General features: G+C 44.1%; 4 protein-coding genes and 1 long non-coding RNA gene across 13 annotated transcripts; 3 read left to right on the forward strand and 2 right to left on the reverse strand.

Annotated features, from left to right (window-relative positions):
* Nucleotides 1–401: 401 nt before the first annotated feature.
* Nucleotides 402–48,993, forward strand: UBASH3B (ubiquitin associated and SH3 domain containing B). Its single transcript, XM_039364092.1, has 14 exons — nt 402–936; nt 34,838–34,891; nt 35,606–35,792; nt 35,885–36,083; nt 37,268–37,437; nt 38,093–38,301; nt 39,065–39,200; nt 39,321–39,441; nt 40,865–40,987; nt 42,446–42,538; nt 42,970–43,114; nt 43,597–43,703; nt 44,593–44,702; nt 48,446–48,993. Exons 1-14 carry the CDS (start codon nt 809–811, stop codon nt 48,581–48,583), a joined length of 1,920 nt encoding a protein of 639 aa, XP_039220026.1. The 5' UTR covers nt 402–808; the 3' UTR covers nt 48,584–48,993.
* On the reverse strand, nt 7,930–66,740 carry LOC120317448. 5 transcript variants are annotated; one of them, XR_005559239.1, is made up of 6 exons: nt 66,682–66,740; nt 65,636–65,686; nt 63,290–63,408; nt 48,455–48,571; nt 46,336–46,381; nt 7,930–9,185 (listed from the first exon to the last, which is right to left on the reverse strand). It is a non-coding gene; the product is annotated as an uncharacterized LOC120317448 (long non-coding RNA). The 5 variants fall into 5 exon arrangements; XR_005559240.1 differs by lacking the exon at nt 7,930–9,185 and adding an exon at nt 17,153–17,903; XR_005559236.1 differs by lacking the exon at nt 7,930–9,185 and adding an exon at nt 44,593–44,714 and having other exon boundaries at nt 66,682–66,735.
* On the forward strand, nt 53,650–64,953 carry CRTAM (cytotoxic and regulatory T cell molecule). Of its 2 annotated transcripts, XM_039364093.1 has the most exons (10): nt 53,650–54,842; nt 57,809–57,955; nt 60,010–60,162; nt 60,470–60,613; nt 61,538–61,693; nt 62,219–62,308; nt 62,437–62,553; nt 63,273–63,419; nt 64,388–64,471; nt 64,650–64,953. In XM_039364093.1, exons 1-10 carry the CDS (start codon nt 54,791–54,793, stop codon nt 64,781–64,783), a joined length of 1,224 nt encoding a protein of 407 aa, XP_039220027.1. In that variant the 5' UTR covers nt 53,650–54,790; the 3' UTR covers nt 64,784–64,953. The 2 variants fall into 2 exon arrangements, with proteins under 2 accessions (XP_039220027.1, XP_039220028.1); XM_039364094.1 differs by lacking the exon at nt 62,437–62,553 and having other exon boundaries at nt 53,665–54,842.
* Nucleotides 66,741–66,757: 17 nt separating the features above from the next.
* Nucleotides 66,758–88,461, forward strand: JHY (junctional cadherin complex regulator). 4 transcript variants are annotated; one of them, XM_039364088.1, is made up of 9 exons: nt 66,784–66,884; nt 67,291–67,455; nt 68,782–69,228; nt 73,051–73,561; nt 81,040–81,713; nt 82,423–82,720; nt 84,749–84,829; nt 86,744–86,869; nt 88,034–88,461. In XM_039364088.1, exons 3-9 carry the CDS (start codon nt 68,906–68,908, stop codon nt 88,235–88,237), a joined length of 2,217 nt encoding a protein of 738 aa, XP_039220022.1. In that variant the 5' UTR covers nt 66,784–66,884; nt 67,291–67,455; nt 68,782–68,905; the 3' UTR covers nt 88,238–88,461. The 4 variants fall into 4 exon arrangements, with proteins under 4 accessions (XP_039220023.1, XP_039220022.1, XP_039220024.1 ...); XM_039364090.1 differs by having other exon boundaries at nt 67,291–67,394; XM_039364089.1 differs by lacking the exon at nt 67,291–67,455 and having other exon boundaries at nt 66,758–66,884.
* Nucleotides 88,462–96,173: 7,712 nt separating this feature from the next.
* Nucleotides 96,174–103,512, reverse strand: BSX (brain specific homeobox). The gene is made up of 3 exons (XM_039364084.1): nt 103,228–103,512; nt 98,449–98,645; nt 96,174–96,437 (listed from the first exon to the last, which is right to left on the reverse strand). The coding sequence occupies exons 1-3, from the start codon at nt 103,487–103,489 to the stop codon at nt 96,174–96,176; spliced, it is 723 nt and encodes a 240-aa protein (XP_039220018.1). The 5' UTR covers nt 103,490–103,512.
* Nucleotides 103,513–109,666: the final 6,154 nt, after the last annotated feature.

Below are 109,666 nucleotides of genomic sequence, written 5' to 3' on the forward strand. Positions count from 1 at the left end.
ACCCCGAGCTACAAATACGTTTTCTTCTCTCGGTACAAATCCCAAGGTTTGACTCAGGCCCGGATCATCAAATGGGGGCCTCGATCCCCAGGTGCTTGCATAACACGTGTGTGCACTGGGTCTTGAGATTGACTCTTGAAATATTGTTGCGGCGGCGGCGGCTGGGGAGGGAAGGGGGGAGTTGAATGCGTGCAGAGGAAAACCGGGGGGGGGGGTTAAGAGGGCGCGGTGGGGCGGAAACGGAGTAGCGGCGTCGGGCCCGCCGGCTTTGACGCGCTTGCCTTTGATCCATTCAGAAATTCCCGGTGGCCAAACGGGGGGGGGGGGGCGGGGAACAAAGGACGCGGGAGCTGCCGGCGGAGGGAGGGCGCGCGCCGATTGGTCGGCTCCGGACCTGAGCATCCCGGGCGGGGCCAGGGAGGAGAGGCAGGGGGAGAGGCGAAGGCGCGGGGCGTCCGCAGCCGCCGGCACCACCTTGGCGGAGGCAGAGCCGGGAGGAGGAGGAAGAAGAAGAAGAGGAGGAGGAGGAGGCGGCGCAGGAGCAGCGCCGGGGAAGGCAGCTCGCCTCGCCACCCACCCGCTGCCATCAGTAGCTGCGCAATCCTCTGGCCTGGCCGGGCACGCCTCATCCACCCGCGCGCTTTGCAAGGCAGACAGCCGGCCGGTTCCCCGGGCCAGGCCGTCCCTGCAGCGGGCGAGTGAGCCGGAGCGGGCCGCTGCCTTGGCCCGGCCGCTGCGGGGCGTGATGGTCGGCTGAGCGGCGGCCGGGCAGCCCTCCCTGCCGCCGCCCCGCCGCCCTCGGCTCGCCATGGCTGCCAAGGAGGACTTGTACGGCCAAGTGGCGCCGTGGAGGAGCCGGCAGAGCCGGGCGGGCACCGTCAAGCGCGGCTCTTCGCTGGAGATCCTGCTCTCCATGGGCTTCCCCAAGACGCGAGCGTGAGTTAGGCCCGGGAAGGCGGGAGGGAAGGCGGGAGGGCTGGGCAGGGAATCTGCTCTTGGGGGAGAGGAGGACGGAGGAGACGCGCATTGCCCTTCCCGGAGCTGGACTGGCGCGCTTCGCCTCCGAGCCAGCGCCAAGCGCGCAGCCCGGTTCCTGCTTCACCCCGGCTGGGCAGGCGATCCTCTCTTCCTGCCTTGTCTGTCCGGACAGCGGAGCAAGGGAAGGTGCGCTCCGGGGCTGGGCGATGAGGCTCTGGAGCGGAGCGGGGCTGGGCATCCCCTTGGCCGGCCGGGGAGGAGGGGAGGGGGGGTCCAGGGGAGCCGTGCGCTCTTTTGCACCCCAGCGCAGAGGCCGAGCGGCGCCTCGCCCAGCCCGGCAGCGGCCAAGCTGCTGTCTGGGTGGCCGGAGCGGAGAGCGGACGGCGGAGAGGCCAGCGCTGGCCTCGCATCGGCCGATGGCTCCTCCGCCTGGTCGTTGCGCTCCCTCGTCTCCGTCTCCCCTCCACGCCGCAGCCCCGAGCGGCCCACAAGAGGCAGGGCTGAGTTCGCAGCTGAAAGCGAAACTGGGCGCTTTCCACCACCATCATCCACCCCGCGGCTGGGAGTGATGGGAGTGATAGTCCAGGACGCCGAGCGCATCCCGGGCTCCTGGAGAGGCGAGCGCTTGGCTGGCTCCGTCGCCTCGCCTTGGAGCAGTGTTTCTCAACCTTGACCATTTTAAGGCATGTGGACTTCAACTCCCAGAATTCCACAGCCAGCAAAGCTGGCTGTGGAATTCTGGGAGTTGAAGTCCACATGCCTTAAAATGGTCAAGGTTGAGAAACACTGCCTTGGAGGAATTGCGAGCTTCTCCCTCGGGCAGGAGAGCCGGGAGAAGCGTTTCCTCTGCCTCTCCTCCCCTTCGCTGGGCTGTCGCCCTGCTACGCCAGCTTTTCCAGCCGGTTGCCCTCCAGCTGTGTTGGAACTCGACTTCCCAGCCTGCAGAAGCGGCAGGGTGGTTGGCCAGGCTGTCGAGGCATTCTGGGAAATGTAGTCCTGGCGCATCTGAAGGGCAGCAGACTTTGGAAAGCTGGCTTCCAGGATTTTGGGGCATGAGGCGTTCTCATTTGGCCTTGATGGGCATTTTGGCTCTGCAAACCAGTGTTTTTCATGCAGGCTTTTCGCCTTCCTTCCCTCTAACTACAGGTAGGTCAGCCCAGGAATGATATATTAGCCTGCCAGTTGTCAGGGGAAGTCTGTCAGTTGGAAGGGGAAAAACTGGTTATGCAGTTCTAAAATGCCTTTCGGAAGGAATAACCTTTGGCATCATTAACTTTTTTCTCCAGCAAACATCACCCACTTAATCCATCTGGGCCAGGTGCCATTTAAGGCACGTGGTTATTAACTAATGCAGGTGCTAGAACTAAAAGCGATAGGGTCCAGAACAAGGCCATCCCCTCAGTTCAGTTAATATTGGATGTAGAGTTTCATATGAAGAGATTCAATTCGGATGTCTTGTTAAAAAAGCTGTCCGGTCTCCTTTTTTTAAAATTTCCAGTGATGGAGCACCTACAACTTTTGGAAGCAACTTCTGTTCCACTGGTTAATTGTTCTCACTGTCAGGAAGTTTCTCCTTAGTTCCAGGTTGCTTCTCTCCTTGATTAGTTTTCATCCATGGCTTCTTGTTTTGCCTTCAGTTGCTTTGGGAAATAGACTGATATCCTCTTCTTTGTGGCAGTCCCTGAGATATTGGAGCACTGCTATCATGTCACCTCTACTCCTTCTCTTTAGCAGAATAACAAAATTGGAAGGGACCTTGGAGGTCTTCTACTCCAACCCCGTTCAAGTAGGAGACCCTATACCATCCCAGACAAATGTCTGTCCATCCTCTTCTTAAAAACCTGCAATGATGGAGCACCCACAACTTCTGGAGGCAAGCTGTTCCATTAATTAATGGGACTGATTAAGCTTTCAAGGTGCCAAGATTGCTTCATTAAGCAAAGGGTCTAAAAAGTGGGGAAAGAAAAAGGAAGCTGAAAATATACATTGGTCATGTTAAAGTCTGCAGAGTCATCATCTCAAAATCAAGAGTTCTAATGGAATCAGGAAAAAAAAGAAAAAGAAACAGATAAAAATGAAGGTAGACTGTTTGCTTCTATGTTTCATCCATTTTGCTGGTGATCAGCTCTTTCCATTTTTATGCTCTCTGATGAATATTTGGAAATTTCAAAAGCTTTTTGGGGGGTTCTCCCCCATTTTTGGGTGGTTTTTGATGATTTGACCATCTTGGGCAATACTCTTACTGTAATATAGCTTTTGGTTGATGATGATGATGATCTGAAATTATATTTGGGTCAACGGAAGTATTCTTTGCTTTTCAGTTTCAAATGAAATTAAGCTAGGAAAGGGATGGCAAACGAGTGGATTTTATTTTGCTTTTTATCTTCTGCAGCTGATCTATCAGGATCTAGTATACTCACTAACTTTGGCATATAATACCCAGGGTAATTTTTAAACTACCAACTCATTTGCTTGGCTTAATAGTAGAATTTGTATCAATGAACGCTGCACCTCCTCCAGATTTTAAGAAGAGGCTGGCCAGGACCTTGGAGAATATTCAAGATTCCTCGCCATTCTCATCCATTGTTTAGAAGCCAATCACACACAAAAAAGCACAATAATTTACATATCTGTGCACTTGGCTGCCTTAGCCTGAAACTCACTATATTCTCTCCTCCACCCACTGGTGTGATGTTTTGATGTTCGTTTTTCCATTGACCTATTTTGATACCTTGAAAGATACCAGCAATCAAAAACCATAAAGGGGTACAGATAGTCTTTGAAGTTACAAGCACCACGGGAGGGGACAGAATTTTCATTGCTAAGCAAGGTGGTTCTTAAGTGAGTTGTGCCCAATTTCACGGCCATCTTTGTGACGGTTGTTAAGTGAATCACGTGATTGTTAAGCAAATCCAGCTTCCCGCATGGACTTGGCTTGTCAGAAGCACCCTGGGAATGTCGTAAGGGGGGAATCGCATGATCCTGGGATAGGGCGACCATTGTAAACACACATTAATTGTCAAGCTTCTGAATTTTGATCACGTGATTGGAGATGCTGCAATGCTTATAAGGGGAAGAAGTGGTTGTAAGTGGTACAAAGCTACCTCGGTACTCATCTGTAATTCGTTCCAGAAGATGCGACGAATACTAAAATTGACAGGTACTGAGAAAGCCATGTAACTTATCATGTGACCAGCGATTTCGGCTGGAAGAAATACAGGTAGTCCTGGACTTAACGACTGCAATGGAACCCAACATTGCTGTTGTTAAGCGAGACATTGGTTAAGTGAGTTTTGCCCCATTTTACGACCTTTCTTGCCCTGATTGTTAAATGAATCACTGTAAGTTGATAAGTTATTAACCCGGTTGTTAAGTGAGTCCGGCTTCCCCTTGGCCTTTGCATGTCAGGTCGCAAAAAGGGGATCACGTGACCTCGAGACACTGCATCGGTCGTAAATATGAGTCAGTTGCCAAGCGTCCGAATTTTGATCGCGTGACCGTGGGGGGCGCTGCAACGGTCGTAAGTGTAAAAAATGATCATAAGTCACATTTTTTCAGTGCCGTTGTAACTTGGAATGGTCACTAAAGGTTCTGTTGTAAGTCGAGGGCTCTCTGTAGGAGTCACAAGGCCGCTGATGTCAGCAAGTTCTTCCTTATGCATTGACTACCAGGAGAAAGATGAATGCCGGGACAACATTTGTACTTCAAAATGCGTCAAATACCAAATTCAATGAATTTTGAAGCAGTCGAGTGCCGAAGTGTGTGACTGTATTTTTTTTTTATTGAAAATTTTTTAAATTTTACAAAAAAAAGTTCCCTTCCCCGAACCCTCCCGACCCTCCCCTACCCTCCCCCAACCTTCCCAGAGCTGAATACAGGCTTAGTTAAAATTTAAAAAAAAAATCTTAAAACGCATATATTCCATGAACATATCCGAATACATTAATTACACAAATTATAAAATAATTGACAACAGTATATATAAAAAAAAACAAGAAGAGAGAAAAAAAGAAACAGAAATCTTAAACTTTAAATATAAGTTATTCAAAAACTAAATAATATTTTTTTATATCCAACTTATATTGTATAAAATCTATCCATCTTTTCCATACCAAGAGATACTTCTTTTGCGATTGAGAAGTGTGACTGTATTGTAACTTTGCAAGGTTGCTAAGCTGAGTGTGATACTGTAATTCGAGGACCATCTGTCTTTACAAATGACTTGGAGGGAGTTTACCTTCCACAAATTAGATTTACCTTCCACACCTTTTTTCCTTCAGGTTATCAGACTTCAAAGTCTGGCTAGCTCAGTTATGGAAATTGGAGCCCAACTTATCTGGGACCTCTTTGAGTTGGAAAAGTTGGATTAGCTTGTTATGTGTTCCATGTAGCAATGTCATGTTTTTAACTGTCGCAACAATGGAGCCATCGTTGGATAGGGACGTCAAGCAAACAAACTCACAACCATACAGGTGTAACTCCATTGCAAAATACATCATTGAAGGTGATAAAGCGTGAATGTTCAGCTTTGGGACTAGTTCTACATCCTAAAATATACATGCCTTTAAAGTAAGACAAGAGAGAATGAGGTTATGTTGAGGAATAATTAGTACGCTGAGAATGTTCTGCTAAACTAATGAGGCAAGACATTTATTAATAGAGAATGAACTGTGCTGCATATTGTCCATCTCACCCTCCGAAATGAAATCTAGCAATTTTCCAAAATAGCTTCAGGATGGATTGCTTCCAGCAGCTGGAAGCTGCTCAGATATTAACTGGATTAAGACTCTTCTTCAAAAACAGCTACTTGATACAGGGAATAATTAGGCCTTGTCTTGTGGTGGAGATGGTTGATGACTTCTCGTTATGAGATGACAACCAGTTTGGCCTAACAATTCATTCCTCATACAGGATGAGGGCCTCTGGGTTCACCTGGCAGCCCTTTAAAACTGGTGATAAAGTACAAGATCTGATTATATGCCATCAAATCAACCACATACATGGAAATCTCTCGTGTGGTTTCAACTCATGTGACCCTTCAGCAGGTCTTCCAATGGTGCCCCATTGCTCTTGCAACGGGTCTTATCCATCTTGTCCCAAAGATACGTTTTCACGAGGCAACTGGACTTTCTTGGGGTTTTTGGAAGACGTTTCGCTTCTCATCCAAGAAGCTTCTTCAGCTCTGTCCAGAGGCCAGAGCTGAAGAAGCTTCTTGGATGAGAAGCGAAACATCTTCAAAGAAAAACAAGGAAGTCCAGTTGCCTCGTGAAAAAGCATCTTTGGGACAACCATGCACCTGGATGACTGAGAATCTCCATAGACACTTATCCATCTTGTTTATTTGAAGGTCAACAGGCACTTATAGGAAACATAAGTCAGGAGATGTAATATGACCTTTAGAACTGAGGGCCTTAACCACCAGAGGCAGCCACCTCAGCCTGCCTAATGACAGAACTGGCCCAGATCTAGCCATCTATTTGCTAGATTTCTAGCCAGATTGTATTAATTATACTAAGTGAGAACATGGATGAAAGCAGACCTGGTTAACCCAGATCATACAAAATTAAGCTGTCCCCTGTACTGTAACAGGAGCATCTAGTATCCATGCTGGCTTGGGAATTCGGGAAATTGAAGTCCACAGAGTTGCCAAAGTTGGACTTCCCTGCCCTTCAGGGTGGGTTGGTTAACAAGCTGGTTAAAAAAGAATGAACTGCCTTTCAAAAAGTGTCTTTGAGCACGCCATCGTTCTTTGACAAGCTTATGACAGGAGCTAAAAAAAGCAAAGGATATACTTGAAGGCCAGATAGCTGCGGGTGGCAAAATGGGCTAGTTTCTCCTTGTTAGCCACAGAATCGTCTTCAATTTGTAGAGAGACTTCCTCTTCATTCTGGTTTTGATTGCAGGGCTTCAATCCACTCTATAATTCTTCATCTGGTTATTTGAGTTGTGCTTAATTTGTTGAGTCTGATTACAGCTACAGATGTTGCTTTCTCCTGTTCGGTTGCTGTGTTTACAGTTCTTGGTTTGTATCTGATGATTGTTCCAGATGTTCTGAGTTGCAGCTGCAGCAATTTTAGGCAACCAGGGGTTAGCTGGTGAACTCCGGCCCTTTTCTTGGGAGGTTTTTGAGTCAATGTTGTGGGCACATCAAATAGCAGATTGCATGGTGGAGATTTATCTTTTGAAGGGGAGATTCTTGTTCCTTTTTTAAAAAGAATATGTCAGTGATATCCACATGTTCTCTTTGGCTAAAACAGAAATCAGTGTTAATTACAGTGGCTCTTGCAAGTCACAGCTCATTGCCAGAGCAGAGAAAACCAAGGTGTTTTTAGTCCAAGAATTGGCTATTGATGGTGGATTCAAAGTTGAAGAAAGTGGAGCTTTTTCAGCCAATGAACGAAGACACTTGGAATTAAGATTCTCATGAAGAACTTTAAAACTTACTGGGTTTTTGAGGATTGATTTTCCTCATTAACATATGGAGGACATACAAAGATGCCTTCTGCAGTGCCAAATGTTTCATTGATTGATTGGGTTTTTATCCCACCTTTATAAATAATACAAGGCGGCAAACATACCTAACACCCCTGCCTCCTCCTGTTTTCCCCACAAAAACAACCCTATGAGGTGGGCTGAGCTGAAAGAGAATAATTGGCCCAAGACCACCCAGTTGGCTTTCCTGTCTAAGACTGGACTGGAACTCCCAGTCTCCTGGTGATTGACCCCAAATTACCCAGATGGGTTTGAAGCCTAAGGAGGGACTAGAACACACAGTCTCCTGTGATTGGCCCCAAGTCACCCAGCTTTAATGCTTAAGGCAGGACTAGAATTCACATTCTCCTGGTGATTGGCCCCAAGTCACCCAGCTTTAATGCTTAAGGCAGGACTAGAATGCACAGTCTCCTGGTGATTGGCCCCAAGTCACCCAGCTTTAATGCTTAAGGCAGGACTAGAATGCACAGTCTCCTGGTGATTGGCCCCAAGTCACCCAGCTGGCTTTTACACCAAAGGTGGGACTAGAACTCACAATCTCCCAGTTTCAGGGCCAGCACCTTCAGTACTATTCCAACTGACTCTCTTTTAATTTTCACAAACATTTGTGAGAATAAAATCGCTGGCACACCTCTGAGTTGTTGGGACCACACATTTCCATGGTTGGCAAATTTCTGCATTGTGGGAAACCTGTTTCCCAGCAGGATGCTATTTCTTTTGCAATTAAAAAAAAATGCTGGGAATGTTTGGAACAGAAGGACCGAACAGGGTGACTAAGGAAAGAGCAAACATAATGTTTATCAGGTATTCTTGCAAGGATCAGATAAAAAGACAAGAGAACTTTTGTTTAGGAAAAAAAAACTTTCCAAGGCTTATGCAAACCACAGGCGGAATTTGAAAGGCTGCATTTAAAGAAAGAGGGACCTTGAATTTAGACAATCAGCAGAATGAAATCTTCTACATGGCCTTCTGTGCTATGCTTTATAAACTATAAGACAACGATAGCTGAAATGTTGGGTCTTCTGAGTAATTTGTGATAAATATTCAAGGGGCAGTGCTCTTCTTCTCTTTATTTCATAGTAGAAACTTTTTGCTTTTCTATTTCTGTTAGCTGTCTGCAACGGGATAGAAATTCTTCCTAGTGCACAGAAGCTACACTTGAGGAGAGCCTGACTCGACAGGGAATTAATAAAATCTACACTAGGGTGTTGAATTCCTGTGTGCACTTAAATAAGAGCAAGTTTTTGAACCCTTCACATGGCCTTCGAAAACAGTTTCTTGCTCAGATTTTGGAGGCTAGGATGTTAGTAGTAGTTAGTTGGTATTGCTCTAGGTCAGGAGTAGGCAACTTTGGCTCTTTTATGACTCGTGGACTTTAACTCCCAGAATTCCTGAGCCAGCATGGCCAAGAGCCAAGGTTGCCTACCCCTGCTTTAGGTTGACCAAGGAGCTGATTTGTTTTTACCTACTACCTTTTATCTTTTATTGTCCTTTTTCTTGTCTTTAGAAGTTTGTTTTTGTTCTTACATCTTGTCCACTTGCCCAGCATTCTTTGTTTAAGATAGATGGCCATCTAAGTTTGCATAGAAAAAATTAATAATACATGGATAGTTGTCCTCGTTTAGCAACTGTCTCCTTTGGTGACTCACTCGCCTTATGACGGTGATGAAAAAGTAATTTTACAACCAATCCCCACATTGATGAACTTCGGAGCTCTGTAAAAGTAAAGGAAAACTGAAGTAAGGATAATCACAGTTGTAGCTTCTTTTAGCAACTGTTTTGCTTAATGACAAGAATTGTCAGTCTTAATTGTGATCACTGAACAAGGACTTCCTATAGTGCTCTTACAAGAATCTTGTTTATACCTCTTCATCCACACTTCCAAACTATTTCATCATATTTGCTATGTTTCACTCTTTAAATAATAAGAATAGATCACAAGCTTATTCCCAGGTTTGACTTTAAGGTCTGAAGCAAGGAGAAGTAAACTTTGGCTTAGGATGATAACTTATCTGGGCCCCAGCCTTTAAGCAAAACCTTTTCCCCTATAATCTTGGGGAGACTTAGTTTCACCTCTCTTGACAATCAATCTTTTTCCCCTGACAGAACAGCTGTACCAGACAGCTGCTCAACCTTAAGTTCCTTGGAGGGAAAAAAAATAAGATTCAGATGTAGCAAGTTAATCTAGTTTGGCCCTTAATCACATCACTTTGTCTACACTTTAATTTTCCCATCTGCAAACTTGGGATAATATTGCTGACCTAGTTTGCTGGGTAAGAGGCAAAACGGGCTTTGAACATACTTAAGCCATATGCAAATACTGATAATTTGCGACCATCACTTCTGCATTGTGCTTGGAAGTATTTTTTCCTTTAGCTGAGTCAGCCTGGCTCTTACTTAAGTGTTTTAGATAGAGGGGGTAGATGTGCAAGGACACCTCAGTGCCACAATGCCCCAAAGAGAAAGCAACCCCCTCTGACTTTATGCCATTACTTTTTCATTTACCATCTTGACCCATACTGATCATTCCCATGTTGATCATTTATTTGTCGGTGCATATTTTTTGTGTGTGCTATTTTATTTATTATTTATTGGGTTACTGTTGGGAGGTGGAATTAAACGGGTTACAAGTTTGGAATCCTTGCGTTGCCACAAGAGTTCCAAGTATAGCACCCTGTAAATTTGTTGACCCTTATTTAGAACCAATTTAGCTTTGACCATTGCTTGACTAGAATCTTGTGTACAGGTGGCAGTAATAAACTTCTTCTGTACTTTGAAATCAACCAGTGTTCCCCATAATTTGCACCTGACAATTTGGCATTAGAGGTACTGTTCATATTGAATCTGTTTGATGTTGCCATATTGAATTCTGCTTTGTTAGTTGTTATTATGTTCTTTCTCTTTTCTGTCTTGTTTCTTTTTCCTCTTTCTTCTTTCCCTTTCTTTAAACTTGATGGCAAACCTCATGAGTGGTGGTACTTTCTTCCCCTTGGACTAAAAGTTTGGTGTGATCCAAAGATCAAACAATTGTTTGACCACAAGCTGGAATACTTGAGACGTTCAGTTCCTGTGCGTGTAGTAGCGAGACCTTTCCATTATGACTGTACAATCTGGTAGCCCTGAATTGAATCAGCCCTGAAAGGAGGGGGGGGAGAATTGATGAAGTCAGATAAGGACTCTTCAGAATTGGGGGTGGAGGGAGAGAGAGAGAAGAGAAGATACAATTGTAGGCCAGTTTTAGAGTGTTGCAATTGATGCTGCTTGCCAGGCAGAAAATGGCTCGTATTTTATAAATGCTTTATGGGTAGATACAGAAGTCTCAAGGAAAACTACCTGCGCTATATCAACCTAGATGTTTTTACAATTCGGCTGTGCTCCCATGGAGGTTTCTAGGCTCTGGAGTTACCAGGAAGTGCTGCTCACCTGCAAAGTGGCCCAGCTTGTTATGCATGTCAGGATTAGAATCATGAAGAGGCTTGCCACATGTTCTACAAATGACCTTTACAGGAGGATATTGCATAGCTGTTGTGGGAAACAAATATCTGGACTGCATCACCTTTAGGGAAGCTTCTGTGGGGTTTTTCCTGTGCTTGCTTTACTTATTTCTTTAGACCCAGTCTTTATTCTTTCTATAAATACACAACTAATAGTCCTTCCTCCTCCTATTTTCCCGACAATGACAACCCTGTGAGGTGAGTTGGGCTAAGAGAGGGACTGATCCAAAATTACTCAGCTGACTTTCATGCCTAAGGTGGGGCTAGAACTCACCGTCTCCTAGTGATTGGCCCAAAGCCACCTGGTTGACTCAATGCCTAAGACAGGACTAGAACTCACCGTCCAGCCAGCTTTCATGGCTAAGATACGACTAGAACTCACTGTCTCCTGGTGATTGGCCAAAAGTCACACAGCTGGCTTTCATGGCTAAGATAGGACTGGAACTCACCGTCTCCCGGTTCCTAGCCTGGTGCCTTAACCCCTAGACCAGTGGTTCTCAAATAGTGGGGCAGGCCCCCCAGGGGGGGTGCGAGGCTCCGTAAAGGGGGGCTCGTTTGACCTCGGCAAATACTGTCATATTGGATGCACGTGACACACGCAAAGGACCCGATTGGATAGACAGTCACACGGGGGGGCGCGAAATGTTTTCTTCTTCCTAGGGGGGGCATGACAGAAAATAATTGAGAACCACTGCCCTAGACAAACCGGCTCCCTTTATGCCCTATAGCCATGGTGGCGAACCTATGGCACGTGTGCCACAGGTGGCACTCAGAGCTCTCTCTGTGGGCACGCGCGCCGTCACCCCAGTTCTAGACCTTCAGCTGGGTTTTATAAAACCTTTTCTCTTAAGGCCTCCACCGCCGTGTGCAAAAAAAAAAGCTCAATCAATTTCAACTTCTCGTGGGAGAAAAAAAGATCTCGCAAAGTTGGAATTGATTGATTGAACTTTTTAGTCCCAACCAGTCTGCCGTTATCACTGCAGCCATGCCCACCCAATGGGCCACACCAACCCAATTGACCACACCTATCCAATGGCCACGTCCACCCGGCACCCGATGATAGATAGGTAGGTTTTGGGTTGCAGTTTGGGCACTCGGTCTCTAAAAGGTTCGCCATTGCTGCCCTATAGAAAGTATTGGCCTTTGCAGTGCACAAATGGATGCATGTGGCCTCTATCCAGGTTGCTGCAAATCTCTAACAAGATGGAGAACCAGGGTGGCAAAAGGATGAAATGCCGGACTCTAACTGGGGACGGGCATATTCACCTCTATCCTCAAAACACAGCAAGGACATCGGTCCGTGGTTTTCTGCCAGGCCAACTTATCTCACAGGATGTTTGGGGTGGAGAAAAAGTTGCAGGAGGAAGTGCTGCCGGCCTGCCTTAAGCTCCTGAATGAGAAGAGGGACTTAACTGTAAGAAAAGTCTAAAAATTAAGTGTTGCCCAAGGAGCTTGAGCTGAAAAAGGTCTGTGTGTGTCCTCGGTTTGGCAAAGGAGCGCACCCTGTGTTCTGATAAACAGGCAATTTGAATGCATTTTCAGGCCAAGTCCCTCCCTGGTTTGTTGTGTAGCTTTGGTACACAAAGTGTGCCTGGCTTGTGGCTTTCCCAAGTTGCTTTTCACACAGGATTTGGTTTGCTGACAGTTGCAGGCTGATTTCCTCTGTGACGGTGGTTAGTGGTTTGCTTTTTATTGACCTTCCCTGAGTGTGACATTTAGTCTCCCAAGAAGCTTGGCTAAATGTCTCCGAGTCTATTTGAGGGTTTCTGTTAATTCCTTCCAGCCAGGAGAGAGAACCTGTTGGTGCAACAGTTGTTGCTTTGCGATTCTTTACCTGGGACACAGAGAGTCGAAGTACAAACAGCCCTTCAGTTCACATCAAGTCTGCTGGAGTCTGTGGCCACCCCCCCCCCCCATGGTGCTGAGCTTGGGGTTCATATGGGACAGCACGTATGGCTTACCTACCATTATCCCTTTTCCGATTCCGACAACACTTCAGCTTAATCCTTGGTAGATACAATTAGGGGAATTTTAAGAGGTTTAACTCCCCTAACTCTTATCTAACATATCTGCCCTGCCACAATCCAGATGGCTAGTAGATGGAAGCAGGGAGAGACTAAAAAATTCTATTGAGCGAGCAGTCTAGATTTTTGCGAGGGGGGAGGAGGAGGTCCTCTTAACATTTGAACAAAGCCTGACATGACTCTCAGCCTGATGGAACTGGGAAATCCCCAGGCTAAGCCGTGGCTTGTTCACAGTTTCGTGAATAAACAAATGCGGAATATTTTATGAATCCAAAAGAATTCAGCGGCTACCTTGCTCTCCTGAAAAGCTGCTCAGAAACCATTCCCCTTGACACATCCTCGACAGAAGCACCACGTATAAAATTTCAGCCTCGATTCTTCAGCCTTTCATTTTCATTTTTATTTAAAAAAGGGGGGGACATGGCAAACGTTGGCAGAGCTGAATGAGGCTGAGACGCACCACCTGGGCACCAAGAGGAAGGCAAGAGAAGTGTGGTGATTTACAGAGGGCAATGTGCACATCCCTGTAGGGGAGCAATCAGTGGTGATTTGTAATACAGGTTGCCATTAAAAGGGGAGGGGAAGGCCTGCGGTGGATTTTTACAACCCCCCCCCCTTTGCCTTACAGTGTTGGGCAGCTTGGAGCCATCTCCTCTCCGTCTTCCAAACCACAGATGACAGGGTGAAAGGCGCATATCCCAGAATATCTGGCTTATTAAAGAGCATTTCAAACCAGGATGGTAATCAAATGGCAGCCTGGAGGGGCCGGGCGAATTGGATAGTTTCCCCATGAAGAACTGAGGGCAGAGCCAAGAACGAGAGAAAAGAGCTGGTTGCGAGACTCTCTTTGCATCTTGGAGGCCTTTGTGGCTGGCGCTTTATGGGTGAAATAAAATCTCTTTTGCTTCAAACTCAATTCTTGTTGACCTCATGACAACTTACAACCACAATTGAGCCCCACATTTCTATGGCTAGGCAAGGCAGGGGTGATGAGCCGTGGTGGCGTAGTGATTAGAACGCAGTACTGCGGGCTGCTTCTGCTGACTGCCGACTACCTGCAGTTCGGCAGTTCGATCCTGACCGGCTCAAGGTTGAGTCAGCCTTCCAGTTTTCCAAGGTCGGTAAAATGAGGATCCTGATTGTTGGGGGCAAGAGGCTGACTCTGTATACCACTTGGAGAGGGCTGTAAAACACTGTGAAGCGGTATATAAGTCTAAGCATGATTGCTATCTTTCCTTCCTTCCTTCCTTCCCAGTGGTTAGAATGCAGCATTGCAGGCTAATTCTGCCGACTGCCATCAGTTCGATCTTGACCGTTTCAAGGTTGACTCAGCCTTCCAGCTTTCTGAGGTCGGTCAAATGAGGACCTGGATTGTTGGGGGCAATTTATTCTGACTCTGTAAACCACTTGGAGAGGGATGTAAAGCACTGTGAAGTGGTATATAAGTCTAAGTGCTATTGCTATCCTTCCTTCCTCCCTTTCCTCCCATAGTGCGCAGTGGTTAGAATGTGGTATTGCAGGCTAACTCTGCCCATAGCCAGCAGTTCGATCCTGACCAGCTCAAGGTTGACTCAGCCGTCCATCCTTCTGAGGATGGAAAAATGGAAGACCCAGATTATTGGGGGCAAGAGGCTGACTCTGTAAACTGCTTAGAGAAGGCTGTAAAGCACTGTGAAGCGGTATGTAAGTCTAAGTGTTATTGCTATTGCTAAGTGAGTTTTGCCCCATTTTACAACATTTCTGGACACAGTTGTTAAGCGAATCACTAGTTGTTAAATTAGCAATAATTTAAGTGAATCTGGCTCCCCATGGACTTTGCTTGTAGAAGGTCACAAAAGCGGATCACAGGATTTCAAGACCCTGCAACTGTCATAAATATGAACCAGTTGCCAAGTGTCTGAATGTTGATCACGTGACCGTGGGGAGGCCACGACAGTCATAAGTGTGAAAAATGGCCATAAGTCACTTTTTTTCAGGGCTGCTCTTTGAATGGCACTAAATGAATGGCTATAAGCCAAGGACTACAGCATATAGAGATAGTTCACCCTTTCCTTCCTGAAGACCATTTCTCAACTTCCTAGCATACCCTTAAAGTCCTGGGATGGTCAGAGCCTCCATCCTTAGATCAACCAAATCTGATCCTTTTGTAGGTCAGCCAAGGTTGGCTAGAAAGTTGAGTGTCCTACCTTTGTGGACCAGGCCTTTTGCTATGAAGGTTTATCCTGAAAATCTGCAACCTCCTGTCAGTCATATTGACAAGCCCTGTGATCAAGAGAGCCCTTTTATAGCTCAGAGAATGCATTCCAAACTCACCATAATTAAGGGCCATGCACAGTAGCTAATTAACTTCTCTCAAGTTATTGTTTAATCCCATCTGGTTGACTTGGTCACAATTAGCTCACCTCACATTTCAAGCCGTAAATTATGGTTCACAAACCACCACGGCAGAGGTACAATAGCAAACAACCCTTATGAAATTAGGCTTCAGTGGGTGTGTACCGGATTACCAGGTTCACACATCAGGTTTCGGAATTGAGGCAACTTCCAGGTATCTCAGTTTGGAGAATGCCAGACTACAGAGGGCAAATCCCAAATTTAACTGCAGTGTTTCTTCCAAGTTCCATTTGTTAATATCTTCCCATCCACTAGTGTATCTAAGCCCTTTCCGGAAAGATTTGTCCATCTCTTAATAGGTATTTTTCCTCTGAGTCACCGTGCTGCAAAATGCACGATGGGTAGCATGGGACTTTGAAATGATTTCCCGAGCAATTAGATTGGTATTTCTCTTGAAACCCAGAGGTGCTTCCTAGCAAGCTACAGGCGATCATTTCAAGGTAACCCAAATCATTGAGATAAGTGAGTTTGCCTTGCGGTGCTTTTGGTACAGCCCTGCATTAGAATTCCAGGTTGCAAGAATGATGTGCAATACAAAATAAAAATGCCCAGCCCTTTTCATTCAAAGGCTGTGCAGTAAACATGATGGGGGAAAGGAAGCAATAGATAGTCCAGGATGGGTGCCTTTGGAGCTGTAGTGAAAATGAACAGCTTCCACCGCATCTTATATTTCTAATGCCATCTGCTGCCTTTAAAAAGGATTTTAAAGTAAACAAATTAGGTCTAGCTGCTTCTCTTCCTCCTATAAAATTGATTGATTAAATTAGGAGCCTCCCATTAGCAAGAGGCAGAGAACCATTAAAACTAAACCTGCAAAGGTTTTCCTGCAAATTTTCTTGCTATTTGCAGGCAGAGAAAGAGGAGAATATTTCAGTTAATTTCCTCAAAAAAAAAAAAAAAAAAAAACCAACTGCGAACTTCTCTGGCCATTTAAAGCAAGTTGCAGCTCATAATTAGGACGGCAATCCCCCCCCCTTCTTATTTTTCTGAAGCTTCCTCCCTTTACAAGTGGCATTAACATCTTAGCAACCTGCTCACCATTTTTTTTTATTGTTCATGGTTGCCACAGGCTTAGCATCATTTCAGAAGTTTGCACATGGAAATGAGTGTGAGTTGTGAAAAGAAATTGGAGAGCATGTTCTGAGAAAATGGAGCTTGTTTCTAAGAGTGTTAACAGAAAAGAAAAGAAAAAAGATCTCTGAGAAAATTTGCCTGAACACAGATTTAAGCCAGATGATGCCCAATTTCCCACAGCATATGAATTTACTTAAATAATAGTTTGATTAAACAGCCACAATTGGAAGCAATTATACTAAGCCGCAAAGATGTTTGATAAACTAGAGTGCCACCATTCATACCGTAGAAGTCACCAAGTTGCATTCAGGATTAGTTTATGGTTTGAACCCAGCTTAAGTATGTTTAAAATCAAATAGACGTTCTCAGCTTCTGTTCTTTCCATTGGCCCATTGAGAAATTTAGTGCTTATTATAGTGTAGGATGCCTAATTTTGTGAGCCTATCAGCAATAATTTTGTGAGCCAATAAACAAACTTTGCAATTATCTGGCCCTCTGATCAATTAAATATGAACGGAATGGAATGGAATGGAAGAATCGGATATAGAATATAGAGAATAGAATAGAATAGAATAGAATAGAATAGAATAGAATAGAATAGAATAGAATAGAATAGAATAGAATAGATGGAATGGAATGGAATATATGTAATGTAATGTAATGTAATGTAATGTAATGTAATAGAATAGAATAGAACAGAATATAGAAAACAAAATAGAATAGAATATAGAATATAGAATATAGAATAAAGAATAGAGTAGAAAACAGAAAACAGAATAGAATAGAAAATAGAATAGAATAGCTTTATTGATTTATTCATTCGATCATATCAAAAATACAAAATTAATACAAGTATAGAAATAGATACAAAGAAAACAATAGGGCATGCTCATAGTAAATCATCTCCCCACTAGCTAATCTCAATCTGATCTAAATATTCTATCCTTTTTGAAACACCCTTTGAAATTAAGAGTGTGGTTTACTATTAATATGCAGGTTTGTTCCCTGCAAAAGACAGTGTCTCCTGCATGGCCCCAGTATTTTGTTTCGTTAGTCTTTAAATAAGAATCTAAATCAACAGCCTTTCCTGCAGAAGAGACACCATGCAGTCAAAAAGGATCTGTCCATTGTCTTTAGCCGCTGGTGTTCCACAAATGCACAGCCTTTCTTCCAATAGTGGTCCATGCAGCCTCCCAAGTTTTACCATAGAGTTTAGTTCGAAGAGCTCTGTATTAAATACGAGATACCCTGGTTATCTGCAGACCTCTATTCCTATCTGAAATATATTTCTAAACTTGCATCAGACTATAAACCCAGCCATAATTAATATATGCCAATGATATAAAGCTGTAGCCCTTGGGGGGATCATTCAGACACTTTTCATTGATTATCTCCAGATCTTGTAGAACTGGGTGTCTTTCTGGATAAGAAGACCTGCAGGAACAATCTGCAGGGGAGAGGAAAATGAATTAATGAATTTATCTCCAAGGGTCCAAATTTAGCTTCTTGTACAGTAGATGCCATTTGGCAAGTGGAAACTGTGATAGTAACTCTAAAGTTCTGTCGGTAATGAAAAGCAAAATTTTTACTAAAGGTCATTTGTGCAAAAAAAAACCCAGCTTGTTGCTGACTACTGTGGTTTTTTTTTTTTTAAAAAAAAAAATGTTGATTCAGCATCCATTTCTCCTCCATGGTTATTACCAACAATCATTGTCTTGAATATTTCTATTTTGGAATATCCTTGGTGAATATACTTTCTGAAATAAACAGCAGGGAAACTGTTTTTTGACGGTTTATTTTTTATTTAATGTCTATCAGGAGGATACAGAATGCTCCAATTGCCCTTGTCTGGCATCCTTTTTTCTTTTAATAATATTTTATGGAAAGTTTTAAAAACAAAGTACAAATTAACACAAGCTAAAATAGAACAGGAAAGGAGGAAAAAAAGAATGGTTCAGCCAACCATTCTTTACTGCAATGTATCAATGGAGTGGAGAATTTTAATGGGCAAATGTCAGCATTGACAATTAGAAGGGCAATTCTGTTTTGTTTTGATTTTCGGGTACAATTTTGCTTTTCATTGCTGCAGTTCTGTTTATGGTTTCAGAGAAGTTCGTTGAGTTCAGAACTGCCATTTAAGAAAATCTGCAGCCACTGCTCTGTTCCTCAGAATGAGTCTTGGGTTCCTGGTTTAGAATAGAATAACAGAGTTGGAAGGGATCTTGGAGGTCATCTAGTCCAACCCCCTGCTCAGGCAGGAAACTATACCATTTCAGACAAATGGCTATCCAGTCTCTTCTTTAAAACTTCCAGTGTCGGAGCATTCACAACTTCTGGAGGCAAGGAGTTCCACTGGTTAACTGTTCTGTCAGGAAATTTCTCCTTAGTTCTAGGTTGCTTCTCTCCTTGATTAGTTTCCATCCGTTGCTTCTTGTCCTGCCGTCGGTGTTTGATTTCTCTTAACATTGATAAGGATGGAAGTGACTGATAAGGATGGAAGGAATCACTTTTGGATGGTCCATGCTTAGTTTCTCTAGAAACTCTACTAAAAGACATTAGACAAGTGACCAAAGGTGATTCATAAATGAAGAGAAGGACCAGGTGGTTTTCAATGATTGTTAGCAGATGTGATATAAATAGGTTAGGTGCTACGGATGCAGATATGATGATGAAGGTTGAGTCAACTCTGGGGCTGTTATCTCCATCTTTGTCAGAGAAAAGGCTTTTTCAAATCAAAGTGGACTCCAGATAACTTCATTAGAGGAGTTGAGGTTTTGGGGTAATCAGCATCAAAAAGTTAATTGTCTTCTTCTTAGATGTGTTTTTCAACTTTCTACTCAAGTTTCTAGCCTGGAGGTTTCCCAGTAGTCTCCAGCCTAAATAGAACCCTGCTAAGCTTTTATGAAATTAGCCAAGATCTAGTTGAGCATCTCCATTGTATTCTCATTTACAATGTTTAATGCTGCAGATAAATCTTTGTAACGCCTCTTGCTCTGATGGAATCTTGCACGGCAAGAAGTAGACTCTTCACCTGAGAGTTTACCTTAACATCTGGGCCTCTTTTAGAGTTTAAGACTCATTTGATTGAGGTAATTTTTCCGGGTGTGCCCAGATTAGTTGCATTTCCGATGCAAATTATTCAGATTTGGCATTGATATCTGGCTTTGCCTTGTAGTTAATTGACTATGCAGATAAGCCCAGGGCTGTGCAAGCAACGTGGGAGGCAAAGAGGAAGAGAAAGAAGAAAAGAAAGAAAATATACAAATTGTAGCAAAGGCAAGATGGGGAATGGCAATTAAAGGTCTTCCACTTTGCTTTGGAGTGGGAAGAGAGGACCAGTTCTTATAGGAACGGCCTTGATCAGAAGTGCCCAACCAGGGCAAACTTTAAAACCTGTGGACTTCAACTCCCAGAATTCTTCAGCCAGCTATTACTTTTATTCCAGGATGTCGGATAACATGGTCCTTAGGAGAGCCCTGCAGAATACCCACCAAATCCTCAAATTCATTTTTTTAAAACTCAAAAACTTTAAAAAAAAATCCCAATTCTGGGATGTGGGGGGGGCACATCCGTGCCACAGAAGCCCAGCTAAGGTCTCCCAGTTATAGAATCTAGCATTGCATGTGGGAAAAAGCATAATTTTGCCCAAAGCCTGCAAATCCACATTTGTTTCATCTTGCAGAAGGGATGATTGGCAATTATTGGAAGGGCCAAGTCTTGGTTTGGAGATTTATTTATTTTTTTTAATGTATTTTGGGCTGATGCGGTAATGAAAAAAAAAAAAAACCAAAACAATGCACCTCTCTGAGCCTTTTGATAATAAGCTCCAGCAGCCGCTGCTTCTGAGTGGAGGTTATTTTATGTCATTGGTAATTGCCAGCCTGAAGGAAAAGAGGCTATAATTAGTCCTTCTGTGCTGTTTGTTTATCGGCGAGGGAAAATGGTCTTTAAAAGATTGGGCTGCCTTGGCTGAGAATGCAATTCCTGTTAACAGACGGGGGACAACAATTTTCTCCAATGGCTTTGGCTACCGCAGGAAAGGCTTGCACTGTATGTGTGGCTGCGTCCCTGGAGCAGAAGGAAGACCTCGGTGGGGACCGTAACAAAGATTGCGAGGCAGTTTTTACGCCTCACAATTCCTGTTATTGTACAGACACAGGTGTACGCGTACAGCAGAGGCTCAATAATGGCCCATGGGTTGGCTTTGCACATGGTGCTAAGGTGTTGTTAATTGTGGTTTGCAGTTACACATTGCACTAAGCCATGAACCATGGTTTATAAGCCATAGAGTTTGCCATGTGGAACATCTTTCTCTTGAAATCTGGTGGGGGCCTCTATCCTCTTAATCTTCTGAAAAATGGTAACGAGCTACTGTTTCTCCCAGGCATTGTGCTTGGATTGAAGCCCAGGGTTGCATAGGTGAATGGATGCAGTTGTTGAACTAGGCACTTGGTCCTTCTAGATTTTTGTTGTATTGATGGACTAGACACCTGGTCCTTCTAGATTTTTGTTGTATTGATGCACTAGACACCTAGTCCTTCTAGATTTTTGTTGTATTGATGGACTAGACACCTGGTCCTTCTAGATTTTTGTTGTATTGATGGACTAGACACCTGGTCCTTCTAGATTTTTGTTGTATTGATGGACTAGACACCTGGTTCTTCTAGATTTTTGTTGTATTGATGGACTAGACACCTGGTCCTTCTAGATTTTTGTTGTATTGATGGACTAGACACTTGGTCCTTCTAGATTTTTGTTCTGTTGATGGATTAGGCACCTGGTCCTTCTAGATTTTTGTTGTATTGATGGACTAGACACCTGGTCCTTCTAGATTTTTGTTGTATTGATGGACTAGACACCTGGTCCTTCTAGATTTTTTGTTGTATTGATGGACTAGACACCTGGTCCTTCTAGATTTTTGTTGTATTGATGGACTAGACACTTGGTCCTTCTAGATTTTTGTTCTATTGATGGATTAGGCACCTGGTCCTTCTTGATTTTTGTTGTATTGATAGACTAGGCTTTTCTTGATTTTTGTTTTTCTTATTTGTGATTTTATTATTGTTGTTAGCCCCCAGAGATATGTTCCACAAGATGGGCAGCCCTATCAATCTTAAAACACACACACACACACACACAAAATAAGCTGCACCAAACTCCCATCACAGAAGGACCTTTTGTATAAATCAAATTACATATACCCATCCACAGAAAAGGGATTCACATCTCTGAATCATAAGTTGATTTATTTGGTTTTGACTTTATTGCAATGACTGTGGTCAGTGCCATTCCAACAAACTATGGTTAATTAAATTGCAGTTTAAAGTGATGAATGAGTCCAGCTTTCCCTGCAGCTAATGGCCAAGTAAGAATTCTATCAATATTTGTAGCTCAGGGTTGAAATGAAGAATCCTTAGTGCTGTCTGAGCTTGCTTGTTTACTTGCAGACGTTTCATCACCCAACTAGGTAACATCATCAGTGCGCAAATAAGAATTCTATCTTCCCAAACTTTCTGTATTTTCTGAAAAAAAGAGATTCTGCCTTTTTAAGAACCATTTACTCCAACTAAATGGTAGAAATAAAAATGGCTATCCATCCAAAAGAGTTTGCTGTCAAACATTCTTTATAAACAATTCATCAGAGATCCAATAACCAAAACATTTCTCATTTGTCGTTTGAGCTGTCTTTTGGAGCAGAGTTTTTCTAAGTTGCATCTAATTCCCACCAAATCAGAGCATTTTCGCAACTATTCTCAAATTGCTGGAAACCAGGGCTCCCCATATTATTTGGGCCATCATAAATAGGTTTCTCTTGGACATATGGAGCGTCTCCTAAAGCGGAGGTCCCCAACCTTTCTCGGTTGGTGGCCCGGAAGGAAAGGGAGGGGGAGGTGCCCTTACGCACTCACATGTGAATGGGGCCGCGCAACACTGGTTGGGATGCTAACGCCCACGTGATTCTAGCAGCGCAGCTAGCACTAGCACAAGTAGGGGGTGAGTGTGCACACACACACGAACACACTGGCCAGCCACTCACCTGGCCCAGTGGCCAATAGGCCACAGCCCGGTAGTGGGCCATAGCCCACAGTTTGGGGACTCCTGTCCTAAAGTATGGAACTGAAGCTTAACCTTCTGCCTTTAATGTAGGCTACTAAAGCATTGTCTTTCGCATACAGCACACTGTGCCTGGCTGAGGAACTCTGGGAGTTGAAGTCCACAAGTCATAAAAGGACCAAATTTGAAGACCCCTGCTCTACAAGATCCTAAAATCAAAGAGAAACCCCCGGATGCCTAATTTGTTGGCATCAAAGCATCGTCTTTCTCTGCAGGATCCTAGAATCAAAAAGAAACTCCCAGATGCCTAATTTGTTGACCTCCTTTTCCAATTTCCCTGCTCTCGTGTGTCATATTATTCTGAAGGTAATGCGTCTCCACCTTAGATGGACAAAAGCTATCCCAGAAGGTGACACCATTTGATGGCCTGGACTCAAAAGCCACGGAAAAGCGAAGACCAGCCTTCCCAAAATTTGGAGCTCTGCCTGCTTCTGCTTTTCAGTCCCTTTGCTTCTTAATTGCAATATCAGTGAATCGGGCTAAATTGTTTAATCTGAGTTATTTCCAGCTGTGTGGGGGAGGCGGACCGACTGTTGCTTCCGTGTTTCTCCTTCCAACTTCTGCTGTGAAGGATTGTAACTCCCTGCCTCTTCTACACCCCTTCCCACCGTCTGAAGCTTTCAAGAAGGGACACGCACACATTCTTCGCGCCTTATGGGAATGGGCCTGCAGCTTTTCTGCAGGTACAAGTGTCTGAAAAGTCTTCGTTCCTTGCAGCACAGGGAATGGTGTCTCTTCTCTTCTTTCCCCTTCCCCCAAGTCTGTAAAATGAAAAGGGTGAGTTCTGGAAAAGATTTGTTTTTCTCTTGAGACTTGGCTCCTAAGCCATTTCCTTCCTGCAGTCTCTTTAATGAGAATGTTATTGCTTTCCCTTGCAGTGGTTTTCAAACTTCATTCACATCGTTGAGGAAGCTTTTTTTTTTTTAATTGAGTTAATAGCCATGACATGCTGGAGTCTCTCCTCTGAAATCCTGCTTGGTAGTTATTTGGGGAGGGTAATAGCAGTGGAGATGCAATTAGTTCATTCATGTTCCACTTTCTTTTAATGGTAGCACTTAAAGCGATGGAAAAGAAGAATGGGCATATGGTATTTCAGATGAATTGTTTATAAAGAATATTCTTTAATATAAAGAGTTCATGCAAACTCTTTTGGCTAGCCACTTCTATTTCTACCATTTACTTTTCATTTTTCACAAATACAGAACATTTGGGAAGATAGAATTCTTTACTGATGCATTGATGGTGTTACCTAGTTGGGTAATGAAACATCTGCAAGAAAACAACCACACATCACCAAGCAACCCACTGTTCAATCCTGAGCTTAAAATGTTCTATTGATAAAGTCTTATTTGACCATTAGATGTATAAGGAAAAGCTGGACTCCTTCATCATTTTAAGCTAATCAAATCCACAAATAGCGGGTAGATAGGAGTCCCAAGATCAAGGAGCCGGAGGTGGCGCAGCAGTTAGAGTGTAGTACTGCAGGCCACTTTAGCTGACTGTGTTCAGCAGGTCAGCGGTTCAAATCTCACCGGCTCAAGGTTGACTCAGCCTTCCATCCTTCCGGGGTAGGTAAAATGAGGACCCAGATTGTTGGGGGCAATGTAAATATATATATACATTGCTTACTGGTGTACACCGCTTAGAGAGTGCTTGCACTTAAAGCGGTATATAAGTCTCATAAATAAATAAATAAATAAATAAATCCTCAGCCATGGAATCACACTGGATGGTATTTACAACTAATTGCTCCTTGGCAACCCAACCTCCCTCATATTGTGTGTTGTTTACAGTTCTGTATCGAAGGAAATAAATTCCATGGCCCAAATTTTGCATCCATCACATTTGGTGGCAGCGAATTTTGAGCTAAAGTGGACCTTTGACTGATCCATCCTCGGGACTCTTCTGATGTCCTTACTTTCATTTTTGCCTGGCTGAATTCATGAACAAGGAGATAATCCATGATGCTGAAGTCAACCCTTGAGAAGATACCTTTAAAAAAAAAAAAAGCTTATCTTTCTCCAAAAACGAGTAGCAGTTCTAACTGGAAGTCAGATTTTAAAGTTCATCCTTGAGAATATGGCAGTGCTGAATGGAACATACTAAGATAGACGTCCACCAGGCTACAACCGTCAGTTAGACCATTTTGAGAGCAATTAGCTGAGGTTAACATCTCAAATGCTTCCCTTTTAGCATCTGTGTGCCCTAAACAGATTTAATATGGTCTAAAGAGTAGATGGGATTGTTGCTGAGATGCTTGTTAATCTTGTTAAAGCAGTGTTTCTCAATCTTGACAATTTTAAGGCATGTGGACTTCAACTCCCAGAATTCCACAGCCAGCAATGCTGGCTGTGGAATTCTGGGAGTTGAAGTCCACATGCCTTAAAATTGTCAAGGTTGAGAAACACTGTGTTAAAGTGACAAGGTGGAGTGTCTCCTGAATGGGGATCTTGTTTTTTTTTTCCTCCTCCCATTCCTTTGCTTCATGCCAAATTTAAGACAGAATCCAAAATTTATAGCAACTCCGTTGGGTTCTTGATGTTCTCTGAGTTTGATTGTTTTCTTGCAGATGGCTCATTACCCGGCTAGTTATAGTTAACATCATCAGTCTTTTCCTTACATTTCTCTTATGCATTTTATGTAGCTAAGGATTGAGTTTGTGCAAAAATCCATGCCTCACAACTGTCCCATCACTGGTGTTGCTATGAATTGTGAATAGGTTGGTATTCCTGCTTTAGTTCCATGGTCACCTAACTCAGCATGCGGTTGGGAAGACCTGCATGAAAAATAAGGCTGCCCAATCCAAAATGTTTTGTTTTATTTTTCAAAGTTGCTCCTGGTCTTTTAATCTGAAGTCTGTTAATCTGCGTTCTGTGCTGTGACAGCAGTTTAATCTGCATTCTGCAAATTGTTACTCAATCTGCCAGATCGTTGGTTTGTTTTTTTCCCTGGCTTGTCACATTTCCCTTTCTTTTGCTTTTTAAGAAAAAGTACGAACAGACTTGTTTTTTTTTTTTAAGCCATAAAATGCCAATCTGAAGGAAATTGGCTAGGCTCCTGGGCTCATGTCACAAGTAAACAGATTCCTTAAAAACAGAATTCATAGAAATGTGAAGACAGGCTGTGAAGACATGATTGTGGTTTTGTGAAACTTCCAGAAATGGAGCTATGCCCAAGTTCTACATTTCTCCACCAGCCTCTCCCCATGGTTCAGAAGAAGCTCAGAATGAGATCCCGGTTTGATACTAGTCTTATCACGACATAGTCCCCCCCCCCCTTGTTCTAAAGCAGGGGTGCTCAACCTTGGCAACTTTAAGACTTGTGGACTTCAACTCCCAGAATTCCTCAGCCAGCATTTTCTTGGCAACTGGCTTACATTTATAGCGTTTGCAGTCTCCTGCAGTCAAATGACCCTGATTTACAAAAAACAAATTATTATCAGAAACTGGTGTTTATTTCTGGTTTCTAGCAAAGAAAATTCATTGAGTACAATGGATTATCTTAACGAACACTACGTTTAACGACCCCCACACTTGCTAAACTGTTACAAAAACAAAGTTGTAAAACAGGGTGCAGTCATAGGTTGACCTGCTTAAGACTGGACAAACTGGACAAACAAACCCCAGTTGGCCACAGTGAGTTGACTGTGGCAAATTGTCCCCTTCTGCAACTTATGAACGTAATTCTGGGCTCAGTTACAGTCATAGGTTGAGCATTGTCTGTAGTTATTTCAAACGGCAGATGTTAAATATGGATTTGTGGAGAAATGAATTGTGTGCATCACATGACTTGCCTTGTGCCCCCACCCACCCCCAGATAGCATGTTGCCTTGAAATGTGGCTGAAGACCTCCAACAGGTTTCTTGCTAACGTTGGCATGAGTTTGCTTGGCCATCATATCAACGTCAACCCATGACTCCTTTGCTGCAAGCAGCCAAATTAGACTGGCATTTCTGGAACATTGCTCTGCTGGTCAAATGAATGGAGTTTTTTTTAGCCTTCCGTGATCTGGAGTACCCCAGAAAAGTCAGACTACTATTCCCATAGTCTCTGTTTTGGTGCTTTGGAACTGTTGGAAGACTAAAGTCAAAGAAAGTCAAAAAAGCTAAACAGGCATTTGGAGGAAAATCAGCACAAGAGTCTTAAAATAGCCGAAAGCTTCCTGAACGAATGGGAAGAAAGCCTGTTCTTAATTTGGGACTGTGATGTACAATCGTCTTCCTTCCTTGTTTCTTGGAACTGGATACTTCCTCAAGACGCCCAACGCTTCCTTTTTTTCTCTCTCTTCTTACCCGCCTTCATCTTTTCATTAACGTTTATGAGGGAGGATCTGAAACGGCACCTGTCTGGGTATATTTTTATAAATATTCCCCGGTAACTGGCATATACATTTGCTAAACTGGTTAAAAATAGTCTCAACAACAGGTTGATAGACAGCCTTGGAAGCCAATCTGTTGGGTGCAAACGCTGCACCTTCGGCCCAAGTAATGAATTCTGCAAATCTCCAGGGTGGTTTTGTTCTTCTGTCTAACCCCATACTGAATTTCCTATATACAGCTAGTCCTCGGCTTACGACCACAATTGAATTTATATTGCTACATGATACATTTGTTAAGTGAGTTTTGTCCCTTTGTGTGACTTTTCCTGCCGCAGTTGTTCAGGGAATCCCTGCAGTTGTGAAGAGAGTAACATGGTTGTATTTCCCCCATTGACTTTGATTGCCAGAAGGCCGCCAAAGGGGATCACGTGACCCCCGGGGACACAGCGAACGTCGTATATATGAGACAGGTGAGGCATCCCAGTGTAAATCACGTGAGCGTGGGGATGCCACAAAGGGTCGTAAGTGTGAAAAATGGTCTTAAGTCCCCGTTTTCAGTGCCGTTGTAACTTTGGACGGTCACTAAACGTACGATTGTAAGTTGAGGGCTCTCTGTACAGGTGGTCCTCGGCTTACAACCATTCTTTTAATGACTGCTCAGAGTTACAACGGCACTGGGGGAAAAATGGTTGATGACCGGTTTGTCCGCTTACAACCGCCACAGTCACGTGATGAAAACTGAGATGCTTGGCAACTGGTTCATATTTATGACGGTCACGCCGTCCTGGGATCCTGCAATCGCTGTTTGTCATTTTTTCCCAGCTGGTTTCTAACATGCAACTTCAATGGGGGAAACCCGATTCACACAACAACAGCAGTGATTCCCTTAACAACAATGGCAAAAAAGGACGTAAAATGGGACACAACTCACTGAACAAGTCCCTTGCCGAGCAATGGAACTATTGGGCTCCATTCTGACTGTTATGTCCAGAACTACCTGTAATTCCATGTCAATCTGGTGGCTGGTGGGGGGGGCGTGTCCCTTTCACAGGGGGAGGAAAGATGTCCTATCTCCTCTTGATCTTGCAGAAGAAATTTATTTCACTCAAATCAACACGACAAGCATTTCCTTTCCTAAGGCTGCGACTCCAGATGGTTTCTCTTGAAGCTCATTTGAAGCTCTCCAACTCATCTGCCTCTCATTGGCCCCCCCTCCCCTCCTTGTTGCCATGTTTCTGGTTTATTGAGGGGGGGGGAGAGGAAGGAGGTCCCCTACATTCCGCTCTGCTTTCATGTCCTCAGAAAAAAAATGCCGGCTGGGGGGACGGTGATAAATGGAGGCTTTCATTGTGCAGAGCTACTCTCAGGATCTTGGATGTTGTGGTGTTGCCGCCTTGCAATCCGGGCAAAGAAGGACATGGAAGCCACGTGGACTGTAACACTTTGCATTTTGCAATGGGGGGGGGCGCGGGGGAAGAGAGGGCAGGACTTCGACATAGCATCAAAATCACGTGAAGTATTGGCCCAACAAACAACCACGGCGGCAGGCACAACCACTGAGTCCACCTCTCCACCTGCGGTCACCACACCCAAAGGTAATGACATAGGGGACATCTGGGCAGATGGACGGCTAGAGGCCCTATTAACCAAAGTGGTGGACCGAGCCCTAGCACAGCGCTCCGCCCACCACGACCAGGGGCCCTCCACCTCAGCCATACCACACTCGGAACTCCCCTCAGAGTCCTCAGGCATTCAGGAACCCGTCTCCCCGGCCCAGTCCTCCATGAGTGGTTATTCTTCACCACAAGAGGAGGATCAAGCTGGGATCTCTATGTCAGAGGATGAGGAACTTCCCCCTGAGCCCATAAAGCCTCAGTAAGGCCACATCTGGAATACCGCATCCAGTTTTGGTCACCACATTACAAAAAAGATGTGGAGACTTTGGAGGGGAAAAGGGCAGAGAAGAGCAACTTAAGATAATTAAAGGCCTGTAGACTAAAACATATGAAGAATGGTTGCAGGATTTGGGAATGGCCAGTCTAGAGAAAAGAAGGACTAGGGGGAACATGATAGCATTAATCCAATATTTGAGAGGAGGAGGGGGTCAGTTTATTTTGCAAAGCACCCAAAGGCAAGAGACGAAACAATGGGTGGAAACTGATCAAGGAGAGAAGCAACCTGGAATTAAGGAGAAACGTCCTAACGGTGAGGACAATTAACCAGTGGGACAGCTTGCCTTCAGAAACTGTGGATGCTCCATCACTGGAGGTTTTTTTTAAAGAAGAGATTGGACAACCACTTGTTTGAAATGATATAGAGTCTCCTGCCTGAGCAGAAGGTTGAACTAGAAGACCTCCAAGGCTCCTTCCCGCTCTGATGCTGATTCTGATTCCCTGGCTGTGCTAATGGATTGCACATTTCCAGGCCCCCTTGAAGTCTGCAGCCTCTCAGCTCTGCTCCGAGCCAAACTTCTGGTGATCTTCACCCTTAGAACATCCCCTTTTCCTTCTCTAGACCACAAGCATTGGCCACAGCAAAGCCCTTTCGAAAGCAGGAACTAACCACAGACATTTTCCACTGATCCTGCCAATGTTTCTCCACTCCATGCTGCTTTTCTTCTTCTGAGACCACCATGTGGTTCTTTTTTTCCTCTCTCTTTTTTCCATCCGTTGGTTTCATTTCAAAGAGGCCATAAGGGAGCAGATGGCCAGGAGATTCCAGCTCTTTCCTGGTAGACTTGTTCCAGTTCTTCAGCCCATCAGAGGTCATGCCACTCAGCCTCCCTTATATTCTGCACCTTTCTTCTTGTTTCTCCTCCTCTCTTCGTCATCACCTTATTCCATGTCCAGCTGATACTTTGTCAGCCACAACCAGAGAGCGTGCAAACTCACAACTCAACCCAATGTCGCAAGATTTGTTTTTCTCGCCAGGTACTTGTATACATCTGAACTAGACTAGGTTGTTTCTCTGTGTTGTATGTGGGTGTATGTAATTTTTTTTTGGTCATACTTATGTTGAGACTCTAGAAAGAGTACAGAGAAGAGCAACAAAGATGATCAGGGGACTGGAGGCTAAAACATACAAGGAACGGTTGCTGGAATTGGGTATGTCTAGTTTAATGGAGAGAAGGACGAGGGGGGACATGATAGCAGTATTCCAATATCTCAGGGGCTGCCATAAAGAAGAGGGAATCAAGCTATTTTCCAAAGCACCTGAAGGCAGGACAAGAAGCAACGGGTGGAAACTAATCAAGGAGAAAGGCAACCTAGAACTAAGGAGAAACTTCCTGACAGTGAGAATAATTAACCAGTGGAACAACCTGCCTCCAGAAGCGGTGAATGCTCCAACACTGGAAGTTTTTAAGAAGAAACTGGACAGCCATTTGTCCAAAATGGTATAGGGTTTCCTGCCTGAACAGAGGGTTGGACTTGATGACCTCCAAAGTCCCTTCCAACATCATCATCATCATCATCATCATCATCATCATTATTATTATTATTATTATTATTATTATTATTATTATTATTATTATTATGGATCATCACACAGTCAGCCAGATGTTCAGACTGGATTTGGCATTTTGTTGTTGTTGTTATTATTATTATTATTTAGTGTATATTGGAGGTGCTGACCCCTTGAGCTGTAAGCCACGAAATTTCATTTTAATGTGTGTCAATTAGTGTACTTTTAAAGCGACAATAAAGTTATCCTCAGTTCTATGGAGATGCTCAATCATTCGGGGTCATGGTTGTCCCAAAGCTTTTCAAAAAGCAACTGGAGTTCGTTTGTTTTATTTTTTTTCTTTGAAAACATTTTCTTCTCAGCCAAGAAGCTTCTTCAATTCTTCAGAACTGAAACTCTGAACTGAAGAAGCTTCTTGGATGAAAAGCAAAACGTTCTCAAAGAAAAAAAAAAAAGCCCAGTTGCCTTTTGGAAAGCACCTTTGGGACAATCCTACCCAACCATTTTCAACCCAGAACTTATCTCTGCTGGTAGTTATTTCCCTGGCCGATATTATGCTTTATTTTTTTTTTTGTTCTGCTTGTTTGTTTTGTTTTTCCTAAACCATTGAAAGGTCACGGATTTGGTTCTCTGCCACCCTTTCTCTTGAACAAACCCAAAGGGCGAGTCATGCCAACGGGAAGAGGAAACCAAGTCTTCCGAAGACTTTGTGTCAAAACGCTTTTGTTCATTTGCACTTCCTCTTCCCTCTTGGTCTCGTGACGTCCCTTCAGCTTCAAGGGTTCTGAAGATCTCTGCTTGTGCAATCCTTGATGTGCACATCACCCTCCAAGCTGTAGTTGTGCCAATTGTCGGTGTGTGACTGCATCTTACACAGAAGCTAAAAAGTCAGCGTGCCACGGCAGACGTAGTATGGCAAATGGGCACGTCCTTCTCCCAAAATGATTGTTTTATGAGAAAAACCAAGAAAAGACTTTTTTTTGAAAAATGGGCCATGAGATGATCTTTCTTCAGGAGAATTTTCAAACTCATGACTTTCTGCTGTGGGCTTCCAGCTTTCCTTTTTAGTGTCAAGCAAAGTGTAGAGTAGACCCAGTTGCAAGGCCACCAACCCAACATTGATGGAAGGGCACATCAATGAATTCTGCAGCTATCAACCACCTTATCTCAAATGTCAGAGAAAACATCTTTCCAAAACACATGTTCTAATGCAGAGGTCCCCAACCCTTTGGACAACAGGGACCCGTTCCATGGAGAAAGTTTTTTCCATGGACTGGTTTTGTGTGCTGCTTGCATCCCATGGATGGAAATTTGCTTATTTGTGCGGACCGGTTGCTGGTATGCCGTGGCCTGGTACCAATCCCCGAACCAGGGGTTGGGGACCCCTGTTCTAATGAACAAAGAACCATTCTGGTCAAAAGATTGCTTCAAATATTCAGAGACGATATTGAGTCTGAACCATCTTACAGGTAGTCCTGACGTACAACAGGACTTAGTAACTGTTCAAAATTACAACGGCATTGAAAAAAGTGAATTAGGATGGTTTTTCACACTTAGGACCATTACAGCAGCCTCACAATCAGGTGATCAAAATTCAACCGCTTAGCAATTGACTCCTATTTATGACGGTCGCAGTGTCCCAGGCTCCTGTGATCCCCTTTTTGTGTCCATCTGACACACCAAGTCAAAGGGGAAGCAGATTCACTTAACAACCGTGTTACTAATTTAAAACAACTGTGACAAGAAAGGTGATAAAATGCCAAAACTCCCTTAACAAATGTTTCACTTAGCAACAGAAATTTGGAGCTCAATTATCGTCGTAAATCGAGGACTGCCTGTATGACGAATGTCAGAGAAAAGAGCTTTCCAAAACACATGTTCTAATGGATGAAGAACCATTCTGGTCAAAATGTCTGCCAAATATTCAGAGAAGATGCTGAATCTGGAAGAACCTTTTGATGAAAGAATGCTTCATATCCCATCGTGGTCACTTCATTTCAAGTAAATGGAAGACCACCATTATGCCACAGATAGGCTGACACGCTTCTCGAATGGGCATCTTTAATGGAATCTAGTGGGAAGCTGGGTTTTTTCCGATTGAAAAACGTCCGTAACAAGAAGAAGTAGAAGTCCACCTATAAGGAAATGGCCGAGGGTCTTCAGGTCAGCTTGCTTCAGATGATGTTGGCTTGGATTTCCCAAACACAGCTTGTAGATGGCTAAGCGATGTGGATATTGGAAAGTTTCATGTCAAACAATATGGGAAATCTGGGTCAATTCCAGGGATGGGATTCAGTCAATTTGCACCACTTCGGCAGAACCGGTAGCTAATTGTTTGTTGCCCAGGTCCAGAATGGACTTCTGGAAGCGGCATCCACACAGAGAACCAGTTGTTCCCATATTTGAATCCCACCACTGGTCAGTTCCACTGCTCGTAAGGGGTACCATTATATGCCAAATTGTCTTGCCTACGTCACCCCCTATTTTTCAGTGGAGTGAGTCAGCAATTTGAGGAGTGGACAAGAGGCCCACTCTGAATAGTTCTGAGTTTGCTGAGCTGGGAAATGAAAGAGGGAGGGTCTTGCAATCTGCCTGATTTCCTGACAGTTAGAACAACTAAACGACTTGCCTCCAGAAATTGTGGGTGCTCTTATCACTGGAGGTTTTTAAAAAGAGATTGGACATTTATCTGAATTAGTATACTTGAGCAGGGGGTTGGACTAGAAGACCCCCAAAGTCCCTTCCAGCCCTGTTATTCTGTTATTCTGTTAACCCATTCTCCACCTCTGACTCCATCTCTATCTCCATGGCTTTGAGTGAAGACTTTTCTCTGCTAAATCCAAGCCAGGAAGATCTTTAGCAGACATGAATCTTTAATGCAAAGGCTGCTCAGAGCCACTGACGAAAAGTCACATGGTAGCATAGAATATGCGTCAGGGTGCTTTACTATGAAACAGGAAATGTGGGAAGAGGAGGAGACAAACCGGGAGGATGGAAACCTTGGTGGAAACAAGGATGGGTAGTGGGTCTCCCACTCCTTCTTGGCATTGTAGGAGGGGAGTTATATTTATTTTATATTCCATACTCTTTAACTGCCCATCTCCGTTGGGGAGGGGCTCCAGGTGGTATACAATTTAATCAATAAAATTAAACATCAACATTTTTTGGATTAAAAATGAGGGGTCCTTGGTGTTTTTTGAGTTTAATTGTTGATTGATCGTTTTTTGGGTTGTTTTTTTGCAGGGGTTTCCTTACCCAACTAGGTAACACCTTCAGTTTTTCTTAGAACTTCAAAGAGTTCTTCTAAACCACTGAACTGATCATGCTATCTGGTTGGGTCATGAAACGTCTGCAAGAAAACAACCAAGCTCAAAGAGCACCAAGGACCCCCACCGTTCAGCCCTGAGCTACAAAGATTCCCTTCTGTCTGAAGGAAATCTATTGAACCCACACTGCACGCTCATGCTCTCCCAAACAAAAAAAGGTAAAAGACACAAGGTCTTCCATTGTTTATTTAAGGACCAAATGGTATGATTTTTCATTCTTTGAAAATAGGGGGGGGGGAATCCCATCTCCATGGAGACTCTGATGTCTCATCTCTCTCTGGTGATCCTCCCTCCCTTAGCAAAGAGGAATTATTTCAAGGAAAGACGGACAGACGGTTCAAAGGAAAACCCTCTACTTTTCCGGGATAAAAGCATCCACTTGGATTCAGGTGGACAATCCAATATTTTTTTGCAAGGAAGAAGGGCAGTACAGAAGAACGTCTGTAGTAGCAAACTTTTCCTTAGCTTTTCCCCCCTTTTTTTAAAAAAAATAAAACTTAAAGAGAGAAGGATGTTGCAGGATCCAATCTCGGTCGGTCACCGGAACCAGAGATTTAGACTTTTGAACTTTCTGAGCTTTTGGACTCGTGCTGAAGCCCATCCTCAGGGAACGTCTCTCTCACCAGAACTACCGGTACTCTTTCACACATTCTGATGAGACAGAAGACTAAATCTCTGGTCTTATCCTGGGACACGTATGCAGGTCATCCTCAACTTAAAACAATTCGTTTATGGTGGTTCAAAGTTTCCGCGGCACCGGAAAAAAATGAGTTATGATCATTTTTCACCGATACCTCATTGCAGCCTTTATCAAAAATTCAGATACTGCCTCATATTTATGATGGTCGCACCGGTCCTGGAATTGTGTGATTTCCTTTTGCGACCTTCTGACAAGTGAAAAAGCCAGATCCATTTAACCAGCGTGTTACTCACTTAGCAGCTGCAGTGGTTTGCTTAACCACCGAGGTGAGAAAGGTCATAAAATGGGGCCAAACTCTCTTAACAAAAGTCTTGCTGAGCAACAGAAGCGTTGGGCTCAACTGCATCGGTACGTCAAGGACTATCTATATTTGCTGTCGTTCCTGACGTGTTTCTGGATCGCTATCTAGTGTCCTGATTGGGACCCACAACTCATGTCTCTCCCTCTTTGGTTTTCCTGCAGGCAGAAAGCATTGGCTTCGACCGGAGGACGAAGTGTGCAAGCAGCTTGCGACTGGTGGGTATGAATTCACATATTATGAAATCTCTAACATTGTCGCTTCGTGCGTAGGCAGACTGGCTCCTCTGACATTGATCTCCAACTACATCCAAAGCAATTATCTCTCTGGCATCTCACAAATTAAAAATAAGAGCAGGTTTTATAACAGCCCCAGGGCAGGAACACCATTTGCCCTCCAATTTGCATCTGCTTACTTGCATTAGATATTATTATATATTCTGCCTGAGCATCTCCTGGGCTCCATCTTTAGAGTCGAGGGAGCCACCCAAGAGCTTTTCTTGATTATAGGGGTATTAAAAAAACTAATATGTAAATAAAATATATGAGAAAAAAAGTTTTCCCAGAGCTGTGTTTTTCAAACTTGGCAACCTGACCAGCAGGAGACCAACTGGAACATTTTGAAAGATGTGAACTTCAGCTCCCAGAATTCCCTAGCTAACATTGCTGGCTGGAGCATTCTGGGAGTTGAAGTCCATCCATCTGAAAGTTGCCATGGTTGAGAAACTCTAGGTTTCTTCCATGACTCCCCCTTTCAGTCTAGCTGGCAGTTTCCCAACACCCCGAGTCTTGATGGGGGCAGATTCCAAATTATCATTAAAAAAAAAAAAGGCAGATAATGAAAAGGGCGTCGTCTCTTGCAGTCCTCGTATTTCTCCGGATTTGTTCCTTGGATCCAAAGGGCCATCTGTTCTCCTCGCTTCTTTCTTACAGGCTCTTTTCCCACGTCTGTGATCCATTCCTCGACGATCCTCTTCCTCGGGAATATGTCCTCTACCTGCGTCCCACCGGCCCCTTAGCGCGGAAGCTCACCGAATTCTGGCAGCAGTCAAAGCAGTTGTGTGGGAAGAACAAAGCCCACAACATTTTCCCCCATATTACGCTCTGCCAATTCTTCATGGTGAGTCTGGGCTGGAGCACCCAGATTTTCTTCCCAAATTTGCAAGGCACGTTTGAGGTCTGCATCTCACCTTCTCCTGGGATGTCTTGCAGAGTGAAGACAGCAAGGTGGACGCCCTCTGCGAAGCCTTGCAGGCCACAGTGACCCGGTGGAGGTGCAAGTTCCCTGCTCCTTTGCCTCTGGAACTCTATACCTCATCCAACTTCATCGGTCTCTTTGTTAAGGAGGACTGTGCAGAGATCCTGAAGAAATTTGCTGCAGACTTCGCAGCTGAAGCCACTGCTAAAGCTGGTGAGCATATAGCCGAGTGACAGAGTTGGAAGGGACCTTGGAGGTCTTCTAGTCCAACCCCCTGATCAGGCAGGAAACCCTAGACCAGTGGTTCTCAACCTTTCTAATGCCGTGACCCCATAATACAGTTCCCCATGTTGTGGTGACCCCCAACCACTTATACATCATCGGGTGCCAGGGGCGTGGCCAAAGAAAAGGGGAAAAAATGGCGGATAGCCTTGTTTGGCGACCCCCGTGAAATGGTCGTTCGACCTCAAATGGGGTCCCGACCCACAGGTTGAGAACCACTGCCCTAGACCATTTCAGACCAATGGTTGTCCAATCTCTTCTTAAAAACTTTCAGGGATGGAGCATCCACAACTTCTGGAGACAAGTCGTTCCACTGGTTAATTGTTCCCACCGTCAGGAAATTTTTCCTTAGTTCCAGGTTGCTTCTCTCCTTGATTAGTTTCCATCCGTTGCTTCTTGTCCTGCCTTCAGGTGCTCTGGAGAATAGGTTGATCCCCTTCTTCTTTGTGACAACCCCTGAGATATTGGAAGACTGCTATCATGTCACCCCTAGTCCTCCATAGTGTCTCATACAACTGAATCACAGATAGTCAGAATTTTTTATTGCTAATCAAGGCAGTGGTTGAGTTGCGCCTGATTTCACGACCTTTTCTGCTATGGCTGTTAAGTGAATCCCTGCAGTTGTTAAAATGAAGCACATCATCATTAAGTGAATTTGGCTTCCCCCACTGAGTTTGCTTGTCGGAAACCAGTGGGGAAGGTTGTAAGTGGTGATCACATGACCTTGGGACACTGCAGCCATCATAAATAAATGCCAGTTGCCAAGTACCCGAATATTAGGGGACACTGTGACAGTTATACGTGTGAGGACCTATCATAACTCACTTTTGTGCTATTGTAATTTGAATGGCCGCTAAAAATGGTAGTAAGTCAAGGGCCACCTGAACAATTCTGCATTCATGTATATTAGCTAGGTTGAGAAGGTAAATGGGGGAAAATCCATGATAGCATTGATTATTTCCAATGCCAATAATGCTACAAAAAAAAGATATTTTTATATTCACTTTCAGTCTAGTAACATCTGCTCATCCATAACGCAAAATGAAATGCTGGATCAGTTGGGCTACCTGCTGTTCTCAATGGCTTGCGGTTGACCACAATTTTCCTTCTTGTAGATGTGCATGTGGAACCTCACAAGAAGCAACTCCATGTAACCCTGGCTTACCACTTCCAAGCCAACCACTTGCCCACCCTTGAGAAGTTGGCTCAGAGCATTGATGTCAAACTGGGCTGTGACTGGGTAGCTGCCATCTTCTCCCGTGACATTAGATTTGCCAATCATGAGGTAAGTTGGACTTGAAGAAACTTCTTGTAAAACCAGGAAGATGCTCTGAAATCAGGGTTGACTCACTATGTCCATGTGCTTCCTTGGCAGTATTATAGAAGTGATTTGTCACAGTATTCTGGGATGGCTTCTTGACTTCTCAGTTGAGTCAACAGTCTTGACTTCCCAGTTTTGTCAATAGCCCTAGAATTCTGTGGTGGATCCTCAGAATTCAAATACGGCAAACGTAGTGAAGTAGAAATGAAAGATTATTTATTTGGGGGTGGGAATTCCAGGAGCTTTAGTCTTAGAGTTTTTCCCTGAGAATCCACGGTTAGGAAAAAGTAGAACAGAACATAGAATAATAAAATTAGAAGGGACCTGTAGATCTTCTGCTCCAACCTCCTGCTTGATCAGGAGACATTATACCATTTCAGACAAGCCTCCAATGATGGAGTGAAAGCCTCTAGTGATGGAGCACCCACAATTTCTGAAGGCAAGCCATTCCATTGGTTGATTGCTCTCACCATTAGGAAAGTTCTCCTTGGTTCTAGGTTGCTTCTCTCCTTGGTTAGTTTCCATCCATTCTTCACATCTTCTGAAGGATTGGAGAAAGGAGCCCGAAGCAAGAGATTTGCCCATCATTGCTCAATGTCTTCCTCTTTCTCTCTTCCAGACCCTGCAGGTCATCTACCCCTACACCCCACAGAACGATGATGAGCTTGAACTTGTGCCAGGAGACTTTATCTTTATGTCTCCTGTGGAACAAATCACAACTAGTGAAGGCTGGATCTATGGTACTTCTTTTGCCACTGGGTGCTCAGGATTGTTGCCGGAGAATTATATCACCAAAGCCGATGAATGTGGCACTTGGGTATACCATGGGTGAGTGGTTCCATGGTGTCTAGCATCTCGTGGGGAGAAACCCTCATCCTGGGCAGAAGGCTAATAAGAACTTTTCTTGTTGATGGGTCTGTGAAATACCAGGTTAGACACACATTGATAGACGCTCACGATGGACTTGTGAGTAGATGCATATTGATAGATCAAGATGAACTCTGGGTAGAAACATGTTGGTAAGAGATCAAGACGAAGTACTGATGGAGAAGATCCAATCTCTCTTGGGACGTTCAAAAGCCGCCTCTCTGTCTACATCTCATTTAATCACTGCAATTTGGAGCCAATGTTGAACATTGTCCAGTTCTCACCTTTGTGTTCTGCTCTTCCTCCCAAATGGCAAGCATTATGGAAGGGAACAGTAGAATCTCTTCCTTGCGAGACAGGCTGCACAAATGATTTGCTCCAGATTTTAATAATATCTTCATAAGAGAGCTGAGATTTTGAAACCAGGCGAATTACGGTCCTCAGTTGTAAACACCCATGCCCCTAAGGAGATGATATAGGCATACTGACCATAGTATACTTACGCTACCAAGCGATGACCCACAGCTTACCCTTGTCTGTTGCAAAAACCAACCCCTGTGTCTTCTTGCATCTTTGGAAAATGTTAGTTTTATTTTCTTTTTACCATAAGAATTGGTGGAGATCAGCTGGCACCAGGCTCAGGACCCTTTGGTAGAATTCTACACTTAAAAGAGTTGTATTTTCTACAAGTTAGCCATATTTTCATTTTCTGCACTGGGACTAGGTCATATTCGATTATGAACGCCGCTATTTCCTCGTCTGTCTTGATGTTCGCTGATGGGGTGATGGATCGGAGATTCCAGGAGGATCAAGGACCAGGAGAAACAGGGCCTCTCACCATTTTCTGTCAGAGTATGCAGGTAAGGAAAGCTCGCACTTGTGAGTCTCCCTTTACCTCTCTCCAATGTATGGTTTGACTCTCGGGAGAGGAGAAATCAAGCTAAGGTAGTTTTTAAATCCTACTTTCTTCTTGTGATCAGCCCTTAAGGATCGCCAACACACCTGGACTCCAGAAAAGATGCCTTTTTGTTTGTCGTCATGGAGAAAGAATGGACGTTGTGTTTGGAAAATATTGGCTCTCACAATGTTTTGATACCAAAGGTGAGTTTCTCTCTCCCTTCCACTCCATGATGAACCTGTTCGTTCCTCTGTGTTTTGTTGTTGTTAGTTGTGAAGTCGTGTCTGACCCATCGCGATCCCATGGACAACGCTCCTCCAGGCCTTCCTGTCCTCTACCATCTTCTGGAGTCCATTTAAGTTCACGCCTACTGCTTCAGGGACTCCATCCAGCCACCTCATTCTCTGTCGTCCCATTCTTCTCTTGCCCTCCATCTTTCCCAGCATCAGGCTCTTCTCCAGTGAGTCTTCCTTCTCACTAGGTGGCCAAAGTACCTGAGCTTCAACTTCAGGATCTGGCCTTCTAAAGAGCAGTCGGGGTTGATCTCTTCTAGGACTGACCAGTTTGAACGCCTTGCAGTCCAAGGGACTCGCAGGAGTCTTCTCCAGCACCAGAGTTCAAAGGCCTCCATTCTTTTGTGCTCAGCCTGTCTGATGGTCCAACTTTCACAGTACAGGTAGCTAATTTGGAGTTCATAATAGGGATTCACCCGAATTAGAAGAGGATGGGAAGTAGGCTGGAACAAAAGCATAAGACAAATGAGAAGAAAGAGAGTGTGTGTCCAAAGACTTTAAAGGGAGAATTTATAGTGATTTCTGAGATGCTGGAACTTCCTAGATAGATGGGCAGGCAGACAGACAGACAGATGCCCTGGGTCCTCTTGCAGACATTTCATTACCTAATTGGGTAACATCATCAGTGCTGGAAGGGGGTAGAGTTTATATACCATGGCTTACATTGTCAGTGTTGTTGAGATTTCTTGATGATTTGTTGATTAGATTGTTGTTTACTGTTAGCTTGTTTGTCTGAGATGGCAGTTCATTGATTGGGTTATTGTTTACTGCTTGATTATAAGATGGATGGGCGGGCGGGCGGGCAGGCAGGCAGATCTTATCTGAGCCTGGAAGTGGATTAGTACTGGGATAAGAGAACACCAAGAAATTCTAGGGCACTGGGCTAGATTGATAAATTTAAAAAACGGGCTAGAAGACGACGAAGCCGTCTAAATCATTCCCCTGAAAATTGCGTACCTGTCACCTTGAAAAACAATGGTACCAATCACAAAATTGCAAGCCATCCCTTTAACATAAAAGAGGTGGCAACGCCTAGTTGGCTAGGCGTTGCCAACCTTGGCTGATCTCAAAAGATCAGCAAGGTCAAACCAAATTGTATTTTGGAAAGAGAGGCCATCAGCTGCCCCAGCTTTGGACACTAGAAGTCAATCCCATCATCATCATCACCACCACCACTCCACCCCTCAGAACTCGACTGGGGCCAACCCCTTCTCTAATGTAGCCAAGAAAAGTTCACAGATGCTAACAGGAGTTGCGCTTGACTTTATCTTGACGTGAGGCGTGCATCCTTGACGAATCTCCTTTTCCGGCACTGTTCTGTGTCTCCTTACAGGAAGATACATCCGCACAAATCTGAATATGCCTCACAACTTGCCCCAACGGAGCGGTGGTTTTAGGGAGTATGAAAAGGATGCTCCCATCACGGTACTGGGATGCACGCAAGCCCGCCTTGTGGGTAAGTATGTCTGGGGAGGGAAGGGGCAAGTTGAAAACGTTTATCTTCGTCTTTGCAAGCTCTTTGTCTAAAGCAGGGGTCCCCAATCCCAGGGCCGTGGCCCATTCGGAACTGGGCCACACAAGTGGCAGGCTAGCATGCGTGCGCAGCTCCATTTGTGCGAGCGGTGGGGACTCGCGCAGGCCCGTGAAGCTCCACTTGTGCAAGTGTCTGCTGCTCATGCAAATGGAGCTGCGTGTGTAAGCACACACACCTGCTGCTCACACGGAACCATGGCCTCTCCCACTCCCTGCTGGCCCACAAAGCCAGAAAGGTTGAGGACTGCTGATCTAAAACCAGAGTGTCCAACCTTAGTAACTTTAAGACCTGTGGACTTCAAATCCCAGAATTCCTTAGTCAGCTGTGCTGGTTGGACACCCCTGATGTAAAGGCAAGGGCACGCACACCCTTGCACAGCCTCGTGACTTGTTCACTAATGCTTCTGTCGCTGTTGGCCTCTCCTTAACAAAGCCTCCATTTCCCACGCCTCCTCATGGCTGCCTTGCTTGCCACAAGCCCAGTTTGGCTCAGTGGTGGGATTCAGCCAGTTCGCACCAGTTCAGTAGAACCAGTAGCTAATTTTTTGTTGCCCAGGCCCAAAATGGACTTCTGGAAGCGGCATCCACACAGAGAGCCAGTAGTTCACATATTTGAATCCCACCACCGGTTTGGCTGCAGCTTCTCCAGTGACAACATTTGGGCCAATGATGCCAACTGTGTCACTCAGGTTAAACAATGTCACTGGCAGAGTGATATCCAACCTCTGCCCCCTCCCTCCCTTCCCCAAGAGTCCCTGAAAATGACTTCTGCAATTCCCTACTGCAAGTCTCACATTTTCCAGAGTGACAGTGTGATAGCCCGTCGCAACACAACTCTACATCTTGAGCTAAGCTTAAAAAGGAAACACACGTGGGATAGGAATATTATTTTTACAACACGACTGCCATCTAGAGGCTGAAGTTGGTTACTGCTTTGCAGGTCACAGTTTTCGTTGCATTTCTCCTCAAAATGCAAAATGGGGAACTGATCTGCCCAAATTTATAAAGACTCACAATAGCTCATGTGATCAAAGTCCAATTTGAAATGAGAAATGGCAATGAAGCAAAGATATTCTCTTTGGCCAAAACTCAATAGAAGCTAATTTCCAGTGTCTTGTCTATAAAATCAAATGAACTGCAACTAGAATACCTTACATCATCATCATCATCATCATCATTATTATTATTTATATAATAATAATAATATAGATATTAAACCATCTAATTAATAATATTGATTTTCCATTTTTCTTTTACCCATTTTCAAGGTCTTTTTAGGGTTGGAAAGTGACCCTTTTCCTCCCTTAAAAAAGCCAGTTTGGTCCTTGGTGCATTGCAGACACTGCTGTGTCCTTTATTTTGAACCCGTGTCTTCCCACAGGCGAGGCTCTTCTTGAAAGCAACACCGTCATCCACCACATCTATTGCTCCCCGTCGCTGCGCTGTGTGCAGACTGCACACCATATCCTGAAAGGTCAGTCGCTGGGTGGGTGGATTTTGAGTTCCCTGAGAGAAGCCCATGGCTGAGTCCAGCCTTGTGATGAAACTGAGAGCTAGTTCCTATATTTGTGTAAAATTCTGTGGCTCAAAGTTTTAACCCAGCCAGAATTGCGATTTATACGCACGTAACATGCAGTTGATAAGAACAGAGAGACAAGAGGCCAAATTTGTTCATCAAAAAGGAAAGAGAAACATTTGCAAATGGCATGCATTATTTTGAAGCATTGGCCTCAAATGAATTCTTTTATCTTCCTTCTTTTCTTTTTTCTTTCCTTCCTTCCTTCCCACCATACCTCTTCCTTCCTTCCTTCCTACCATCCCCTTCCTTCCTTCCTCCCTCCCTTTTTTCTTTCTTTCTCTTTCTTTCTTTCTTTTTCTTTTCTTTTCTTTCTTTCTTTCTTATAGGTTTGCAACAAGAAAATAACCTGAAGATTCGAGTCGAGCCAGGCTTGTTTGAATGGACCAAATGGGTGTCAGGCAATTCTCTGCCAGCCTGGATCCCTCCCATGGATTTAGCAGCAGCTAGTTTGAGTGTCGATACAACATACAGGTAGGAGCGACAGTTGCAGGAATTGGGTATGTCTAGTTTAATGAAAAGGAAGACTAATCAAGAAGCTAATCAAGAAGAGAGCCAACCTACACTTAGAAAGATTGACTAGTGGAATGGCTTGCCTCCAAAAGTTGTGGGTGCTCCAACACTGGAGGTGTTTAAGAATAGCCAATCATCTACCTGAAATGGTGTAGGGTCTCCTGCTTGAGCAGCGGGTTGGACTAGAAGACCTCCAAGGTCCCTTCCAACTCCATTATTCTGTTATTTGTTTGCATTTATTTATTTCAATTGATTCGTGCAGCCACCCAGCTGAAAACCCAATTCTGGGAGGCTAATGGCCTTTAAAATACTAGTGCAAAATAATAAGAAAAACAACAACCCAAAAGCAGAAAGGCACAAACAGAGAACGGTCACCAAACTTTTCCTTCTTACGACATTTGGATTTTTCAGTTTCTGTTCCTTTTTTTTTTTTACCTCCACAGACCTCATTTAGCTGTGAACAAATTAGGAATTTCTGAATCCTATGAAACCTACATCAGCAGAAGTTTCCAGGTCACCAAGGAGATCCTAAGTGAATGCAAAGCTAAAGGCAAGTATAATCCCATCCTCAAGAAGAGAAGTAACACCAGATTCAGAGATACAGGTAGTCTGCGACTTACAACAGTGCATTTAGTGACCGTTCAGAGTTAAAACGTTGGCTCTGAAAAAAGCGTTAGGACCATTTTTCACACTTATGACAGTTGCAGTGTCCGATAGTCACGCGATCTCCTTTTGCCACCTTCTGACATGCAAAAATCACTGGGGGAAGGCAGAATCGCTTAACAACCGTGATACTAGCTCAACAACTGCAGTGATTCAACTTAACAAATGTGGCGAGGAAAGTCGCAAAACGGGGCAAAACTCACTTAACAACATAAATCGCTTAGCAACATAAATTTGGGGGTCAATTGTGGTCGTAAGTCCAGAACTGCCTGTGGTGTGTAACACTGCCACCCAAGATAGTGCAGGACAGGATTGCAAAGCGAAGGCAGAAGAGAAAAACCATCGTCCTGCTTTACGACAAGAAGCTCATGAATGCTGTAAATAGACTTTCTCTCTTTTTTAAAAAAGTTACAAACTGCAAACCTCTCTATTCTGTTATGCACAAATTTAAGGAAAAAAAAATAAGAAGACCTGTCCTATGTAAAGAGAGAGACTCTTGGGGAAAGAGGGCAGAAGAATTTTACTATTCTAAGATTTAAACTCATTTTCTTTGGCCAAAAGAATTAATCCATCTCACGACTAGATCGCTGTTGTCTTCCCCGTGTCTTGAGCCTTACCCCCTACGTTGAGTTGAATTCAGTTGGGTCAGATTGTGCTGCATTGAGTTGGGTTGAGTTGGGTTGCATTGCATTATGTTGCATTGCATTAGAAAGAGAGCCAGGAAGCTAAATCCACACAATTCTGTTTTTCGTTTTTTGTTTTTGTTTTTACCGCAGGGAATAACATTTTGATAGTTGCACACGCGTCCTCCCTGGAGGCCTGTACTTGCCAGCTACAGGGACTGTCAGCGCAGAATTCAAAGGACTTTGTCCAGATGGTCCGGAAGGTGATTGATATGCTGTCAAGATAAAGCTTTTTAGATTTGGTTGTGTTTGTCCCCTGATGAAAATCTTCTTACGAATCCAAACGTGCTTTATTCAGTCAGGCGTGATCCCTAAGCTTATTGTCTGAGCGCTAGAATCACATGAGTAGGGAGGGTTGCTTGAAAGGGATTGTCTCGTACCTCATTTGGGTAACTAGCTGACGGTGCCCATAAAATTGTACATAAAGAGTAGTGGCCAAAATTGTGGAAACCTTTTGGGAAAAGTGTACAGTAGAAATGCCACCTTTGGTTAAGTTTCCACCAATTTTTCTTCTAATTTCTTTATAACTGTAGCCTTGTTTACTTGATAATACTATTTTACATCGCTTTCTGGGCAACCAGTCAAATCTTTGCACCATTACTTTAATTTTATTATGTTTTACAAGCTCACTAAATGAAAGAACACAAAAAACCCTAACCAACTTGATAGCAATCACATAACACACTGACACTGACACTGTCCTCCTCTCAGCTTCAATATATGACATCAATAACTGAATCCTACTGTGATCCGATTGGCTCATGGCCAAAACAAGATGACACCTGATTGGGTCTCTAAAAACTCATGCTCATTGGCTACAATCGGATGAAGGAAAGCTACCTGATATCAACTTAAGCAAGTTGTGCTTCCTTTTTCTGGTTATTTGGCTATAACTTCTCATAGACTACAGTACAGATAATTAAACAAACTTTGTTGCATTATATTCTTGATTAAATTATCTTTCCACTGATATATACGTTTGTGGTATTACTCCAAAAAAAAGTAGTGTTATTAGCCATCAAAGCTCAAATGTACACTTTTCCCAAAAGGTTTCCACAATTTTGGCCACTACTGTATGCACACTGGCAGAGCAATTAATCCCAACTGGGCATTATAGAATTAGCGTTTTGAAAAGGTTATTTCAGCATCCGTTCTCTTTTGCACGTGCATTTTCAACCTGCATGTTACTTCTGCGCTCCTGAAACAAAATTGTAACTGTGTAGAGAAAGTGCATGGCTAAAAAGTATTCTTTCTCCTTTCCAAACACAACCTAAATAATGTCATTTGACAAAAAAATATTGAAATCAAGTTACTATGCAACATCTTGGCTAGGTTTCAGAAGAGTATTAAAAGTAAGAAAGTTTAGAGAGACTTGTCTAATGAGTGAAGGTAATCCTCCATTTACAACCCTTCTGTTCAAAGATGTAATGGCAATGAAGGAAGTGACTTATAACCCATCCTTGCACTTACGTCCATTGAAGCATCCTCACAGTCGTAATCAAAATTTGGGCACTTGGCATATATTGAGCACGGTTGCAGCATCCTGGGGCAGGCAGGGGTAGGCAACCTTGGCTCTTTTATGACTCGTGGACTTCAACTTCCAGAATTTCTGAGCCTGCTCTCTCGGAGTTGAAGTCCATGAGTCATAAAAGAGCCAAGGTTGCCTACCCCTGTCCTGGGGTCTTGTGATCACCATCTGCAAGCTTCACAGTTGGCTTTTGACCAGCCAGCAAAGTCAGGGGAGGGAAGCTGGATTCGCTTAACGACCTCATTGTTCTCCTAACAAACCTAGCAAGAATGGTCTTAAAATGAGGCACAACATCTGTGAACAACTACCTTGCAGAAATTCTCCTCCCGGCTGTGGTTATCCGTTGAGAGCTACCTGTATGAGGAGACAAAAAGAAGAAACAGAATATTTTCAAACTTGGGACCTATTTTATCAATGGTTAGAGAAAAGATTTAGGGATTAGGAATTGAATTTATATTAGTGAATAAGACACTCAAACAACACGTTTTTGTTGAACAATTATTATTGAACTCTGTTTTAAAAATAATAAAACTTTATAAAAAGAAAACCAAAATTAAATTCAAGCAGATCACACCCTGGACACTGTGGGAACTGAGTCTTAATTTCTACATCTGTTTCTGTACAAATTTAAGTCTCACTGTAGGTGCAAGAGGCAGCTCAGTTTATGAGCAAGGTCCCCAAAACTGTGCTTGGCCTCCTAAAGTAGCAAGACTAGACACAGGGACGGTTTTTTTCCCTTCTGCTATCATTCTACTGAACACTTAATTCTTGCAAGTCTAATGTATATGTATATTAACCCATACAGTGGGGCTGTAGAATTATTAGGGATCCTTTTTATTATCTATTTTATTGGTGGTATTATTATTATTATTATTATTATTCCCCTTTTATTGGTGGTGGTGGTATTATTGTTGTTGTTGTTATCTCTGTTGCTTTGCAAGTAAACTGAGTGCCTCTGTACCAGACACAATTTCCTTGTGTGTCTAATCATATTGGCCAAGTAAAGTACCGTACTTTCCGGCGTATAAGACGACTTTTGAGAGCGTTGAAATTGGCGCCGAAGTCAGGGGTCGTCTTATACACCGAGTCGTCTTATACGCCGGAAATAACGGTAGTTTCTGGCGTATAAGACGACTTTCTAGGCATGCGACTCGGCGTCGAAGTCAGGGGTCGTCTTATATGCCGGGTCGCCTTATACGCCGGAAAGTACGGTATTCAGTTCAGCTCAGTTCAATTCTGTTCTGACGTTCCGAAGTGATGGTCCCACAAGGATTTGAGAGAAAAAGCTTGGCAGTGCTTAAGAGATAGAGATAGCCCGTTCTTTTTTTTTTTTTTTTGTATAGATTTTATTAGTTTTTAATAGGTTAGGGATAAGGTGGAGTAGGGATTAGGGTTGGGGTTTGGGATAGGGTTAGGGTTGGGGGTTTTCCAAATAACATTTTCAATATTTAGCAAACAGCATAATGTCTAGGTACATGTATTTAACTAACAATAATAGAGATAGTTAATGATCATAAACAATATGTTAATTCATCACTCAATAGCCTTCTTCTTACTAATATATATTCAGAATTACATATCACATTCCTTTCTCTCTGACTCGTTGTTCTAGCCATTGATAAAAATTATCCCATGTTCTAAAGTACACTGAGTCTTCTTTCTTTTATCTTTAAAGTCAATCTATCCATTTCTGCACACTCTAGATGAATTTTCTTAATTAGTACTTCTTCAGTTGGTAAATTTTCATTTTTCCAATGTGAGATAGCCCCTGTTCTAAGCTAAAGCATGAAACAAATCAAGGAGAGAGCCAACTTAGATCTAAGGAGAAATTTTCTGACAGTTAGAACAATTATGGAACAACTCGCCTCCAGAAGTTGTTAATGCTCCAACACTGGAGGTTTTTAAGAAGAGACTGGACAGCCACTTTGTCTGAAATGGTATAGGGTTTCCTGTCTGAGCGGGGGGTTGGACTAGATCAATGGTTCTCAACCTTTTTAATGCCGCGACCCCCAACTGGTCGTAAGTCGAGGACTACTCAACCGGTCGTAAGTCGAGAACTACTCAATTGGTGCAGCACCGTTTGCCGAATGGGACTTTTGGCGGGCTCAGCAGGGCAGAGACAGCCTGGACAATTCCTATTGGCTTTTGAAAGCCAATAGAATTAGACTCTATTCAAGAGAGTCTATTCTATTGGCTTTCAAAAGCCAATAGAATAAAAGGGAGTAGCACAGTTAAGGAAACGGGGGGAAAAAAATGGCGGACTGCATTGTTTGGCGACCCCCGTGAAATGGTCGTTCGACCCCAAATGGGGTCCCAACCCACAGGTTGAGAACCACTGGACTAGATGACCTTCAAAGCCCCTTCCAACTTTGTTATTCTGTTAAATCTCTCGCTGATGTTTCTTTTCCTTCGATTCAGATTCCATACTTGGGCTTTTGCTGCTGCGAAGAGCTTGGAGACACCGGACTTTGGCAACTGACCGATCCACCCATCCTGCCACTCACTCACGGACCAACGGGTGGCTTTAACTGGAGAGAAACTCTGCTGCAAGAATAAGGCCAAAAAGGGAAGAAGTCAGAAGGACAGGAAAAAGAGGGCTTTCTTAAAAACTGGTGAATGTCTCTCGCCTCCGCGAGAGTTGTTTTTTTTTTTTTTAAAGAAACAAAAAATAGAAAATATTGATGGTGGAGAAAATTACTCCTAGCCCTGGAAATGGCTTTAAAAATGACACTTAAGCATATCTGCCGCAGAACGGCACTTCTAGGGGAACAAAATAGCAAATATAGCATCTGCTTGGACTGTGGAAAAATATAACGTATTCCAATTTATTTTTATTCTTTGTTTCTTCAGTCTTCTGTCCAGCAGATACGTCTCTCTGATGTAAGCCATTGAGTTTTAATGTACTATATCTCTATGTGTATATTTATATGTGTGTGTGTGTGTGTGTGTGTGTGTGTGTGTGTGTGTGTGTGTATATATATATATATATATATATATATATATATATATATATATATATGTAGGTCTTTGGTCATTCGGGTTTTCTCCCGTGTCAAATTGGAAGTGTCTTGGCGACGTTTCGACGAAGTCTCATTCATCATCTTCAGGCTGGTGTTTTCGGCTTCGTGCTCCTAGAAGCACGAAGCCGAAAACACCAGCCTGAAGATGACAAATGAGACTTCGTCGAAACGTCGCCAAGACACTTCCAATTTGACGCGGGAGAAAACCCGAATGACCAAAGACCTACATAGAAACACCCGTGAAAACCTCAGAAAACATATATATATATAAATAATTTGGAATTAAGGTCTAGGCAGTTTTCACTGCCTTCTGTATAATTGTTAGCAACAAAGTTGTAAGCTGTGGCTTTCATTTGTTAGTTTTTTTTTTAAATTTTTCTTTGAGTGCACCGTAAAATTTTGTTCTGAGCCATTTTCGATCAAGTGCACTCCAAGCAAATATATATATATATATTGAGCAAGATTTCATTCCCCATAGGGATGTGTCTGGAAAGAAAATTATTTTTCTGTGGAAGAAAATTTCAGATCAAAATAGAGAAGGTTGCCTAACATACAGTATATCTAATTTTTCTAGCATTGTCAGGACTGGGTTATCAAATCAACTATTTGAAATGAACAAAAGGAATCAGAATTAAAAAGAAAGAGAGAGAGAGATTTTGTACAGGGAAGTCTTGTTTGCACACTAATGTACAGGTAGTGTTCGACTTACGACCACAATTGAGCAAAAAATCTCTGTTGCTACAGTAAGTGAAACAATTGTGAAGTGAGTTTTGCTCCTTTTTACGACCTTCCTTGCCACAGTTGTTAAGGGAATCACTGCCATTGTTAAGCTAGCAACCCGGTTGTTAAGTGAGTCTCGCTTCCTCACCGACTTTGCTTGTCAGAAGGTCACAAAAAGGGATCGCGTGACACCCCTCCCCGGGACACTGCAACCGTCATAAATATGAATCAGTTGCCAAACAGCTGAATTTTGATCATGTGACCGCGGGGATGTTGCAACAGCCGTAAGGGTGAAAACTGGTCATAAGTCACTTTTTTCAGTGCCATTGTAACTTTTGAATGGTCACTAAATGAACTGTCGTAAGATGAGGACTACCTGTGTTATCTCGCCATACTGAAAAACCACTGGTGAAACAATTCTCTAGTTAGAGCATGGGTTCTCAACCTTGGCAACTTTAAGACTTGTGGACTTCAACTCCCAGAATTCCTCAGCCAGCTTTGCTGGCTGAGGACTTCTGAGAGTTGAAGTCCACAAGTCTTAAAGTTGCCAAGGTTGAGAACCCCTGAGTTAGAGACTGGAGAAATGCTCAACTTTATTGGAAATAATGTATTTCAACCACCATCAGCACCTCTTGGTGATATAGTCAACTATGTTGAACATACAACTCAAGCTGGCCAGATTGGGGGGGGGGGCACATTCAACATGCACATGACCCCCAAGGCCATCGTCTTCAACCATGTGGGGCAGATCTTCCGTGCATTTTTCTTTTTTTCTTCCCCTGTCATAAATATTGCTCAGGCAAATAAGGTACTAAGGTACTCTTTTAATTGACAGGGATTTTGCCCGCAGGACGACGATTCCTTTCTATAAAAGTTTATTATCCTCCCCCATTTTTTCCCCTCCCTTACTCATCAGAATATTGACTTTTCAAACTTCACAAGTCTCTTATAATCATCGGTATGCACAAAAGGTGGTCTCGTTTCATTCGTTTTGTATTATTTGTCCTAACTGGTTTTAGGGCAATTAGTCTGCAGAGTTCCTTGTGCAAACAAGCAAATGAAAAGTGTTCTCATTTTGTGGCTGTTTGTACACAGAGCTGGTCCTATCATGAGTCAGAGGGCAAGGCTTCCGTTGAGACATTTTGAGTTCTGGTGGATAATCTAAACGTGGGTGCTACTGGATCAGCTCTTAGATAGCCCACAAAACACACAAGATCTGGTCCTGGATATATCTAGTAATGGGATTAAGCTGGATGGTAATCTTGAATATTCAAAATATTGCAGTGCCTGTTGATTTCCTGTTGGTGTGAACTTGGTGACTGGGAATTAAAGAGGGGAAATTTTGCTAACAGAACTAGAAAAATTTATTTAATAACAATTGGATATAAGAGAGGTGGTATTGTTAAAGGTGCACCCAGAAAATGCGAGTTCAGAATTCATAGAAATGGGGGTCCCTAAGATTCAGATAGGCAGAGCTGCCTGTTTCACGGTGCCATTTCAAGGTACGTTTAAATGCTATGTTGAATTGATAAACATCAATTTATCAAATTGTTTGAAAAATGTGGTACTTTTCCACGCATTTAGGCAGTTTAAAGATGCAGCTTTTACCTTCAACTACATTCAAGGCCAGTATGAAAAGTCCAAGGAACTATTTTTGGGGTGTCTGGTTGGGACGATAAGTATCTTAAGATAGTTTCACCAGACATAAAGTTGACCCCAGCAGATACACAACAACACTAACTTGGTAAACTATGGTTCATACATTACCACTGATCCTCAACTTATAACAATCACAGTTGAGACCAAATTCTCTGTTGCTGAGCGAGTTGCATTTGATTTTATGACCTTTTTCATGCAGTTGTTAGGCAAATCAAATGATCATTAAGCGAATCCAGCTTCCCCCATTGGCTTCACTTGTCAAAAGACCCCAGGGAATTTCACCAATTGCCCTCACATTACCCTGGGATGCTGTAGCCATCATAAAGATCTGCCAGTTGCCAAGGGCCCAAATTTGGATCACATGTCCCTGGGGACACGGTAACAATCATTAAGTGCGAAGGCTGCTTTGTAAGTCATTTTGCAACAGTTGCTAAGCAAAGGTTTGTGAGTCAAGGACTGCCTATATTCCTTAGTGCTGCAGGTGGTTTGAATGGTAGAAAAACCGGCTTCAATTCAACCCAAAATATTGTGCTACCTAAGGCAACAGTCAAAATGGTGCTCCCTTTTTTATCCACATACCAAAGCCAACCCAACTGCCAGTTAAATCTTTCTTCAACCGTGGTGGTGATATGGTCCCATTACCTTCCCTACTGCACCTCAAGGCTCAAGACTAGTTTAGGGAGCACCAAGTAGGTACTCTGGGCACAGAGCTTACGTCTCCAAACCTTGTTGGCACCTTCCTGAATTCTGCCAAAGGGTAGGGCTGGCCAGCCCTCAACGGAGCTGCCACGGGGCTGGTTTGAATAAACCATAATGCCATTTGTATCTTACATATAGGATAAGCTTTGCTTTAAAAAAGGAGCTTCCAGCCAGCATAGCATAGGGGGCTACGCTGATCCTGAAAGCTCCTGGTGTGCAATATGTAAATTTACTTAAATTATGTACATTCTACCCATTGTAAAAGGAGGTGTTCTGAAAAGTGTTATTTTTAACCAGGAATGTACAGTGAAAAGTCAAGAAGTTGCAACTGAGCGCAGGAGAGCAATTGCAGGCCTTGTATTATGCAGTTGGTTGCTGCTAGTATTTTTGGAGATGTATACATATGTGTATAGACACACACACCTGCACATACATATATATACACACACGTATGTAATTTAAAATATTTTTGGCTATGTACAGATATTCTAACAATGACCGAAAATCTAGCTTCTTTAGGCTTGTTTTTCCAGAAGAGTCCTTGCGATCTTTGAACCGTGTTTGACAATCAAAGCCGACCTATGGATGACTGATATGTATTTAATTGGGGCGGGAATTGTGTTTTGCACTGACAGCTTGCAGGTTGTTCATACTTAATGATGTACTGTACAAAAAAAAACCCCATGTTTGAGTAGCATCCATCCCCAAAGTAGGTCAATCTTAACGTATCAAAACTTGTTCACTAACTAAATGTTCCAGGTTCTTACTCAGTTGTTACTATTGATGCTTATGTAGGGATAATTGGATAAATGTCCATTTTTTTCACCAAGTACCTATTTTAGCATGTTAGTCGTAATCGTGCACTGATTTGGGAGAAAAATTTCTCCAATGTGGCAGGGCTGGCTTCCCAGCTAGCACGCCTCTCTAAAAAGGAAACTGCTGAATTCAGGGAAATGAGAAGCAAGGAATCTTTTAAAAAAATGACATGCGAAAAAATATATTTTTGGAATATTTGGGAAAGGTTTACCTAGTCTCCTTCCCATAACCAAATGTTCGTTTGTTTTTTTGTTGTGGTGCTTTGTTTTTGTTTTTTTGCTTTTGTTTTTAAAAAAGAGTTTGCAGGGAGTTTGGAGTGGACTAAGATTTTCTGTTAAAGGGATTGGTGCTAAATAAGCAACGTCCTTTTTATAGTTGCTTTAAGTTTTTCAGAGTGTTATCTGGTATGAAAGGGAAATCCTGTGCCTCCTTTTGCAGATTTTCCCCTTGGATGTAAATTGTGTGTTTTTGTGTGTGCGTGTATGTGTGTGTGTGTGTTTAAGGAGAAGATTGCTGCTTATATTTTCTTTCTGTTACTGCTCAAGTTCCACATGTTGTCATTTGAAAAGGAATTGATCTCAATAAAAGAAATCTGTCTCAGTTTCTCACAACCACAATTTAAAGTGTGTATTTATTTATTTATTTATTTTCCTTCCGCAAAACGGCTCTTATTGTCTCTCCAGAATATTATTTGGGCACAAGGTCTGGAAACAATTGAGTTAATATACGGTGGTTTCCAATTTGGCAGAAAGGACAACTGAAACAGGATGTGGTAGACCCTTTCTAAAAGGGTATATTTAAAAAAATGGAAACAGATATATTTCTCCCTTTCCCATCATGCTAAGGAACAGACCCTGCAAGTTGCATAAACTTTATGAGGAAGGGAGTCCCCCAGAGCAAAAAGGGATTTAAAAAGACAACGGTTAAAATTTATCCTGAATCGTGCCAATAAATTTCGTTTTCAGTTCTTTTGGGGTTGGCAAGAACGCACTTCATTGCAAGGCGCAGGACTTTTTATACTTCTAATTTGCAAGGACATTCCCGTTTTCACGTCCTGTAAAGTCCATCAACATCACTAGCAAACCAATGCAACACAATCACTATACTAGTACGTGGAATAAAAACTGAGTAACAGGAGAAATTAGGTAGCACTATTCGGGAGGCTGGTCCTGACAGCAGAATCAATCAGTAGATGCAGCAACACATTTGTGCAAATCGAAGTGTTAGGGCAAGATTGACATGGTCTCTTGGAAGGCTAAAACAGACAAGTCCTGGGACTATCTGCTGTGAATCGACACGGCGATGCATTTGCAAGTGGAAGTAACCAGGAAGTAACCAGCCCATAATGGTATGATTGGCATCAATGTTAAGGAAGATGATAGAGATAGAAACAGACAGACAGACAGACAGATGTCACTTGAGCATTGTGATTCACAAAGGCAAAAGTCCACGTTCCTTAAGGAACCAGCAGTTGGCCTGTCCTGCGTAAATGTAACATGGCTTGTCCAATTTGTATGAGGCAATTTGGGGCACACCCACCAGGAAGCTATGAGATGCCTGCACAGTGAACTTTGCAAGAAATAGTGGCTGAGCTGCGCTTCAGCACTGACCACAAAGTGAACACTTTAAAAGAGAGAGAGGTGCAGATTTCCCCATGTACAAGCTTGAGAGATCAGTTGTCCCTTTGCGGGGTGTGAAGATACGGGGGAAGGAGTTGAAAGGAAGAAGGCAGACCTGCCACTGATGAAGTCATGGGACATGACTTTTGCTGCTCTGTTGAAAAGGAGAAGTCAGCTGCAAGCCCCTGAGGTCGGAAGCGGAGAGGAAACCGATCAGCCATCACCTCAAGATGATGACTTGCGTTCCCCAAGTCTGGGTGCTAGCTCTCCTGTCACTGCGAGGTACGTAACCACCAGAACTTGAATTCAGTGCCCAGAGTTCAGTTCTGGGATATCTCGGTGGCTTCAAGAGAACCAGTATTTGATAGAGGAACTTGCAGCTTTTTAGGATTAGGCTGGGCTCAGCTCCACCTCCTGGATGTTGAGACCAAGCCAACGTTCTCCTTGGTCTGCAGGGAGTAAGGCCAGCTGGGGGTGGTTTAAGGACTGTTCTCAAGGAGGAAGATTCTTTCAAAGAGTGAAATATTTTGGGTCATTGGGTTAGATTACTCATTTTCTCTCTGCCGGGAGCTCTTGGGATGGGGCTGGTCATGATGAGATGAGCTACTCTGAGGGGTCCGTGGTGCTCTCTGAGCTTGATTGTTTTCTTGCAAGACACAACCAAGCTCAGAGAGCACCAAGGACCCTTCCTTTCAACCCTGAGCTGCACATACTCTCTTTTATTGAAGCAACTCTTACTTTATTGTGAGTCTACCTGATCAGAGTCTTGTAAGGCTGAAAGGGCAAATCTTGTTTCCTTTGAAGTCTGAGAAGTTAGGGAGGGTTTCTTCTCAGCTTCTTTCTTTGCCTTTTATGCAGCTGAGGGCTGTACCATCTCTTATCTATCATTGTCTGAAATGGCATGAGCAGGGGGTTGGACTAGAAGACCTCCAAGGTCCCTTCCAACTTTGTTATTCTATTCTATTCTATTCTATTCTATTCTATTCTAGTCTAGTCTAGTCTAGTCTAGTCTAGTCTAGTCTAGTCTAGTCTAGTCTATTCCCTAGGTAGCACCTCCTCACTTTATTTCTCCAGGTCTTTCTCGTACTGCCATCCACCCCTTTGTGAAATTTCATTTCAGATTCTTCATTTGACTCCCCCAAACATTTCTTAGATGAAAATCATTTAATAATAAGTACCGTATATGCCAGCGTATAAGGTGACTTCCGCAAGTGTTAAAATCGGCACCAAAGACGGGGGTCGTCTTATACGCCAAGTCGTCTTATACGCCGGAAATACTGGTAGTTTCCGGCATATAAGATGACGTTCTAGGAATGCGACTCGGCGACAAAGACGGGGGTCGTCTTATACGCCGGGTCGCCTTGTACGCCGACATATACGGTACATTCGCTAGTAGTACTGTGACTAATAATAACCATAACAACCATAATGGATAGTCTCTACTACCCTGGTGGGTCCATATTGACCATTTTGGAGAACCTGGCTAAGGGCAATGTCTGAACTCAACCTGGGAATTCTGACTAATGGCGGGTAGGTGGGAGGATGCTACGCTAAAATGTAATGGAAATGAATGATTCCCCATTTCCCGTTCTCCAACGTCAATCAATCAATCAGAATAGAGCTGGAAAAGAGAGCTTGGAGGTCTTCTAGTCCAACCCCCCCCCCCCGCTCAAGCAGAAGACCCAATTTCAGACAAGTGACTGTCCAGTCTCTTTCTTAAAAACCTCAGTGATGAAGCACTGACAATTTCTGGAGGAAAGCTATTCCACTGATTGTTTAATTAGGAAGTTTCTCTTTAATTCCAGGTTGCTTCTCTCCTTGATGAGTTTCCATCCATTGTTTCTTGTCTTGTCTTTTGGTCCTTTGGAAAATATGTTGACCCTATCCTCCTCTTTGTGGCAGCCCTTCAAATACTGGAATACTGCATCATGTCCCCCCTAGTCCTTCTTTTCTCTACATATTTGGTTCCATTTAAAATACGCATTTACATGTATTTGAACCACGCCTACTGCATTTTTTCACTCTTGGTTTTTCTAACACCTCAAATGGAAAGGAAATGCATAATTGATTCTGAGGCCCGATCTCTGTTAGCGTGTACGTTTCCTTTCGGCCTCATTTCCTAGCCAGTGAACAGACCTGCTAAAAGTTGCGGCAGGAAACAGTGAAACTAAAGAGGAGTCTACAAGAAGACCACAAATGCTGTCTTGGAGCCCCCAGGAGAAAACTTGACAAAGTTTCACTTTGATATGAGTATTTTGGAACATTTTATTCCATCCTATGAACAACAAACACTCCAGCCGCAGTGACGCTTTTCACCGACAAGGTGGAGGAATCAATAAGCTTTGGGAAACTCCAATGTTTATAGAAGTGTGATATTGTTTTAGGTGGGTGAAATGGAACAGAAAGATAGAATGGAAGCAGCCCTTTGGGTGGGTAAATTCAGCATCCACACTAGGCTGGCTCACCCTTGCATTTTGATTTCCTTAGATCTTGGATTGGGGTTTTGTTTTAGCTTAATTGGCAATGCGGCTTTAATTGGGAAGGGTTGAGGGATAAATGGGGCATTTTTAATGTTCTTTTATTGTAAACTGCTTGGAATCTCATGGTCTGGAGGAGAGACTTTTTTTAAAATAAATGACAATGGAGATGCTGCTTGGCATCAAGATTTGGACCTAACCATGATGTGTTTAGGTGTCTTTGGGCAAAGACTGTAGCCTTTTTAAGGAAGCCCATATTTGTTGGTTCGCACAAGGCCTTAAGTCAAGCCAATGTGTAAGATGTGTTAGGGCAGTGTTTCCCAAACCTGACAATTTTAAGGCATGTGGACTTCAACTCCCAGAATTCCACAGCCAGCGTTGCTGGCTGTGGAATTCTGGGAGTTGAAGTCCTCATGCCTTAAAATTGTCAAGTTTGGGAAACACTGTGTTAGGGGAAAATAAGAATTCAGCTGCAATACTGTGTATTTCTATATGTAAAGAGAGAGGGGGGAGGAAGGGAGAGAGGGAGAGGAAGGGAGAGTGAGAGAGAGAGAAAGGGAAAAAGAGAGAGAGGGAGTGAGAAAGAGAGAGGGGGGGAGAGAGATAGAAGACAGAGAGACATACTGGGTCAAAGATATGTTCCCCAAGAGATTGGAAGGATGTAGTAAGTGTGTCAGAGGCGAATGGGAGGGTGTTCTTGTATTTTACTCAAAAGGACCCAAATGCTGGGTCTCCCTGGAGTAACCATTTACAAATCATTTTCTTTGCTAGGGATTTTTTCCCGGGTCCTAACCGAACGCCTCAACTTGCAGGAAGGTCAGAATCTGGATCTCTACTGCGTTAACAACAGAGGCAACACCTCAGCTCTAGAATGGAAGGATCCCCGTGGTTTTGCGATATTTTTCAATGGCTGGCAAGGTAGGATGAAACTGGGGGGCTCAAACAAACTTTTTTCCATCAGAAAGAGACAGAAAGGGGATTTTCCTACTGGCCTTTGAAGTGTAACACGCTGACATAAATCCATTTTCACAACCTGCCTCTTTAAGCCACAAGATCTCCACCCTGTGGTTAGGATGTAGGAATAGGGTAATAATTCTGGTAGTTTAATCATTGCCTCCATGGTTCTTTTTCTTTCTTTTTTTTTAAGAAATACTTAAAAAAAATCCCACTCCACTCTCTTCAACAAGAAAACACTCTGCACGATGTCCAGTTGTGTTGATGTCCAGTTCTGTCCCAGGGAAGCCCGCATTGTTTTTTTTTTTTTTTAATGAAGATATGTATTCATTGTGGGTCCTTGGTGCTCTCTGAGCTTGGTGCTTTTCTGTCAGGTGTTTCAACACCCGAACTAGACAACATCATCAGCGTACTTACAACTCACAACAGTTCATTTAGGGACTGTTTGAAGTTACAAGGACACTGGAAGAAGGGACTTATAACCGTTTTTCACACTTACAACGGTGGCAGCAACCCCCCCCCATGGTCACGTGATCAAAATTCAGACACTTGGCACCTGACTCCTATTTGCGACGGTTTGCAGGGTCCCAGGGTCACGTGATCCCCTTGTGCAACCCTTTGCCAAGCAAAGTTCACGGGGAAACTAGATTTGCTTAACAATCCTGTTAGTAACTTAACAACTGCAGTGATTCATTTAACCATTGTGGCGAGAAAATAGGGCCAAATTCACTTAGCAGCGGTCTTGCTTAGCAGCAGAAAGTTTGGGTTCAATTGTGGTCATAAGTCAAGGGTTAGGGTTAGGGTTAGGGTTTTTTTTCCCCTACATGCCCCTTTTATGGAACGTGAGATCACAACTCTTTCTAAGGCCCTATGATTTCTCTTCTGTGTGGCTCCTCTTGTGGGAATTAAGACAACTGGTATCAGTGAAGTTCTTTCCACGCTCCGTACGTTGATATGGTTTCTCTCCTGTCTGGATCTTTTTATGGACAGCCAGATTTTGACTCCTCCTAAACCTCTTCCCACACTCACTAGACTGATATACAGGGATAGAATACAGGGATAGAATCAAGATTGTGTGAAGTGTTAATGTCATTTTACAATGCCTTGGTAAGGCCACATTTGGAATACGGCATCCAGTTTTGGTCACCACGATGCGAAAAAGATGCTGAGACTCTAGAAAGAGTGCAGAGAAGAGCAGCAAAGATGATTAGGGGACCGGAGGCTAAAACATATAAAGAACGGTTGCTGGAATTGGGTATGTCTAGTTTAATGAAGAGAAAGACGAGGGGGGATGTGATAGCAGTGTTCCAATATCTCAGGGGCTGCCCCAAAGAAGAGGGAGTCAAGCTATTTTCCACAGCACCTGAAGGCAGGACAAGAAGCAATGGACAGGAACTAATCAAAGAGAGAAGCAACCTAGAACTAAGGAGAAATTTCTTGACAGTTAGAACAATTAATCAGTGGAACAACCTGCCTCCAGAAGCTGTGAATGCTCCAACACTGGAAGTTTTTAAGAAGAGACTGGACAGCCATTTGTCTGAAATGGTATAGGCTTTCCTACCTGAGCAGGGGATGGACTAGATGACCTCCAAGATCCCTTCCAACTTTATTAGTATTATTATTATATAACTTCTCTGTGTGACTCCTCTTGTGGGGATTAAGATTACTGCTAGGAATAAAGGTCTTCCCACACGCCATGCATTGATACGGCTTCTCTCCTGTGTGGATCCTATTATGGGAGGCAAGATTCCTACTGTTCCTAAAACCCTTTCCACACTCCATGCATTGAGATGGTTCCTCTCCTGTGTTGATCCTCTTGTGGAAATTAAGACTATTGCTCCAAGTAAAGGTCTTTCCACACTCTATGCATTTATAAGGTCTTGCCTTGCCTGGTTAACAAATCCAGTCCCATGTTTAGGTTTACCCCTTCATATTGAGACAGAACCAATTCGCTACTCAGAAGAATGAGTTTTCGGAAAATTCTGATCCATATATCCATATCTCTCTCTTTCAAACAGTCACAAGAGATGGAAGGTATGAACTTCTGCGTTACTCCAACGATTCACTGTCCATCCGTCTTTCCAATATAACAAGACACGATGAGGGGCTGTTCACATGTCTTTACTACAGCGACACCATTGGAAGCAAACTAGTGAGCGTTACAGTTTGGGGTAAGAGCTGAAACTCCTGCCTTTCAACGGATGATGGCTTGTGGAGATGGTAGGATAGCTTTGAGACAAACCATGACTTAACAATTGTGGCAAGAAAGCTCATAAAATGGGGCAAAGTTCACTTAACTGTCTCACTTAGCAACAGAAATTTTGGGCTCATTAAGTCTAGGAATATCCGTTATCTTATAGTTAATTTGTTTATATCTCCCTTCCAAATACGTGGTGGGGTAATCCTATCCCCATCCTGTTCAACTCAAATAAAATTCCAATAGGAAGACTATAACCTAATGAATTCTTCTTTTTATAGCTCCACCTTCCAAACCTTTATTGGAAGTTTTGAGGACCCCAGAAAAACACACAGAAGAAAATCTTGTCTTAAGGTGTTCCACTGATGACAGCTGGCCTGCTCCTCAGATCACCTGGCTGCTACAGAACGGAGTGGAGATCTTTGGTATGTTTCAAATAACTTTATTTTTCTTTCTGGACTAGCCTTTGCCTCTTCATAGCCTTTCTTAAATAACACTGAAAAATGCTAAGCAATTACCTGCATTAAAATCAAATTGTTCCTTTATTTAATTACATGTAGGGTCCATTGTGTTAGCAGTGAACTCGGTTTATCATCAGCATTCCACAAAAAAAACATTGAACATTTAAGCATTTAAAAAAAAAAATGTTCTTCTATACAAACCTGAGGCATTACTATTAGGAATACTAGAGAAAAATGTAAAATAAAGAGGACACATATTTAATTATTCACGTGGTTACGGCGGCAAGGATACTATTTGCTCAAAAGTGGAAAGCAATGGAAGTACCGAGTGAGGAAGTACTAATAAAGAAAATTATGTATTGCGCAGAACTAGATAGGATAACTAAAAATTAAAAAATCAGGAAGAAACAGAATTTTATCGAATATGGAATAAATTTTATAGTTGGAGGGAAAAAAATGGAGGTCACAAATAAAGAGGTAAGTTAAGATAGAGACCAGAAATGTATAGTTTATATATAGATATATTATATGTAATTAATGTACAATATGGACTGAGATGTCAGTCAAAGACGATTTACCATGTTCAATGTTTTTAATCCTTTTTTTTCTTTGTACTCAACAAAAACTTTAAAAAAAAATATGTTCCAGATGTTTTGGGATTGCACCAAATTACTATCAGTATAATCTGTGCTTTCTTTTGCCCTTGTCATTCTACTTCTATTTGCTGGTCTTTATATCTAGTGATTTTATCTAGTTCTTTCTCTTCTCTTCTGCTGCCTCCAGGCACTGCCACATCCACTATGCAGACTTTTTAGTCTTGCTTATGATATTATTATTTTGTTATGATGATGATTATTATCTCTTCTTGCATTCCAAAATGCATTTTAGGAAATGCTCAACACCAACTGGAAGCCAAGAGGTTCTGTTCCATAAGCAACTTGACTATCTATGCATTCCCCCAGGGCTCTATCATTTCTTGTGTGATACACCACAAAGCCCTAGGAAGAAGAAATTTAACTGTGACTTTGCACCTAGACCATGCCAGTAAGTGGAGAGCTTCAGGGCAGGAGGGAAAACATGTTTAAAAAAATAAACAGAATAAATAAGACCCTCTTAGGAATTACACAACCATTTTCACGGGCAGCACGCCTTATGGGAAACTTTGCCAACCCTTGTAACTTTTGCACTACTAACATGAGAGATGATAGTTGTAAGTAAAGGACTACTTGTAGACAGTTTCATTAGATGACCCACATCTGGGCAAGATCCCTCCTCCATTCGAAGCATGACTGCTTTTAGATCTTGCCCTGATCAGAGAATCAAACTAGATGATCTCTAAGATCCCTTCCAAACCTGTGATTCTGCAATAGACATATACATATATTTCATCAGCCCTGTTTAGTATAGACAATGGTCGAGAATAATGGATTCTAGAAGGCCACATTATCCAGAAGGCCATATCGGACCTAAATGGATCTTCAAATCTAGTAGGACTCTCATGTTCTGACCTTTATATATCTTATGCCTGGGCATTAATAGTTTTCCTTGTTTCCTTTTTCACACATTCAGAACAAAAACAGAAGACAGAAGAAACATTTAGCATTCCAACATTGTCCCCAACCAGGGAAGCAGAAACTCAAAGTTCTAATGCCATCAACGGTAAGATTATGACACTGATCCTCTGTTATTTCTGGGCATCACCCTCAACTTACTTCCAGCTCTTCTCCATAACATCAATTTCATTTCTCCTGCCCTTTCCATGACCTTATTTTTCATCACGTCAACAGAATCCAATCCAATATTCAACATGACAGAAGGAAACCCAACCACACAAACACCATTCCCAAGTAATCCAATATTCAACATGACAGAAGGAAACCCAACCACACAAACATCATACAGAGGTTTGGGCAATCCATCATACATTGCTTCCACATTACTCCTCATGTTCAACTGATATGCTTTTAATACTTTGCTCTGCTTCCTGATCTGATGCCAAAGGCTTGTTGACACAGAACTTCCGAGCAGAAGAGATGGCTTAGGTTAGGGAAGATGATAAAGGAATGTAGTTGGTGCAGGTCCAAAACTTTTTCATTTCAGAGTATTCGTTTAAAAGATGTACCCTTTTTGTGTTTCTCTATTCAACTTCCTGGAATTAAGTGCCTTAACTGTATATGGGCATGGGACTGTTTAAAAATTGAGATAAATAGGTTTATAGTCTTCCTTGGCTAGCTGTGCTCAGTACACTAAGCTATAAATCATAATTTGGATTCAGACACTTAGCCAAAGCAAAACTAATGACATTCCAGGTGGGTTCATATTGTTCTTATTAATTGGTTTCGAATGATGTTTCTATAGAACTTACTCTGAGCAGGGGGTTGGATTAGATGACCTTCAAGACCCCTTGAAAACTATACAACTCTATGTATAGTCCCGAACTTTCTGGGAAATAGCAAGTTGGAGAATGCTGGTGTGGTGGACCCAGACATTTTACTCCATGGAAGCTCAGAGGGTGGAGTAACACAATTTCCCATCTCTGCAAACCCCAATATTTTTCTGCTAGGAAATAGAAGCTAAAGATGACAAAACTCAAATGTTTTCTGTCTCTTTTTTCCCAAAACAGAAACAAACATGACTTACAAAGGCTTTATGGAGGGACAAGCCATCTTTTTATTCCCGGGCCTTGTGTCTATGCTCCTTCTCGCTCTCTTCATCGTGGTCTTTCTCTTTGTGGTGAAGCTGTGGAAAGCACATAGGGACTGGAAAAAAGGTAACGGGGGGGGGGGAGAAGAAAAATGTAATGCACATTGGAACAGTTTCCTCTTCCGCCCACATGCCCCGAAGTTTCTAAAACCTGTATTCAGCACCCACAAAATGTCTTGTGGTGCTTCAAGATCCCGAAAAGCACTCTTAAAGGGAAATGATCCTCAACCTCTTCAGAGAACAGTTGACCTTCTCTGCCAGTGACTGATTTCACGTTCCTGAATTTGTGTAGCAGAATTTAAAACTTCCAGTGAGCTTGTTCGCAAGTGCCAGTCAGATTTAAGCCAGTATTAAGCCTAGAATTAGGAAAAAGCTTTCACCTGAGAATTGGGATGTCTGACTCAAGAACGCCTTGGAGGTAGGACAGTCATTATGCCCACTTACTTGAGTGTAAGGCCCCACTGCAATTAATGAGACTCCTGCCAAATAAACATGGAACGTTAAACAGGTAGTCCTCAACTTATGACCTTAATTGAACCCAGAATTAGTTGTTGCAGTCCTAACTGGGGGGCATCACCTGACTTTGTTTGTTTTTTTACTATTTTTGCGGTGCTTGTCAACAAATGCCACAGTTGCTAAGCAAGCACAGGGGGTCAGTCAGCAAATCCATTTTACCCAACGGCTGCTTTGTGCTGGAAACCGGATGTAAACACAGGTACCTGGCCCAAAAAAAAAAAAAGACAGAAATTCCAGTCACGTGACCACAGGATGCTTCAAGCAGCCGTAAAGGTGAGCTGTTGCAAGTGCCCCAACATGTGATCACGTGACTGTGTGTGCGTGTGCATGTCTGGGGATAGTATAACTCCCAAAACAAGTCATAGGTAGATTTGGAGGAGCCGTCACAACTTTGAATAGTCATTAAGTGACCGGTCATAAGTCAAGAACTACCAGTAGATATGTGGCCTAAGTCTGCCTTGTCACAACAGATATCTGGACTAATACTCTGCACCTCATTGTTGTCTCTCTGTTATATAGAAAATAATCCTTCTGAACAAACCATTGAGAGTTTCAGGCCTAAAGCAAACGAAGCCCCTTGCAGACTCAAAAAGAATATATGCAGTAAGTATAAATGAGATTTCTTTGGGTTTTCAGGCAGGGCAGAGGCTGGAATTAAGAAAAGCAGGTGTTCCATGGCTGGTTTTTTACCAGCTGTTTTCAGGCTGAAATGTGAGCTAGTATCAGAGCTAAACAGAAATGAGCTGGAAGTAGCACTGACCAATGCCGTTATTTTATGCAGCAATCCCTTGGAGGATCAATGAGAAGTATGTAATTCAAGAATCGTCTACCCGGACACCAAAACCTTCAGAAGAAAGTCAGGATTCTTCAGTCTTTGAAAAAGAGTTCTCCCACTTTAAAGAAACGGATCTATAACACTAGGAACAATCTTGCACTGTCTTTAACAGCAAGAACCATCTTCTCTTCCATTTTTTTCTTCCTGCGCTGCGCCATTCTGCAAAACTCTCTTCAAAAATCCAGATTTTGGAGAGGATTTCAGATGAGAACAATATTGCAAATAAAGTGATAACCGTACTATAAAGGCCCTTGAGAACTTGTGTCAGTTGTTATTTAGCCATTAAATTCCTAGTGTTGACTTAATGATTTCGGGATATACAAAGTTATTTTATTATATTACTCCAAGAAATCTTTTAAAACTTCCCTAAAAGGAAGGTTAGGATGATAGCCCCCCCACACTGCAACCTCTTTGGTTTTGTTCAACATCCGTTACAAGCACACAGTATAGTACGGTATCCATTTGCCAAATATTCTAGCGTGGATTATCCCCACAATGGGATTTCCCCATGTACTTTACTAGGAAAGTAGATAGGCCAGGCTCGAAGAGTGAGCACCCTCCTAAACATACCCTTTCGCTCTGAATCCATTGGTGAGATCCATTTTCCTCTCTGAATTCATGGGGACCTAACCCTAACCCTAGCACATCCAAGCAGCAGAAATCAAGATAACCAGGAGAGGGCAGCAGTTTTGGGATAAAATCTCCCCCTACTGGTCATGTGGAGGTTTGCAACCTATCTTATATTAATTGGAGCTTAATTTCCATCAAACACAGTTCCTTTGTGGAAAAAGAATTCGCTTCAAATGTGCCAAAGTGAACAAAGAAGGCCTGTCATAAGAAAGGCCGTTTGTAGATTTGATTTAAAAAATTATCAGAAATAGCATTGTTGATTAAATTGCCCTGTGAAATCTCTCCCTCCCTCCCTTACTTACCTTCCTTCCTTTCCTTCCTCATGCTCTATTCCTTCCTTTCTTCCTTCCTTCCTAAAATATTTGTAGTTCAGGGTCTCTCTGAGCTTGGTTGTTTTCTTGCAGACGTTTCATTACCAAACTGAATAACATCATCAGTCTTTCCTTCCTTCCTTCCTTCCTTCCTTCCTTCCTTCCTTCCTTCCTTCCTCTTGCTCTATTCCTTCCTTCCTTCCCTCCCTCCTTCCTTCCTCATGCTCTAGTCTATATCTTCCTTCCCTCCCTCCTTCTTTCCTTCCTCTTGCTCTATTCCTTCCCTCCCTCCCTCCCTCCTTCCTTCCTCATGCTCTATTCCTTCCTTCCTTTCTTCCTTCCTTCCTCTTGCTCTATTCCTTCCTTCCCTCCCTCCTTCTTTCCTCATGCTCTAGTCTATACCTTCCTTCCCTCCCTCCTTCTTTCCTTCCTCTTGCTCTATTCCTTCCCTCCCTCCCTCCTTCCTTCCTCATGCTCTAGTCTATACCTTCCTTCCCTCCCTCCTTCTTTCCTTCCTCTTGCTCTATTCCTTCCCTCCCTCCCTCCCTCCTTCCTTCCTCATGCTCTATTCCTTCCTTCCTTTCTTCCTTCCTTCCTTCCTCTTGCTCTATTCCTTCCTTCCTTCCCTCCCTCCTTCCTTCCTCATGCTCTAGTCTATACCTTCCTTCCCTCCCTCCTTCTTTCCTTCCTCTTGCTCTATTCCTTCCCTCCCTCCCTCCCTCCTTCCTTCCTCATGCTCTATTCCTTCCCTCCCTCCCTCCCTCCTTCCTTCCTCTTGCTCTATTCCTTCCCTCCCTCCCTCCTTCCTTCCTCATGCTCTATTCCTTCCTTCCTTCCTTCCTTATGTTCTATTCCTGCCTTCCTTCCTTCCCCCACCCTCCCTCCTTTTACCTTCTCCCTCCCTCCCTCCTTCTCTTTCTTCGCTTTCTCCTCCCTCCCTCTTCATAAATTTAGAAAGCCGCCAAACTGTTTTAATCTTAAACCTTTGGTTTAAAAAAGCAAAGCAAAAAAAAAAAGCAAACAGACTTGGACGATACCATTCTCCTGGCGCCCAAGGCGGAAGCTGAAGAACGCTGCCTCCCTCTCCCCCTTCTCTTGCGGACAGTTGGTTCGGGCCGAGCAGGGGCGGCGCGGCGTGTGCATCTGGATACCGTTGCTAGGAGGGCGCCACGCCGGTGGCTTAGCGGGGGCTGCGGAAGCTCCCTCTGTGAATAGCCCGCAGCGCTGCGCCTGGTGGAAGGTACTCAGGGGGGCGAAGCGGGGGGGGCGCCCCCGAGATGGCCAGGGCTTGGTCTGCGGGGGCATGGGGGGGGGTGGCTGGCTGGGAAGGAGGGATGCAAGCCGCGTCCCGCGCCCTGAAGAATGGCGTGGTTCAACAGGGGCAGCTGGACTCTGCTTCCCCTGTTGGATTTCAGCCTGCAGGGGCCAAGATCCCTTGCTGTGCACCTTTTGCAAAAGGAGCCCCAAAGGGAATGCCTTTGCAAAGGAGTCTCAGATCAAGGCTTGCACTCTTCCACCTGCCTTTCTTTGCAACATTGACGGGGTGGACACTTACACATCTGGGGGTAAGAGAGATTTCTTGCAAAGGCTGGAAAAAGCATTTTTATTCTTTTTTTTTCCTCCTCCTCCCCTGGGTGCCCCCACAGATGCAATGCCGGATTTCTGCCCATGTTGCGAAAAGGTGACATCCTGGGAGAGTGCAGATACAAAGAGTTAAACCCGTAGCCCAAATTCGACAATTCTGCATCTTGTAAGCGCAAAGCAAGCCATCGCCGCTCGCCATTTCCTGGTCTGTAAGAGGAACGATACAGGTGATCCTCGACTTACAACAGCCCTTTTAGTGACCGTTCAAAGTTACAATGGCACTGAAAAACGGGACTTATGGCCGTGTTTCACAGTTATGACCTTTGCAGCATCCCCATGGTCATGGGATCAAAATTCAGACGCTGAGCAATTGACTCATAGTTATGACCGTTGCTGTGTCCCAGGGGTCACGTGATCCCCTTTTGCGACTTTCTGACAAGCAACGTCCATGGAGGAAGCCAGATTCACTTAACAACCCGGTTACTAACTTATCAAACTGCAGGGATTCACTTGGCGAGAAAGGTCGTCAAATAGGCAAAACCCACTTGACAAATGTCTCACTTAGCAACAGAAATGTTGGGCTCAATTGTGTCGTATGTCGAGGACTACCTGTATTGGGATGGAGAAAGAAGGTTGTGCAGAAGGATACACGTTCACACCCACACAAAACCCACACAAACTGCAGTTGTGCCCTGGAAGGCATGATGATAAACTTATCAGGAAGCATATCGCTGAGTTAATTATTTGATTGAAAGATTGATTGATTAGGTATTCATCAATGAGGTATTTCATTATTATTTGATTATTGACTAGGTATTGACCCACAACAGTTGTTTTATTATTATTTAATTAATTGATTAGTTATGAACCATAACATTTGTTTAATTATTATTTGATTTTATTGACCCATGACAGTTATTTAAATATTATTTGACTGATTAAATATTCACCCATAATAGTTATTTAGTTGTTATTGGATGGATGGATAAATGGACTCGTTCATTCATTCAGTCAATCAATCAATCAATCAATCAGTTTATATAACTGCCTCACCTCACCTCTCTGACCCTATTACAGTGGTTCTCAACCTGTGGGTCGGGACCCCATTTGGGGTCGAACGACCATTTCACGGGGGTCGCCAAACAACGCAGTCCCCCATTTTTTTCCCCTTTTCCTTAGCTGTGCTACTCCCTTTTATTCTATTGGCTTTTGAAAGCCAATAGAATAGACTCTCTTGAATAGAGTCTAATTCTATTGGCCTTCAAAACCCTATAGGAATTGTCCAGGCTGTCTCTGCCCTGCTGAGCCCGCCAAAAGTTCCATTCTGCAAATGGTTGAGTAGTCCTCAACTTACGACCGGTTGGGGGTTGCGGCATTAAAAAGGTTGAGAACCACTGCCCTATTAGATTTCTCCAGGATCCGTTCATCTTTTACACTTTCAGAAGAAATGCAGAATACATTTTAAACTCCACAGCCCTTCAAAAGCCAGAATTTTGGCATTCGGAAGGTTTGTCAATTTTTCAAGTGTCTAATATTTTGATATTTACTCTCAGGGCGCATACAGTGAAAACCACCCAAGAATTAAAGGCGAGAACTTATTGGAAGCAATTCTTAAAATACAACTTTAAAACTAGGGCGGATAACCTTCAGGTTTGACCTTTTTTGGGAGGGGGGAACATGAACATCAACAGCCCATCACCGAAAGGCTTGACCGAAGCACACCGACGCTACTCTTTCTTGCAAACTGCCTCAGAAGGACTGGACCAGAACGAATCGGATTCGGAAAGCCTTGTTGAGGAGACCCAGTACCAATGGGAATTGCAGAGACGGATCTGTGAAACTCAAGAACGAGTCAGTTGGGCCTATGAAGAAGAGGCAGATGACCGCATGGAGAAGGACAGTCTGGAAGACATGTGCCTGAGCGAAGAAGAGTCCCATGGAGAGGAAACACAGAGGCCAAGCGAGGACCAGGATGAAAGAAGAAATCCGGAAAATGAAAGGTAAATAAGGCCCTTTCTAACATCCGGTGAAGTTGGGTTTTTCCGTTCCGTAGAATAAATCTCTGAGCCCACCATCTGAAGGTAGCTCTGTTGGGTTCCGACAAAGCAGTGTCCCTCCTGTGTTTTTTTTTCTCTCTCTCTTTTTGGGCTGATTGCCCCATCCATAGGACTACAAATAGTCCTCAAGTTTGTTTAGTGACTGTTCAAAGTTACAACGGCATTGGAAAAAGTGACTTACAGCTGTTTCCCACACTTAACAACCATTGCAGCATCCCTCACGGTCACGTGATCAAAATCCAGAATGCTTGGCAACTGACTCGTATTTATGTCAGTTGCCCTGTCCCGAAGTCAAGCAATCCCCTTTTTTGCGACCGATTTAACTATTGCCGAGCTTTGAAACTGGCTTTAAAACGGCTCATACAGGCGGTCCTCGGCTTACAACAGTTCATTTAGTGACCGTTCAAAGTTACAGTGAAAAAAAGGGACTTAGGACCGTTTTTCAGAGTTATGACCTCCGAAGGCTCCCCAGGATCGCCTGATCAAAATTCAGACATTTGGCCACCGGTTCATCCTTACGACCGTTGCTGTGTGTCCCAAGGCGTGGGATCCCCTTTTGCGACCTTTTGACAAGCAAAGTCAATGCGGGAGGCCAGGTTCACTTAATGACCGGGCTACTAAGTTAACAACTGCAGGAATTCACTTCGCGAGAAAGGTCGTAAAACGGGGCAAAACCCACTTAACAACTCTCTTGCATAGCAAGATAACTGTTGGTCTCAACTGTAGTGAGACCTCTTTTGCACTGGCTGGTTCTTCTATTGGGGAAGGCAGAATTGACAGTCTGTTTTTATTCCAAAGAATCATGATTAGCCCTAGGATTTTAAGATCTGTCCTGAGCTATTTTCTTTCCCTCTTCTTCTTCTCCCTTTTTCTTCTCTCTCTCTTTTCAGTGAAAGCTTCGGAAGCAAGGACTGCCATGCTGCTGGTGTTTGAGATCTACCCTTGGAGGCTTAGCAATTTGTGTGTGAGTGAGTGTGTGTGTGTGTGTATGTGTGTAATACAAGTAGTTCTCGTTCAGTGACTGGCTTGTTTTGCGACTGTTTGCAGCGATAAAAGTGATGAAAAAAAAAGTGGCTGTATGATCAATCCTCACCTTTACAACCTTCGCAAGCCTGCAAAGCAAAGGAAAGCTGAGGTCATATCATAAGCCTAGTCATGACGTTCACTTACTGATCGCTTTGCTTAAGGACCGAGTTGCTGGTCACTAAACAAGAACTGGCTGTAATTTTAAATGCTGACAGGAGTGGATTGCTACAGACAGCTATTGACCCTCGACTCTCCTTTTTCCTAAGCCAGTTGTCCATTTCAGGCAGATAAAACCCACTTGGCTACTTCTGAACTTTCGCAACATGGTTTTACTGAGCTGTGTTTTACTTCACCGATTTGTATGTTTCCCTTATATTTAATCCTGCTTTTGTATTGATGTTATTCTCTGTTTTTCATCATTTGCCAGTCTCATAGAAGAGCATTTTTTTCATCCTCTAGTTGAAAAAAAAAATGCAAATAATCATTTTAGAAGCAGTTAGCTGAATAAATGGCAAGTTAATGGCTATAAATTTCACTGATTTCAAATAACATACAGAGGGCTGCCATGTTCAAGAGATCTTAGACTGTATCACTCTGGAAAAGATGATTATTTTGAAGGATTTGTGGGGGGGGGAAAGCACCAATGGACCGGTTGTCTCTTTTTTATTCAATAACTGCCTAAGTGCAAAATTAAAACATTCCTCACTTGTTCCAAGAGCCGCATTAACTTTCCTCTTCTGTGCAAATAGAAAATTGGATTTGTTCTGCTCATTGGAGCGTTAATGCCACATAAATGCCAAATAATGGCGGTTTTCAAAGGATTAAATTAAGCCCGAATTGAAAAATGATAAACATGTTCTATTTAATGCCGTGCTTGGAGACAAACATCGCAAAGAGAGAAAAGGGGACTCATTATGAACAGCACGCTTCCCATATGCCTCTCCGGTGGGCAGAGTGGGAAGCTATTGAATGGTTTTTATCGCAAGCAGGAAAGGATGCTAATTGTTTGAAGAGCAGGGCCTGCCTTGGGTAGTGCGGGCAGGAAGGATCCTGATCTTGCCTTTCAGGGAAAATTTAATTTGATGCGTTTCCAAATTAGCGCACTGCTAATTCAGATGGAGTCCATTAAGGCTAACTTGTCTAATGTATTATCTGTCTGTCTGTCTGTCTGTCTATCTATTTATCTATCTATCTATCTATTTATCCTATCTCTTTGTATCTATCTAGCTATCTAGCTATCTAATCTATCTCTTTGTATCTATGTATCTATCTATCTATCTATGTATCTATCTATCTATCTATCTATCTATCTATCTATCTATCTATCTAATCCAGACATGTCAAACTCGTGACGTCACGTGACATCGTGCAACATATTGGGACGGTTTCACCATTGTGAAATGGGGTGTGCATGGCTTCCGGTGACACGTCTGGCCGGCAGTTTGACACCCCTGATCTATCTACCTACCTACGTACCTACCTACCTATTTATCTATCTATCTATCTATCTATCTATCCATCCATCCATCTATCTATCTATCATCAATCTAATCTATCTATCTATTTATCTATCTATCTATCTATCTATCTATCTATCTATCTATCTATCTATCTATCTATCTATCTATCTATCTATCTATCTATCTACCTATCTTTTACTGGCCGCCCATCTTACCGCAGGGTAATGTACTTGTGATATCCACACTCACTAGCAACTTCAGAAAAGGAACCAGTCGTCCTTTTTTATACAGGTAGCCCTCAACTTACAACAGTTCCTTTAGTGACTGTTCAAAGTTACAACGGCATTGAGCAATGTGACTTATCACCATTTTTCACAGTTACGACCTTTGCAGCCTCCCCACGATCATGTGATCAAAATTCGGCCGCTTGTCAACCGGTTCACATTTATGACCCGGCTCACATTTGTGTCCCAAGGTCAGGTGATCACCTTCTGCCACCTTCTGCCAAGCAAAGTCCATGGGTTACTGGGTGCCGTGCGCCCAAATGTTGATCCCATGACCGCGGGGATGTTGTGACGGTTCTAAGGGGGAGGAAGTGCAGAACTGTACAGGTAGTCCTTGACCTACAACCATTTGTTTTTAGTGACAGTTCGAATGCAGCTTTTGACCGGTCCTCATACTTATGACCATCACGGCATCCCCATAGACATATGATCAGAATTCAGGAGCTTGTGAAGCAGATGGTTGCAGCATCTCCCGGGCTCCTGTGTTCACCATTTGCAGCTTTCCCAGCCAGCTTCCGACAAGGAAAGTCAATGGCGGGAGCCAGTTTCGCTTAATGACCACACTGTTCATTTAACAACTGCAAGGATTCGCTTAACAAGCATGGTTTAAAAAAAAAATGGGTGGTTAGAAATCAGCCGTGACTCTCTTCACAACCAGCCTTGCTTAGCCATGGAAATTCCAATCCCAATTGTGGCCGTAAACTGAGGACTGGCGATAAAAGTGCATTCTGATCAGGACAAACAAAATATCGCCCTTTCGCCTCCCTTGAGGAAGCACCTTTCAATCTCTCCTATGGAATGATGAATTAATATATTGTTTATTTATTAAATTTGTTTGCTGCCCAGCTTACCGCAAGGCAACTACGGGCGGCTCCCCACCTGAATTATTCTGGGACAATTCATAAAGACGATTGAGATTTCGAAAGTCGTTAAAAACCGTGGCCCTCTTGGCTTCACTTTTAAATTTCTTTCTTCGCCCCTTGCTTTGTGTTTAGCTCTTGGGACAGCATCGTGGACGAGTATTCCGAGCTGCGCTATGATCCCAATTGGAAAGACAGTCAAAAAGGGAAAAGCTTTCTCCAATTAGAAGACTCCCATCAGGAGGAACTCAGAAACTTCAGCGTGACCTCCCTTGACCTGGCCTGCTCTCCTTCCCAGGGCCGGGTCCTCTCCGAAAACTGCCAGGGAAGTCCTCCAAATATCTCCTCAGCAACTGATGGAGAATTTTGGAAGCCTTCTGGTGACAAACCTGGAGACGGCAGAGACAGGCCTTTCCAGCTAGATAAGAAAGGAAGAAAAACAGGCGTTCTCTACCATTATGGCAGCAATGACAGTTTGGCCAGCTCCGGCTGCAGGGTTCGTTTCAAAGAACCCAAACCCAGACCTGAAAAAGACTTCATTGAGAAAAACAAACACACGCTGGGATTAGCCACCCAGCAGAACAGTTCCTACCTTCGGCTCCATGGCAAAAAGCAGAGAGGAGGGTGTCAAGAGAAGATAATTGTGGTAAGGTTGTTTTAATTAGAAAAATGGAACGGGGAACGGGCATCCTCCTGCAAAGCAGAGCATTAACGTCCTTTTGTTGACCAGAATGCTTCTGGGTCCTGTAGACTTGAAAATTAAAAACAAAAAAGGGGGAGGTGGCTATTACATAGGACTTTTTTAGATTTTTCTCTTAAAAAAATCTTCAAAGTCAAAAATTAAATTTAAGTCCTGGAGCACTGGGAGAGGGAGGGTCTTAGAAGTCAAGAAGTGGGGAAGATTCTCCCTGTTTGCTTTATCATAAATGGGTGTTTTGGTAGGGGATCCGTTTGCAAACGTTCACAGCAAGCTTTCCAGTTTTCAGACCTACTATCCAGGTAAAAGAGGTGACCTAGTCTGCTTCACAGTATCATCTCACCTGTTAGTCTTCCTTCTTGCCTAAGGAGTCTGAGATGAAGCCAGGGGTGTTGTGCTGTTGAATAGGTATTCTTTTTTAATGCTGGTAAAAATAAAATCACAGTAAGTACTGAGCAGGCTGGAATGTATGGTTCAAGGGAAGCTGGCCATTTCTTCCCCCAACTTAAGATTCCAAAAATCTTGTTTATGTTGAGAGTACGTGGTAGGTATACTCACATAAAGGCTTCCTTTGAGAGGTCTTTCTTAGTAACAAACTAGAAAAAAGAAAGCGGGAGGGAGGAAGGAAGGAAGGAAAAGAAAGAAAAGAAAAAAAAGGAAAGAAAAAAGAGAAAGAGAAAAAAGAAAGAAAAAAGAAAAAGAAAAAAGAAAGAAAGGGAAGGAAGGAAAAAGAAAAAGAAGAAAGAAAAAGAAAGAAAGAAAGAAAGAAAGAAAGAAAGAAAGAAAGAAAGAAAGAAAGAAAGAAAGAAAGAAAGAAAGAAAGAAAAAGAAAGATAGCAGTTTAGATTGGGCTGGGAAGCCTTGCCTGTGGGTGTGATCCAAGGTATCTCTTGGATTTAAGAGGAAAAAGAAAGAAAGAAGAGAGAGAGAGAGAAAGAGAAAGAAAAAGAAAGAAAGAAAGAAAGAAAGAAAGAAAGAAAGAAAGAAAGAAAGAAAGAAAGACAACAGTTTAGATTGGGCTGGGAAGCCTTGCCTGTGAGTGCAATCCAAGGTATCTCTTGGATTTAAGAGGAAAAAGAAAGAAGAAAGAGAGAGAGAGAGAAAGAAAAGAAAGAAAGAAAGAAAGAAAGAAAGAAAGAAAGAAAGAAAGAAAGAAAGAAAGGACTGCTGTATGGCTAAAATGATTAGGAGGGAGCGAGGGACGAAGAAAGGGAGGAATGAAGTCTTGAGTTTCTTATACAGTAATAAAGGCAGGATAAAAATATAATATGTTATTGCCACCCAGAGTCACTTTATAGGGAAGATGGATGGCACACAAATTTAATGAAGAAAGAAATAAAATAATATATAAATAAATACATCACTTAGTCAGGCTGCCCTTTCCCTACCCACCCACCCCCTCTCCTATATTTCAGTTTGTTGCCTTTGGCTAGCCATTTTCCTTCCACCCAAAAGGGGACCATAGAGACCCTCTGTTTTTCATTTCCCAGAATGGTTTGGGAACCTCTGTGAGGCCAGGGGCATTTGGGGGAAACCAGGACCTGATAACAAGTTGGTGTCTTGAAACCTTCTGGCTTTCCGTGGATTTATTGAAAAATAAAATAAAATCAGAGGGGCGGATAAAGCCAGGTGGGGTTGAGACTTGAGATACTGCTGAGCACCTTGGCGCCCGCGATCACCGCGTTGCCGACTTCTGCCCGAAGACAAGACGCCCTCAAAACATAACTCTGCGCTGCACAAAAAGCATCGCTCGGCTAAAGCATCTTCCGGCCTTTCGGGAAAAGCCTTCTATTAGCGCTCTCCATTATGACGGCTACGGCCCCGTCCTTAAATGGGTGCACACCTGCGCTAGGCAGTCTAAACCTGGTTGGAAGCGAAACGTCCCCTTAATTCCCGTCGCATTTTTCTCAAGCACCGACTTCTTTTGGGCAGGATTGCGTGATTATGAATCCGAGGACGGCGGTGATGATGATGATGATGATGATGATGATGAGTTTCTTTGAGAGAGGAGCTGGCTCCGACTCACTCAGCTGCGCTCTGACCCAGTTGCTTTCCTTCTAAAACCCCCTATCCCCTTTACTTCAAAGCCAGAAACATAATGTACAATTTTTTAATGGCTCTAGACTAAGGCACTCAGGGTTTCTCGGCCACTGCGCCTTACTTCCGTGTAAACACCTCATCAAGATTGCCCGGGCTTCCACAATAGCAGCCAAATGCAATTCAAGAACCCGGAGCCTTTGAAGTTCCCTTCCAGAGGCCGGTTTGCTGATCCGGGATAATGACATCTCATGATTGCCAGCCTTTGTTGTGTGTCTTTTTTTCCAGCGGGGAAGCAATTACGGGCCTCAATTTAATAGAAGAGACATTACACAGCTTACGATGCTCAAAATGCAATTTCATTTGATCATTTTCTCAATTTGATTGGCATTAGTAGAACAGTTTTTTGGGGGGGGGAAACAAAATTGCGGGTCGAAGTTGTGCCCCTGTCTTCTTTTCAAAGAGCTAATGCAGAAGTACAGTATGCTCTACCTGCTGGGCCCACAATGGCTGAGTTGCGCAAGAAGCCCAAACATGTTTTGTTTTGTTTTTTTCTCTCCTCCCCCTAACTGTAAACCTCTCCTGGAAAAGTTCAAATCTTCTTCCCAGTTTTTGCTTTCCTCTGTGTTGCAACTGACTGGCTCAGTTGTTAATTAATATTTGGATCAATGCAACTCGACGGGAGGGTTGTTTCTAGGCCTGTACAAGCACTCAAAGTTGCAGTGTTGGATTTTGCTTGGTTTCATATTTGGAAAGAGTGCCATGGGCATATCATTGTCCATTTCAGCTCATCTAAACCCCCAGATCTTGGCACATTATGAAGACTTCCTAGCTGGAGAGACACATGACATCACACTTCGTCAAAATGTGTTAGTAAATACAGCATGCTGGTTGCATTCAGCCAATGTGGATAATAAACTTGGGCTCTTGTGCAAAAGCAGCCAATTGTGATTTATTTTATAAGGCATGATTACACAAACTTTGCTCCGGCATGTGTGTGAAGTGACTGAACGTTTAGAAACAGCTCTGTTTTGTTTTTTAATCACAAGGGGAGCTTTCCCCAACTAGAATTCCTCATCCATACATTTCTGTTGCTATGGACGTGACACATGGCCTCAGACATTATTGATATCTATTTCATTGGTATTTGTCATCCACAATATTCCCTAGCCTACACTATACTTTCATGGTCATTTCGTATGATGCTTTAAATTTGTGAATTCTTCATGGTCCAAAATCTCTGTCTTCTTCTGAACCTTGACATCTTCACTTGAGGCTCTTCCTTGGATACGCAATCCACAGAGTTTAGGTATAAAACAAAATATTTTGGCAATGGCTTCTGGTTTTTATGATGTTTGCGTGGTGCCATTTTCAGGCACAGTGCCAAGCAAAGATTTTAGAGTTTGCCCAAGGTCTTCAGATTCACTTTTTTTTTTAGTGTCTTGATTGTATCATTTACCTGATTTTAAGCTATAGGTTTAGCTCCACAAGGACGCTGTACGAGTCTGTACCGGATTTAATTCGTTTTGGTTTTCTGATTCATTGGCCAGTTAACCCTACATATGATGCCATTGATGAGGTGAGGCCAAAACTAAGAAACATTTCTTTGTCACAGTCAATAACTTAAGACCCAGTCTTCAAATTAGCTTGCTGACTTTTCTTTATTCTAAGTATTAAGCTGTTTACCAGCTTACAGGAAAAAAAACCCTCATGTATCAGAGCCTCTAAAATCTTAGCATCTGAAGAGTGCAAGAAGATCTATCACAGAAGGCAAAATACGACTCGTAAACAGGATCCAATTCTCACAAACGTGAATGGCTGAGCTTTGAAACTGGCTTTAAAACTGCTCGTGCTATCTTTTTAAAATTGTATTTCGGAGTTAAAGCCGTCCAGAATCCTAACCAGTGTATAGTTTAGGTGTGGACACACACACCAGTGCACCTGGTAAAATAAAGGAAAATAGAAATAATGGGGCACTCACACACAGCCCCAAACAAGTCCAGTACATCTGTGTGCTCCAATGGCCACATCTGTATTTCCTTTTCAAATTTTATTTTATTTTACCAGCAGCTTGATCCATCCAAGCAGCGCAATAATGGCCTTACTCCAACAGCTGCTGGAAACACAGGACTTGGAATAAGAGTCGCTACAGACAAGCATTAATCACTAGAGAAAAGGTCCAGCTAACAAGTTATCGTCTTGCCACCTGGAATCGAGGTTCCCCAGGGCTAAACCTTTCACTAAAAGATTCTGCTCTATATGTGACTTTAATAAGTACCATTAAGCAGTTACTCTGAGTGCATATTCTCCAACCCGAGCGCCGGTGTGGTTAACAAAGAAGGCCTAGGGTGAAGGCCGGATGAAATAGAGGCAGTCAATGCAGACAAAGATTAAATGGACTCTGGAAGGCTTTGTATCCTACCCCCGGGAGATCCCCATCTCACCTCGTGAGGAGTAGCACCTGAGGCCTTAACTGGAAGTTGACGAAGCTTTAACTTCAAAAACACACCCACGCAACCAGAACCACAAAATCTCTTTCAGCTTTGATGGTGCTTTCCGAGGGCCAGGAGAATTCCTAACTTCGGGATAGAGACTGATCCAGCAGACCAGCTGCTGGAATGGAAGACCAGCATGAAGGATTTCTTCTATCCATCTAGAGCAGTGGTTCTCAACCTTTCTAATGCCGCGACCCCATAATACAGTTCCCCATGTTGTGGTGACCCCCAACCACTTATACATCACCGGGTGCCAGGGGCGTGGCCAAAGAAAAGGGGAAAAAAATGTTGGACAGCCTTGTTTGGCGACCCCCGTGAAATGGTCGTTTGACCCCAAATGGGGTCCCGACCCACAGGTTGAGAACCACTGATCTAGAGCGTTCTCTGAACTTCTACTGATGACTGTGGTCAAAACACAGAGGTTTTTTTCTTACCACAGAAGGGGACAATCTTGTCGGTCCTGAAATACAGTTGCTCTGACTTCCTTCCCCCTCCCTATGCTACCTTCTATGCCTTTTTGCCACCCTCACCCTCCCCCAAAAGCATTAATTAAATTCAACGATGGAATGGCCTCATTGATTTTACCAAATCCACTCTTAGCTCAGCTTCTGACTTTCTGTGAAGCACACTAACACTTATCTTGAGATGACGGGAACATGGGTTTGTTATTTCCGGATTTGATTTGATTCTTTGTCAGAAATAAAAGATACACCAAGTTCAAGATTCTGTTTGGCTGTCCATGAGTGCCGCAGTAACGCTCCCCAAAAGGGAACAGAACAGAACCAAAGATGGAATACACCAGATTCAGCCCGGAGTTGTGGAGAAAGGGTTCCTCTCAAGACATTCCTACAGGAGAAGACGCTGGCCAACGGCTCAGGAATTTGGCAAAGCTTCCTTTCTAAGTTCCCTATCTCCAAATTGTATGGTGCATCTGCAGCCCACGCCATGTTTCCAGTGTGAATAGACTCGACCATAGGATGACCTTCGGCAAGGGATCAGAAGGAACTCAGGAACCATGTTCTACATGCTTTCTCTATCGTCTTTTTCTCGTTAAGTCCCGGTACAGTTCTATTGATGCAAGAAGTTGCAATTAAGGGAAGACCTTCTGGGACTGATTTTTTTCCCCCTAACTGTTGTTCTGAAGCATTGTGCTGAGGGGAAGGCCACCAATGAACAGTCCTTGGGCTTAAAGAGATGGCCCACTTACCAAGCATGCTCTTAAATTTATTCAGTTCAAATAAAATCTCATTTGCTTTTTTTTTTCATGAAGCAAAGATTTTCCGCTTCTGAGGTCTGTAATGCAGACAAGTTGGTAATCTCACAAATGTTTCTCTTCAGAAGCTAGAGTATACCATGAGATGACAAAATATGGCACACCGATTATGACTAGCCGGAAGTCAAAGTTGAATATGGGGCTAGAAGAGATCCTTATCCCTAGCTCAGATGCTACCATAATCAAGACCCAAATAAAACCCCTGTCTACTCTAAGATACAAGGGTTGGTTTGCTTTCCACAAAATACCCCTGTTGCCTTCTGTTGGTTCAAGATCTGCACCAAAGTTTGTGTGGTGGGTTGAGGGCTACACTCCAAAAATAAATAGGAACGAACCCTGCTTTTGCAGGGTAAATTTTGACATGTTAAGGAGTGCAATAGGAGCCAGCAGCCCCTGCAAGTCTTTAAGACACCCATTTTGTGTCTTGATACCTCCCAAAAATGCAATAAAAAGGCTGAAAAAATTGACCTCATTCTAGTTATGGGAAGGGAACTCTGGACCACAGAAGTAGAATCGGCAGAGGGATACATTTGTACCTCTGTCCAAAGAGATGGTTTAACCATGGCTTGTTGACTAAACCGTGCTGAATGGGATCTACATCCTGGTTTCCACACATAGGCAGTCCTTGACTTACAACAGTTCATTTAGTGACCATTCAAAGTTACAACGGCACGGGAAAAAAAGGGACTGACAAGCGTTTTTCACACTTACGAGCTCTGCAGTAGCCCCATGATCACGTGATCAAAATTCAGATCCCTGACAACTGATTCGTACTTACGACCGTTCCTGTGTGCCAAAGTCACGTGGTCCCCTTTTGCAACCTTTTGACAAGCAAAGTCAATGGGGGAAGCCAGATTCACTTAACAACCGGGTTACTGATGGGAAGAAAGGTCGTAAAAGGGGGCAAAGTTCACTTAACGAATGTCTCACGTAGCAACGTAAATTTGGGGCTCAATTGTCAAGAGCTGCCCGTGTGTGTAACACTGTCACCCAAGATAGTGCAGGACAGGATTGCAAAGGGAAGGCAGAAGAGAAAAACCATCGTCCTGCTCTATGACTGGAAACTCATGAACGCTGTAAATAAACTTTCTCTCTTTTTTTAAAAAACAAAAAACAAAGTTACACACTTTGGGGATTGCTGTCTTAGGACAGTGATGGCAAACCTTTTAGAGACCAAGTGCCCAAAAACTGGCCCCACCCCCCACCTGCCCCCACCCCGCCTGCCCACAGGGCCACTCACTGCCTCCAGGGCCTGCTGCAGATCGCCCAGGCAGCCCAGCAACGCCATGGAGGCCAAGCCCTCTCCCCGCACCCTGCAGCATCAACTGTGAGCGATGGGGCGTGAGGGCAGAGTCTCGTCTACGCTGCCTGGATGCCATGTCCTTGGCTGTGCTGCTCTGCAAGGGGCATGTTTGGGGGCAACTCTCCTCCGGGGGGGCTGATGAGGAGGGGGTCATGGGGGAGGCAAGGCTGGGGCAACGGCACGTGTGCCCACAGAGAAGGCTCCGAGTGCCACCCCTGGCACCAGTGCCATAGGTTCGCCACCACTGTCTTAGGACATACTTTTTACCCAACCAACTTAGAACAGAATCTAAGTTTCCCGTATGATTTGCTCCTTTTAGGCTCACCAGTCTGCACGCAGGCCTCCAATGGATGGCGTGAGCTCCAGCCAAGCCGCATCCCTGCAAGTGACCCCCTTAAGCAAGCGCTGCACCCAACCTCCCTTGGGAACCCAGGTGGAACTAAGAAGCCAGCCGAGCGGTGGTAACAATCTGTTAGAACTTGAGAATGCTTGTCCAGATTCCATTGCTTACCGAGAAACATCCGAGGTGCAGCAGGACAGCAGATGTGCTCCGCATTGTGAGTTATATCCACCTGCCTGCCTTTCCATTGCAAATCACTCCAGTGAAGACAGCCCTCTGTTCTCTGGCCAGGCTCCTTACCTCCTTCAGCACCATGCCAAGAAACGGTCCATGAATTTAGCCTTTGCTGGGACACCTCTTCAGCGGAGTTCATACCACAACTTTCCAGGGTTTCCTTCGCCATGTGCGGGTGAAAAGTGCCAACCCGGCCTTGAAAACATCTCTGGACTCCATCACCCATACTTCTACAGGTGTACTGTTTCAGAGCCTTTCCCCTCTCATGGCAAGCGCTGGAATCCACTAGGGCACAAGCGTGTTTCGTATGCTCACGACGGTGGCCAGAAAGAGCCAGTAAACGGAGCAGTTGCATCTGGGGAACCCTGCCACATTTATACAGAAGCGATCCCTAACAACTATGCTTTTGAGTACTCAGGGTAAAGATAATGTTTTATAAATGCTGTTTTAAGACGTACTCAGGGAGATGATCTGTTGACACCTGCTTGTTTTATTGGCCCACCCATTGAACCAAGGTCAATGTAGCCAAGGAAAAATAAGAGTTCTGAGATGAAGGATGGGTGGGAAGTGGCCATACAGGTCTTTGGGGAGCAGTTCTGGCTGGAAAGGCAGGAAGAGGAAACGGCTGGAGACATCTCAGGTAGCTTCAGGTGGTTGACAATGGGAGTGGTACTCCATGAGTGATGATTACAGGAAGGGATACATTGGGGCAGGGGCCTCCAAGCTTGGCAACTTGAAGACCTGTGGACTTCATCTCCCAGAATTCCCCAGCCAGCATGGCTGGCTGGGGAATTCTGGGAGTTGAAGTCCACAGGTCTTCAAGTTGCCAAGCTTGGAGACCCTTGCCTTGGAATACAAGGCAAAGAAGTCAGAATATGAAGGATATTGAAAAATATATATAGCAGGATCCAAAGATAGACTGGAAACTAGAGAAAGGGTTGGAAGAGAGGACTTGTCCAGTGAGAACATCACCACCGTTGGATTATTTGGGTTGCAGGGTTCCGAAGGGCTGCACATTGACCAGGGGGGGGGGGCTGCCTTGCAAGCTGCTCACAAAAGTTGGTCCCTTTTCATTGCTTCTGTGTCTTTTTCCCTGGCACTCCTCTTGACTTGCCCTTGTTCCTTGAGGTCATCACAGCCACCTGCTCCTCCCCCGGTGAAAAGAACCCTCTCTCCCACGGCACGGCTCATCCAGGCGGTAGAACGGCATCATCGAGAACTCTCTCAGCTGGCAGATGACCACCTCGCTAGGAATCAGCTGGCTAGCATGTTTCCCCCCATAATCCAGAGAGGGGAGAGCGACTCGCAGCTCCACCTGGAGAGCGGCGAAGAGACCCAGCCCGTCCTCAGCCGCAGCAATTCCGAGGGCTACTTGCTTCAGATGGAAAAGCAAAAGGAGAGGAGAGGAAAGAAGGGGCACCGGAAGGTGAGCCAAGAGAGTAACAAACGGAGCAAGCAAGGGAGGAGTGTCGGTCTTTCTCGTGGGGTGTTGGCCTCATCGTAACGACCTTGTAGATCAGGGGTCTTCCAACGTGGCCCTTTCATGACTTGTGGACGTCAACTCCCAGAATTCCGGGAGTTGAGGTCCCCAAGTCATAAAAGGGCCACGTTGGAAGACCCCTGTTGTAGATAGAGCAAGAGTTTCTGATTGTCGGTGGTTTTGCAGAATGAGCAGTTTTATTTATTTATTTACATATATATATATAAATAAATATATAAATTTATTTTATATATATATATATATATATATATATATATATATATATATATATATATATATATATATATATATATATATGTAGGTCTTTGGTTATTCGGGTTTTCTCCCGCGTAAATTGGAAGTGTCTTGGCGACGTTTCGACGAAGTCCCATTCGTCATCTTCAGGCTGGTGTTTTCAGCTTCGTGCTTCGAGGAGCAAGCTGAAAACAGCAGCCTGAAGATGACGAATGGGACTTCGTCGAAACGTCGCCAAGACACTTCCAATTTGACGCGGGAGAAAACCTGAATAACCAAAGACCTACATACAAACACCCACGAAAACCTCAGAAAACATATATATATGTGTGTGTGTGTGTGTGTGTGTGTGTGTGTGTGTGTATATATACACACAACCAAAGACCTACATATATACACATATATATATATATAGATATACACATATGTGTGTGTATATATATATATAGATATAGATATACACACACATATTTCTCTCCCTTCCTAGACTAGGCATGTAGAAAAGACCTTGGGAGACGGGGCAAAGGCCGTGGCTGCCTTGGGCAATGGTCAGAGAAGAGAAGGGATCGCCTTCTGCTGCATAACAGGGTTGAGAAAGAAGCTCAAAAGGGACCCTCTGTAATTTCTCAGGCTGCAAAATAGACGGCGGGTGGTTTGTACTTTCAAGGAGCCCTTGATGCTGTCTCTGAGCTTGGGGGGTTTTCTTGCAGCCATCCACATTACCCAAACGTGGCCACATCATCACTTCTAGCACAGATGAGGCTAACTAGTTTGGGTAATGAAACAGCTGCAGGAAAACTCAGAGAGAACCAAGGAGAGCCTTCATTTCAAACCTGACCTGCAAATGTTCTCCTTTATTTGTACTTTCGGGACTGCTATATTCTTTTGATGTAGCCCAGACCTGTCAAACTCGCGACATCACGTGATGTCACGCAACGTATCTGAGCTTTTTCGCCATGGCCGGCAATGGGGTGGGCGTGGTTTCCTAATGACGCGTCCAGCCCATGGGCCGGCACTTTGACACCCCTGATGTAGCCTTGTAATATGAAAGCCAGCTGGGTGAGTTTGGCCCAGCCTCACACTCTCTCAGCCCAGCCCACGGAGCTGTTGTTGTGGGGAAAATAAGAGGAAGAGGTTATGTTGGATATGTTCATCTCCTTGAGATGATAGTTAGACAGACAGGCAGACAGAATTGCCTCATTAGGTTGTGTGCCCTATCTGGTCTACCAGAGAAGGCTTTGCTCAGGAGGAGATTGGAAGCTCCTCTAGGTTTTGAACAAGCGACATTTCCTCATGAGTGAGATCCTGTGGTTCAGCCCATAATCTCCTTAAATTGTTGTGAATAAGAACAAGCCAAGATCAAAGTGTAGAATTCCAATTAGTGTTTAAAGAAATCACAGTTCCCTGAGTTTGGTGTTCACAAAGAACACTGGTTACTTGAAAAACAAAGCAAATACTTAATAGTAGAAATTTCCTTATTGCAGCTCCAGAGAAGGGAGGGCAGGTGTGTCAGTCTCCAATTATTCACATAGTAGAAAACTACAGTTTCCCATTAGGTCTAAGGTGGCCCTTGATCTTGGTTCGGCAGACACAGAAACATCCTGTTTGTGATGTTCCTCTTCCAATGATTCTCCCTCTGTTTTATGTGCTCTTCCTGTAGTTGATTCTTTCTCGGCCCCCGTTATTTCTTTCCAAACTTCACGTTACTTCTTTGTTCAGGGCTCCAGGGCAAAAGGTTACGTGAAGATGGACGTGAGGCTGGGAGGCCTTGGACCTGACTATGAAACCATCAAAGAAAAAGTAAGAGGAATGGCATTGGTGAATATCTTCTTCTTTAGTTGTGTTCGTCCTGCGGAACTTTACAAGTGAAGGGTTTGGGCTGCGTTGCCAAATTAAAATCAGGAAGAAGGGAATGGTCCAAGTATCTCTCGTACCGGTAGCACTGATGCTGCTGCCTAGTTTGTCATGAAATGTCTGCTAGAAAACCATCAAACTTAGAGGGTATCAAGGACTTCACAATCTCTAATACTATTAGGGAAGAATAGTACAACGTTGGTTCAGCCAATCTATCTGATTTGCAAAAAATTCAGAAATTCAGAAAAAGAGAGGGCGCCTTCAGAGTTCATCCAGCTACTAACTTGGATAGATCTAAGGCAGGGGTAGGCAACCTTGGCTCTTTTATGACTCGTGGACTTCAACTCCCAGAATTCCTGAGCCAGCATGGCTCAGCTTGGAAATCTCTTTCTTTCCCCTCAGCATGGCTGGCTCAGGAATTCTGGGAGTTGACGTCCACGCGTCATAAAAGAGCCAAGGTTGTCTACCCCTGCACTAGGCCCATCTAAGTTCAGAAATTGAGGGAGAAAAGATTAAGAAGTCATAGGAAGATCTTAACAGGATTTGACCACCTTCTTTTCCTTGCTATCTCCCTTGTGTTCTGTCCTTCACGACCAAAATAAATAAATCAATGTCCAGAAAACTTTTGGCTCCTTTCAGAGTAGATCATGCTTCCAAGGTGTAGCTTTTTTGGGGCCTTGTTAGAACAGATCCATTAGTCTGCGTTCTCCTGCAGAGAGTTTCAGTTGCAGACAAATTCATTCTCTTATGGTGTGTTCAAATGCTTTAACGCAATTGAGCTGTTCTGGGGAGTTTAGATGCTCCTGATTAATCACAAAAGGATAAAAAAATGGAAGTCAACCCGACTGAGAAAATCTAGTTGTGAAGAGCTGAATGCGCATTACACCTTGTTAAGAAACATCTGGCATTAATCTGATGCCTGATGTTTCTCTTTTGTCCAAAGAAGAAGATGGAGCTGATCAGCCGAGAAAGAATGGAGAAAAGCCTCCTCGCCAGGCCCTCATTTTTATTTTGATTTTTTTGACTTCGAATGAATGGAAACATGCTAGTTATTGTCCATGTTACTGGTACAACAGGGTCAGTATATGTGGTCCTCAATTTACAATCAATCATTTAGCAACCATTCAAAGTTATGGTGGTGATTTTGTAGCACCCAATTCTGCTGGAAGGCAGTGGAGGAAACAACGTAAAATCTTCAACATACCAATGGGAGAGAATATTTGTAGTTCAGGGTTGATCCAAGGGGTCCTTAATGCTCTCTGGGCTTGGTTGTTTTCTTGCAGACATTTCATGACCCAACTAGGTAATATCATCAGTGCTAGAAGGGAGTGGGGTTTGCTCTTGGTGGTTTGTTTTTTATTTCTGTTGTTTATTGCTTGATTGTTTGTCTGAGCTGCTAGTTCCCCAGTTGGGGTATTGTTTACTGCTTGATTGTTGGTCTTGTATCAATCTTAGTGTTAATCTCTGCTCATCTGGGTGTTGATTGCTGGTGAGGAGGTGTTTTGGTCTTTTTAGATAATCAAAGATCTACCAATTCAGATAAACAAGCTAACAGTAAATAATAGCCTAATCAAGGAATCATCATATTCACATGCTACCTTTTCTTTAAGAAATTCAGGGGAGATTTGCTCATAAAACCATGCCTGTCTGAAAAGCTTTGTCTTGCATAGCAAGAGTCTCTAAAATCTGGGGTTCCCCACTGTTTAGAATCCACCCCTCCATCTGCCACACTTCCTTCTATACTTGAACTGTTCAACTCGTTTGAGATAGGCAGCCATGCAAATTGAACAATTTAAATAAAATACATTAAACACTCGTGTTCAGCCTGCCCTTGAGCTCCACCTGTTTGTCCTTTGACAGTCAGAAAAGATGAAGCACCAAAAAGTGTATGCCAAGCAAGTCAATGAACAAAATCTGAAGAATATCTCAAGTGCACGGAAACCACAGCTGAAAACGGAGGATAAATCAGTGGTGTCAAGGCAGAAGGTAAGAAAACGAGCAAAGCAACGTGGCCAGCAGGAGACTGTCTGGAGCAGTGTTTCTCAATCTTGGCACCTCAAAGATGTGTGGACATCCAGCTCCCAGAATTCCCCCTGCTGGTTGGGGAATCCTGTGAGTTGAAGTCCACCCTTCATCAAATGGCCAAGTCTGAGAACTAGTGGTCTTCAAGGATCAAGGCTGAGCTTTCTCTTGAATGATCAAACTCCTCCTGGTTCTCTAACTTGACATGAATCATCTGGATTTTGATCGCTTTCATCACCAAAGTTGTGTGTGGTCCAAACATAGTTCTTTCCTCATGATAATTTTTTACAATTCGTCTAGTTTTAACCTTCTGGGTTGAAATCGTAAGGGAGTGTGATTTCAAAAATCTTGCTGAATTTTCACTTACAACAGAAGGGGCATATATGTACCTTCAGACATGATTACTGTATATAACAAGCCTATCAGCTCAAAAGGTTGCCAACTGGATACCAATTCACTAAGAACAAGTCCTACCAAATGTATGAGTGGAGCAGCAAGAGGTTGGCATCTCCTACAGTGATCTCAGCGATAGGAGAAGGAAGAGATAAATTTTCCCTTGCTATGAGTACAGAGAACCAAATAATTTTGTTACTCCTTCTTTATATGCATTATGCAACCAGTAAAGCAGGTAGCAATAGCACTTAGACTTCTATACCGCTCCATAGTGCTTTACAGCCCTCCCTAAGCGATTTACAGAATCAGCATATTTTCTCCCCCCCCCCAACAATCTGGGCCCCCATTTTACTGACCTCAGAAGGATGGGAGGCTGAGTCAACCTTGAGCCCCATCAGAATCGAACTCCTGGCAGTGGGCAGAGTTAATCTGCAATACTGCATTCTAACCACTGTGCCACCACGGCTCTATTTACTTGCTGGTTTAATGTCTTCTTGAAATTTTCCCTTCTGGTCCCTTTTTTTCCTACCCTGGTTTTATTCTAAGTCGAAATCTGGAATTTTGGTGAAAAGACGTTATTTTGAGGGTGGTTTTGTTGTTTAAATGGGGTAAGAATTTGTGGAGAGGCTGACGGGAAGGAACCCACTGCTTCTTCCTCGGAAATGGACTTTTTCTAATCTGGGCTTAGAGGTTTTTCAGACCAACTGTTGTGGCCTTGTTTCCTTGCTTCTGCAGGCCCTTGAATACGCCAAGACAATCCCCAAGCCTCGACTTTTTGTGTCAAGATCGTCGGAGCAAGAGACCAAAGAGGAGAAAAACCTGGCACGGACATTAAACGGAGAGAATCTTCCTCCGATCTCCTCTCTGGAATCGCTGCAAAACAGGCATGAGAAGGAGAAGCAGGTGGTTGCTGCGTTCAAAACACTCCATATTGTCTGACGAGGAGGCCATGTCCCCGTCGACCTTCGTGGTCGCAGGACCACCAAGCAATTCCGCTCCTCCGTTCTCTTCTCTCCACGTTCACTTGTGGTCCGGAAGGACGAGCATACGGTGATGAGTTTCATGAACTTCTGCAAGATCTGGGGTGTTTTCCATGAGTTGCATTCAGCCTTATTTTTGTTGGGATTTTATTGTTGATGATTAAAACATTGAGTGGACGATGATCTAGAAGTGATCTTTCCATTTTCCTTGCCTCCATTCCAGGGCTTCCTTTCCAAAAAAAACAAACAAACAAAAAAAACCCCACCTTTGGATGGTTTAAGGGCCAGACTAAATCAGGGACCTAGATGTAGAATCTAGAGCAGCGGTTCTCAACCTGTGGGTCGCGACCCCGTTTGGGGTCGAACGACCATTTCACGGGGGTCGCCAAACAACGCAGTCCGCCATTTTTTTCCCCCTTTTCCTTAGCTGTGCTACTCCCTTTTATTCTATTGGCTTTTGAAAGCCAATAGAATAGACTCTCTTGAATAGAGTCTAATTCTATTGGCTTTCAAAAGCCAATAGGAATTGTCCATGCTGTCTCTGCCCTGCTGAGCCCGCCAAAAGTCCCATTCTGCAAACGGTGCTGCAAGTTGTCTGCAGCGAAGGCGAGCTGTCTGGAAGTTTCCACCCCTCCCTGCTGAGCAACTACTAAAAATGTAAGTAAAAGAGGGCCAGGGGTGGGAGGTGGGAGGCCGGCGGACTCAGGGAGGATTGCTGGTGCTTGTGGGGCCCGGCGGGTGCCTTACCTCCCTTGGGCTGGGCCAGCCAGTGGTTGGCCTGCTCCATCTCTGCCTGCTCCATCTCTGCCTCGGCTGGCGCAGGGGGCGGCACCACACATGTGCGGCGCTCCCAGGCAGGGAAAGTCCTCGACTTATGACCGGTTGGGTAGTCCTCGACTTACGACCGGTTGGGTAGTCCTCGACTTACGACCGGTTGGGTAGTCCTCGACTTACGACCGGTTGGGGTCGCGGCATTAAAAAGGTTGAGAATCACTGATCTAGAGTACTGCAACGCAATGGGTCTGCCCTTGACGACCACCTAGAAACTTCAGCTGATCCAGAATGCAGAAGCCCACACAGTAATGGGGATCCCCTCGGGATGCCCGTGTAACATCTCTGTGCACAAGCTGCACCGGCTTCCAGTTTCTTTTTATGACCTTTCTTGCGACCGTTGTTAAGTGAATCACTGCAAGTTGTTAAGTTAGTAACAAGTGTGTTAAGTGAACCTGGCTTCCCCATTGACTTTGCTTGTCAGAAGGTCGCAAAAGGGGATCACATGATCCCTGGACACTGTGACCGTCATAAACGTGAACCAGTTGCCGAGCAGCTGAAGTTTGATCCCGTGACCCTGGGGCTGCTGCAACGGTCATAAGTGCAAAAAACGGTCATAAGTCCCTTTTTTCAGTGCCGTTGCAACTTTCAATGGTCACTAAATGCTCTGTTGCAAGTATTACGTTAAGAGACGTTTAGTGCATTGCCCTTCCCAGTTTACAACCAGGTGAACGTTAATAAAATTCTTTGCCACGTACTTGGTTTGGCCACGAGTTTAGGCGATTTTCAGTGAGATTGCACAATAATTTAATTTAATAATTTCTTTTTCTTTTTGAGAAGAGACTGGACAGCCATTTGTCTGAAATAGCATAGGGATTCCTGCCTGAGCAGGGGGTTGGACTAGATGACCTTCAAGGTCCCTTCCAACTTTTATTATTATTGTTGTTGTTATTATTATTATTATTATTATTATTATTATAACTGTTGTCCAACTCCTGGTTCTTCTCTGCCTGTTTCTCTGTGATGCTCACTTTAGTCTCCCAAAACGCAGCTTGTAAAATCTGTACGTCTGGATAGCTGTGATTCAGAGCTGATCCTCTCGGATAATAAGCAACGAAGCAACCGAAACGGCATGACTTTGAAGTATTTCTGATGAGCTCCCTCACCTTGCTGTTTTCCTGACTAAAAATGATAATTCCTTTTAATACAAAGCTCGAGAACCTAATTTTTAATGCAATCTTTAGAGGGATATCAAAGAACTGTTTATTCATTGCCTAATATTTTAATTAGGTGATACTCTCAATTTAACCCATTACACACACACACACACACATACACACAGATACCTCTTTGATGAGTAGCCTCGTCCATGTTTAGCCCCAGATGCTGGAAATAATGAATGCTGGACCTTTTTGATTTAATGAGTATTTCTACCTTTCCAATCTGACTCTTTGTACCTATTATTATTATTATTATTATTTCCCCGAGCCATAGAATTGAGTTAATTGAAGGACTCTCTTACCACCATATATTAAGGGGTCTAAATTAGCATTTCCTTTTCTGATTTTTTTTATTTTTTTATTTTTAAAAATGCAAGCGGCTTTTTTTGCTTTGATCAGAGGATTTAGTTGAAGGAGCCTCAGTCTCCTGAAAATGAGCTGATGGGCTTATTATTAGGATAAATGCAAATATAGGCATGTGTTGGACAATGCTTAATGTCTTAATTGCTCACCTCCAGTATCTGATATGCTTTCTGTATCAACCTGGAGGGCAGGACCATCTTTAAAAAGTTACGGATAAAGCTTTTTGCTTGAGGAGGAATTTCTCTTATAAACTTTTGGATCCAGACTGCTAAACTTTGGGGGTAAAATATAGGACGCCCCAAAAAAATTGTATCAGAATTTTTAAAATCCTATACATTTTATGATTTTCCTACCAGGATAGGTTGAGAAAAAAAGGATAGTCTGAAAATATTGGAATATAAATCAGAGGTGCGGAATTTTGATTCGATGAGGATTCCCCCTGACTAGGGAGTAATGGACCAAGAGATGAATTCCAGAATGGAGCAGAGCCAGAAAAAAAGTCCCATTAGAAATATTAATGAAATGGATAACAGCGGATTGGTTGATCTTAGATATGACACTCCTAGTTGCATAATTAATTAAGCCTAATCTGTATTTTTCTCTCCAGACAAATCGGATGGAACCGAATCCTCTTTTGAATGTTTCTTCATACCAGACCTTAGTACTGATGTTATCATCCTTTGTAGAATTTAGGAGAACACAGAGAGGACTTTATGACATTTTATGTCCACCATGGAGGCCTCTAGAGTTTGCCTTTTTCTAAAATTGATAGGAGACTGTAGAAACATGTAGGCCGTGGAAGACACCAGGTTGAAAAAGTTTGGTAGAAGAATAAAAAAGTATGAAGGAAAAGATGAGGTCTATCAAGAATGAGTTCAGGTGAATACGAGGTGGGTATAAAAATACCGTAGCAGCTAATTCTTCCTCTGAAAGCTTCTATATCAATGGGTTCTTAGTAACTTTAAGAACTGTGGACTTCAACTCCCAGAATTCTGCTGGCCATGGCATTTGGGGAGTTGAAGTCCACATATCTTAAAGTTGGTGACATTCAGAAACATGGTCCTGTAGTAAGAAAAAGGTTTCTCAGTTACAATATAAACAGTGGTAAGGGATGTTAAGTATTTCACAACTCATTACAGACAATATCTGTTTATCTCTGTTGAACCAATATTTTTGAGGCCAGCATGAAACACTAAGCCAAAGGCTGACCAGAAACACTGGATGTAGTTTTTGTGCATGCATACCTCGGTCAAATTGATTCCTGGATAAGTCCATGCAGTTTACTTAGAAAGTTTTGGGGTGTTTTTTGCCTCCTCCCTAGAGCTAAGAGAAAGAAATCAGCCAAAGGTCACACAGCTGATTTCATGCCCATGGAGAGACTAGAATTCACAGTCTCCTAGTTTCTAGCCTGATGCCTTAATCACTACATTAATCTCAGGAATTGATGCCTTAAAGCACCATACATTCCTTATCCAAAGTCCAAAGCACTTCTTCCAATAAATTTCTGAAGCATGCATGAACCTTGGGGTACAAGAATAGGGACCTCAACTGAAGGCATAATACAGTTTAATTCGGTGTTTTTTCCCTCTCTAGAAATAGCTGCAAGTTACTAATCATACTAATTAGTTGACAAGCTCACCAATCTGCTTACATTTGCAGATTAGTTAAACTAGGACTACCACATCTGGGCTGCAGAAATCCAGATAACCAGTAGAGGGCAACAGATATACAGAAAACTCTAATCTTTTCCGCCATCTAGTGGTACCTGAATATTTTGTATCTCCATTCTGGTGAAAGTTCCTCAGCAGTGAGATATTTCCTTCTTTCCTTCTTTCCTTCCTTCCTTCTTTCCTTCCTTCCTCCCTCCCTTCCATACATTTCTTCGTAAATTTACTTTAAAACATTTAAAGAATAACTTCATTTTCTTGATGTACTTCATGTCCAATCTCGTTACAGGCACCCTCATTGAAAATCCATTTGTGTATGCTTTTATTGTTTAGAGATCTGCTGCCCAAAAAAACTGTTCACATGTTTAGCCATGTAAATATCTTTGATGAATTAAGCTCTCTGATTAACAGGATAAACTCCACTGCCCTTTACGAAAGAGCCAGAAAAATTCTGCCTTGAAGAAAAAAGCCTCGGGAAAATTTACATTTGCTGAATCTTCCAGGTTGGAAATATGAAAACTCAAAAGTCAGCCGGTTTCAAATCAAAACTCAGACTGCAATCTAGGATTGCTTAATTTAAGCAAACTCGGATGGAACTTGCTTCAGACTATGCAATGCATCATACGTGATTCTGATTACAGCAATGAAGACATTTCCAAGGAGACAAATCAGCCAACTTCTGGCTTTTTTTTCGCCGTTTCTAATTTGTTTTATTTCGTCAGGAGGCCTTAAAACCGCCAAATTGTGTGTATGTGCATGTGGGGACAACCAAGGAGATCATGGTCATTTATCTTTGCTACAGATGGCAAATTTCAGTCTTTGGATGGGGATGGAGCCACTGAAACCCCGAAGAGTGAGAATAAAAACTGAGAATTTCCAGTGACTGTTTTTGAAAATGTTTCTAGAAGAGGGAACAGAAATAGGAAAGGTCATTCCCTGCTTAGGATTCTGCCTCCACTGCAGCTGTACAGTTTTTCCACACATCCTAGATTTAAGAGAAAAATATGGTCCACCAAAGTCTTACTGAGAAGGAAAACAGCGTAATTAATGCTCGAAAAGGCCTTCCTTGGAAATATCCAACACCAGGCTTCTTCCTGGATCTCTCCATCTTTCAGAATTTGTACTGTGTGGAAGAAAATGCACAGGAACATAAGAGTAGGAGATTTGGACCAAATTAGGATATGACTGCAGGAATTTGCAGAAAGAATATTTGATTTGCCCACTTGTAAAGAGGCTCTAGTATGGTATGAGCCGACACATCTCAAAAATCTGGAAAGGAAGGAAGGAAGGAGAAAGAAAAAGAAGAAAGAAAGAGAAAGAAAAAGAAAAAGAAAGGAAGAAAGAAAAAGGAAAGAAAAAAGAAAGAAAGAAAGAAAGAGAAAAAGGAAGGAAGGAAGAGGAAGGAAGGAAGAAGGAAAGAAAGAAGAAAAAAAAAAGGAAGGGGAAGAAAGAAAAAGAAAGAAAGAAAGGAAAGAAAGAAAGAAAGAAAGAAAGAAAGAAAGAAAAAGAAAAAGAAAGAAGAGGGAAGGAAATTATGATATTGAATTTACCATGTTCTCTAGATATTTTGAGGATCACAAGCACAGTAATTGAAAAAGTAAATATAATTAAAAGCATGAGGAAAACAATGGTTTGGGGAGGGGTCATTTCAATACGTACACAGTGACCCAGTCCCCACATTGCGCGAAGGGACAAGTTGCTTCATCAGAGGTGCAAGCCACACAGTTGGCTGGATTCAGATGTCCCCCTACAACCCTTGATCAAACCACACCAGTGAGCTTTACAGCCTAGAGCCGCCAGGATCCCAAAGCCCCCCCCCTCAAACAAAAACCACATAAGGCCAAGTCCACTGGTCCCTGGCAGACATAGGATCCGTTGTTAAGACAGCCGAGATAAGGATAGCGGACCGGTGTCCAGATTAATACGTCCAATTGCCTCTCCCCAGATTTAGCAAACCCAAGCTCCGGTTGGAATCAGCAGGACTGGTTTCTTACTGGGTCGCCGGATTTGGACTAGACCGCCCCCTCCCCACTTTAGCGCACGGGGTTCCTCCCCAGCGAGGGCGCCATCCGTCTGCAGGTCTCCAGCCTAACCGGTCCCGCTTAAAGCAACGGGGCTTCTTCTCAAGTAAAAGCACGTAGACCCAACCCAACCTCTTCCAGTTGTTGAGCCCCTGGAAACTTCGCTCTTCTTGCCTTCCTAGCCCGGATTCCCTTTGGTCTCTTCAAAGAAGGCGCTCGACGCGTTTGATTGGGCGAGTCCCCGCGGGTGGATCTTAGTTTCTGCTCGCTCTTTCCCCCAGGCCCGGTTCGCTTGCCGCTTTCAAATTGCCAATTCTAGGCGTGAATTCTTCCGCAGGATTTTATTGTATTTCGCCTTGGTAAAATTCCAGACCTTCCTTCCTTCCTTCCTTCCTTCCTTCCTTCCTTCCTTCCTTCCTTCCTTCCTTCCTTCCTTCCTTCCTTCCTTCCTTCTATTCCCTCCTTCCTTCCTTCTATTCCCTCCTTCCTTCCTTCCTTCCTTCCTTCCTTCTATTCCCTCCTTCCTTCCTTCTATTCCTTCCTTCCTTCCTTCCTTCCTTCCTTCCTTCCTTCCTTCCTTCCTTCTATTCCCTCCTTCCTTCCATTCCCTCCTTCAATTCCCTCCTTCCATTCCTTTCCTTCCCTTCTTCCCTCCCTCCCTCCCTCCCTCCCTCCCTCCCTTCCTTCCTTCCTTCCTTCCTTCTATTCCCTCCTTCCTTCTATTCCCTCCTTCCTTCCTTCCTTCCTTCTATTCCCTCCTTCCTTCTATTCCCTCCTTCCTTCCTTCCTTCCTTCCTTCCTTCCTTCCTTCCTTCTATTCCCTCCTTCCTTCCATTCCCTCCTTCAATTCCCTCCTTCCATTCCTTTTCTTTCCTTTCCTTCCCTTCTTCCCTCCCTCCCTCCCTCCCTCCCTTCCTTCCTTCCTTCCTTCCGCTCCGTTTTGATGATGGGTTTTGTTTTTCCCCCTCCCATTCCCACGACCTTGCCCCGGAGAGCGTTTGGTTAAGCAAAACTTTCCTTCGGCTTCAAAAGGTGATTGGGAACCGACCGAAGGACGTCGATTCCTGCAGCGCGGTTCGTGAGAACCAGCCGCCCCTGGTTGGTTTAAAAAAAAAAAAAAAGCCCTGAAAACCACAGGAATAAATTTCGACCCGCATTAAACCCCCTTTAACGCCTGCTCAAAGAAACGGGGTTCCTAGCCCAGATCGCCTTTCAACTCGTATCTGAAGGAGGCTTGCAGGAGGAGTATATCTGTATTTTGGGAATAAAAACGCGCAGAATGAGGTCACCCGCATGGTTCCGACGACCCGAAACGAGCTGACACTTTCACGTGAGTTGGGAAAAAAAAACCGGCCGGTTTGTGGATGTTTCCTCGCCTGTCCGGGCTTTCCACTACAGGTTGTGGGTACTTGGCGAAAAGCCGCTTGGCTACCAGCAAAACTGAGCCCCTATTCACACAACTCAGGTGACGCGGGTTCTTTTTCCAGTCTTCGCATTTTCATACTGGGGAGGCAGGGAGGGGAGAGCGGAGCTAGCAGGAACGGCAGTGCTGACTTAAGGAACCGCGTTTTCCAATCTGGTGTCTTTTTTCTCTTTTTCCTTTTTTTGAATCTCAGCCCGCATCCTTCCATCCCGTTCGCACGACCATTTCCCCTGGCCTGGAGGAGGAGTGGGGCGGGACATGCTGGCAAAGCAAAGCCCCCCCCCTCCGTCCTGGGACGGGTAAAGGAGGGAGGGGCCCGATCCCGCTGGGACCCCGAAGTCTCTTCCCCAGCGGCCGCCGCTCGCCTTCCCTCCCCCGGCCTGGACCACCGGCTCCAGTTCCGACGTTCCGCGCCCCCCCCCCAGCGCCCTTAAATGAGGTGCTGAGGCCCCCCCTCGATGATGTCCACCTCGTCCTCGTGCTCGTCCAGCAGGAAGGCCGGCGCGGGGCCGCTTGGGCCGACCTCGGAGGTCGAAGTGGCCGCTTGGGAGGCGCCGGCTTGGCCCGGCGGGTCCAGTTCGGGGTCTCCGGGCGCCAGGTCGGCCCCCTCGGCCCCGGCCGCTTTGGCGTCGTCCTGGCTCTTCCGCAGCTGCTTTTTGTGTTTCATCCGCCGGTTCTGGAACCAGGTCTTCACCTGCGGGGAGAAGCAGCCCGTGGGAAAGCGAGGCCTCGCCCCTTCTCAGCTAGGAGCTAATCCGGATTCGGGAGGACGTCGCTTGGGCTTTGCCCCAAAGGTGCTTTCCCCCCCCTCCACCACCCAACGAGGCAACTGGACTTTCTTGTTTTTTTCTTTGAAGACGTTTCGCTCCTCATCCAAGAAGCTTCCTCAGCTTCTTCTGGAGCAGAGCTTGAAGAAGCTTCCCATTGGATGAGAAGCGAAAGGTCTTCAGAAGAAAAATAAGAAAGTCCAGTTGCCTCGTGGGAAAAAAAAAAAAAACACCTTTGAGACAACCGCGAGTTGGGTGGTTGAGAATCTCCACAGACGTTGGTTTAAGAGGGTTCTTTGGTCAACTCAACTCTGTTGGGGCTTTGCAGTCCGGTTCAGGTATTATAGCGTCGTGTGAACTCATCTGAAGACACCAGAATCAATGGGCAAGCGTTTTGGGGTTTGTTTGTTTCTTGTTTATCTTCCTTGGGGGTGGGGGAAACCTTATTTAAGATCGCTTTATTTTTCGGTCAGTATAAAATGGGACCAGTCCAGGTGTTATTGGACTGTAGTCCCCATCATCCCCAGCCGGCCAACTCTCTCTCCCCCCCTCCTCCTCCCCCAGGCCCTGGCTTTGGAGGTGACAATCTCTAGAGGGCGCAGCGCTGTCCCTTTCTGCCAGAGAACCCGGGGACAGAACTAACCCCCGTGTTGGCCAGCTTTACACGTGTTCGTGCGAGCGCCTTCCCGGAGCTTTGCAAACTTCGATTTGTGAGGCGGGAAGGTGGGAAGGACAGGCTTTCCCTTCAAGTCACTGGAAAAGAAGGGAGCAGAGGGCTCTTAAGAAATTTTACACTCGGGAAACTGAGGGAGCGAGAGAGAGAGATTCGCTTGCTGAAGTCCACACCGGGATGGCTCTGCTCTCCTTCCTCTCAGACTTAACTGGGCCGGAAGGAGCGGCAGAAAGCCTTTTTCACACGTTCGGGGCGGGGGGGGGGAGGCTCTCTCGGATTTTCCATAGGCGTTTAGTTTCTCAGATCTGACGTCGCTTTTCTCGAAAAGGAAATCCAGCGGAGTTTTGCTGGTGGGCATCAAATACCTTGAAATGCAGCCTCCCTCCTCCTCCTCCTCCTCCTCCTCCACCCCCCGTGGATGGAAGAGATGAGAATGCAGCCCGTTATAAATTTCATTTAGCAGCCCACAGAAATTCATTGATTTACTTCCGAGCAAACGCGTGAAACTTTAGCTGCTTTGCTCGGTCCTAATGCTGGGAAAGATGGAGGGCAATAGAAGAAGGGGACGACAGAGAATGAGATGGCTGGATGGAGTCACTGAAGCAGTAGGTGTGAATTTAAATGGACTCCAGAAGATGGTAGAGGACAGGAAGACCTGGAGAAACGTTGTCCATGGGGTTGCGATGGGTCGGACACGACTTCGCAATTAACAACAACAACAACAATTCCATCCCTACCCTGGTAGGCTCCACCCTCATTACAATATTGAGTATATACATTTATATTTATATATTACTCCTATAAAGAAATATCCTGGAAGGCAGATGGGATCTTGTCTGAATTTGCCCCAAACATTAACGAATGGTTACTACTGCTATTTCACATATTTGCTTCGAAAGACGCCTGCATCAAAATTCTGCAGCGGCGCTTCCATTTTTGGGACCTTAACTACAGACTCCTTTGCCGAGAGGGGATCGAGTGAGCACTCAGTCGAACGTAGCCTCCGACAGGGCTTCGCCCGGAGTGGGGTCTGCGGCGTAGAAGGGGTCAGGGCGGCTCAGGGCGCCCCCCCCCTGCAAAGGGCGGCTCTTTGTAAGCCGCCTGGAGTCGCTTGATGCCCAGACGGGCGGCATACAAACATTCATAAATAAATTAAAATAAAATGAATAAGTAAACGACAAAGGCTGTTTCCCCCCCCCCTCTCTCTCCCCTTGACTTGGCAAGAAGGGGTGGGTGGGATTCCCCCCGTCCATCTCGGCCGTTACCTGAGTCTCGGAGAGGCTGAGCGCCGTGGCCAACTCGACGCGCTCCGGCGTGGACAGGTAGCGCTGGATTTCGAACCGCTTCTCCAGGCCGGAAAGTTGCGAGTCGGAGAAAACCGTGCGTGCTTTCCGGCGGCGACAGTGCTTGCCCGGCAGCTCCGCGTGCGGGTGGGGCTGGAAGAGCGCCGGCATGGGCACCCCTGCAGGGAACAAGACAGGGAACCCGTCGGAGGGGAAGGGGACTCTGCGGTCATTTCCCCCCCCCCCGCCCGGTCTGCAGCCCGGAATTTTTTTTTTAAAGGGGTGGGAATCCAAGTTCTGGGGTCCCGCGTCGGCTTCCCCAGACTAACCGCGGGGCAGCCCCCCCCTCCCCCAAGTGGGGTAGACTACCTCTGACTTTGGCAGCTCCATCAGAAGCGCCTCTGCTCTTTCCCTCGGCCCCTCCCCCCCACGCTTTCTCGTGGTCCAGGTTGGGTTGGGGGATTCCCACGCACCCACCCACCCACCCGTCTCTGCATTCCGGAGGACGGATGCTTGAACGCGTGAAAAAATAAATTAATTAATTAAAAAAAATGGAACGGCTGATCCGGAATGCGGGAGGTTTTCCCGGGTAAAAGGCGACGAGCTGTAAGAGTAAGATAACCTTTATTGTTAATTTTTTTTTAACTGCGGGCATCTTGGCACGCATTAAAAATGAAATTCTGTGGCCTGCTCTCAAAAGAGCACAAGACACGTATAGACATGCCACCTACGTACATATATATATACATATACATATACATATATATATGTTTTCTGAGGTTTTCGCGGGTGTTTGTATGTAGGTCTTTGGTTGTTCGGTTTTCTCCCGCGTAAAATTGGAAGTGTCTTGGCGACGTTTCGACGAAGTCCCATTCGTCATCTTCAGGCAGGTGCTTTCAGCTTCGTGCTTCAGGAGCATGAAGCACGAAGCTGAAAGCACCTGCCTGAAGATGACGAATGGGACTTCGTCGAAACGTCGCCAAGACACTTCCAATTTTATGCATCTGAATACATATAAATATTAATCACTGTCCCAACTTGAGGACATTCACTCCACAAAGAGAAACTCCAAAGAATATTTTATTTTCCTTGTGTTGTGCGAAGCCAACTCGGGCTCTCTTTGAGTGGCGGAACGAGAAGAAAAATTGAGCTCACTAAAAAAACGGGAGGCGCTTCTGTGCAAAGAGGGGTTGAAGATCGGGCATGCAAAGGCGACGCGGTCTCCCTGCCAAAGCAACTCACGGACACGCATAAAACTCACGCAGCTTTGCATACACACGATCGTGCAATACTTTTGGCAGCCTCCAAACTTTTCCCGACAGCTCAAATTTAGGCCCAGCCAGAGAATTCTAGCGAGGCCGTCTTTCTCTAAAGTGCTCCCCGAAAGAAGACGCCGCGTTTTCGGTCCTTGGGTCCTCCCCAGGGCTGCTGCACGGCCCCATTTGCTGGGGATGATGGAGGTTCCATTCCTAGCCACACTGGAGAGAGCGCCGCCACATGGAATCGGAGCTACCCTCTTTTTTCGCCTGTTGGTGGAGACGCCGGCAGTTGCCGCTGCTAGTTGGGTTAGGGGTTGTCATAATTATTTGGGTAAAATGGGCCGAATTGCTTTTTTGTTTTCTTCCGAAGGCTCTGGGTGACTTTTCCTCACCTCCGTGGCTTCTGTTTCTGCCTCCAGCATCCTGAGCTACGGATTAACCCCAGGGCGGAGTCGAGAATAGAATAGAATAGAATAGAATAGAAGAGAAGAGAAGAGAAGAGAAGAGAAGAGAAGAGAAGAGAAGAGAAGAGAAGAGAATATGGAATAGAATAAGAAGAATAGAATAGAATAGAATAGAATAGAATAGAATAGAATAGAATAGAATAGAATAGAATAGAATAGAATAGAATAGAATAGAATATGGAATGGAATAAGAATGGAATAGAATAGAATAGAATAGAATAGAACAGAACAGAACAGAACAGAACAGAATAGAACAGAAGCTGGAAGGGACCTTAGAGGTCTTCTAGTCCAGCCCCTTGCTCAAGCTTAGTGTACAAGCTAAGGCGATTTTGCTTATTTGGGGGGCCTAATTTACCGACTGGCTCCGAGCCTTCCTTAGCCGGGTCTGTTGTTAGTCACTCAGCCACGTGATTGGTGTCCTTTTCAACCGCCTGCCTTACAACAACCCTGCAGAGGAGACCCCCGGAGGCCTTCCTCTCTGTCTGGCATCCTTAGCGCTGTGGCCGCGCGCTTCAGGATCCAAAGCCTCCCCAGCCCCCTGAACGCCGGAATTCAGCCCCGAAGCAGACCGGCCAAGTCCAGGGCATCCGGACCCCCAGAAAAGTCTGCAGAAGGGGCTTCTTGGACAAACCGATCGAGGCTTCTGACACCCGGGGGTCCGGTCGGCCGCGGGGCAGATGGATTCCCCCCCCCCTTTTTTTTGAGCCCGAGAGCGCTCCGCGACACCAACTGTTCTCGGACTGAATTTCTCTGCCTTCCCGAAAGGACAGCGCACCTGCCCATCCCGGCCTTGGTAAAGTTGCGTGTTTGTGGGTCCGCGCCCTGCAGAAGCGGTTCCTTGCTCGCCGATGCCGCCTCCAGACCGATTCTCGGCGGGGATGGGGTTGAAGAGGGAGCTTCTACAAAGCATGGTTTGGCGCCGAGTCCCAATAAAGGGCCCGGACTTTATTTCACTAAAGACCCCTCCGCCCCCAACGCGCGCTATTGAGAAAAAAAATGCTCGTTCATCTACATGCGTGTCTCGGGTTACGTGGGGACGCCACTGCCCGCGGCTTGGCTCTGACCCGCTGCTTGCTGTCCGGGCAATCCTGCCCTTCGCACCTTCGTAGAGCAATGTCTTTGTTTTTTGGTCGAGCTCCCACGTCTATGAAAGTTTTGTATATATGATAGCAAAAACCGACTTACTAGGGGAAAATCTTCGCCCTGTGCTTTTAACGTTTTACTCCCCGGTTCTTCCCGGTTCTTTGCATGTCTTGGGGAAGGGGCGCAGAAGCCCTTCCCTGGTTCTTGGGCTGATTCCAGGAAAATGGGCTCAGGGCAGCGGTCCCCAGCTTCGCCGTTTTGGGGGATGAGTTTGCATTGCTTACGTTTGGGCGGTTATTCCTCTAGTTTGGAATAAAAATAACTGAAAGCGTGGGGAATAAACCCATGTCAACCGATATTTCTAAGTCCTTGGCCAGGGGGCCAGGATAATTTTATATATATATATATATATATCCCCCCTTTATAGATTACTGCCTTGTCGTGGCGAAGGGGCTTGTGTAACTCAATGAAGCTATAAGCTATGCCGTGCAGGGCCACCCAAGACGGGCAGGTCATAGCAGAGAGTTCTGACAAAATGTGATCCACTGGAGAAGGAAATGGCAAACCACTCCAGTATCTTTGCCATGAAAACCCCATGGACAGTACTAAAAGGCAAAAAGATAAGACCTGGAGGAACATTGTCCATGGGGTCGCGATGGGTCGGACACGACTTCGCAATTAACAACAACAACAACAATATTTTCCCCGAATGATCGATAAGTGATTCTTATGCTCAGAAAAAAAAATCCATTGAGTTAAATCAATTTTACTCCCAAGTAAAGAAGCATACCATATCCGGACTGTCGTGAGCTATAATTCTGCGCGTTCTTGAGAATTAGCTCCGCTGACCTCAGCGAGCGCGTTACTTCTGAAAACATAAGTTTGCGCTGCTCAGCAGGCGCTTATCCCCGTTTCTTTTACAATATCTTCCCTCTCCCCTTCCATTTATAAGTGTCGCGGCCGCACTTGATACAGTTGCAGCACATAAACCCGCAGGTCTTTAGAGAGATCGGAATTTTGTCAAAGCAAATAAAAGTAATGGATTGGTCGCCTTCCAAATGCGTTACCTTTTCCTGATTGTCTCTAAACAGATTCTAAACTGTATCCAAAGTGCTGTACTTTGGGGGAAATTCAGAAAATCAAATATTTTATTGGATGGAATGTAAGATTTAAAATGATGAAATGTTTTTTTTAATCGTGGATAAAAAGTCCTTCCTTCCTAACTTCCTTCCTTCCTTCCTTCCGGATTAAGGAAAGAACTCTCTAAAACTAAATACCTGATGCTTAATTGGAAATTAACAAAAACGTAGCCTCCGTGATGGCACGAAAGGGACTAAGTATAAGGCAAGCGCAGAGTGCGCCGGGATGACTTGTTAGTTTAAGAATCTCAGAAATAAAGATTCTTTTTGACAGTTCATTTGTCCGAAAACTTCCAGGAAGAATCACTGTATTTAAGGATGCTCTGGAAATACCACGAAGGGGGTGGGGGAAGCAAGAGAACTGCCCCTTAAAGACGGCCTGAATAAAACCGCTGTTCTTTTGCAGAAGAGACCTCAAAAGGGGACTCTAAATTTTCACCCGTGGCGGATGGGAGCGGATGGCAAGCTGTACTTGAGACGGCAGCTCGCTTACTCGGGACCACAATCCCGACAGGTTGCAGACTCGGATCGCCGAAGGTAGCCTCTTCCCTTGCCCAAGATCCTGCTTGTGCGCACAGCCACGGGGCCGTGCAGCTGGGCGATTTCAGACATCAGCGTGGTTACTTTCCCGGGGGCCACGCACCCTTCTTTGCTTGTTTCCCCCAAAAGGTCCATTACCCCTGCCTTGGTGCCTTGCCCTAACCCTGGCCGGCTGCCAGAGAACCCCAACTTCTGTCTCTCCCAAACTCCTAACCTGAAGACCCTTCCCCCTCCCCCCCCAGTGCCCAACTGACCCTGGAGAGAAGAGAGGCTTACCCGAAGTGGTCAAGAAATAGGGGTGATGATGGTCGGGCTTGTGGAGCGGATGATGCGGGTGAGGGGCCAAAATGGTCGGGGGTGGCATCAGCGGGTACCCATAGTCCAGCAGAGGCACCCGTGAGGCCAGGGCTCCGTGGAAAGGCTCGGGGCCTCCTTCCCGCATGGGCTTGGGCTTATGGAGCAGGATGTCCTCGATAAAGAAGGAGGTTGTCCTGGGGGCCATGGCGGGCGAGGTGAAGTTGAGGTTCATCTTGTGCATTTCGCCCAACTCTGCTTGCGGGGACGGATCCGGGCGCCCTCTCTCCTCGGAACTTGGGGAGGGGGCGATCCACCTTCTTCTCTGCTGCCCTGGATGAGCCGGGCGAGAGCGCGCCGCGATCTTGAAGGTCTTTTGGAGGCGAGGGGGGGGAGATAGAGAGATGTGCCTTTGAGGGCCGCTTTGAGAGGGGCATCTCCAACCAGCCAATCGCGAATGAGCAGGGCGGAGGGAAGGCCGGCTTGGGCATCAAGTCGCCCACCTGAATGGCAAGCGACGGGGCTGCTCTCCATGGTGCTGAAAGAGAGAGGGAGAGGGAGAGGGAGAGGGAGAGGGAGAGAGAGAGAGAGAGAGAGAGAGAGAGAGACAGAGAGAGAGAGAGAGAGAAAACAAAAACAGGATCAGTGTTAAAACAAACAAGGAAAAAGGCTCAAAGCTCAATCTAGTACCCAAAACTGGGAAGGGCAGAAAGAGAGAAAGGAAAAAGGTAAGTTTGGTGATGAAGGAGAGCATAAACTGAACACGTGGTTATTATGGTTGACCACAGAAGGGAACCGTCTTGGTGACAAACTGTCTACCAGTCATATGTCACTTTTTTCAGTGCTGTTATAACTTCAAGCACTAGCACTAGCACTAGCACTAGCATTTATATACCGCTTCACAGTGCTTTACAGCCCTCTCTAAGCAGTTTACAGAGTCAGCACATTGCCCCCAATAATCTGGCTCCTCATTTTACCGACCTCAGAAGGATGGAAGGCTGAGTCAACTTTGAGCCGATGAGAATTGAACTCCTGGCAGTGAGCAGAGTTAGCTTGCAATACTGCATTTTAACCACTGTGCCACCATAGCAGTCACTAAACAAATGGCTGTAAGTCAAAGACTACTGTAATGTGGAAAAGATTTTGGTATTACGTTTAGGGTCAGCGGTGGGTTTGACGTCTCTCCCTCTTCCCCCACTTCTTCTCTCCTTTACAGGTGAGCTCACCGGTGAAGAGAAGAAGCTTGCAACAACTTGCCTTGCTCTTGTGATACCTGTAGACCAGAAGAGAAGCAACTCTCAGTTGACTTCCTGTAGCCATGTTCAAGGACTCACGGTGGCCACATGTGTTGAGTTTAGTAAGGTGAAGTAAGCTTTTGGGTGGTCCACTGGATGAGGGCAAGCCAGTTAGCTTGGCTAGTTATTAGTTCATTGGATTGTGTGAGCCCCACAAATGGATCCATCCAATAGCCAACTTAAGCCTGTTGTGCAAAGTTCATCATTCCTGTTTGCAGGTATGAAGGACCGCAATAGACAAAAGTTGCAATTAGGACTAGGCTATCATCTAGGATGATGGGCTACTCACTCTGAAAACCTGTCCAGGGACAATTCCACACTCCTTTGGCTGTAATCATTTGGCTTAGTCATAAATCATGGTTTACACACAATTAGAAGGGATATCACAAGGTGTACTAAAACACAAGAAGGCAGATTGCAAGTATTACTATGTGTGAATCCTTTTGCACTACGCCTGAGAAGGGGTATGATGCCGAAGTGACAGTGCTACCCCACTTTCTTTAATTTAGCACCCCCAAGATGTATTAGGACTGACTTTCATTCCGATGGGTGAAATTCCAGAGCTGCATATCCAGTACACTTGGAGGGTATTAAGTTAGGGAAGATTCCCAAGAAGTTATTCCAATTCTCATTAAAAAAATATGTTTAAACCTCTAAGCTACTTTCTTAACTATTACATCAAAAACTCTGATTTCAAATTATTCCCCAAAATGCAGTCTAAAAAAGCCAAACAAACAAACCACATCATAACCACATCATTTTTTGCTGTGACAACGATCCACCAAAAATACCATGGTACTTTCTTTCAAATTTCTTTTAATCTGCCCTAATATTGAAGTGCACAAATGCATAGTCAGTGATAGGACAGACACTGAAGTCTGAAGGTGCCCATTGATTTCATTAAGCATGGCTAATCCATGATTTTACTGGGATTTTATTTACATTCACTCCTTTAAAATCTTAGTGCATCCTTTCTTTTCTCTCTTCTCTCTCTCTTTCTCTCTCTCTCGTTTCTCTGGGTTTTTTTTTTTATCTCCTTCTAATCTGTAATACTCATTTCCCGAGAGTCAATTTGCTAAAATTAGGGTGATACTCCACATCACAGCCGAGATAATTTCAGCTCCCATCTTGGAAAATTGCTCTAATTATTGATGTTAAATTCAGGGAAATTAAAAGAAGGCACTTCTCCTTCATCTCCCAATTTTAAGCTCTAATTTGTCAAAATCGAGTTGTCATCACAATTCCAGTCAGGGGCTGTTAATAGTCAAAATGTTTTAATAGAGCCAGAATTCTCGCAACCCATGCTATTAGATAATTAGGAGAGATGTTAGAAAGACAAGTGGTAATCCTTGGGCACATGGACAGCAGTTCCATCTAATCCAGCAGGTAGAACAAATTAATTACCAGAATCAATTAGGATGAAAAGTGCAGTTCTCCAGGAACTGTAAACCATGCCTTCCATATGTATGAGCTGGTAAATGGTAAATAAATGGCAAAACCCTGGAAATAATAGAAACGGCAATCATGATAGTTTAATGAACAGGCAACTTGGAGAGCATGAGTTAATGTTAGTCTAACTCCCTCATGCTTGTCTGTAGGATAATGAAAAAGGCTGCAGCCTGCCTACTGCAGCCTTCCAGACATCACTTCATTGTTCTGTCTTATTGGATTATTAAAAAGCAGGTCCTTGTAATGAAACTATTGTTTAAAACAAAACAGAGCCGATCTTACAAAGGAGAGTCTTTTGTGGCAACAGCCCTTTGTTCCTTTTGCAGAACTGACATGGGCTTAATGATCTCTTGACAATCCGAGCTCCAGGAATGGGCACTGAGCTGGTGAAGCTATCTTTCCATGAGGGCACCATTGCACTGGAGTAAGTCTGATGTTCGATACCCGGACAAAACAGCAAAACAAACCATGTTTTAGGTCCCGGGGAACAAAGCTATGTTGGCTTTCCTCAAACTGGCACCTTTGGGGCTTTGCCCTGCAACCTTCTAAGCCAAGATGGTGATTGGGGATGACTGGAAGTTTAGGAAAGTCCAATCTGATGGATTAGTTGTGCAGTCATTAGAGTGCCGTCACTACCTTTTCAGTGAACTGACTCTGTTCATTCAGGACTTGGCTTCTGTCGGGAAGGACAAAGAGAAGAGGACCTTCTACTAACCAGTTAAGTCTGGTTAGGACTGGAATGCGAAACCTCTTGAGAACTGCAATATGATGGCCTTGCTGGATTTGTCTTCTAAGTCGGAGGAAGTAGAGGCAGGGGTTTCTAGGGATAATAGTCCCGGAGGGGATGGCTCCAGTAGTGTTGAACCTCTTCATTCTGCCTGAGGAGGATCCAGCAAGGACCCAGGACTCTGCTCGCACCAGTTGACAAGCACTCTGAAGTTCATCCACCCACTACAACAGCCGAGGGCTCAGCTCCACAGGTCAGGTAGAAGCAGGCTGGCAAGAAAATAAAATCCAATGAATCACCTGCCTCAGTTGTGCATTTGGATGATAGCTCAGCTGGCGTACTTCTTGGTTTCCCACCCTAAAGGAAAATGGTGAAGGCAACTTTGCAACTGTGTTGAGTTTCCCTTGATTTGAACTCTGGATTGCCACCTCAACGTGCCTCTTGCCTTCTTCCTTGGCTCTGCCATTTGCGTCTTGGATTCCTGACCTTGACCCATGCCAAGCCATGGCTCCGTTATGGTCTCCGTTAGCTACAGATTAAACAGGACTCTGCTTCCAAAGGTTCTGCATGAGTTGGCATGTCTCTGGGCTAGGACGGGCATCCAGCGCACTGTCTTGCCAGCCTAGAGAATCCAGGGCTGTAGATCAGGCCTGGAAACGAAACAAACATCGTAGAAGAAGACGTCATGCAACTTCCAAAAACTATATGGCCCGTCAGAACAAGTCAGGATTGGTTTGATGGTGTCATTAGCATCCGTTGGATTTCAAGGACCTTGTTATCTAGATCAGGGGTCTCCAACCTTGGCAACTTTAAGACTTGTGGACTTCAACTCCCAGAATTCCTCAGCCAGCTTAGCTGGCTGAGGAATTCTGGGAGTTGAAGTCCACAAGTCTTAACATTGCCAAGGTTGGAGACCCCTGATCTAGTTTACATTCCAATTCCTTGTACCGCTCTCTGGTTTGTTCCTTAGTTTTCCAGTGCCAAATATCTAGCTGATATACCTGTTTCCCTGAAAGTAAGCCCTATCCCAAAATAAGCCCTAGTTTTGGGGTGAGGCACACACTTAAAAATCAAGCTAGGATGGGGTGGGGGGTGCATCTGCCCCATGCGCCCCGCATCCACTTGCAGCCAGGCCTCGCCGGCCCACTTCTTCTGAGGCGTCTTTTGCAGCCAGGCCTGCATTTCTCAGTCAAGCCTGCATTTCTGGAAAGGCCATTGCAGCTGAGAACCGAGCTATGGATGAAACCTATAGCTTGGTACTCGGCTGCAGAGACCGGACTGCAAAATGCAGGCCAGAATGCAGCTGCAGAATGAAGCTGCTCCTTTGGTTGTAGAAGAAGTGGATCGGCTGGGCAGGGCTGTCAATGCAGGAGGTGAGTACAAAAAGATCTGGTCTTATTTTTTGGAGAAACACATGTATATATGCTGGCTAACGGACAGCAACTTGTCCAACTTTAATCTAGTTTTTAGGTCATAAGGCATGCTTTTTGTAGAAAGTGCATCCTGAAGGAGAATATACAGCATGCCACTGAAATAATAATAATAATAATAATAATAATAATAATAATAATAATAATAATAGTAAAGTTGGAAGGGATCTTGGAGGTCATCTAGTCCAACCCCCTGCTCAGGCAGGAAACCCTATACCATTTCAGACAAATGGCTGTTATGTCTCTTCTTGAAAACTTCCAGTGTTGGAGCATTCACTGCTTCTGGAGGCAGGTTGTTCCACTGATTAAATGTTCTCACTGTCAGGAAGTTTCTCTGTAGTTCTAGGTTGCTTCTCTCCTTGATTAGTTTCTATCCTTTGCTTCTTGTCCTGCCTTCAGGTGCTCTGGAGAATAGGTTGATCCCCTTCTTCTTTGTGGCAACCCCTGAGATATTAGAACACTGATCTCATGTCCCCCCTCGTCCTTCTCTTCATTAAACTAGACATACCCAATTCCAGCAGCCGTTCCTTATATGCTTTAGCCTCCAGTCCCCTAATCATCTTTGTTGCTCTTCTCTGTACTCTTTCTAGAGTCTCAGCATCTTTTTTGCATCACGGTGATCAAAACTGGATGCAGGATTCCAAGTGTGGCCTTACCAAGGCATTGTAAAGTGGTATTAATACTTCAGGTAATCTTGATTCTATCCCTCTGTTAATGCAGCCTAGGACTGTGTTGGCCTTTTTGGCATTCTTTCTCAAAGTGCTAGTTAGCATGGAATTTTGGGCTGCAATGATCAGGCCATAATAATTAGTGATATATGAGCTCTAAAACATATAATTTAGGAAATAACAGGACTTCATTAGCACTAATAGCTAAGCATCAGGACTCACTCATCCATCTTTGTATATTATTTGGCTACTTTATCTGGCCTTGCTTTTATTCTGTCATTCTTCCTTTGGCTTAATGGTTGTTAGTTGCTAAATGATACAAAAGCATTCAAAGGCATAAGAAAGAATAAGTTTTATTTGTTTTCTCTGCAGGTGACACTTCAGTATGAATCTGTCAAACTGTCCTCCTCTAGGTTGGGACCACAAAGTCCAAATGGAAGAATGAAAGAATGGGATGGGATGGGATGGGATGGGAGAGGAAAGGAGAAGAGTTTTTCAAACTGCAATCTAAAATAAATAAATATAGGCATAGACTTCTTTCCCGCAAAAGATCATTTCTGGAGCTTACGTGCAGAAAGGATTTAGACAGGCATCTGATAAAAATTCCTTACTTATCGGTGATTCATCAATCCATTTATCATATTCATATAGCCGTATACAGAAGAGGTGTATATATTTATATATTTATATTTAATGAAGCAAATCTTCTCTTCCTTGGAAAACTTGTTCTTGTCTTCTTCTAGCACCTAATTCTTCAACAAGCCAAAGGGCTAAAAAGTTTTCCCCTTAAAGCAAATAGGGAAAGCAAATGAATTAATTGCAATGAAACAGGCTTAAAAACCAACTTATTAA

The sequence above is a fragment of the Crotalus tigris genome, unplaced genomic scaffold (assembly GCF_016545835.1).
Source record: "Crotalus tigris isolate CLP2741 ecotype Arizona unplaced genomic scaffold, ASM1654583v1 scf7180000019649.48550810456:505611, whole genome shotgun sequence".
NCBI lineage: Eukaryota > Metazoa > Chordata > Lepidosauria > Squamata > Viperidae > Crotalus > Crotalus tigris.

Excerpts from the sequence above, each read along its gene's own strand:
- CRTAM (XM_039364093.1), top strand. The coding sequence starts at position 54,791 with ATGATGACTTGCGTTCCCCAAGTCTGGGTGCTAGCTCTCCTGTCACTG. Across the intron at positions 62,309-62,436 it reads AAGTTCTAATGCCATCAACG|AATCCAATCCAATATTCAAC; the intron begins GTAAGATTATGA and ends TCACGTCAACAG. Across the intron at positions 64,472-64,649 it reads ACTCAAAAAGAATATATGCA|CAATCCCTTGGAGGATCAAT; the intron begins GTAAGTATAAAT and ends TATTTTATGCAG.
- JHY (XM_039364089.1), top strand. The coding sequence starts at position 68,906 with ATGAACATCAACAGCCCATCACCGAAAGGCTTGACCGAAGCACACCGA. Across the intron at positions 82,721-84,748 it reads GAAAGAAGGGGCACCGGAAG|GGCTCCAGGGCAAAAGGTTA; the intron begins GTGAGCCAAGAG and ends TTCTTTGTTCAG. Across the intron at positions 84,830-86,743 it reads ATGAAACCATCAAAGAAAAA|TCAGAAAAGATGAAGCACCA; the intron begins GTAAGAGGAATG and ends GTCCTTTGACAG.
- UBASH3B (XM_039364092.1), top strand. The coding sequence starts at position 809 with ATGGCTGCCAAGGAGGACTTGTACGGCCAAGTGGCGCCGTGGAGGAGC. Across the intron at positions 38,302-39,064 it reads GGCACTTGGGTATACCATGG|GTCATATTCGATTATGAACG; the intron begins GTGAGTGGTTCC and ends CACTGGGACTAG. Across the intron at positions 44,703-48,445 it reads TTGTCCAGATGGTCCGGAAG|ATTCCATACTTGGGCTTTTG; the intron begins GTGATTGATATG and ends CCTTCGATTCAG.
- BSX (XM_039364084.1), bottom strand. The coding sequence starts at position 103,489 with ATGCACAAGATGAACCTCAACTTCACCTCGCCCGCCATGGCCCCCAGG. Across the intron at positions 98,646-103,227 it reads CTATTTCTTGACCACTTCGG|GGGTGCCCATGCCGGCGCTC; the intron begins GTAAGCCTCTCT and ends TGTTCCCTGCAG. Across the intron at positions 96,438-98,448 it reads TCAGCCTCTCCGAGACTCAG|GTGAAGACCTGGTTCCAGAA; the intron begins GTAACGGCCGAG and ends TTCTCCCCGCAG.